Source organism: Ochotona princeps, chromosome 3, assembly GCF_030435755.1.
Source record: "Ochotona princeps isolate mOchPri1 chromosome 3, mOchPri1.hap1, whole genome shotgun sequence".
Lineage (NCBI taxonomy): Eukaryota > Metazoa > Chordata > Mammalia > Lagomorpha > Ochotonidae > Ochotona > Ochotona princeps.
This window is the reverse complement of record NC_080834.1, coordinates 102,584,753-102,699,491: the sequence shown is the minus strand read 5'-3', so window position 1 is coordinate 102,699,491 and position 114,739 is coordinate 102,584,753. Positions and strand designations below refer to the sequence as shown.

Sequence of the window (114,739 nt, the reverse complement as noted above, 5' to 3'; positions counted from 1 at the left end):
TGTCAGCGATTACCACGCCCTGGCTGTAAAGAACGCTGCAGAAAACCCAGCCCCTGTTTCTGTAAAGAGACCTTGAGCCAGGGTGGGCCTTTGGCATAGCCCATCAAGATGCTGCTTGAGATGCTGCATCCTGTGCCTGGGGTAATCACTGGCTCTGCTCCTGCTTCTGGCCTCTGGGGGGGTGTCCACACTGATATTCCTCCACAGGACTATCCCAAACACACCACACTCTTCCTGACTCTATGGTGAGCTCAAACCTGCCTCCCTGGGAACTCCAGGGGCAGAGGGTGAATGCTGGTGGCCAGTGAGGTCCAAGATACATTCTAGTTCTCTTGCACACATAGGCTCAGGGGTATGAGCACCTTGGTTCTTATCCAGATCGGGCAAACTCTGCACTGGCTGTGAGATCACTGGCTAACTAACCTTTCTGGGTTGTTTCTCTCCTGTAGAGAGAGTACTAATAGTGATCCCATTCGTTGTGTGATTGTGAGAGTTAAATGAGGCAATCTGTGCATGTGTAAGTCATCTGCTAAGTGCTCAGTAAGCCTCAGGTACTGACATTACATAAGAGCCAACAACAGGACACTCCAAGACTGAGATTGGGTCCAAGTCATCGCTGTGATCTCTGTTTAACATAGAGTCTAGCTGAGTATTTAACACAGAACAAATGTTTACTGGATGGCTAACTAATTAATTGGTAAGAAGTGTACCTTGGGCTACATTCCTACGTAACCTTCTGGCAAAAACCCTGTCACCCAATTCCTTCTCTGACCCTTGTCTAGCCACTCCCACTCGCTGTAGCTTTCTCAGCCCAGGACCCCCCACTTCTCTTCCCAGGTTGTGCTTGCGGGAGAACCAAGGCTCAAGGCAAAAGTCACAGGACCCCCCACTCTTAGCCATCAAGTCCAACTCAGTGAAAGTATTGTGCCCTGATTACTTGTGGCTAAAGATAGGAAATGGAATTGAGGTGGTATTGTGTACAGGGTGAGGACACACAAGTCTCCTGGAGGAGTTGGGACCTGAAAGACTTGAGTGAATAGAAGTAAGACATTGGACTAGAGAGCAGGAAGACATGGCGTGAGTGAGGGTGGTGGGGGTGGGCAAAGCTCCTGGGGATGAGGGTCTGGGAGCCCAGCTGGACTTTGCAGCTGACTGGGCATTGAGACCAAGGTAAGAGCACCACTGGACCAGGACAAACTCCCACAGCTGCTGGGACGGGAATGGTGCCAAGTGGGCCTTGAAGAGAGCCGTTAAAGGGAAACTCGATTTGGAAGCTGAATGCTGAACAGGGCGAGGGTGGAGAGAATCAACTACCAAGGAACTGCCAGATACAGAGTCAGGGCAGGGCAGGGCAGGGCAGGGCAGGGCAGGGCCCAGGTCTCAGGCAGACTCTAGGTGGACAATTCTAACAGCAGCAGAGCAATCAGGCGCTCCCTTTAAGTTATAAACGGAAGGGGAGGGCAAGTTGGACTTTTAGTCCACTTTTCTTCTCCTTCTCCTTCTCCTTCTTTTCTAAGATAGAGATCCACAGGCTTGGGCCCGGCCCCCTCCTAGGTTCCCCGCCAGGCTCCCAAGGGCCTTAGCTCCACACTGCGGGCACAGGACAAACGGGGACCAAGCACAGGAAGGCTCAAGCCCTGGTATCCTGCGGGAGGAGGCAGGGGCGGAGGGTGCTGTTTGTGTTCTGGAACACCCAGTTCACTAGCTCGGCGGCCTCCCTTGGTGCCCAGTGGTGCAGGGCCAGCAGAACTGCCCCTCGTGCTGCCCAGCTGCAGGGACCTAAGTCGCTCAAACACCATCTTGCATTCAGTCCTGCAGCGGGCCAACGAGCCAGCGAAGACAGGCGCTGGAGCTCCGCGCCCGCCTGAGGGATCCGCTGCTGAAAGGACTGAGGCGCCGAAGAGCCTCCCTCCGCTCCGCAGCTCCAGAACCCACCCGGGGCGGAGCCGGCACAGTTGGCTTGGGCCTTGGGCCTTGCCCGCAAGAGACAGTCAGTAAAATCTCAGACCCTGACGTGGGGGCAGAGTTACTGCTTGCATTGGCCCCCCTGGACACGCAGGCCTCTCCGAACGGCTTCCGAGCCCCGTGTTCCTGTGGGCGAGTTTTCAGTGTGTGCGGAATGACCAATACCTCTCGCCCGATTCTAAAACCCTAACTTTGCAGGGTGCCTTGCAGCTGCGAGGATCTGGAGCCAGTTGACCCTATCCCGGCCAAGGTGTGGCTGGAGGGAGAAGCGAGGGGGTGAATGGAGAAAGAGAGGGAGGAAAAAAAAGTCGGGAGAGCTGCGAGAAAGGGAAGTAACGGCGGCTCCGCCCGGCCTCTGCCCCTTTAAGTGCTTCACTGACTCAGCTAAGCTTCCCCCTCAGGTCGCGTTTTTTATGAATGAAAAACGTCCTTACATTCATTATATAAACAACTCGATGCTGATTGGCCAATGGCCCCCGGTGCATAAATTATGTAAAACAGACCCGGAGAGGGGCGGAGAGACACCCACTGTTGGCCAATGGGACCCGAAGTTGATGGGGCGGTTCAGCTGGATTTGCCCGAAGACAGGGTAAACAAGAGATGATGGACAGCCGCGGGAACGGCCTCGGGCCAATGGGAACAAGGGTGGGTTAGGGCTGCAGGCCAATGGCGGCCGGCGAAGCAGTGGGCTGTGGGGGGCCGGGCCAGCGGCTCCAGCCTGGTTGGCAGCTGCGGCGCAGAGTCCAGCCGCTGGTGTGCCGAGCGGTTCAGTCTCCCGAGCGGTTCGGCTCTGCCATTCGCCTAGGCGCCCAGGCCCGGTGCGCGCGTGCGTGAGCGCGCCTGCGCCGCCCGGGCCGCTGCAAGGGGAGGAGAGCGGCTGCCTCAGGTGAGGGGGCGTTGCGGGGAGGAGGTGGGGGGCGCATCGGAGGGGGCGTCCCAGAGCGCGTCCGAAAAGCCCAGCTGGCCTAGAGTTGGCGGGTTGTGTCGGGACCCTCGAAGTCGGTGTGCACGTCTGAGGCGATTTCCTCGGGGCTGAGCGACACCCCTCCCCTCCCCGCCTCCGAACCCCGCTTCTCTGCGGCCCGGTCCGGTCCGGTTCCTGGGAGGCGTCGGGCGGGGGCGGCTAACGGTTCCGCACGTCGCTCGGGAAGGGGCGCCGGAGCGCGAGGTGCGGGGGCTCCGGGGCGGAGATGGGGGAGCGCGGAGTTGCGGGGCTGTGCCGTCTCCGGAGAGCTGAGCCCCGAGGGGGACTGGAGGCTCGCGAGAAGAGACGCTCGGCGGAGCTTTGCAGTTGGGAGGAGGGGGCAGCTCGCAGTTGGAGGGGGGTGGCGGTGGTGTCTGTGGGAGCCGCTGTCCCCCCACCGCATCCTTCGGAACACCCAGAGGGGTCCGTGTCACGGGCTTGTGCAGCCTTGGGTTGGGGTGGCGCTGGGGGTCGGCCAGGAACTTGTGCAGGCCTTGCAAGTTTCAGGTTGTGGAAAGTGGACACCCAACCCCCTCTCTCCCCCTCCCACCCCCATCCTTCCTCCGTGAGCCGAGGGCGTCAGGCTGCGCAGCGACTCCAGAGAAAAATCCGGGGAGCCCCGGAACAGCAGCCTGGGGGACGAGTTGGGGGTGCGGGGGACGAGCCGGGGGTGCGGGGGATGAGCCGGAGCCTCAGGCTGGGGAGACTGGCCGTGTTTTCCGAAGAGGGGCCCCTGAGGGAACGGAACTGCCGGTCGAGGAGAGGGTGCTGGAGAGGGAGAGAGAGGTGTGGATTTAGGTGAGGGGCTGGGTCGGTTGCCTTCGCGGCACCTCGTTTTATGAATGTCGACGACTTTATGAATGAAGCGGGTTTCTTTCCTGGGCTCGCTGCTCCCTGCGGTTTCTTCCCTTCCCTTTTTTTTCTCTCCCTCTTTTTTTGTGAATGGAGCATTGAGCTTTCTTTCCAAAAAAAAAAAAAAGCTGAGGGGTGAGGGGGGCCTGCGTCGGAGGCTGGGCTTGGGCGTGCGTTGGGAGTGGGGGTGGGGGCGCCGCCGAAGGAGTTTTCATGAATGGGGAAGGCTGGGAATCGGGTGGAAGTGTGTCTTGTTTTGTGAATGGGGCCCTGCAGCGAGGGATCCAGTTACAGTCTCTACCTGAGGTGGCGGCCGCGGCTCGCTCTCCCATTCATAAAACCGGGCCGCTGCGCGCCGCGGGGGAGGAGCTGGGTCGCCGTGCGGAGCTGCGTGAAAGTTTTCCTGGGGGCCCCTCGGGGAGGGGGCGCGGGGTGTGTGTGGGGGGGCAAAAAGGAAGTGGTTGAAACTCCGGCGCCGGCTCGAGCCTTCCCTTCGTGTTGAAAACAAATACTTTGAGCACAATGTTGCTAGCCCTTGAACTCCGCTTTCCAAAAAAGATTCTCCAAGCTGGTGGTTGCTGTTGGTTATTTTCTTTCGGTTTTTTGTTTGTTTGTTTGCCTAAGGGCAGGGTTTTTTTTTCTTTCCCCTCTCTTTTAATCTTTACATCTTTAAAAATACATTTGCGTCCTTCTGGGTGAAGTAATGCATGTTGAGACAGAGTGTCTCCCTTCTACTCTTTTGCTGGGGGGAGTGCCTGCCCCCCTTTACAGAATCACCGAAGGAGACACAATTCTGGTTTTTTGCTTGTTAATTTTATGCCCCTTCGCTCACTCCTGAGGTTTCTCACATTTTTGTGTATTGGTTGGTGACGTCTGAGAAGGAGGCTTTAAATCTTGAAGGCTTTCCGAGTCCTTTGCGAGGCAGCCGGGCGAGCTGCCCCTGGAAGTTGGGCACTGAGTACTATTTTGCCTCTCTTTCCTTTGACTTTGAAAATATCTGATTACTTGGACCAAAGTGCTGAGGAGGAGGCTGGCGGTGAAGGATTTTCTCGTATCCTGCTCACTCCTGAAAATTTGATATGCGCCACACAGTATGAAAAACAAATTGGATGGAATTGCCCACTGAGAAAAAATGCCCTGCTTAAAATCCGTGTGCAAGTTAAACAAAGGCAATTATCCCTTCTGCATTGCTTAGAGCTAGGGAGAGTGGAATTAGCGCGTTCTCCCATTTTTTTCATGTGCAGAATAGAATAGGATCTAAAAACTGGTACTTTTACAAAATTATTACTTTATTACTCCCAAATTAAAGAAAGTTCTCTCCTCTCCCTTTGGACTCCCACCCCCCCCCAGCACTAAACATTTTTTTTTCCCCCAGTGCTAAATGAGTTTATTTATTTTAATGTGTCTGGGAATATTGACCTCACTATAAGAAACAAACTGAATTATGGCCAGGGATGGTTTGCTTTAAGGTTTGCCTATTTTTATTTTTATTAATGATCTTTGGTAGACATGCACTTAGAAATATGTGCAGTAAAATTTAGTTTCATTTATTATTCTTTATTGATACTTCATTCTGATTTTTTTGAAGTTGGTGATATCACAGAAAACTAAGTTGTCATGGAGATAATTTGTGACATTATAGACACTGCAAGAGTATACCTGCTTGGGCAGAAGGTTTGGGTTTTTAAATAAAGGCTTGTATGTGAAGAGAAGCATACCTCTGCCGAATTTCTGCCTGGAACTGTGAATAGTATTTTACCACTGACCTACAAAAGACTTTTAGAAACCCCATGTATGTCAGGTTGTTAATTGCCAATACCTTGGTATCCTTAAACCTAGTTTTTCTACTTCCTGTCACTGAGCTGTCAGAAATTAAATTATCTCTTTTTAAAACCCTACCCTGGAGGATCTTTCGGAGAAGAGAATCTTGAAGTCACCCTTTCATAATGAGCTAAAATCTTTTTGGGGTAAGGAGCAGGCAGTGACAAATGTAGAGGCTTGCTAATAAAGAAAGCAAATGATGAGTGAGTAAATAGATTTATTCCGAAGCGTGCCTTGATACAGTTACTCAAGCTTCCTAGTGACCTGCAAACCATATACAGTGGCTTTTTAAGCACCTAAGAGGAGTGGTTTTGCACAGGCCCTAAAATTGCTTCATTTCTCTCCCCGCTTTTCCCAGCCCCCCACACAAGTTAAAACTAATAAATTCGTGTAACTGGAGGATTTCTTTTCCCCCAGAAAGTACTCAATGCTGAAACCTTTCACAGTGACATTAGAGACGCTGGAAGCATCATGGATGGATTTTACGATCAGCAAGTCCCTTTTATGGTCCCAGGGGTAAGTTTAGGCAGCTTGCTGTTTGTTTTGTCCTCCCTGTTCAGTTATGAATGTTTCCCTTGTGGGTTCAGAGTGTGGACCCCTTGGGACCTGTCAGCCACATTCGTGTTTTCACTGTGGGCCTCTTTCAGAAGTCCCGCTCTGAGGAGTGTCGAGGGCGGCCTGTGATTGACAGAAAGAGGAAGTTTTTGGACACAGACCTGGCTCATGATTCTGAAGGTAGCGAAGCATTCCTCTCCTGTGTTGTGGCTTGTTCCCAGCTCCCCTGCCCTCTTCTCCCCAGCAGTACAAGCATTCTCATGCTGGTGTCTTCTGTTTTTAATTGCAGAGTTGTTTCAAGATCTCAGTCAACTTCAAGAGGCTTGGTTGGCTGAAGGCAAGTTCCTTGGCTATTGTTTTCTGTCTTCAAGCATTTCACTGTGCTTTTCAGTAAGACTTGAACGTCTAAAATTAAAACAACAAAAATCTCTTTTCCAGCACAAGTTCCTGATGATGAACAGTTTGTCCCAGATTTCCAGTCTGATAACTGTAAGTAGCTTCATGGGGCTGGCCAGCAGACTTGTTCTGAAATACGCATTTGGTGCGGTTCAGCCAGGCCTAGGATAGCTGTCTCAGCTGGAGCTAGCCGAGTTGGGCAGTGGTACATAGCTGTAGTTTTTTATGACCAGAGTTAACCTGGAAAACCCGTTTCATTCCTTACTGAAATGAGTTCTAAAGTGTCTCTACTCCTCTGCAGATAAGATTGGCCAAACCTAATTGCGTCCTACATTTCTTTTGACCTGTAGTGTATTGGTGATCTTTCAAACTGAAAGTGAGTTTAACTCATATAAATATGTCATGTTGGACCAAGCATCTGTTAATTAGACATTATCTTTTTTGTTTGTGTTATAAATCTAGTTGTTGATGCAAATCGTGAACCTGAGGTTTTTCTTTCTTTTAAAGGTACAGAAAATAGTTAAAGGAAAATTCCACTTAATTGTGGTCTTACCCAGCTTATTGTCCAATTCAGTTCTACTTCTAGGCTGATCAAGGTGGCCAAAGAGTGACCTGATTGGCTGTTACTTCTCTTTTAGTAGTCCACCTGACTTTGCTGTTCCAAGAGTGAAGACTTTTGGGGGTGGGGAGAATGGTCATGAATGTTTGTTATTTGAGATAGTAAAATGAAGTAGGGATCTCAAAATATGGCTTTCAGGGCCGGCGTGGGGAATCTATCGTTGCCTTGATTGTTTGGGGCTGTCCTCAGCAGATTTGGAAGCTTTTGTGGTCCATCCAGAGCTAGCAAGGACAGAGATGGCTGATGAAATTTGAGCAGCACAGGGCTGCTCTAGAGAGCATTAGTCACTGGCGAATGAGCAGGTTTAAGAGAGGCCTGGAGAAGATGCTGCCTCTCTGGAGAGTTGCGTCATAGAGAAATTCATGTCTCTTAGTCACAGTTTATAATAGCCAGCACCTGAGCCAGGCATGGATTCGATTTCTCATTTTGCACCAACAGATTCTTCCCAGCTTTGTTTTATCTCTGGAGTGTGGATATAAAAATGCCAGGAGGAGTCTGGAGTAGCTTTGGGTCTAAGTAAGAAGAGCTGGGTATTTGAAATCTTAAAAATGAAAGGACGGAAGTCCCAGCTAAACATTGCTTAATGATAGGCCTCATGTCCAAGGCAGAATGCCATGAAACTTTAAAGGGGATTAAACTGTAACCCACAGAGCCTTGGTTGCCTTAGCTTTGTCACAGCTTGTTCTGGGTGTTTTCTATAGGAAAGTAAATGAATTTTAATTATTGCCTTTTGATTGCTTTCAAGTAATTGGGATGCTTGCCATTGGAAGGCTAAATAAAGATAACCCAAATTGTGTGTGTGCGCGCATGCACGCCTGTGTGCGCGTACACGCATAGTCACGATGAAAGACAGGATTTGTAATTCAGCTTTGTTCCCTGTTGGCTGTTTGGCCGGCTCTCCCTCAGAGCAGCATAAACTGCAGCCTGGGAGGTGGCTTTCTTGGCAGAGGTTTTTGAAATTGCTTTTATGACACTTTGGTTTGTGTCTCCGGAACCTAAAGGAATATGGAGGTGTGATGGCTACCTTCAAACTGGACTGTATATCCTGCAGCCAGAATATGTTCTGTAAAGATGTTAGCAAATGGGATCTATATTCAAAGAGGTGTTTATGTGTGGGAATGGGCTAAAATGAAGAAATCATAAGTGTTTTTGGTTCTTTAGAAATAATTCCTACTTGGCAAATGGGATATGCTAAGTTCTTTAATTAAAATACCAAACCTTAAATGGAGGTGTTTGGGGAGATGGTTCTGCATACCACATATGAATGTGGGCTTGCTTTTGTTTTTTACACTTTGTTTGCTTTTGCTTTAGGTTTTTCAGGTTGAGCTTTCCTGTCTTTTAAGGATAAAGCAGTGTGTTGAGCAGCCTAGAAAAGCCTTTTAATAATTCTTGCTTTTTCTGTGATTCTCATTGCTTGAGGTGGATTGGAAGAAGGGTAGGTGGAGATAGACTAACTGTGTGAGAGTTTGGTCAAGAACACGAGTGTGGGCTGCTGCAGGCCTGAGCCATCCATGCTGGCTGTGGTGCTGGAGTGCAGTTCTGCCTGCTGCCAGAGAGTTGGGGGGGAGCTGGCAGTGTCCACAGCTGGGCAACCTGCTCTTTACTGCTCTGCAAGCACTTCCCCCAGGCTCGCGTGGAGGAGCAGCTTCCGTTCCGTTTGTCATTTCCTATTTTCTCTAGGATCATTCTACAGGAGTGAAAGAAACTAAGATTTAATGAAACCTTGTGAGTTGTTTTGAATCACCCAATGAGTGAATTACAAATGAAATGTACATTTGTTTGCAGGAATCAGGAGAATAAACCTCCCCCATTCATCAGAAACCTTGGTGACAGATCTTGCCTGAGGCCACTGGAAATGGCCTTTCCTATTATCAATGATGTGATTAATTTTCCGCCTTGCATGGGTGAGAGTGTGTGTATGTATGAAAGAGATACAAAATAATGTGGGTGCAGTTTTTGTTGCTTTGAAGACTAGAGCTTTGTGGGGTTTGTTTTTGCTTTTATAAACACCGTAAACTCAAACCTCTAGAGAGATTTTTGTAAATTTTCCAGAGTTGGATTTCCTACCCAAAGGCATCAGTTGTGGGTGTGATTTGAATATTCGAAGCATCATTCTTTACAAGTCTGTGGAGGTGCTTGACCTGCTGTTTATTGCATAGATTGTACCTCCACTTTGCCATATACAGTACATTAGCAAAAGTATCCCCTACTTGAAAGGTCAAATTTAAGGGAATAGAAAGTGAAACTTTTATGGAGCAAAGAGCTCTGAAAATGTCCACATTGCCCTGAAGTAGGTGTAAAGATCCCAGATTGTTGGGGCGGAAATCCCTTAAAAAGGTGATCTTTTACAGATGGAGATGATATTGTTGAAAATCCCTTAACTAAGATACTTGGGATTTTGTTTGAGATTTTATAGTTTTTCAGATTTTGTCATATTTATATGAACTTTATTACATGTAAGTTGAACATACTTAATCCAAAAATTTGAAATGCCCAAGTTCTCTGAAATCCACATCTTTAAAAAGATGTGTCTATTTCTTTGAAAGGCAGAGTTAGAGAGTGAGAAAGAAAGAGAGACTTCTACTGTTTCCCTCCCAGAAAGTCTGCCACAGCCCGCGCTGCTCCCGGTGGAATCCTGGAGCTAGGAGCTTCATCCAGGTGTCCCTTGTGCAGGGGTTCAAGCACTTACGCCATGTTCCACTACTTTCCCAGGCACATTATCAGGGAGCTGGATCAGAAGCGGAGTGGCCGGGACTTGAACTGGAATGCATGTGAGATACGTAAGATACCAGTGTCAGAGGTGGCAGCTTAGCTGACTGCATCACCCAATTGCCCTCTCTGAAGCTTTCTGAAGGTTATGGCAGCACTGAAAAGATTTCAGACTTGCCATTTTACAGATTCCCAACCTGTGTAAGAGCCAGGTGGCTGAAGAGACTGAGTAGCAGTGTGGGGCTGATGGGGAAAGGGATAGCTAAGATGAAGAGGAGAAATGTTAAAATAATACCCTAATGCTGCCATGAAGCTGCAGAGGCAGGGGTACCAGCATGCTGTTGTAAGGACCTGGAAATGGCTGTCAGAGAAGCCTTGGGGAGTCGGCCACACCTGTTCTCATCCTTCTGTGATCCGGATCAAGTTACTAAATAGCTTGATGCTTTGAGTTTTTAGGGTTTGAAATAAATTATTGAATGAAAAAGTCATGAAACCTGAGATGTGTGTACATGTGTATGTACTGATACAGGTCGAGCTGTGTATGTGTAGTCCACATAAATGAGTGTGTGTATGTGTACATATTCAGGTAAATGCATGTGTAACTGAACATGTAAGAAATGGAGCACACAGAGCTAGGAAATCAGGGCCAGTACCTAGATGTATGTGCACATTTCTTTACTAAACATATTCACAGCTTTGGATACAAATCAAAGCCAAACAAGATCTGGAACCCTACACAGGGTAGGAATCAGTGTTCTGCTTGGATTCTTAATGATAATACTAGCTTGTTGCCCATATAAATAACAGGGTGATTTTTTTTTTTTAGGTTTTATTTATTCGAAAGAGCAAGAGGGAGCAACAGAGAGAGCTTCCATCTACTGATTTGCTCCCCAAATGGCTGAATCAGCGAGGGCTGAACTAGGCCAAAACCAGGAGCCAGGAGCTTCCTCCAGGTTTCCTAGGTGCAGAGGCCCAAGCACTTGGGTCCTCTCTTGGGTATCTTGGGTCCTTTTTCCAGGCCATTAACAGGGAACTATATTGGAAATGGAGCAGCCTGGATACAAACTGGAACCCATACAGCATGTGAGCTTTGTGGATGGCAGTTTTAACCACTGTGCCAAAATGTTGGCCCCCCCATAACAGTTTTTTTTTAAATGCAGATTTCAGTTGATTGTTTTTATTGGGAAAAGAAAAGAAACCTCACTCATTCCCTTAAGTTGCAAATTTGTGAATACTATCAACCTCCTGAATGACTAACAAATCTTAGACTGAAAGAGAGGACCTGATAACATCTTTAACATCAAGATGGTCTCCATACCAAACACAGAGAGTTGCTTTAAAATACAAATGACCCCTTTTTCCCCTTGAAGTATTCTTTTTTAGATCAATGTTTTTAAAAGAGTAGAGTGATTAGAGGAAGTACAAGTGATTTCCTAAGGACTAATTAGCTGATAAAAATCAACTTTTCATAAATACACTAGAAGGCTGGGGAAATGAGATTAACTCTTAGGACAGCCCCTGAGCCTGAAAACCATTGCTTTTAATTTCTACCTCACTAGCAGATTATTTGGCTGTTGGGTGTGTGTGTGTGTGTGTGTGTGAGGTCGATGCTCTAGAGGCAGTGGTTTTTCTCTGGGGGTGGCAAAGGAGTGAGTGGAGGAAAGGTCGCCTCATCTTGGTCCCAGATAGAGTGTAAAAAAAAAAACCAAAAAATGCTTCCCACTTGTTCCTTGTGTGGCCCTGGATCATTTCTATTGGAATGGATCCTCCTAAAGTGGTTTTTTTTTGAAAGGTAAGAGAGAAGACTGCAACTGTTTTGGAGGAATGAGGGAGTCCTGGCTGTTAGTTAATACTTCCCAGGAGCCAGTAGTACTGAAGGTCTGAAGGAAGGAAGCAAGGGACAGAGAAATCCTGAGCGAGACTGGGAGGCCAGATGTTGTGACCCCTGGTGTCAGTCTTGGCTAGTCAGCCCACCACCTTACACCAAGAGGTGGTAAAGGACATTCCAGGGCTCCTGAGGGCCAAGGATCTAAAAAGAGGTGGATGTATACCAAAACATGTGGTCGTCTCACTTCACTTGGGCTGGCTTAGAACAGTGGCTTTTTCTCTTACCCTTCTATACTGTCCCTCTGCTCTAATAAAATTCAGTAACCTCTCCAGTCCTTTGTATCTGGGGGAAAAGCTTAGGCTGGAGAGTGGCATCTACATCCACCAGGCAGATCACTTGCATAGGTGCCCAAAGTAACACAATCCTGGCATCAACCAGGAAATTACTGTTTGTCTCCTGCTTGTCAACATTCTTCAGTTTTACAAAATTAGGACGTGGTAACACGATCAAGCCCAAATGTATGCTGTCTGCCATTGCTATCTTCTGGTAGTAGCATTGTTTGGATTCTAGTCCTAGGGGGAAATAATGTTGCTGGGAGCAGGATCGGGAATGCACTTCTTTTCTGGGAGATGGTTCTCTCGGTGGCAAAGTACTTGCATTCTCAAAGGCTGACAGCCCCGCCTTGGGCATGCCGCTGCCCTCAAGGCAGCTTGGGCCCCATCTGTGCCCTGGCACACAGCGCTTCTCCACACAAGATCCAAGGAGCTCAGAGTCTTGTCATGTTGCAACTCCCAGCTCCCAGCTCTTGGACAAGTGCCAGACATGCTGATGCCATTACCGGATTAGGTTGCTTTTTAAAAAATTCATTTTGTGAACTCATCAAGCTCATTTAACAGGGGCTTTGGTTGTCAGTTTCTATCATTGTTCCTTCGGCGGAGGCTGCTTAAAGGAGTAGCAGCAGGATCCTGGGCTGTTAGCATGTGCAACTGTAAGTTGGTAGGGAGAAGACAGTGGACTTGGAAATTACAGGCAGAGGAGCCCCACTAAGCTAATCAAAGAGCCCTCTTAGAAGGAAGAAGCATCTAGGTGGAATATTGCAGCAGAGGGTACAAGACTGCAGCAAGCAGGGATTCTGTGATCAGAGTTCGGGGAAGTGCCTCCAATGGTACCATCTAATGAGGTCACTGGAGAGGAGGGGGCAGGGGGAGGGGCAGGCACCAAGAGGAGTAAACAGGACTTCTCTGCCAAAAATGTCGGGGGTTGGGGGGTGGTGGGGAAGGAAATGACCTGTGAGCTAAAGTTCTATCTTCTGGGTTTGATTCTCAACAAGGAAGCGTGCTTTTCCTTGAGAGAAAGCCTGGTTGTTAGATCAGTTGCCCCTGCGGTGACTCTCCGAGGTTTGGGGAAAGTCTCTAGGAAACTGAGGCAGTTTGGGGCCTTGTTTTTTGTCAAGTCTTGGAAGAAATGGCACCCTTTAATTCCAGAGCTCCACATGCTTCCCTTTTTGGTGTTGCAGAGACATGCCGGAGATTCTGGGTCCCGTGAAAGTGGCCTACAGGTAGTCGTCCTGCTCCTTGTGCCCTGCAGCCAAGGAATCTAGTGGTGCCATCCCCTCCGCCTCCGCTCCCCCCCCCCCCCCCACAGTCCGGTCCCCTGGAGGAGTTTCCAGTGATGGAGAGGAGGTTGAGAGAGAGGTCTAATACTAGAGAAAGTCCAGCCCGTAGTAGTAGGAGAATTGCTGGTGAAGTCTGTCTTGCTTGGTGGCGAAGGCTACAGTCAGGTTTTGAAAGGGGCAGCACTGGAGAGCTTTGCTTTTTTAGCAGACTTCAGACTTGCACACCCTTGCAGATTTCAGCGAGGGTCTTGGCCATTTGAATCTGGCAGTGTGGGGGGTGGAGAAAAGGGTTAGAGAGATAGGGGGCTGTTGGGAGAAGGCAGAGGCCCCTGCAGTGTGTCAGTGTCTTATATAAACACTGCGCGCTGGGCAAGTATCCCTGAGGCGACAGCTGGACGCTGGGCACTGTGAGGTCTGCTCTAGCCAGCCAAGCTGCAGATTCCCCCTCTTGCCTGAATGGAGCATTCCAAATTGGTTGTGAATGGAGGGCGGGGCGCACTTGCAGACTTTTTCAATGAATAACCAGACCCCATTGTGCGGCCTGTGGAAAAACAACCAACTCAAACAACACTGGGACTGTTAGAAATATGCTTGTGATTGGCAGCTTGGAGTGCCTCCAGAATTAGTTTCCTTTGGCTTCCCTGCTGCTCCCTGCTCTCCAAGCTCCAGCTTAATGGGGTTTGAGTTTTCTTTTAAGTACTGGCTTTAACCCTCCGACTGCTGGGCTGATCCGCCTGGGTTTATGGGGAGGACTGTGCTGCCCCACCAGGCCCGTTGCCCTTGTCTCCCACTTTAGATCCTGGGTGCCTGGAGGGAGGGAGATGAGAGGACATGCTGGTTTAGCTTGCCCAGGAGAGAGAGGTGTTGAGACTTGATCTGAGAACACTGTGCTTTTATCTTTTTCCCGTGGGGCTGTGTGTGTGTGTGTGTGTGTGTGTGTGTGTATGCGTGCGCGTGTGTAGCTTTAGCTCTTCTTCTCTGACTTACTCTCTGTAGCTCAGGCCCAAAGAGGATAGGTACTTCCTTCCTGTTTTGATTTTTGTGTTTTAGGTTTATTTTATTGAAGAGAGGCAGAGTTACAGAGAGACAGAGAGATCTTCCATGTGCTAGTTCACTCCCCAAACGGCCACAGCAGCCAAGGTTGGGCCAGACCAAAGCTGAGAGCTTCATCAGGTTTTCCCATATGAACGATTTGAGCCATCCTCAGCTGCCTTCCTGGGTGCATTAGCAGGGAGCTGGACTGAAAGTGGAGTAGCTGGGACTCAAACCAGCACACATGTTGGATGCTGGCGTTGCAGGTAGCAACTTGACCCACTCTGCCACAGTGTCTGTCATCTGGGAGCCCTCCACCCCACACTTTCGCAGCACACACAACATTTAGGCATTACTTGTGGGAGTGACAAAGCTGGAATTTTCTCCACTCTTTCTTGCTGCGGTTTAATTTCTCACCTTGATTGAACAAGGGAGGTTTTCAGATAATAGTTTCCAAATTAAGTCTCAGTCACGAGAGAACCTTGCTGTGGCTTCCACCTTTCCTCTCTGGACACGAATGGACTACTTTGCCTCCCCAAAAGGAGCATCTTTGGACATACCAGAATGACCCCCCCCCCAACCTAAGCGGCTCCTCCATCAGCTACCAGACCAGGTGCTAGGGCTTGCTGTGCCGCAGTAGGGTTTCCCCTTACACATCCTCCAGCACCTTTGCTAACAGCTCCCAGGAGTCCCCAGAGGGCTGCCTGGGCTAGCCCAAGGCTGGGTGAGGAGCCAAAAAGGACCGAGGGTCCTAGTAAGGAGCCTGAGCCAGGTGCAATTACCCAGGACTGTGAAGAGCTCTTCCTCGCTTCCCTCTTGATCCTCCCAACCGCTTTTTTTTTTTGTTTTGTTTTTGGCACTCATGTTGTGCCGTAGGGTTTTTTTTTTTTTCTACTCTTCCCCTGAAATACTTCCCTTGCTGTAAATTGGTCTTGCAAGTCTGTCTTTCCTTCCCTATTAAAAAAAGAACAGGCCTGGGCAGATTGTCCTTTTGTGAGAATCTGAAACCTCTCAGGAGGTAATCCTAGATATCAGCCTTGTAAGAGGACGCCTCCACCACCAGCCAGCCACGGAGAGCCTTCTCCCAGGGGCCCCGGGCTGTGGGCTTACATCAACACTTCTCAGCTGACTGCCTCCAAAAGCTTTGTAATGGCCTGCAAGAACACTTAAGGGTCTTTTAGAAAAGGTGGAGCAGGAGACTGGAAGTTACTTCCTTGTAGGGAGGGCCCTAATCCAAGTTTTGCTAATCTGAATTTATTAGAAAATTGGTAACAGCTTGGCTGAGCCCGAGGGATACCTGGAGTCGGAGAACATGCCGGCTACTCCCCAGGTCCTTTTTCATTCCTTTATTCCTCCACCAGTCGTGCAATTTTGTTTCACAAGAAATGTTTGACATATATTTTGACAATTCTTAAGACTTCATTCCTGCTTCCCAATTTCCATTTTTTTTTTTTTTTTTGCTGAAATAAGAAACAAAGCATCTTTCTTAGGCTCCGAGTATCTCCAAAGGCAGACAGGCCCCATCACATGTTGTGTTCTATCAGCTGGTGGTAGGCCAGTCGGCACGCCGTCAGCACCCCGTGAATCTGTTCTGCCCACCACCACATTCCTCGTTCTGTTCCCTGCTCACCTGGCTTCCAGCAGCCCCAATATTAGCCTCCAGTGGGTGAAAGAGCAGTTCTGAAGGAATCTCCAAAGCTGAGAGTCCTTGAGGGATGACCTTTGAGATAAAGGGGGGGGGGGGGAGTAAAACAAAGTAAAATAAAAAAAAAAAAGAGAAACATCCCAAACTGTACAATACCAAAAACCTAGGTTAGGATTATTTCTCATTTCTGTTTCCTCTTTTAAGCACATCCACCAGGCAGTTGTTCCAAGGCTGCATTTAGACTGAGCAGCTAATGCTATGTTTCCCAAGGAGCTTGTATGTGCTGGAAAACAAGTGACAGTGAAGGCACCCTGGACGTACTTGCAGAGTCTCCTCTGCTTCTGGAAAGGTGGGGCTGATTGGGGGTTGGGGAGAAGCTAATTGCCCTAGGGTCTGTTTCTACTCCTTTCAGATCTCCGTGGTGATTTTTACATTGGAAGTTGGCAGATAACAGTTTTTCCCCAGTGCTTAAATCCTGTCTCAAGGACAGTAAACCTCTGTAGTGCCAGGTTAGATGAGAATTCGATCAACTGGGAGTAAATTCTAGAGAGGATGTTAAAGCTGAAGGTTTCCTTTTGCTGCTTGTTTCCTTTCAGGAAAAAATGCCCCATTTCCTCTTCCTGGTTGCGTGTGTTCCCCTCTGAACAGCCCTTCATGGTGAAGTCCACCATGGTGGACGTCAGCCCCTGGTGAAGGAAGCATCCTGTTGGGAGAACAAGACTTTTTATCTTGAAATCACATAGACATCTATTGTGTTGGTCAAGTGTTGGTTCAAAGAAGTCCTCCTTTTCGGTCCTGCTAGTCTCTACAGTGGGGAAAATTAGCAAACATCCCAGGGAGTGGACAGTAGCTCTGTGTCTCTGACTCTAACCCTGCCCATGCTGCTTGAAATGCCAGGTGCATTAGGAACCAAGAAGAACCACTAGTTTTCATCTGGACTTTTCTTGAAGTCAGCTTTGTAGAGTTGAACAAACCTTTTCCCTGACTGTTGTAAAATGCTTTGGTTTCTCTACGAGCTACAAGTTCTGGGAGGTGACACACTTAGGCAATTAGAAATATTCATTCTGTTCAAAATCTTTTCCTAAAGAAAGGTCCCCATAGCTGTGAATGCATGAATGCTACCTCTCTCTTCTGCGTTTTGGTTTCTAACGTTTACATTCAAGGCTCCTGGGTGACTATTTTTAGAATTCCACAGCAACAATTCTAGATTGTTAGGATAAACGAGTTCTTTGGAAAAAGAGAACTGCACAGATCTAAGCTGTTTCAGAAATAAAGCTGAAGTCTGGAGAGAGTTTGAGCTAGGAAGCAAATGTGAAACTAGTTGATTTGAATGGGTCAAAAGAAAGATTTCTCTATTGTCATTCAGTTTTCTTCTTTGTTTGATAAGAGACAGTTTCTGTTTAGACAGGACTACTTACAAAATGCAGTTTTATTTGATCTTTTTCATATACCTATATATACAGATATATATTTGAAAGTCAGATTTTTTTAGAGAGACAAAGATCTTCCATTTGCTGGTTCACTCCCCAAGTAGCTGCAATGGCCAGAGTGGAGCCAATCCAAAGCCAGGAGCCAGGAGCTTCTTCCATGTCTCCCACACAAGTGCAGGGTCCCAAGGCTTTGGGCCGTCCTCTACTGCCTTCGCAGGCCACAAGCAGGGAGTTGGATGGGAAGTGGAGCTGCTAGGATGCAAACTGACACCCAGTGGCGATCTTGGCACATGCAAGGAGACGACTTTAACCACCAGGCTACTGTGCTGGGCCCAAGATGCAGTTTTATACCAAGACTGAGATGCAAATTATTCAGTAATTGTTATTCTTGTTCCCAGCTTGCTGTCCGTGGGTCAAGACATTCCTGATTTAGCACAGGCGCTCACTGTAGTCTCCTCACTCATGACCTCTTTGGGGAGGAGGAAAGAATTAGTACCAATACAAAGGATTGCTTTCCTTCTGTTTTAGCCAGACTTAGAATAGAAGCCTTTGAAAATCACCTTTGTCATTACTGTTAGCATGGATGGAGGTAAAGAAAGGTGGAGGCCAGGGTCCCAAATCCCATTTAGCAACCAAAGGCCATGACTTGGCAACGTGATGGTGAGCTTGCCCTCGATGACTCTGTTTGCTCCAGAAGTGTATAGCAAGTCAGTGTGTGCCTCTCTGTTCACAGACACAGTGGAGGGCAGGAGTGTTTCACACCTCATGTGACAGAAGAGGTAGACAGCCATACAATCAGAGCTATGCCTCCGCTGAATGTCCCACCATCTGTCCTTGTGGCACAGGTGACACTCTTCACCTAGGCTAGGAAAGGTCCACACTTGAACTGGCCAGCCTGAGTGGTCCTATGCCTTGAGTTGGGTTACAGTTCAAGATGCCACAGTGGCCTCCCTAAGCTGACTCTTATAGGTGGATTTTAGCTTTTCAGGCCCTGACTCGGTGATTTGATGGTGAGATATTGTGCGCTTGTTCTCAGGCCTGGGAGAGGCTGTCTGTGGAAGGAGCGCAAGGCAAAGGAGGAAATGTTTGGCTGGATGTTGTAGTTATTGAGCCCCTCCAAACTGCCTCCCTTGCTTGCATGCTAGGAAGTCATTAAATAGATGCTATAAACGTCACAGAGTGCTCCATTTCCCATAGAGGGTAACGCTCTTGTCAAGTCATCCCCATTCCCATGAAGAAAAAGGGGCAGGTGTTTGGCTTAGCAGTTAAGATGCCATGTCCCATGCCAAAGAATCTGCTTTCCAATCCCAATTCTGGCTCCTCCTGCTAGCTAGTGCAGACCCACTCTGGGGAGGAAGCAGGTGACATCTCAAGAACTGGGGTTACTGTTCCCTGCCTAGGAGATCCTGGACTGAACTGCCGACTCTGGCTTCAACCTGGCCTGGCTCTACTTGTGGGCATTTGGGGAGTGAACTAACAGATGGGAGCTCTCTGTCTTTCTGCCTGTATCTGCCTCTTAAAATTAAATAAAGGGAAAAAAAGTGAAACCCCTATGTAAGTGTGAAATAATAATTTCCTTTGTTTCACTCTGGCCAGAAGAGCTTTTTTCTGGAGTCTCATGGAGGTCACAAGCCAGAATTGTTAGTGTGCTTGGGCACTTTCAGAGCTGTGTTTCCCCAGTGTTGACACCATCTGTCTCCTGGAGTCCACATCCCGAGGGGCTGTGTACACACGCAACTTAGAAGTACCGCATTTTCCAGAAGCAGTGTGCACTCTGCAGCACATTGTCATTGAGGTGTGGGCCAACAGCTCTCCCTCCACTCCCCTCCCCTTGTAGGACACAGTGCTGTATGAGCCCAGTCACATCCTAGACCACACTGCTGCTGTCAGAGATTTAGGGTTATCTGAGGTTAACAGGAAATGGAAGAGAGGGTTATGGAGCGTGGCCTCCCGGTATTAACTTCTCTGTGGTATCAGTTCTTTCGTTTAATTTAAAACCCAGGTAGGGGACATTCTATCAATAATTCTTAATTCCTGTGTCCTAGGGAAAATTCCACTACCTTTGCAGGTAGCTTTTTGGAGACACTTCAGATACCTCTCTACAAATGTATACATCTCAAAGTTTTTATTTGTTGTTGTTGTTTTCCTCTAAGCCCTTTTTCCTTCCTTTCATTTCTGATCATTATATTCAAGGCCTCTGGGTTTTCATTTTCAGTAAGAATTTGCCATTGTGCCTGAAAACCATGTGTTTCTACCTCCCTGTTTATAATGCGAGAGTGAATTTTCCAGAGACAGAGTCTGCACATCTTCAGACAAGATACCTACCATTTTTTTTTTTTAAAGATTTTATTATTATTGGAAAGCCGGATATACAGAGAGGAGGAGAGACAGAGAGGAAGATCTTCCATCCGATGTTTCACTCCCCAAGTGAGCCGCAACGGGCCGGTGCGCGCCGATCCGAAGCCGGGAACCAGGAACCGCTTCCAGGTCTCCCAAGCGGGTGCAGTGTCCCAATGCATTGGGCAGTCCTCAACTGCTTTCGCAGGCCACAAGCAGGGAGCTGGATGGGAAGTGGAGCTGCCGGGATTAGAACCGGCGCCCATATGGGATCCCGGGGCGTTCAAGGTGAGGACTTTAGCTGCTAGGCCATGCCGCCGGGCCCCGATACCTACCATTTTTAAAAGATGGAGAGAGCGAGAGATTTTGACCTTCTTTTCACTGGTTTACTTCCTAAGTGCCACACAGTCGCAGGACAGGACTGTTGCAAAACCAGGATCCAGGAGCTTCATCCAAGCCTCCCGCATGGCTGCCAGGAGCCTGAGAACTTGGGCTCATCATTTGTTGATTTCCCAGGTGTGTTAGTAGGAAACTTCTCAGAAAAAGCAGTTAGAGCTTCACTGACACTCCAGTAAGGAGGGTTGCCAGTCTTGCCAGCGGCAGCTTAACGTCTTGTACCACAGTGCCTGCTTCCACTAGCATTTTTTACTAGCAGCCCACCAACAAAATTGTTGGACTTAACAGCCTAAAAGTCATCCAAAAAAGGTTCTGAATCTTATATTGTTAAACACTTGTTTATACGTGCATATACTCCTGTGGGCAACAAATTTATTTCCTTCCCTCACTTTAGATGTTCCGGTATTAAGATCCACCTCTAGCTGTATTAGTTATTATTTATTCCCTAGGTATTTTCTTGCAGGTGTTATCAGAATTTAAAAAAGAAAAAAAAAGCTTTAATCTTAGACCAATGTAACCCTAGCCCTATTTGTTGGATCTGTTTATTCCATAGTCCATGCTGTGATAATAGGTTAAAAACCTTTGCTTTTCACTTGTACTGACTATGTTATTTGCAAGTTCCTAGGTCTAAATGCTGTCAATAGAGTGGAGTTGTTTGTCTATACATCCATTCCTGGGGCCTCTTCTGCTGACTCTAGTGATTTTTTTTCCCCCCACTGTATGGGAGAAATCTGATCCCTGGAGCCAAACATTCCAGGAACTGGCTTGCGTAGTTCCTTGCTTGACTCTTACGTATTATATGGAAGACAATACTGGCCATAGCAGGATTTCTATTCTGTAATTGTTGGTGAACTTTGCTACCTCATGGTTGATCTTACACCCAAAGCTTTGAAATAAATGAGACGTCTTCAGAGTTCAGACGAAAGGAATAGTAAGAAAAAAACTATGCCTAAATTTCATTTTTTTTTAATGAACAAAATTAACATCCTTTTTCCACAGTCTTTGTGAAGCACCCCCATGTACCACCAGGGTGGCAATCAGTCCTTTGGCCCTTTGGGTGTTGTGGCCCTATGGAGAGTGAAGCAGCAGGTGGAAGATCTCTGACAGGGGTGCAGAGACTCAAGGATTTAGGCCCTCTGCCACCTTCCCAGGCCTTTAGCAAGGTGCTGAGTGGGAAATGGAGCAGCCAGGACTTGAACTGGCACCTGTATGAGATGTTGGTGTTGCAGGTAGAGGCTTAGTCTACTATGCTGTGATGCTGGCCGCTCCTTCAAGTAGTTTAATTTAATGAGATATACCCCTCCCATCACCATGATTGATCCCTAGTCTAAATCCTGAACAATGCAGACGTGTCGGTCCTGAAGCATCCTTTTCATTGACCTAGTGGTGCCAGATCCTATCCTACAGCAGGGCCTTGCTTGCTTCACATAGGGCTTGACCTGGCACAAGTGCAATTTTTCTTGAAGTTTGAGATTGCAGAAAGATCCTACACTGAACCCTCAGGCCCTATACAAGGAACACCAAAAATTAATGGAAAATTGTCCTTTTAATTGCACTTTTTAAAGATTATTTTTATTGGAAAGTCAAATATACAGAAAGGAAGAGAGACAGAGGAAGATCTGATGTCCGATGATTCACTCCCCAAGTGATCACAACAGCCAGGAGCCAGCAGCCTCTTCCGGGTCTCCTATGTGGGTACAGGATCCCAAGGCTTTGGGCCGTCCTCGATTACTTTTCCAGGCCATAAACAGGGAGCTGGATGGGAAGCAGGGCCACAGGGATTAGAACCAGTGCCCATATGGGATCTTGGCACGTTCAAGGAGAGGACTTCAGCTGCTAGGCTACCGTTCTGGTCCCTTTAATTGCATTTTCTATGATATTGTGAAGGTTTCTCCTGGGTGGTGCACTCGCTTCGCTGCGGGCTATACCAGGTTTTGTCACACCTCCTTGGAGTTGTGGGGGTGGTTGGGGGGACCTGATTCCACTCTACACTCCTGCTGCCATCCTTGCCTCTCAAAACATCATCGCACCAGTGAGTCTCCAAGCCAGTCAGCTTCCTTTAGCACAGTTTAGTTCTCATCCTACTGCATTCCTTCCAGTCTCCTAGCTTCATAAGTTACACTGATCAGTCTGGAACCCAGAGAGACTCTGTGTCCCACTTTTCTTCAGAGTAGCACCAAAAAAAAGCTGCCCCTTTCTGGTCCTGGCCCTGTTCAGTTTTCAGGACAGAAAAGACCAGACCAGCTAGGTGCTATTTTTTTTTTAAATATTTATTTTCTTTTTATTTTAAAGCCTGAGTTACAGAGAGAAGGAGGTACAGAGATCTTTTGTTCTCTGGTTCACTCCCCAGATGGCTGCAGTGTCTGCAGCTGAGCCAGGAGCTGCTTCTGGATTGATTGCCTATATGGGTGCAGGGTCCCAAGGATTTGAGCCATCTTCCATTGCTTTCCCAAGCCATTAGCAGGAACTGGATGGAAAGTGAAACAGTTGGGACGTGAACCCCCAAGCCCTGGCGCTGTATTCGGAAGCTTAGCCTAATGTGTCACAGCCCCCTCCCTGCTTCTGCCACAAACCAGCTGCTTTTAAGAGGGGAGGGTTCCCTAATTCTTTTCTAATTCTGCCAACCCTTTGAGGTTGGTGATGGCTGCAGGCCAGAGGGGCTGTGTTCATGTGTGAATGCATGGTTTCAAAGTTCTTAGCACTTCTAGCTTTAGTATATCAGTCACAAGGTAAAAAATTTTGTTTCTTCTCTCCTCTCCCCTTCTTTCCCCTCCCTTCCCAATGTGTCAAGAGACAGGGTATAGAATACCTGTCTTATTAGTTGTTCTTAAGAAACATTTTGCTAAATTTGCTTTATCTCTGCCTCGATCTGGCTCATTTGAAAGCAAGTTGCAAGCATTATGAAACTTCACTCCCAGATACATAAGCATGTATCTCCAATTAAAAACATCTCCCTATACAGCATAACAACTTGAATTTTTAATCTGTGATATTCAAAATCCCCCAGTTATCCTCGAACATGTTTTGTAGCTGGTGTTGATGCTGTTTTTGATCTAGGATTCAGGTTGGAATCACACGTCACATTTATTCTTACACTTTGTCTTCTTTAACCTATACTTCCCCTTTTTAATTTTCCTCCCCTCCCTTCACCGCCCCCCCAATGTTGACTATTTTGAAAAGTCCTGCTAGTTATTTTGTAGTTGTTGGCATTCTTTTTAGAGCATGTTTTTGATAACTGGCCTGGAAATCTGTAATGTTGATTCACTTCTCACATTCATGTTATTGTGTTGAGCTTAATGCATTGGTAGAAGAACGAAGAGAATCAAAGGGCGGTCAACAGTAAAGCAGTTTGTGTATGTTTGAGGGGGAGGACTTTTGGGGAGCTCACTAGACACTTCAGCATAACTTGAACTTAATACTTGATTTTGTTATGAATGATGGTTTTCATTGTATTCAATCTGAAAATTAGGCTTACAGAGCTTAGCTGCATCTGATATTGAAGAAAACGACACATCCTCCCATGCCTACTCCAATTTTGCATTTAGAAGTTGTGTCCTCTGGGCCCAGTGTGTTAGTCCAGTGGCTAAATCCTCGCCTTGCATCTACTGGGATCCCATACGGGCACCATTTTGTGTCCCTGCAGCTCCACTTCCAATCCAGCTCCCTGCTTGTAGCTTGACAATACAGTAGCAGATGGCCCAAAGCCTTGGACCCTGCACCTGCATGGGAGATCTGGAAGAAGCTCCTAGATTCGGATTGGCTTAGCTCCAGCTGTTAAAGCATCTTGGGGAGTAAACCAGTGGATGGAACATCTCTCTCCTTCTCTCTATATCTTCCTTTCTAATAAAAATAAATATTTTAAAAAATAAGAGAGCGAGAATTGTATCCCCTAACTAAAATCTGATAGCATTTCTAGTTGTTTTTGGCAAGTGTTGCTAGGCAGGCCTGGTGTGAACCATTCATACAAGTTTGAGTTAGTGTCAAGCTTGCTTTGGAAGTAGGTGTCTCCTCTTCCAGATGTGTGTTTTAATGCTATTCAAAGCACAGCATCCATGGGTACATTCTCTCTTAAGGTCATGCCTAGTATACACTTGGTTCACTTGCGTATTCTTTCGGCCCTCTGGCCTCTGTCACTGGTATACTTAGACAAGTTAAGGTTAAGTCAGGGAAGAACCCATACCTGCTTCTTGTTTGGGCTGGTTTGGAGGCAGGAGGAATCCTGCACTTGGGTTGTACTAGTTCTATGTTTCCATTCACCTACCTCTGTGCTTGATAACCTTCCTGTGCCTTCTTCCATATGTTCTACTCTGCCCCAACTAAAGCCTAGGGTGGGCAAAATGCCCAGAGAAGAGAGAGAAAATCTTCCATCCGTTGGTTCACTCTCCAAACGGCTGCAACAGCCAGAGCTAAACCTGTCTGAAGGCAGGAGCTTCTTCCAGGTCTTCCATGTGGGTGCAGGTTCCCAATGACTTGAGCCATCCTCTGCTGCTTTCCTGGTAAGCAAGGAGCTGGATTGGAATTGGAGCAGCTGGGACTTAAAACTATGCCTGTATCGGATACCAGCAGGTGGCTGCTACCCACTGTGCCATAATGCTTCTTCTTCCCCACCCCAATTCATGAAATAAATGGTACATATTCCATCTCTAGAGGGATGGCAGTGTTCTTATAAAGGAGCAGTGACCCAAAACTGGTATGCAAGTCGGTAAGCTTAGGAGGTGGACTTCACTGCAGGAATATGGCTGTGGAATCCAGGATATCCAGCCATTTTTGGGTGCATTCTATGTCCTGTTTGTTAAGTGCTGGTCACCCCCTGGGAAAGTAGGCTGGCCACCCGAGACCTAACCTCAGGGACGTGCCATTCAGAAGCAGGTGTGCGTTTCAGCTATGTGGCTTCATTTCCCCATGTAAAGTAAGGGGAGCTTGGCTGTTGGAGAGTGACCAAATAAGGCCCTCTCCCGAGGTCAGGCATGCACAGCTGATTTAGGAAAGATGAGTGTGCCCCAGATGAAGGTAATGAAACCAAAGGAGGGGGGAAGCCAGCCCCAGGGCAGAACTGGAACTGTGATAGCTGGGGAGAGACAGGCAAAGCCTATGGGTGACATGGACTTAGCCCTCCTGCCCATGCAGTCCGCAGTGCAACTGATGGGTCACTTCTTTCATTCAGCAGCTATGTGAACGTTTTCTGTATTCAGAACAAAGTGTGCAGCAAATTGAAACTTTGATGATTAGGAAACAGTAAAGGAAAACCTTCTGAAACAAGGTGGTTTTGTCTTGAAAACAAATTCCTTTTAAATGGAGCTGTCATTCATCATAACATTCAACAAAAGTGTTTTCCTTTGTTTTGATCCTTGGTGCTGTAACAGTGATTTTCACTGCCAGCCCTGGCGTGGGGTAGCTGCCTTGGACACAGTCCACAGGTCTGTGTTTGTGGGCAGGAAACATATTTTTGTCAGCAGAGGGAATTATTATTTCTTGTGAATGGACCAGTTTATCTCTTTTTTTCTGTTTTAAAATAATTGGGTTATTTCTTTCGGAGGCTGTTTCTTTATCATCACAAAAGAAACATTTCCTAAACATTTGTGTGGTCTTGGTGTTAATGATATTATTTGATAAAGACAACTTTGTGGTTTTTTTTTTTTCTAGTAGAAATTTAAAGTCGGTTGGTGTATTTCACAAATGGTTTAAGCATTTAGATCAGGAGACAGAATTTACCAGGATATAGAAGAATGTCTTTGGTTCCTTAGCAGACTCTGCCCTATCTATGGTAGCATCCATCCACTTTAAATACTGTGGATAGTTTTTTCCCTCTCCTGAATTCTGTTGGGGATTCTCATGGTATGCACCATCTGCATCTGGCTTCCTTGGCTCAGCGTATGTGTGAGATTTACCCATGTCAGTCTCACTCTATATTTTTGTATAGTGCTAAGGTTTGGGACTAATTGGAACTTAAATTTGGAAAAAAAGCCTTCTAATCCAAAACAGAATAAATCCCTCCATTTATTGAGAGTCCTTTAGTTTTCCTGTGATTTGTAATTTTCAGTGTAGACATCTCATATGTCTTTTATTGAATATATTCTCATGCATTTTATCTTTCTGTTGCTATTGCTAATATACTTTTAGTTGCTATACACAGATATAGTTCCTATATGCTTATCTTATACCCAGAGACCTTGCCAGACAAGCCCGTTGGTTGTTACACTTTGTGGACAGTTTTGTACATTCTTTGTATGCAGCCAGACCATACGTAAATATTTCTTCCCTTCTGTTCCTTTTATATTATATTTCTTTTTCTTGCCTTATTGCATTGGCTAGGACTGGGACTAGTTTTTGAGTTGGATCAAAAATCTTTCAAGGGGTCTCCCTGTCTGGTAAGAAAAGCAACTCTGAAGTTAAATCAGCCAAAAACCACTCTTACCTTTGTCTCTGTGGACAAGCAGGCCTTCAGATGGTTCTGCACGAGTTCTTCATAGAGTTCTTATAGTCAGAGAGGACCCTGAGAAAGTTCATCCAGAAACAGGTTCAGGTTGGGGCTTGACTTCCCGAGGAGAGAGACAATACTGACAGCAACATTGCACAGTCTGACTGCCACGGTGACTGACCAGGAGATTCCAGGTCTCCCACAGTAATCTCAGTTATTAAGATGAAATGAGGATGTTGATTAGCTGGAGTAGAGAAGGGAGAAGAAGACCCTTGGAACATGAGTACAAAAATTGCAGACTGCTGGAGTCAGGAAAGTTAGTTGCCCATAGGGGTAAGGAGGAATTTTGGGCCTTTGGAGATCCTAAAGATAGAGTAAGGCATGTGAGCTTGGGTGGGTTCAAGTGTCTGAGGTGCCTCCTGCTGGAGAGTGCCAAGGAAATCAGAAGGCACAGTCCTGTGCCTTGATTTGGCAGACTGTATCTTCCCAATGTCTTCTAGGTTGTCTTCCTTCTCCTTCGCTTCCCGGTTCCAGTTGCTTTTTCAGTCTTCCCTATGGTTGCCTCTGGGAAACACTGTAATGGAACAATTATGAATTGTGCTTGGATAGAAACCCTGGCTACTCTACTTACTAACTTTAAGATGGCAGTACTCCCATAGGAGCCTTGTTTTCCTACCTATAGAATAGAAACAATGGAGTGTTTTTTTTTCTTTTCTTTTCTTTTCTTTTCTTTCTCTTCTCTTCTCTTCTTTTCTTACTGAGTTGGGAAGGGAATGAAATCAAGTAAGTAAGAACAACTGATGGAAAAATAAATGCTTAGGGGTCTGCCTGGTTGCTTGGTTCTTGGTCTTCCTGGTTCTTTTGTGGAGACTTTATTTCTTGTCCATTTTCCCTTTTGTTCCAGACCACTTTTCCTCAACCAGGTACATTGTGTTATTTTTGTAGTTTTGTTGACAGACTGACTGGCATCCTCTATTTTTAATGTATGAAGTGGGTGAATGGAACGCATATCGATTCTGTCTGTGCAGCAACAAGACTATTCAATTCACATTGGGGATCCCTGAGACCCTAAGCGAGTCCTTTACTCCTCTTGGCTTTCAGGGCCCTAAGCTGCAAGTGGAAGGTAGTGTTTTAAGTGTAGAGGTCCTAATGTGTCTAACTACATCTAGGAGAAGATGGTCACAGTCAGCTCTCTAACTAAATTAGGGACACCAGGGGAAAGGACCATGTCTCTTTTGGTAAGGATCCTGTCCTCTACACCTCCAGGACACTTGGCGCACAGAAGTAAATGAAGGGGCCAGGGATGGGAAGGAGAAAAGAAGAAACGTTTACAACAAGAAGGTGGTATTGGTCATCTGGAATTACTATCGAGGCATCCTCGACTTGGCAGGCCCATATTTTAGAACTCTGAACTTGAATTCAGTTTCTAATTGAAGATGTTTGTCAGCTCAAGTAGTTAACTATTTTAGCATTTTTTGGTCGTTTCTCACATCCAGTTCTCACCCATGCTTTCTAGTCTGAGGTTTCTAGCCTCGTGGAGCAATCCAGTTGTGCAAAGATAACTCCTCTAGTTTTGAAAGCCCAGGGTTGGTGCTAGCACCAACAAGGCCCCATGTCATTTTCTGTCTTTCCTGAGGCAGCGTCCCATACCTACTCCTACAAATGAGGAAACAGGCCGAAAGCCAGCAGCAGCCTCTGGCTTCTGAGTTGTTTGCTTTAAATGCATCTCTCTCTCTGACCAAGGCCATTGTTGGGGGCACCTTCTCTCCTCCTCTGGTCTAGCAGTCTTTGGGGCTAACAGTGTGTATTGGGATATATATGAGCCCTACCTTCCCGGTTAAGAGCCACTGGGAAAGATGGTCCATTCATCAGATATTTCTCAAACTCCTTTTGTAAGTTGATTTTGAAGGAGATACCATGTAATGTTGAGCCAGATTATGTGATGTGCACTAAAAGTACCATCTAGATTTGAAGAAATCAACACAGGATAGTTCCCTGGCCATCGAAGTTCGTTAAATCGGATATCTGCTGTTCCCAAAACCACTGGGAAATTTCTTTGTCTAGACTACAGCGATCATTTACCCTCTGGTGTTAGTCGTGTCAGTTAACCTGGTGACTTTTATAATAATATCATATCCTGAGAATTTCAAGACATTTTTAAAACTGAAAAATGGGAAAATTAAATAGTGCTGTATTAATGTTCCAAAATTCAGTGAAGCAGTGATTGTAAACGATTGCCATTAAAGTAAGAAAAGTCAGCTTTCCAAAGACATGTAACTTCTCCTAAATCAGATCCTTGTTCCCTTTCCTCATTATTTTGACAAAAGGTATGTGGCAGCCAATCAGGGAGAGGTAAGGCAGTGGCCAGGGAGGGACAGCTCTGAACCCTGCAGGCCTATCAAGGAGTGGTTCAACATGTTCCTTCACATTTACTGATGTCACTCAAAACAACAACAAAGCTTAGCTGTTTTCTTTTTAAGTGTCTGAAAACATTTGGTAGCAACTAAGCATTGGCTGCCATGATGTCACCATCAAAAAATCACGAGAAAGACTCTTAATGACTTCTAAATATAGTCTGCAATTCACAACTTAGCTCCGTGTATTTAGGAAAAGTAGTTGGCATTATATAAGAAATTATGGAAACCTGTCCTTTGCCAGTCAGTCACTGGCCAGACTTAGCGGCGACATTTTCACACCGCAGCCCTGGATCGGAGGTTGGAGGAGGCACCTGTTAAACTAGTTGGCGGGAAGATCATTCAGTCTTGGCAGACAGAAGAGGGATAGTGATTTAGCCAGCTATCCCTGGTTTAATCACTAAGAATTAATCGAACTTCTGGAAGTATTTTGGGAGTAAACATTACGTCAAGCAGAAAATTCTAGCAGGTCACCAGGACACTGACTAAGGTTAACTATTTAATGAAAACTTTGGTTCAGCACAGAGGCTGGCCGTGGCACTGTCACCACCCTTCATGGTGACTGGACAGAGGAAGTAGCTGTCCTAACTCTTACATGGAAACAGACACAACCCTCAAGTGACATCTTTATTTACCCTGGACAAAATGCCCTCTCTGAAACTGTTTAGGTCCGGGATAAAGCAAAGGTGTATCTCTCTCTCTCTCTCTCTCTCTCTCTCTCTCTCTCTCTTTTTTTTTTCTCTTTGGGGATTTTTTTTTTTTAAGCTACTATAGTAAGTTACTTTGATTTGGAAAACTTTTGGCTTTGCTCTGTTAGCATTATGAGTGAAATAAGCAATTGGCTTCCCCACATAGAGCAGCAGCACCATGTGCTTGCTTCATGAATTCAGGGAAAGTCTAGCCCCTTCTGTGTTGATGAAACCTTTTCGGTGCCCAGAGGCCACCATAGCAGGCTTAGAGCAGGTGGGAGCATAAAGGTCTCCAGGACTCCTACTTGGTATAGTTAAGCCTTTCCTAGGAGATGTGTCTGTCTACTGCTTAATTTCTTGACTGCTGCGATTTTTTTGCTATGTCCTTAAAGCTGAGTCTAGCTTACTCTGCCATGTGCCTTAGATTAGATAGAGAAGGGACCTTAAAAATCATGCAGTTAATTGGTAAAGATGAGTTTGAATGAGAAGTAATGTTTGTCTCAGCAACATTGAGCCTTTGATAAGCTAATATGTAAGGTTTGCCACACGTTTTTTGGCTGTTTGATCCCTTTTTGGAACAATTCTCCATGTGTACAAGTCTTGGCACTCCACCACCTCTTGTTTTCTATACCTACTGGCAAGGGCATGGGGGTGGGCTGCGAGTGGGTTAAGGGCTTTCAAGTCTTCAAAAAACAAAGCCTATGCCTTCAAAAATGAGAGGAAACAAAGATTTGGCTAACTAAAAGTGGTTTTGAAAAACTTTACTTGGCTTTACATGGGATGTTAGTGTCCTGTTTTGTCTGGCTTGTGACTGGCCATGAGCTGGAAGAACCATCAGCTAGTTGCAAGGTTTTAGGAAGGAGGTACTGTGCTCCCTGTTGACCAGATGTCCTCTTTGTCCCCATCCCTCTTTTGATTTCAGTGGTGCTTCATGCCCCTCCTCCAACCAAGATCAAACGCGAGCTGCACAGCCCCTCCTCAGAGCTGTCATCCTGTAGTCACGAGCAGGCTCTTGGTGCTAACTATGGAGAAAAGTGCCTCTACAACTATTGGTAAGTGGAGTGTCAGAAAGGCTGCGACAGCAGGTCTCCAGGTGAGTGAGCGGTCCAGGTGTTAGCTGGGATGGGAACCTTCCCTTCTTTCACCTGAGTTTAATCCTCTTGGCCTAGCTCAGTCCACTGGAGGCATTTGGGCTGCCTGTGAAATGCAAAACTCTTACAGTGACCTTAAGTTCAAGGGAACACTGAGCCCTCCTAGGGAAAGAACCTGTAATACTGGGTTATTTGATCTGTGGCTTTGTGACAGGTCATATATAGTTCTTCGCATCTATCATATGTTAATGTGAACTTTAAGACCCAAGAAATAATCTTCAAATCAAAATCTATGTACAAGTCTCCATGCTGGTGCCCTTTACCTAAGAATATCCAGGCCCTAGGAATGAAGCTTGAATTTTGAATCTTTGCTCTGGAAGACAAACAGATCTGCTTGAAAGAGGGGGTGGAAAGGGGGGTGGTACAGGAGAGGAGAGCTGTTAACGGCAGTGAGGTTGCGTCAGAAATTCACCTTCACCAGCGATGCTGACTAATTCCCGGGAACCCTGAGTGCTCACGCGTGGGGGGACCAGAGGAGGCCTTGCTGAAGACGCGACATGTTGCCCCTCATCCATCCACCCCTACAGGCACTATTGGGAGAATTCTTTTAGAAGGAGGGAAAAAAGGAAACCGGAAGCATAGGCTAAAATTATCTTTGAGAAAAAAAATCACTAGAAGTGTTAAACAAGTCCCTGTGACGCAGTGTGTTTGTCACTTTTCAGAGGTACAAATATTCCCTCGGGGCTGCTGGCAATTTAACTATGTTAATGCTGTCATTTCCTGGCAACAATGGGTTGAAAACTAGCAATCCACAAGGCTTGGTAACCAAGCTAATGGCTGGTTCCTTCTTGTCTTTCTGTTTACAGTGCCTATGATAGGAAGCCTCCCTCCGGGTTCAAGCCATTAACCCCTCCCACCACTCCCCTGTCTCCCACCCAGCAGAACCCCCTCTTTCCCCCACCTCAGGCTGCTCTGTCCTCCTCAGCACATGCTCCCACAGCTGGCCAAGTGCAATCCGTGGGCCCTGCACCCGCCTCCCATGCGCTTCCAGAGCCTGGACCACAGCAACAAACGTTTGCCGTCCCCCGGCCACCACATCAGCCCCTGCAGATGCCAAAGATGATGCCAGAAAACCAGTATCCATCAGAACAGAGGTAGGTGCTGCTCTTGGAAGCCTTTTCTCTCCTACCGGGATGAGTGGTTAGCCCAGTGTTGCCAGGCTGACCTAGGCATGAGGTCAGACTAACATTGATGTGAACTTGACCTCTTTGTACACCACCCTGTTCCCAAGGTGCTGCAGATGGGTTGCAGACATGACGTCATCATCTTTAAGAAGCTGGTACAGTGTGGTTAATGAGCCAGGGACAGTGAATTGCCAGGGAGCACCCTCCAGCTAGGTGCCTAGCTCCTCGTGGGCACTGCCTGGGAGAAGTGAACTTTGCTTTCTGCTGTCCATAATTACTTTATTACCAACTTAACTTCCCATGTTCAGGAAGACTGCTGAGTTGCAGGAGGTATTTTTACTCCTCTGATTTTCATGTATCTTAACACGAGAAAAATAGTAAAGAAACTAATTATCTGCTTTCGAGACACATCTGCTGGTTGCCTTCCAGGTAGCTTTGCGTTCCTAATAAGAAGATTGAAACATCAGAGGTCACTTGACCAAACTCATTCATTTATCCAATACCAAAAAATGTGTGAGCCTGGTGTTCATGGAACCAACGTGACTGTTTACATTCCAGCCTTCCATGTTTATTGTCTGTAGTATTCTAGAATTTTGGACACTTGCGGCCTTTTTGTGTGTGTTTTCAAGTCTCTGGAATAAGATTCCCTTGGGTCCTAAGTTGTCAACGGTGTTTCCAGGTACTGTGACCCTGGTGACAGTTGAATTTCATTTCCCTATTTGACCGTACTGGCTGGGTGTGGAAGCGACGTGGCAGGGGAAGAAGGAAGAATGTGTGAGAATACCTTTCCTCAGGCACGGCCCAGCCCAGATGCCTGCCAGTCTTTACACAGATGTTCTCTTTTTTTCTAGAAGAAATGCCAGAAGAAGCAAAGCACCTTTGTCTAGAATCCCCTTACCTCCTTACCCTGAAAGTTATATAGAACCTACCTGATGCGGCTGGGGCCCAGAGGCAATCCTTGTTTGGGAAGCCAGCTCTGGAGATCTCTGGTGCAATGGGAGCTCCGCTAGAAGAGACAGCTGCAACTGAGCTTTTGGCAACCGTCACCTTGTATTAAGGCGTTTGTACTTTTTCCAGAGGAATTGGAAATTTGGATTTTTTTTTTTTAAAGAAGTAGATTGTTTTTAAGATGACAACTAATACTAATTACAAACAACAACACTTTGCAGACTAAACAAAACCTCCATGGGCAAAAGCACCCTGCACGCCTGCCAAGTTGTGAGCTCTGGCCTAGATGCCGTTTTTCGTTTCAGTGGTGTTTTGGTGTCATGTTTCTCAGCAGCATCTGTCTGATTTTCTGCAGGGGTTATGGATTGAGGGAGTAGGTGAGGCACATTTCCGTCCAAATGAGAAGGAAATTTTATTCATTTCCAGACTCTTGCTAGTGTTTTCGCTTTGGTCCTTGTGTATCATCCAGGGGTCCGTGTGTCAAGATGACCTGAGTTGGAGAAAGACCTGTCAGCAGGGCTGCTAGACAGGGTGGCAGTTGGGAAGCAGGTTTGTACCCAGGCTCCCCTTCTCCAGAAAGGAGGAGGAGGAGGAAGAGGTTTGAATTCCTGAGATTGCCGAGGCTCTGCCCTCAGGTGTCCAAAGACAGAGACGCAGGAGCTAGAAAGCAGGTTGTTTCTTTTTCAGGTTCACTCCCTCCTGGAGACTGCCTGGGTGTGTTGAACTTCCTTCTCCTTCTCCCCTTCTGCCTGTAGAGGTGATGGGTCTCACGTAACAAGACCTCATGCTCTTGTGGGGTTGGGGAGGAGACCGACGATGCAGAGAACCTGGAGAGAAAAGGGGTGAAGGGTGCATTACGCAGGCTGCTGAATCAGTAAAGTAAAAGCAAGTCTGGGCCATGCAGGCTTCCGTAGTCCCAAACTGGACATGAACAGAGGTCCCCACTGGGATTCTTGGCTCCATCTTAGAGCCTGAATCTGGGACAGGGTCTTTGTATTATTGTCACACTTGGAGAAACCAGGATCCCACTCTCTACCATCACCCCAGTTCCAGCCTTTATTTCTTTCTCTCTCCCTCCCTCCCTCCTTGACTTGCGTCCTTCCTTCCTTTCTTCTTTCTCTTTTTCAAATTTGGTCTTTATTTGCCGTTGCCCAACAGTGAGGGTTATTCATTTGCGTGTCGATAATAGCACATAGAAAATGAGATGGACCACAATTTCTGGTTTGATTTTTGCACAAGTAATAATAATCAGTCATATATGATATCAGACTTAATAACCACACATTTAGTAACTTTTATGCCTGCCTAGAAGTAGACAGGCTTATTAATAGCTGCAGTTCGTTTTTTTCCCCATGGTTGTGTTAAAATTAGAGGGAAGAGTACTTGAGAAGTTACCCTACTGCATGGATGTGGTATTTGGTAAGACTGAAGGAAATAGAATCTATGGAACCTTTTAACAGCTCCATGACCAACACATCATAAAAAATGAATTCTGTTTACAGATAAAGTATCAGGCATTAGAGCAGCTAAAAACCTTGTAAAGACCACATAGCCAAATACTGGGTCCTACTTTCAGAAACCAAAACATTAACTTACAGCTGCACTGTTAGTTTTGATAGATTTTGATTTCTTTTGAGTTACCAACAGCCACTAAACCCCACTAAAAGCTGGGTAAGTGACCTTGATAAATCCATGGGGACCTTGAACTTTATCCTGCTCTTAAACCACCAAAACTTTATCCATCTCATGAACGACAAAATCCTACTAAATTCCTCCATCATTTAATCAAAACCCTTGCTGTAACACCTGTCTTTCTTGTTTTGCTTTACCGTGTGCTTTATCCATTCTGTTGAGTAGAGTAATAAGCTCAGAGAATAAACACTTTAATGTGGACCTCTTTCTTTAGATGACTTTTAGCCCTGTATCTTACTTGTCCTCCATATATGTTTATTGATGGTGATGGTTGTTACTGAAAATGTAATCTAGTCAAAAGTACACTCTTAACGTTTTATGTAATCTTAGTATATAATTCTTCACAACCCAATTTATTTTTAGAAGATAAATACTGAGTTTTGAAGGCTGTGATTTATATTGGTGATTTCCTCCCCACAGGGAAGGAGGGGGAAACATGTAATTTGGCATGTTCAGACATAGTCCATTTATCCCAAAAGGCCAGCTGCTCCTCACAGAGTGCTTTTCCATCAGCCAGCCCGATCACTTAAGTTTTTTTTCTCTTATCATTTATGATGTTTACATGTGCTGGATAGGAGAATTTGGAAAACGTTCCTGGGTTATGACCATACTGATAGCCATTATCTATTTTGGTCTTTGATGATACCACATCTGCTTATGTTGAGCAAAGGCCCACTATTGAATTTAAGAGGCACTGCTAAAATAGCTCATCTACGAATTTTGGAATATACCACACTGTCATTTCACATCACAGAAAGAAGCAAACAGAACAAGAAGAGACAAAATTTAAGAAAATCCTCAGCAGTTGGGTAGACGTGCTCAGCTTCTGCATTGTCGCTCTGGGCATCAGTATGGAAGTAGGCTGTCAGTGCTGTCGGTTGCAACCTGGGTGAGGCACCCGTGGGGCCCTAAGACAGGGTCAGTGGTGTTCACAGGGTCTTCTGAAAGAGAACATTCTCGGCCTTGGTGAATATGTCTAAGGCTTCCAAACATAAAGGGGCAAGGTAATTCTTTTGGAATTCTGATTAAATAATCAGTGACCGTTTTTCTTTTATTTCTACTTGTTCTCTTAGAGTTTATCCCTAATATTTAGCTGTTCCTTTTGCCTCTTCAGATTCTGTGGCTGTTAAGAGAGGAAGGAACTTCTACGAGAGTTAACATTCGTAGCCTGCAATAGAGCATACAGAGGCCTTTCCTCCACCTGCCCCTGTTGATAGTGTGCAGTGCACTGCAACACAGGTTTACTTACTTACGGAGTGAAAGCTGAGCTCCACGCAGGCCTGATGGGCGTTGTTCTGATGACAGTCAGCCCTCGTGTTTCGGGTTCCCACGTCAGTGCTGTCTGTCAACCTCAATCCTTATGGTGTGAACCCGTTTCTATCCTGCCATCGTTCCCTGAAGAATATACTGTGATAACTACTTACACAGAGATTACCTTGTGTTGGGAATTAGAAGCAATCTAGAGGTGATCTAAAGTATATAAAACATTTACGTAAGTTATTAAGTAAGTACTGTGCTGTTTTGTATCATTGATTTGATCGTCTTCAGGCTTTGGTTTCCATTGAGAGTCCTAAAATCAAGCCCCTGCTGATGCTCAGGACTGACAGGACTTCCCTAGGTCCACAAACGCAGGGCTTTGGAACCAGTGGCATAACAGGTAAAGCTGCTGCCACCCATCTGGAAAGTGAACCAGTGGATGGAGGATCTCTATCTCTCTGTGCCAAATAAATAAATCTTAAAAGAAAAAACAAATGCAGAGTTTTTCCAGTTTTGAATTTCACGATGTTGACTTGCAGGCTGTTGCCTTTTAACATGGTAAAAGAGACTTCTTTCTGTCTTTAACTTACGGATGTTGAAATTTCTTCAACACTTTTCCTCGCCTTTAGTGAGATGATCAAATGATTTTTCTTCAATTTCTTAGTGTGCTGAGTTACATGAAACCAACCTTGCATTCCTGTAACAATGCCACTTTGTTTACAGAGTGTTACTGTTTTTATACTACTGAACTTGGGCTCATCTGCATCTACATGTGTGATTGAGAATAGCACACCCTTTCTTGTATTGTTCTTGTTGGGTGTTAGCAGTGAGGTTATTATGTCCATCAGACAAATGGAAGGTACCCTGACTTCCTGTATCCTGGAACATTTCATATGAAACTGGAATTCTTTATTCCTGGAGTTTTTAGGAAAGTTTGTAATATCATTTGAATTTTTAACAGTTTTGAATGTTGGTGTTTGTGGAGAGGATATTTTATTACTGGGTCAATGTCATCACTTTTTGGTTTTACTCTTGATTTCTATCTAGCTGAATACATTTCTTAATTTTTTTCTGAGGAACTTTCTCACTATGTGTTTATAAAATTAATCATAAAAAAGTTGATCACAATATCATTTTAATATAGCTGCATTCAGTTTTTTTTAATATCTAACCATTTTTTCTTTTTCAGTCTTGGTAGACAATTTTGTCTTTTTTAAAGATTTATTATCTTTTTTAATTGGAAAATCAGATTTGCAGAGAGAAGGAGAGACAGAAAGATCCTCCATCCCTACTGGTTTACTCTCCGAGTGGCCACAACAGGCAGAACTGAGTTGATCTGAAGCCAGGAGCTTCTTCTGGGTATCCTATGTGGTTGCAGGGTCCCAAGGCTTTGGTCCGTCCTCAGCTGCCTTCCCAGACCACAAGCAGGGAGCTGGATGGGAAATGTAGCAGCCAGGATACAAACTGGCACCCATTTGGGCTCCTGACACATGCAAGGCGAGGACTTCAGCTACTAGGCTACTGTTTCCTTTTTGACCTTGCTTATTCTCCATTGAATATTTTTTGTTTCATTAACTTATGCTGTGGCTAAAGATTTTAATCTTATTTTCTTTGGATTTATACTGTTTAACAGAGTCCTTTGGTTTGATGATGAGCTCTTTGCGTTTTAGTCCTTTTTCTGTATAAAGTATATAACTTCTGAAGCGGGTTGATGATATAGTGTGGTTGTCCCAGGTTGCCTGTGGTCTACACCTTATCTAGAAGTAATTGCTCCTAGCTTGTCCTTTCATGCTCTCAGATAGCCTGGTAGAAACAGTGCTGACCGGTGGCTGTAGAATGAGTTGGACAGATTGCCAGCCTGCAATAAAGCCCAGCTTTGGACTTGTGTAAATTTTGGTTCATTCCTCCTGGAAAATTGGAAAATAGTAGCTACTCATCCTATAAAATCATCAGATGCATTAAAATCACATTGGGACAGAAAAAGTAGTCAGTAAATGTTAGCTTCTATGATAAGTCTACTTTTGAAAAATCATGTTGATTCTCCATACATTGCATTAAAGGAATATTTCTGGACTGATACAGCTGCCACACACTTAGACACTTCAGTTGCTGGGGTGGGCATTAGATGGTGGCAGTTAAGACGTTCACTTGGGACACCCACATCCCACATTGCAGTGTTGGTTCAGGTTCTGGCTCCACTTAGAACTTCTTTTTCCTGCTGATGACATCCTGGTAGAAGCAGCAGGTGGTGACTGAAGTCCTTGGGTTCCTGGCACCCACATGGCAGAACTAGACTGAGTTCTAGGGTCTTAACTTTGGCATGGCTAAGCCCCCCAAAGCTGTAGGCATTTAGAAAGTTACAGTGAATGAAGAACTCTGTGCCTATCCATTTCTGCATCTCTCATTCTGTGTTGCAAATAAACTGAAATAAAAACTTACTTGGAGAAAAAAAGCTGCATTGCTTCCTTGTTTACTGTTAACTTTTTTTTTAGGACTTATTTATTTTTATTGGAAAGGTGGATTTACAGAGATGAGGAGAGAAAGATCTTTCATCCACTGGTTCACTCCCCAAATGACTTTAACAGTTAGAACTGAGCAGAACCAGAGCCAGGAGCTTCTTCTGGATCTCTCACATGGCTGCAGCATCCCAAGGCTTTGGGTTATCCGCCACTGCTTTTCTAGGCCCCAAGCAGGGAGCTGGATGGGAAGTGGAGCAGCCTGGACACAAACTGGTGCTCATATGGTATGCTGGTGCTGGCAGGCTGAGGATTAGCTAGTTGAACCGTCACACTGGGTGGTGAAGTGCCTCTGATTTTGTGCCTATCTTTTCCCAGTTTAGATGAGCTGCTTTAAGGCTAAGCAGGGTTGATGAGCCTCATGGAATCCTGGGAATTGTTTCATATTTTTGGTTTGCTTCTAGAGATAGTGTCTGCTTCTTGATAATATGACAATAAGATACACATTAATGTGAAGCTGAGTGGCATATTGCTACCTGCAGTACCAGTCCACACTATTTTTCTGAGAAGTGGGTATTGGGAAGCATACGTTTGGCTTTTATGAATGATTGTCCGTGTCCCATACTCCTCCCATCATCTCTCCTCCTCCTAGTTTTTGGAGATCTTCCTTAGCGTTTACCTGGCTTCCAGTTTTAGCTTAGGTTACAAAGGGTGGAACTAGAGCAGCTGATGGTAATGTGTACTGAGAACAGTCATGGGTGCCCTCACAAGCATCATCATATGTAATCTAAGGATCAGGAATTCTGATTGGCCTGATTTTACTGATGAGGAAACTGAGGCAGTTACACAACTCACTCAAGATCACATTAAGGTTGAATTTGAGCTCGGGATGTTCTGAGCTAACAGCCAGAGCCTTTTACCCAACTCCCCTGACTCTGTCTTCCATCCTCTTCTCTTACTTAGCCTTACCAAAATCACCACCTATGTGGTGTTAGTTACCTGGCAGATGCTATATTTCATCTCTTCTCTCACCTCTGAACATGTCCTTTTTGACCTGGCACCCACAGCCAACATGTAGCCTTCACTGGATTTTTCCTTTTCTTGTAAGCTTTGTGTTTATTCAGTGTGTTGGCAGCAGGAATTGAAAAGGAAATACAGGGAAAGCATCTGACGGTTTTCATAACGTAAACCAAATGTTGGTAGCGTGGGTGAGCTTTGGGGAGGAGAGGCACTAAATAAATCTGACAGATAAATAACTGGTTTTTTCAGTGACCAGGCAATGAAGAGGCTTTAATCTGTGACCTATTGGATTGGTGGTTGGTGTCCCTTTACTCACCACCTGTGAGTTCATGACGCATGCACTCTGCTGCAATCACAGGTGCATTAGGAGGAAAGTGGGGAGCAAGGAAGAAAGGCGAGATGCTGGAACTGAGCTCCTCCTCCCCTGGAAACTCTTGCCTGCCTTGACAAATGAGAGGCAGCCTTGTCATAGCTGCATTAGGTATGCAGCACTTTCTTAGGAACTTCAAAAGGACTGCCAAGCAGGGACGGGGGTTCAGTTGGAGGTCAGTGAGTAAATTCCACAGAATGTATTTTGAGCACAACAACTGAATTAGGCCGGCAAAGCCATTTTCATCAGCAAGCTCTGACGCCATGTTTCTTCCAAACATGTTGGTTTTGTGACCTGTCCTGAGCTTCTCTTTTCCATTTCCACTGTCTCAGATTCAACTCCTAGTGAACAGTTTCCATCAGCCCTCAGCTTCATTCACCCTTGAAAGCTGGGCTGGGGGAGGAGTTGGGGCTGCCACGTGTGCCCACGTGGAAGTCAGTGCCTTGTCCCAAGGAGGCCATTCCAAGCCCACATTTTGAAGCTGAGCTGATGCACTCTGAGCGGAAGTGTTGAGGCCCCGCCAGCTGCGAAGGCTCTAGTTACAGAGTTGAGTGGTGTAAGCCATCTCGGAGCCATCAAAGGATTTGTGGAGGTCATCTTTGAAGGTACCAAGCTGGTAGCCAAGGGGAAAGGGAGGGGGGTGGAAATGGAAGGTGGTTGCCCTTGTAATTGTTCTTCCAAGTGAAATGAAGTTTGGGCACTTCATAGGCATACGGCCTTGAGACTATTCCCGTCTTTGTTTTTGGAAAGAATTCTCTTCAGATTTGCAGCATACTGCCACTGCTTATGTCCTGAATGTTAACCCTCAATCCAAGTTGCAAGTTTATACTGCTTCAAAGACCACTGAAGGGTTTCGTTAAGCAGCATCAAGCAATCTTGAAAACTGAGTTCCTGATCAAGTCCCCCCATAGCATACATCAGTGACCCAATGACAGGTTCTCAACCCACTGAACCTTACATAGTATGTGATATTTGTTTGTTCAAGACACTGGCCTGGCAAATCCTAGTGCTTCTGCAATCTGGGGTGAAAGGATAAAGTATGTGTAGTATCTTGTAATGTTATTTTTGTTTGTTTGTTTATTATTAATTACATTGTATTATGTGACATAGTTTCATAGGTACTGGGATTCTCCCCACCCCTCCTTTTAACGTTATTTTTAAAAAATGATCCCAAGGTGCTATTTTCAGCAGAACAGTAATGCTTCTCAAAAGTACATAGCACACCATGCTATATAACCTGATGCAATATTTTAAATGTAGTTTAAGATGTTTAATCTTGATGCTCCAGCCACCTGTTGCCACTGATTGATTCAAATCAAATACAGGAGCATGTGACCTAGTGTTTAAGGCAGTTTAATACGGCTGAGATCCCCACATCCCATGAGTGTCTAGGCTTAAATCCTGGCTCCGCTCCACATTCCTGATTCCTGCTAATGAGACAACAGCTGATTGCTTAAGTGGTTTAGTCCCTGCCACCCACTGGGAGACCCAGATGGAGTTCCCGGCTCCTTACTTACAGCCTGGCCCGATCCTGGACCTTTGTGCAGACATTTAAGGGAGTGAATCAGTATGTGGCAATTTTTCCTGTCTCTGTTTTCCCAAATCTTTAAGTTTAAATTAAAGCTATTAATATAATTAAAGTTAAAAGCAGATTAAGACTTGAATGTTAGAGGATTATACTGTTTATGTTTTAAAAACATTATTGAAATTATTCTAAATCCTTCATTGCCACTTGAGTCCCACCTTCCATTTTCTGCTTACAGGTATGTGTTCACAAACACTTCTCTTTAGACACATAAATGAATATCCTAGTCATGTATCATTGGTCTCTGACCTCCATATCCAGTCTGCTAAAGTCTATCCCAGTCTGTCATAGATTACAGCGGTGGCAGAAACCATGTAATAGACACAACTCACCATTGTTAGAAATACTTGAAGGTAATGCATCTTAATGTCTCAGATACTTTGCCTTTGGTCACTTAAATAAGTGACATCACTCAAGGATCTCGGTCATTCTCATCTATTGTACCACCCATCCAAGTGGGTAGGGGGCAGTTGGCATGCTTCTGGGTTTATCTGACTGCTATATTTACGTGTGTGTGTGTGTGTGTGTGTGTGTGTGTGTATAAATCTAGTATATATAAATCTAGATATAGATATATCTAGTGTGTGTACTAGATTTATAGGATTTATAGGATGTTGACTTAATGACAACAATAGAAGACTTAATGTTCTATCTTATTATAAAAATAATGTACATTTTTCAACTGTGGATTAGTAAAAATGAAAAAGATCACTTAAAATTATAACCACTCTAAAGGTAAGCAATGTAAACAAATGTGAATCTTCCCACAACTTTATATGGCCACCAGAATTCTGTTTTTGCAAAATTTTGATGCTTTCTATACTGTCTAGCAACCTGCCTTAAAATATATACACATATATATTTTTTAAAAGGACCTTTCAAGGTCCTTATATACATGTTACATCATATCTGACAGTTTCTTTTAACTAAATCTATGCACAATGTCCTTAGTTAGCTCCCTTGTTAGACACTTGGGTGGGCACATGCTGGAGCTATGGCTAATCGTGTAATTCAGGAGCTCTTTATATACCAGGTTCAGAATTATTACCACAACCTGCTCATCCTCTAAGTTAACTGGAAAAAAACACTCACCCTCTCTCTTTTTTTTAGCTTTATTATTTGATTAGTAATGAAAAACATTTTGTTTATGACCATTAGTATTTAGTGATTTTCCTACATAGGCCCTTGACATTTTTCATATTGAAATGTTTTTGTCTTTTGTTGATTTTTTTTTTTTAGATTTATGTATTTTTATTGCAAAATCAGATATACAGAGAGGAGGAGAGACAGAGAGGAAGATCTTCGGTCCATTGATTCATTCCCCAAGCTGCCGCAATGGCTGGAGCTTAGCTGATCCGAAGCCAGGACTCTGGAGCTTCATCCAGGTCTCCCATGTGGGTACAGGAATCCAAGACTTTGGGTCTACCTAGGCTTTCCTAGGATGCAAGCAGGGAGCTGGATGGGAAGCGAGCTGCAGGGATTAGAACTGGCACCCATAAGAGATCCCGGCGCATGCAAGGCGAGGACATTAGTCACTAGGCCATGGCACCGGGCCCCTTTTGTCGAGTCTTAAAAGTTGTGTGAACAATCTCAATATTGCCATCTTTGTTGGAGATTGTCCCCTAGTTTTGTCTTTGGTTTTGTTTCTGGTGTTTTCTCACAGTCATTGCCCACTGTGACCAACACACGTACACATCTTGGATATTTACTTTCAGTTTCACTTCTCTTGTAGAAATGTAGACAGTGAGCTGTATCCATGTTTATCTTGGTGATTTCTGCTATTGGTGTGATGCTTAGATAAATTTTTTTCACTTCAAGGATTTAAGTTTTTATGTATGTTTAACTTTGCTATATGGTTTCCACTTTTTAGATTGCCATCTTTACTCCATTTAAAATTTATACTGGCTTGTGTTATTTAGCAGAATCTAACTCTTGTCCCCACTAATTTGAGATGTTCCTTTTAACAAGTAATAAATTTTGGAATAGGAGAAGATTTAAATTTTTTTTTGTTTATGTATTTTGAGAGACAAACATAACTTGTCTGCTGGCTCACTGCCCAGAAGTCAGGTCTCCTGGTCTCCCAAGGGATGGCAGGAAGGCGACTACCTCGCCGTCACCTGCTGCCTCCAGGACATTTTAGCAGGGAGCTGGAGTTGGGAGTAGAGTTAGGAGTTGAATCCAGGCACTGCAATGTAGAATGCTGGCATCTTTGTTCTCCTAAGTGCTCATCCAAATACCAGATGATTTTTGACTTTCCATTCAATTCCTTTGATTGGCTTACCTTTCCTTCCTGTTCTACTGCTTTAATTATTACAATTGATATGTAAGATGCCATTATTTCTTTTCAGAAATCTGAGGCAGACATTGGCGTAATGGTTAGGTGCTGCTTAGGACTCCTGCATGCCCCATCAGAGTGTCTGACTTTGAGTCCCTGCTCCATTCCCAGTTCCAGCTTCCTGCTAATGCGCATCCTGGGAAGCAGCAGTTGATGGCTGAAGTACTAGGATTCCTTTCATGCCAGTAACAGGCCTAGCCCAGGAACCTCACTCCTGGCTTTAGCCTGACCCACCTTCAGTCACTGGCATTTGGGGTATGAATCAGTGGATGAGATTTCTTTCTCTCCTTTTCAAATAGCTAAATATTTACAGATAAATTACTGGTATTTGGATAAAGTTAGTTTCATTTTGTCCAATTGGTTGGAAACGTATTTGCTTTTATAGAGTAATTTCCAGTGAATCAACAGCTTCATGCTCATAAATATTTTCTCTTAGACCTTTCTTTTCCTCGAACAGAAATTCTCAGATTTTATTTTTCTGATTATTTCCAAGAATTTTAAGGTTTTGATTATAACTATGAAAGGGGTTTCCTTTTCTGTAGTGTGTTTCCGAGACGATTGACTTAGGTTCGTCAGCCTGCTAAACTTCTGTCTGTAGGTGAGAGAATGAATGAACTGGTGAAAAACTGTATGTATGTCTTAGTGCCAATTTCAAATAGTTGACCTTAAGTTTTTAGATACCTATAATGCCATCTGTGCTTGAAATAAAACATGCATAAGAGATCACAGAGTGCTGTGTCCTTATTTCTTCTGCCACTTCTGATTCTGGAGAGCTGAAGGGCATGGTTGGATGGAAAGTAAGTATCATGCCCAGAAATAAACTCTGATAACTTCTTGGCAAATAGTTTCCTTAGTCTGAACTTTGAGTCTTCCATGTGCAATGACAGGATGTATTTCCCATGTCTTGGTAAACAGTACTTACCTCTGTCTTACAGATTTCAGAGACAGCTGTCTGAACCCTGCCACCCCTTCCCTGCGCAATCAGGAGTTCCTGGAGATAATCGCCCCAGTTACCACCGGCAAATGTCTGAACCCATCGTCCCTGCTGCTCCTCCTCCACCCCCTCAGGGATTCAAACAAGAATACCACGACCCGCTATATGAACATGGGGTGCCAGGGATGCCAGGCCCCCCAGCTCATGGGTTCCAGTCACCAATGGGAATCAAGCAGGAGCCCCGGGATTACTGCGTTGATTCAGGTTGGCGTCATGCTGTGCTGTGTTGTTTCTTCATGCTCGAGGATTGTTACTGAGTGTTATCTTTGTGTAGAAGGGTGGAAGGCTTGAGACTAGTTTTATATAAGATTTGTTACCTGACAGTTTTTGAGCTAGGAAAAGCAGACATGTGTATGCATAGCTGAATATAAAACAAAACAGAAATGTGAAACAACATCTAGGGAGTGCAATGGGCATTCCAAAGGGTTGCAGAATATACCTCCAGGTGCAAGCCTGAAGGTTTTGGGTGGTGTCTCTAAGACCTAGCATTGGGATGATCATGTGGCACAAGGAATGTAATGTTTGTTACTTTGTTACTTTGATATTTTAGTCCTGTTCCTGGTTTGGTTGTTTTTTTTTTTTTTTCTGTCCCTAGTTTTGTGGTTTTGTTTCTTTTCATACAACAAACTGACAACACTCAGTTGAGCTTGAGTGTAAGAGAGGATTCTTTGATTTTTGAAATGAATAGTGTTCTGAGCAAGCATTTAGTGCAGTGCTGGGAGTACTGCAGATGCACCAAGTTGCTTCATGAATGAGATTCACAGCTCTATCATAGTATTTGCAACTGAGAAAATGTGTGTATGTCTCAGGAGCTACTGGTCAACCTCATGAGAGCTATAACTTGGTATGGCACCTACTCTTAAGCACTAGGATATCTCTTGCTGAGGAACTTAAGCATATAAAGGTTAAATTGTCCTTAGGGGAGCACTCTCTTTCCTCATCCTCTCTCCTACTCTTGCACTCCTGATGTTTTGCAGGTAGGGCATAAGAAATGAGACCATTAGGGGGAAGATAATTTTGCAGCTTGCACATTTAACAACTGTTTCTGCCTCTTTATTTCCCCTTCCCCTTTCAGAAATGATGTGAGCTTGTTTTAGTTGGTGTTAAAGGAATTTAAGGGTCGTTTTAGTTTTCAGCTTTTCCCTTGCATGCTTATCTGAAAGAGCTGAGGGTTGGGAGTCTTCTGCAAATCTAAGACAATACATAGATTGCTCCATTTGGGAAAAAATTGGTTATAGGAACAGCTGGGAAGTAGGCAAAAGGAAGACATCTGTTGCTTTGTGACCAAAAAATTAGGTCATGATAACTTGTAAAACTCTCCACTGGCATTTCTCTTGAAGTTTTGGATTTTTTTTTTTTTTTTTGAGTCAGGCAAAGCCAGTAACATTTTTTTTCCCCTTTGGAAATGACATTTTTAGGTAATGTCTTGATGGTTTTTCACCCCCACTCCTACTCTCTTAAAGACACCTAACAGATGTCACCTTATCTGTCATTCTTTGATCCAAATGCTTGTTCTTTGGTGAAGGCTCATGCCACTAGGGTAACTTACTTCACTGTCATTCCTTTCAGTGGACCCTGAGTAACATTAAGGGCCAAATAGATCATTTGAATGTGGTTTGGTTTCAGCATTAATATTTCCAGATTGGTGAAAATGTGCCATTGATGGTGTCCAAATTCTGAAATGAGGGGCTTGTAAGAATGGGCATCAGTTTTTCCTCCCATGACTTTTGATTAGGAGTGCCTTGCTTTCAGAAGGTGAGTTGTACCAGAACCAAAAGCACAACTGCAAAGACATGAACTTAAAGCAAGAAAAGGGTTGGGGATTTAGAGCGGAATGTGCTGCTCTCGCTGTGGAAATCATTGATGAAAGTTGTGTCTGGGTTTCCCTTTCAGAAGTGCCTAACTGCCAGTCATCTTACATGAGAGGGGGCTATTTCTCCAGCAGCCACGAAGGTAAGGAGCATATTTATTTGTCTTCTTTTCCCCTAATAATAGTCAAGCTTAATATTACTCAGTTTCCAGGTTAGGATTTGAAAGCCATAGCATTTTAGAAAGCTGTTTTAAATTGTATTTCTTTTAGTTAGTTTCAGTGTGCAGGTAGGTAACTGTATTGTAATTATTATCATATGATAAGTGGTTGCTATTTTTAAGATGAGAAGATTTGAAGTGCTTGTGCTGACTATGAGGGGGAGAGCAGGGAGGAGGAATGAGAATGACAGGGTTGGACTGGAAAGGTTGATGAAATATGAATCATACAAGGAACTTCAAAAAGGTTGTAGAAAATGAACGTTGTCTTTTAATTTCATTTTCCATAAATGTTGTAAAATCCCTTCTGTTGTGTACAAAACAATTTATATTGAAGATTACAAAGGAAATGATTTCTAATTGGATAAATTAAAAAAGATCTCAAAGGAGAACCATGAGATCAGATACAAACCAGATTACCCACAGCCTAGATTGTCATATATCCTGACATTTATTTGAATGTGCAGATGACGGTCTTACGTCTAGGGTGTGTTACTACTCCAGTTCCTGTGCCCAATCCCTTTGATACCAACTAATCAGTGAATCTGTGAGATAATCTCAAAGTAGTAATGACCAGTAGCAGCGGGTAGGGTTGAACCTGTGACTTTGCCTTCACTAACTGAGTGAGAGTAGTTTAGAACAGATAAGAGTCATTGATGTTCTGCAGTATATAACTTCCAGGAATGAAGCTAGAATCTCGTTTCCTGGAGGAGTTTGTTTTTGAGCTGGTTTTTCTTTAAAATACAAAGTTTCGTAGTTTATTCTTACCACAAAAAAAAAGTTGGTTCTACAAAACTTCTAAAATACAGTAAAAAAAAATGAAAACTAAATCTTGCTGTCCAGAAAATCATACCTTCTAGATCTTGCCATTTTTTTCTGTGCATAAGTAAACACAAAGCTTCTTCAAACTTTATGCAAGGCACATAAAAGAAAAACAGCATAGATTTCAAGTAATATCTTTTACACTAAAATAAGCTTATCTTTTTATTTCATTTTCCATGCATGAGCGGAAACATCCTCATAGGCTGGTTTTTCTTCGGACAGTAGTCACTGCCTCAGAGCATGTTGATAACACTGTTCTGACTTCGTAGCGTGCATGGCCATTTGATTCTCAGAGCAGTCTGTGAGTTGCTCTTACTACTTCTGTATTTATGAAACTGAGGCTCAGAGAAGCTACAAGATGTGTCCAAGGTCACGTGACTGGGCAGATAGACTCAGAATTCTGAGCCGAGTCCTGTGGGCTGCAGAGCCTACACGCTTCCTCTCCCTCCGATACGGCACAACCAGTGTCATCTCCACGGCTTCAAGCTTCCTCCATGCTTTCCTCTGCCCTGGCTCCACAGTACTTATTGCATGGATATACGTTTTGCTATCACCTGTAGCTAAAAACAAAGGTACTTCCAAATTATGCATAAAATCAATCAGAATGAATCGTTGCTAAACTCTTTTCTCATTGCCTTGATTAATTCTTGAAGCCAAATTCCTGAAATTTCTGAGTTAAAAGAGTATGACATTTTTACAGCATCCATTGCCAGTTTTTGCAAAGGCCTTAGTTTTGTTGTTTGTTTTTAGTGCAGATCTTTAAAATTTAGGATCCTTTAAAGAAATAATTAGATGTGACTCAAAGGAAGAAGGGGGTCTTTTGTTGGGAGAAGATAATTGAGCTTTCAGCCTGCAAGGAACATTTGCTGAATAGCTCCTGCATGAATGGATGACAATAGCAAATCAGCTGGTTCATTTGATGGACTGGAACCCTGTTGGGGGCCAAGATGGAGTTTGTGGGGCATGAGAGGCCTAGGGAGGTAGGTCCCGAGCTGAGCTGCGCGACTTGAGGTGGTAGGTTCAGGCCTGTTCTGAGCACTGCAATAGGAAAGGTGTTTGTTGCTTTTGCCCTCTTAAAACAGGTACTTCGGAAGTGTGTCTTTTCTATCAAGTATGGGTATCTTAAGATTCTAGAGCAGTGTGATTTCCTAAATCTGTGACATCACAAACTTCTTACAATTGCATATTTGGTGGATTAGGGGGAACCCCAAGTTTAGAGAACAGGGGTCTGTAATTTAACAAGTCCTGCAGGAACTTCTGATCCACCTTCAAGCTTGAAAGCCACGTGGTCATGACCCTCAACTGGGCTCCACGTGGGATGCCCTGGGAAGCTTTAAGAACTGTTGATGCCCAGTCTTCACCCAGAGCACTTGGTGGGACCCAGAAGTCACTGTTTTTAAAGCTGTCCAGGTGATTCCAGTGTGCGTCCCAGCTTGCAGGCGGCTGGGCTCCAGCGTTTCAGATGAAAGTCAAAAGAACTGGTATCTGGAGTATTGGCTGGTTTTGATTGGTCGCAGGAGTGGGTTCTGTGGGACGTTGTTTGCCACTGACTGTTTAAACGGGAGGCCAACTCGTATTTCACTGTGCAGGTTGTGACAGAATAAGAGTCCAGCCCTGAGGAGGTAGGACTGGAGTAGGCACAGCTAAGTGTGACTGTCTCCCAGGGTGCTGAGTGCTGCTACAGAAGCACTTGATATCTGTAGCAGGCCAAGCTAGGAGGAAGGGGTGGATCAGAGTGAGGAAAGCGTTTTGCATAATTACAACATTTAGTAAGGAGTGTGCTCTTAAAGGAAATATTTTTAGTAAGGCAGTGTGTTGCTTACTACACACACATTAGCTGTTGAGTTTGTGTTTTCCCCCACTCTTGCTCGGTGCTTTTCCTGACCCCACACATGTTGAAGAAGTCAGTTTCAAAGGGACCAGCATTTTAATTGTTCTGAATTACCGTGACATGGATTTTCTGTCCTGACCACAGATGCCTGTGAAGTTGTTAGTGAAACAAGTGTTTCTGATGGGCATGTGTGATTGCTCAGATAGCCGTCTTTCCTTAAACGTTCACCTGGAATCCTTGCTCATTGTTGTGAATGTTTCAATTCCACTTTGTCCCTCCAACAGGTTCTTCCTTCCTGCCACCTTTTTTGAGTGATTAAGTGGTTATGACCATGACTAATGACACTAATGCAGGTTCAGTGAATTAAGTATTACTTAAACCAATAGCATCTTCCAGATGCTTTAGAGGACCACATATGGCAACGACTAGAAACCACAAGATAGCGCCAGAATGGTAGTCCTTACAGGCAGGAGTTTGTCTGATTAGTTTGCAAAACCAAACTGAGAATATAATCGAGATTTATGAGTTTTGACTATGTACTGTGTTAGATGATGACCACCGACCTCCCACCCGCTGGTGGAATAATATCGGCAAGTTGTTCAGAGTTGTAATGGAAGCTTTATTGGAAAATCTGCTCCTGGGCCCCCTTCATGCAGAGGGGAAGGAAGAGGGAGGTGAAAAGGGCAACTGAGATACGTGTGGAGGAGTTTTATACTCCTGTAGACATGTGGGCAGGCAAAGGGGCTGTCTGTGCCCCAACTATGTAAAGAATGGCCATTCAGGTGTGCCATTGGTCAACTGGAATCCCGCCAGGACGGTGATGTAACTGGCTCCTGTGGCCCCGCCTGTCCTGGGCTGAATCCTGGGAGACATGCCGGGTCCGGAGCAGACCAGCCCCTAGTCTCCAGTGCCCTGGGCAGCCATCATACTGTGAATTTATTACCTTAGCAGAATAAACATTATAAAAATTGTCTAGCATGTTTAGCAGATGTGTAAACTTATAAATAGTTTACTTATAATGATTTTCTAAGACCAAGAAAACATTACTGAATTATTAAAATACCTATAGAAGGTCAGGAAATAGTTTCACAGCAAAAAGCATGAAGCATAGTAGGTTATCTAAGTCTTGTTTGTAATATAAGGTTTACCAGTTTTTCATTAAAGTTTCCTGGCCCAAAATAGGAAAGTAAATTTATCAGAAGTCACTGAAACTGTGACTTGGAAGTTAAGCATTATATTCATAAACCTTGTTTTTTGAATGGAGACTACAGAATATTCAAATGTTTATTAAGCATTTATTATGTGTAACATCCTTTAAGGATATTAGGATGCTCAGAAATATGGTATGTATTTCAAGAAATTTAGACAGAATAGAATATAAAGCTCTCATATTATCCATTTCTTAATAAGACTTACCACAGCATGCAGTTAATTATGTTTATTTTTTTAAAACCCATTTATTATACTTTGGTGTATTAGGAATTATTCTCGGTATGTTGATGTAAAGATGGCCCAGCAGTTAAGACAACTGTGTCCCATGTGAGAGTACCTGGGTTCGGATGCCGGCTTTGGCTTCTGACTCCAGCTTCCTACTAATGCAGACCTGGGGTGACAGGGGTAACTCAAGTAGTCGGGTCCTTGCTTCCACCGTGGGAGACTTGGATTGCCTTCTTTATTCTGGCTTCTGCTTGGTGCAGGGCCGGCAGCAGAGAACAGGGGAGCCAATCACTAGATGGAGGCGTGTGCTTTCTGTCTCTTGCTGTCTCTCTCTCTCTCCAATAAACAAAATTAGAGAAATAGATCAGGGAGCAGAATATATGTATTATTATCTTCCTGTTTTCCAGTGAGGAAACTGCAGCACAGAGATTAATTTATTCAGCACAGGTAACCGCAGTCCATCAGGCTCACCTCTGGGCCGGTACACTGCACCACGTGTTGTTTATTTCTCTCCTCTAGTTGGAGATGTAAGCACCTTGAACACAGAGCCCTAATGTGGCATTCTCCTTGCTGTCTACCTCCTATTAGCACAGTGCTTGGCTTAGATATGTACTAGATTAAACAACAAAATGCCAGTAAAACAGACATTTTTTTTTAAAGATTTATTCATTTTATTACAGCCAGATATACAGAGAGGAGGAGAGACAGAGAGGAAGATCTTCTGTCTGATGATTCACTCCCCAAGTGAGCCGCAACAGGCTGATGCGCGCAGATCCGAAGCCGGGAACCTGGAACCTCTTCCGGGTCTCCCACGCGGGTGCAGTGTCCCAATGCATTGGGCCGTCCTCGACTGCTTTCCCAGGCCACAAGCAGGGAGCTGGATGGGAAGTGGAGCTGCCGGGATTAGAACCGGCGCCCATATGGGATCCCGGGGCTTTCAAGGCGAGGACTTTAGCCGCTAGGCCATGCTGCCGGGCCCAGACATTTTTTTAATGTAATTAAACAACAGAGAAATGATGCTTGTGGCTGAGAAATAAAAGTGAGTATTATAGACCTCAAAACAGCCTCAGTCTCCTCCAGGCTGGCCATTGTTCCTCCAGTCCCAGGTCTCTGCAAAGTGGTATTGGTCTAGCCAAGAATCTCCTTGATCTGGGCTGGTGAGGAAGGAACAGAGAACAGCAGAATTCGGTCTTACCTGATGACATGGTGGGTAGCACTAAATGCTTTCAGAGTGTGTGAGTGGAAGCTACTGGGCCCCCCTTCCTTCTCCCTGACCGCTTGAAAGGTTCTCCTCTCACATTCTTTCTGTTCCCTCTGCATGTGTCTGTCATTGGCCCGTACGGCTTGTCTTTGTGACATCCCGTTCGCTCATCTAAGCAATGAATGAGTTTAGTTGCTGTAAAGTTTGCAGATTCCTCCTCCCCTGTTTTCTGGTAACACCCCCACTTGTTCCTCAGAGTCCTCAACAGACCCATGTCGTTGTCATTTGGGCCTTTGAGCTCTTTTATAATTAACTAAGATATTTGTAGGAAGGATTGAAATGAAACATTCATGAAAAAGAAAATGGTGAGCCTATGGACAGAGCAGTAGTTCCATCCAGCCGAGCCAACCAAATGAGAGAAGATGCCTTTTCTGACAAACAGGCTTATTAGTTCATAGCAACCTCGATGCTCGCAGGCCTGCTAAGTGAGACGTGGGGGAGTTTACTGGTGACTCAGTGCTTCCCAGCAGTCTTGGCTGCCTTGGAAGGACTGGGTGTTGCTGTGACCGAGGCTGAGGGGACCACCTCAGAATATGACCACCTGAATCCTTTAGATGTCTGCTGAATTCAGTCTGGCACAGATACACAGGCTTAGAACTTGAAATAATGACAAGATCACAGTTTAGCCCTTAAATCCATGTGGCTATCCTACAGAGTTGATTGAACAACATGATCTTTCTTTTTAATTCCCCTTCAGGTTTCTCATATGAAAAAGATCCCCGGTTGTACTTTGATGACACTTGTGTTGTGCCTGAGAGACTGGAAGGTAAGCTTGGCCCCCAACCAGAGTTCATTGCTAGGTTGAGAGTTAGAGATGCCATGGTAGCTCGGGCAGTTTTGTTAAGGTAACGTGATCAAGTCAGCATGAACAAACTCCTTTTTATCCAAATCACGTGAGCAACTGAGGACTAAATTACTGTGTATGTATCTTTGTCCCAAACAGGCAAAGTCAAACAGGAGCCGACCATGTATCGGGAGGGGCCCCCTTACCAGAGAAGAGGGTCCCTTCAGCTGTGGCAGTTCCTGGTCACTCTTCTTGATGACCCAGCCAATGCCCACTTCATTGCCTGGACAGGCCGAGGCATGGAATTTAAGCTGATTGAACCCGAAGAGGTAAGCAATAGATGCTCAACTCAGTTTTAATCTGTTGGTGATGATATTTGTTGTTCAGATTTCCACTAAGGCCTTTCACATACCTCCTCCTTCTCATTCACGTTCTATCTGGGCCAGTGGGTTTGACAGGACCTTTCCTATAAATAGAACAGTCTGCAAACCATGTTCAGGCAGAGTTCTCCACTAAAGGATACATGGAAACTATTTTTAACACTTGAAGATTCCACATATGTCGTAACTTACATCTGAGGTTACATGAGCATATTGTATGATATTTTGGTGTATATATAGTATCGCAGAATGGAACTGCCCTACTGAGTATTTCAAATGGCTCTAACTTGGAGAAATATAAATGCTCTGAGATGAGTCAGTCTTAGTAGATTTTTAAGAGGATGTTTTATGGCAAAGCAGCAGCTTGAGAGGGCAAAAACCTACATTGTCTTTTATTTACTTATGTTTTAAACTTCTATTATCTTAACAGAAAAACAAAACACAATTCCTGTCTTTTTGCCCTGAATCATTGGCAGAAAGGTCTTTGGACAGAACCAGTACCATTCCTTCAGTGAGGAAGACAACACTGTAGACTCCCTGTCCTGAATATTGTGTAGCAAAGTAAATGAGATCAGGTTCTCAGTTTGAGCGTCCTGTAAAGGAGGGTGATTATTAATTTGTGTATGATTTAGAATTTAGAAGTGATAACTAGCAAAGAAATAACTGTCTGGAAGACTGATCCATGCTTCTTCTAGTTACCAGTACTTGGGAACAGGGGTTAAACCAGCAGAGAAATGGGGGTCTCTTCGGGTTGGATCCATAGTCTCTGTGGAAACCACAGTCTCACACAGCCTAGAGCAATAACCTTGGTGGGCGCTGCTGTTGAGTTAACCCCAGGGCTCAGTGTAGCACACCACAGGGATAAGTCAGCAAGGGGGGTTAGCAGCAGAAGAGAAGAGCCTGGTACTGGGCTTGAAAGAGGGATATGGACTGCCAGGTGAGACGAGAGGAGAATGAAGGGCTGGGAACGTGAGAAGGATCTTGATGGATGGGAGAACAAAGCAGGCCTGGTCCCGGGCAGTCTTAGGTGATATTCACGTGGTGTTCCATGTCTTCCATTCACCCACAAGAATAGAGACGTGTCAACATCTAATACCGTTAGATGCTTTCTGTCAGGCTCCGTCTCCCTGCAGACCCACTGTTTGCACTGTGTTGTTCCAAGCATTCCTTTCTGGTTAAGCCATGTAGAAAGGGAGCCCTGTTGGAGATGGACGGCCCTCCTGCAGAGTCAGCTGTCCCCAAACCAGTCCTGCTCTCCTCCTCACTGCTTTCCTTAAAATGCAGCCTGCTTTCTGGTGAGGCCTGAGAAAAGCATGTCGCCTGCACCCATGGAGGTTTTGTGAGAGAAAGTAGGTCCTTCGAGTGGGCAGCCCTTATTGATTTATCTTGTTTCACAAACAGGAGCTTTTATTACTTTATTGCCACTGCCTCGGGCCTCAACACATGCTGTCCAGCTGCAGGTAAACCTGGTTATGACCCTTTGTCAAGCTGTTATTGAATCTTCTGCTCTCCCACAAGTGGCAAGGAAAATGATGAACAGATGGCAGAGGGCCTTGGCTTTCTTACTTAATAAAGAAACTAATATTAATCCAGAACACTCGTAAATGCCAAGTGGCAAAGTCACGTGAGAGGCCTGTGGTGGCCTTGGGCCGCTGTCGTTGATTGGGCAGATTTGTTTCTTCAGGAAGCTCTGCCTCCTTCCACCCTACTTAAAGTCCTGGAGCATTCCAGAAGCTCCAAATGTTCCATTCTCTGCCTGGATTTCCTGTGTGCACTTTGGCCTCAGGAAAGGCAGTATTTGTTGTTGAATTGGCTCTGCCCTCCTCTACCCCTCCTCTCATTCCCCATTCCTTCTGTAACTGGGAGGGCCCTATTCTGGTTAATGTCAAGGAGATAACCAACTCGTGGAAAAAGCTGTAAGGAGTCGTCATGGGGGGAGCTTGAAGGGCGAAGCGGAGGAGGAAGCTGTTGGGGACGTAATTGTAGGCAGCTGTGTGGCTGAGTAGTGCACTCTGGGTAATTATCCATAATACCCATTACACTGTGCATGGAAATTGTGGTGTTAGAACTGCGTTTTGGCAGGCCCCCTAATCAAATGTCTTTTGATAGTCATCCAGCTTAGCACCCTCTCAATTATGACTGACTCGGCTTTAATCTGGAGCCATTTTCGTTGTGAATCTGCATTAATGAATATTTTGGGGGGTAGGGTTGTTTGTTGAACATGTGGCAGATAAGTGATGCCATGGGAAGGGTTGAAAGGATGGGCTGTTAGGCTGTTCCTTGTGCTTGTGGCCGCTCTCTGTTTAAAAGAGAAGAGGGAATGGGGGGAGGATTTTTAAACTCCCTCGGCCCTAGAAGTGTGTCCTACCAAAGTAACTGATAGGAGAGAAGAAGAAAAGAAAGAACTGGAAGCAATTTCTTGGCTCTGTCTCCATCCAAGAAGCGGGGCAGCCCTAATTTGCAGCTGCTGCAGAGCTATACTGCATCATATACTGCTGTAGAAGGAGCCACGTGGGGAGAGCCATCGAGTCACAGGGCTCTGGCCCGAGAGGATGAGTCAGTAACTATGGCTACCAGAGCTGCTTTGAAGTCTGTGCATATACAAAACCTCTCCAATACACTTGCATATGCAAGTGACAGCAAAGAGAGGTCGCCACTAAAATTGAAGAGTATTTGAGAATTGCTTTCTACTGCTGTGCATGGTAAAATGATGAGGCTAGGCTACTTTGAGATTTTCCTGTGTCACTTGCAGGAGACAGTAGTTAAAGACTAGGCTCACAGAGTCCTTTCTTCTGAATAAGGGTAGAGGGACACATGTGCTGACTCAGCAGGTTTCCTCTTGTACCAAGTTTGCATTGGTTTAAAATGTAAATCTACCTTTCCAATTTGTTTACTTTTTTTGCTTTGTTTTTCCTTCAGGGCAGTTTCAAAGGTAGAGTTGAAATGGGCACAGAATGGAGAAAGGAAGAGACTAGGGAGTCGTGGTCTGCACCAGGGGGCTGGGAAACCGATGAGTGGAATTAAACATTCACAGGGTTCCTTGCAAAGTAGAGTCATAGCTCCTGAATTGTTCTGAAGTAATTCGGACAGATGTGCTGTTACTCCTCAGATCATTTCTGGTATTCATTATAGGTCACTTTAGAATCCCAAACTCCAGCACTGTTGCTTTGATTCTGCTCAAGTATGGTTTAAGGAAATTTTCTGTGACATACTGTTGTCTCCCTATGTGCTACTCTGTGATAAACATTGGGTTTTCAAAAGATCAACAGAATGTGATTAATTCATTTTTCTTTAAGTTTTCAGATCTTACCCAAAATGTTAGAAACCTTTGAGAGAGTCCCACTTCTAGGGTTGTCCTTCTACTCCATTGACGTTCATCTTCATAAAGCAGCAATGTGGAAGCTGAGATACTTGAGAACAAAAATTGCTTGGATGCTCTGATAATTGAGTAGACTCTGTGCGGGAGTTTTCCTGTTCATAAGGTTTCTTTGCCCAAAGCTCTGATTACATCTCTCCATCACTGCACCTCAGGTGGACTGGGCTGGATATTATATGCTTCAGAACTGTGTGGGAAGCCCTGTTAATTTTTCATCAAGTGGATAATAGTGCTACATGCTTTAATGTCCATTCTGCAAGTCTGTTGGGAGCAGGGGATTGGATGGCAGCAAGCTGAAATGATCTGATTCCCCCATAGTCCGTGAGCAGCAATAAGTAAACATTTCCCAGCCCCTCTCCAATCTTATTAGAATTGAACTTTTGCTCTGCTGGCCCATTAGCAACTCACTAGTGTGTTTCTAATGTTTCAGGAATGACCATTCTAATTATTCCTTATTGACTGCTACAGAAACCATAGCACTTAATGGCAGCATGTTAATGGTCTATGAGTATTGGTCAATAATTCATATGTGGAGCTACGGTAGAGAGCCTGCATCCTCTGGGATGTTCGCCAAGCCCTCCTCAATCTTGAACTGCTAGGATTCTTCCTCCTGCAGATTTCACCTCCCAGTCACTGTAACTGAATCATCACCTTTGTATTGACTCATAGGCATTGACGGATTCAGTTATTTCCCTTCCAGGTCAGAGAAGTGATTCCTAAACCAGAGCATTCAGCTTACAGAACTGACTCTTGGGGTTGTAAGAAAGCCACGAGGCCGGGGTGGGGGGCATCTCCATTGCTGATTGCCTTTTGCTTGTCTCCTCAGGTTGCCCGGCGTTGGGGCATCCAGAAGAACCGGCCAGCCATGAACTACGACAAGCTGAGCCGATCTCTGCGCTATTACTACGAGAAGGGCATCATGCAGAAGGTGAGGCGTTGCTGGAGGCTCTCTGGCCAGTTTGGTGGCTTCCCAAGAATATACCCATTGCTTCTGTAATAAGGCTGCTTTGACTGGGAGAAACTGTTGGCCACGAAAGTGAGTCTGCGGTAGGAAAGTCTTTTTAATAAATAAACTGGAGAATCAAGTGAGAGATTAAGAGCACTTTTAACACTCTTAGGTACCTGGAAATCAGAAGGTACATGGAGAACCCACAATGGGGAAAACAGGCTCTTCTGTTTTATGTTAACTGCCTCTAATGGCGAAAATATCCAGAAGCTTCAGCCAATTGGTGTGTACAGAAAGGAGCACATGAAGGAACCAACTTGAAGATCTCTGCTCTGCTGAGAGCTTAACTAAAGTTTTCAGTGGGAAGCACCTAGACTTCCATGTCAACAGGGTTAGAGGAATAAGGAAATCTTACTTCTGTCTCAGAGCCTACAGAAACTGGAACTCAAGGTAAAGGCTTATTGCAATGGCAGCAGAGTCCACCTGAGACAGCAGGTTGCTCTTGAGACAACAGACGATAAAACATACTTGGAGGAACCAAGTACCAAAACCCTTACTGGGAACAGTAAAACCTTAAAACCCCACAGACAAGTAGAAGATGGGTATGGTAAATGTCTTGTTGCTCTTTCTTAGCCACCGTACACGATGCAATTCTAGCACTCCCTGAAGTCGACACTTCAACACATTCACACATTGAGGCAGGCTACACAATAGTAACCTATAACAAGGTGAACATGATGCAGGCGTATGGCTGAGAGCATCTTCACTGCAGCTAGATTGAGCTTCTCATAGGTCATGTGCCCTTCTTCCCCTGCTCCAGCACCACCACTGGAGAAAAAAAAAATAGATTCAGCAGCTTTTTTATGCTCTTCTGGATAAAAGCCAGTGTTTCATACTGGCTATAAGACTGTTCTCAGTCTGGCTGCCATCTAACTCCTGCTCATACTAAAGTTCTTTCACTAGCATGGCCACCCTTTCTCTTAATATGTGTTTGGCTAAGATTCCATGTCACAGTGGTGTAAGGTATGAAGCTTACTATCCAATGGAGTGACACCTTTAAACTGCTCCTTAGTCTACTTAAAAAGAAGAACATTCCTAATGCTTCCATTACCTGACCAGCCTCTGCTTGTTTTCTGCCTCTATAGTCACATTTGCGGGAACAGGATTTTGGCACCAAGAGCTGCTTATGATGCTATCATCCCATGTTAGAGTGGCAGTTCAAGCCCTGACTGCTCCGCTCCTGATCCAGCTCCCTGTTAATGCACCTAGGAGGCAGCAGAAGATGGCCCCAGTGTTTGGGTCCCTTCTACCCACTTGGGAGACCACCTGGATGGGGTTCTCGCCTCCTGGCATCAGCCTAGCCCATCCCTAGCCAATTGCCTTTAGAATAAATAATTTCCTTTTTAAATCACCTTTTTATATCAAGAATCTGGACTTCCTGGGTGGGTTAGGTGGTCCTCATTTCATTCGCTGCCCTTTTCTCTGTGTTATAAATTGCTCTGATACGTGGGTTTCTGCTGCAGGAGTAAGCTCCTTTGGTGCAAGACTAAGGTTTCAGTGCTCCATCCTTTTGAAAAAGAAGTATATTGGCAGAGTTATGCAACCATATCCAGAATCAATTTTAAAGTGTTTGAGTTCCAAGGGATGTTGGTGCAGACGCCCATGCCGTGATAACTCTTCTTGGAAGTGTGACCATACAATAAACTTTTAAGACCTATTGGGATAATTACCCTGCTGCCTCTGTAGCCAGCCACTGGAGCAACAGACTTCTGAAAACCCGCAATTTGGAAACAAAGCCACACTTCTTCTATTAAAAAGAGATTTTATAATTATGACAAAATGACTAACGGGCGAGAGTGAACTCAGCAATCCAGATCTTTCGGTCTGGGATGTTTATTTCTCAGTCATTTCAGTTGCTTTCCCTTGCCCCTGTGCAGATGCCTGGGCTCCAGTGGCCAGTGGTGTGGGCCCACTGGTACTGTTACGGAGCCACAAGCAGAGAGCAGGAGAACCTGTTGATGGGGCCGGCCTGTCAATTACCTGCTAAGGCCCTTCAAATCCTTAAGCCCTTCTGGTTTCTACTGTTGTAATGCATAAAATTCAAGTAAAGACAGACAGCAGTTCATTTAGCTTAGTAGAAGAATGCAGTAATTCAAAGTCACAGGTAAGCCAAAAAACAACGCTTACTTGGCTTTGGGGCATACTTAAAATTTCCACACAGGCTCTGTCTAATCCAGTTCCTGATGCTGCAAAATGCCAAGGCCATATCAAAAATGGTAAACTTGAGAAGTAACCGGACGTGGGACTTGTGTCTGGCACCTTGCATTCCCTGGAGCTTCTTGGGAACACCAAATATTAGACTCAACAGAACAAGGTCTCCCTTAGCTGTTGGAGCAAGACAGAAAGAGAGAAGATAGAAGATGTCCTTTGAAAAGGGCCTATCTGCTAGGAATTTGAAATTTAGTTGTCTTCTTTTTCCAACTGCCGAGCTGTGGTGTCAGCAAAACACTCAATGGGTAATAGGTCCACAAGATTTCTATGTGAATCTGAGTTGGATGGTAAGCTGCTAATAAACCACCTGTTGTCCCTGGCTGCCTAAGAGGTTGATCACTTAGAAATTATGTAGATGCTTCCCATGATCTCTGTGTCTTGTCCTAGCCAGGCCCTGTAAGATGTGATTTCTTTGGCAGGTGGCTGGAGAGCGATACGTCTACAAATTTGTCTGCGACCCAGACGCTCTGTTTTCCATGGCTTTCCCGGACAACCAGCGTCCCTTCCTGAAGGCGGAGTCCGAGTGCCACCTCAGTGAGGAGGACACCCTGCCGCTGACCCACTTTGAAGAAAACTCTGCTTACCTCCTGGATATGGAACGCTGCGGCAGCCTCCCCTACGCTGAAGGCTTTGCTTACTAAGTTTCTGAGTTGGCTGAGCAGCCAAACCCTAGAGCTAGCAGTTCCCATTCAGGCAAACGAGGGCAATGGTTTTGTTTGTGTTTTTGGCTGTTCCTGAAGCTTGCCCTTTGAGTATTATCTGAAGAACCCATGCCGTGTCTGGATCGACACCCTTCAATGAGACAGATCCCTTGGCAGGGCAGTAGGAACAGGGAACAGGGCTGAAAAGCTCCAAAGGCTGGTGCCTCCGCTCTGATTCTCATGAGGTTACTGGGAAGAGATCAGGAATGGAGCCTCCCTGCCATGGACAATATATGCAAAGCAATACCTTGTTCAGGTCAGTGCCCGCCGGACGGGACAGAGTGTGTGACAATCCGCCTCTATCACGGACTACTAAATGCCTTGACATAGAAGGGCTCTGATTTGCACAATTCATCAACAAAAGAAATCACAAACCCATAGAAGAGTAGGTAGCCTAAGTCGGGAGGCTTGAAGCATTCAGGGTTAGAAAGTGGATCTGAAAATTTGGAGAGCTCTTCTGGCTCCATCCAAAATGGGTCCCTTTGAGTCTGGAAAAACGGGGAAGGAGCCAGAGCAGCCATTAACCTACTCCATGGTTGTCAAATCAGAAAACCATTGCCGCTCTTGCGAACCATGTGGTCACTAAGCAGAGCACGCCCCCTTTCTCTTCCTAGTTATGTGGCTGAGCGTGGATGGCTTTCATTTTAGGAGAAGGACGATTTAACACTTTTGACAATATTTTGTTTTGCTTTGATTCAGGGGATTGTTTTGTTTTGGTGGTTGCTTTGGGAAAACAGTTTATAGACTGATTTTTCTAGTTTTGGTATTTAAAGCAAAAAGCAAAAACAAACAAAAAAAACAAAAAAAACAAACAAACTAACAAAAACAAACAAACAAAAAAACTCCACAGACCTTTTGGTAACTGAGCACTGCATCCTTTAGCCAGGGCTGTGCCAACTGAGGAAGACGCTGCAGCTTGAAAGGGCTTTGCTGGGGACTCTCCCTTAGCCACATCTAAGCCCACTTTGTTGCCTGCTCCGTGCTTTCTGCACCAGACAACCTGATGGAACATTTGCACCTGAGTTGTACATTTCTGATTGTGCGCAGAGTGGCCTGCGCACAAGCTCAATTCTTTGTGTATAGTTCCCCGTGTTCACTAACAACGCCCTCTCTGGAAAGCATATGTACATAATAACATGTCATGCCCTCCTGAAGCCTGGTCACGTGGTGGGAGCCCTGGAGACTTCCCTGGGCATGACTGATGACAATTTCCATTTCACTTGTTTATTTTGTTTTTCTTTTCCTTTCTGCCTTGGACTTTGAAATCCTATGACTCAGTAGGGTTTGAGACTTAACGTGTGACACTGACAGATGAAAACAGTGCTAGCATTCTAGTTTCTTGCGAACCTTTTTTTTTTTTACCTGTTTAAGTTTATTCTAATTACTGTATTATATCGCAGACGTTTTAAACAGCCAAGCTAAAGCTCTGTGAAAGTTGAGCCTGAGTAGAGGAAAAGTTGCTGGAATGGGGTGGTGCTTCACTGTCCGCGGGGTGGGTAGACAGCATAGCCAGGATGGCTGCTGCGCTCGGAGGTTCGGGGAGGAGCCAGCGCCGGCTGTGTGTGCGGGCCACGTGCTTCGGTTTCCTCTTGCAGTGCTGGAGCATTCCGTGGTCTCCACCAGGCCCCCTCCTGACCAACAGCATATTGGGAAAGAGGTTCCCATCGATAAGGGGTGCATTTTAAACTCTGAATACCTGATTTTTCCCCCCCTCTGCTGGAAGCTAATGAGCCCACAAAGGTGCCGCACCTCTAGCTTGGGCTGCAATTAGCATTGTACTCTCATCAAAGGACTCCCTCTAAACCATATTTAGAGCTTTCTAACCTACACATAGTCTGTATAGATGCATACGTTACCTCCAGCTATAGAGATTTATTTGTTGTAAATGCTGTATAGATTTGGTTTGCCTTCCTTTACTTAACCCTGGTTTGGGATTTTTTTTTTTTTTATGAACTTATGCTCTCTCAGCAAGTACGAAAATAACCCTCTGTAGTCTGGGCTACCCCCTCCCCGCTGTAACTATGTGGCCTGTGCTATTGTGGGACATAGGATGGCAACATTACCTTTGCATTCCCATTGGACTCATGCGCCTTTCAGATGGTTTCTGTTTCATTTCTGGGTCTTGGGGGATTCGTTGGTTTGTTTGCTTCTTTTCCAGAGTGTGGAAAGATACCAGTGCAGTTTAAATCAACTCGCCAGTTGATTTAAACTACTTTCCCCTCACCTCACCCCCGCGCAGGGCCGTATGCATCCTGCCAAGCTGCGTTATATTCTGTACTGTGTACAATAAAGAAGTTTGCTTTTCATTTCCCAAGTGCCTGAAATCCACCTCTTTCTGGTCCTCGCAGTCTAATTGTAAGGCGCTGCCTTCCTCTCCCCCCTCTCTACTGTTACCTGGAAATCGATCTACATAACTGCCTGCAAACTCTGGTTAAAACTTGGATCCGAAGGGGTAGGAATGAGGGATCCTCTCAGTAAGAGCCAATGTGAGCTTGATGCCACCTTGTCACCAACTCTACGTGACAATTTTGTTAGAAGTGTTAGTTCCTGTTCAGGCCTCATATTGTTTGTGCAGATAACTAATTTAGGTCAGGGCTTTTGAATCCCCAAATTATTTGTCCTTAGCCCTTTAAAATCAGTACAAACATTTCCTTCTTAATTTTTCATGCACAAGTTTTGCATACAACTTTTACTACTAGTTTGTCCCTCAAGAAAGCTTAGGAAAGTTTTGCAGGTTATTATTATTTTTTTTTCTGATGGAGAAAAAAAAAATCTGTCCTCCAAGCCTGTCTCTTTCCGTTCGGAAGGTATCACTCAGGAAACATGTGGAAGAGAGTAAGTTTGGGTGCAACATGATGGCTCTGAGTGTGCTTATTTCACCCTTTCTACACCTTTAATTTGGGCTTTTCAGGACTCCTATTACGGTAGAGAGATGAAATAGAGCCTTTTTTCAAGCCCAGAACAGAAGACTTTCTGTGGCGTTTATCTACTATCTTTCCTTCACTGTTTTACAAGCCTTTAAGTGTAGAAATGTCCAAGACTGAATTGGTGCACAGCCGCTTGGCCCAGAGCTCTTGAGCAGCGACTGCCACCTAAAGCCCCTTCAGTGTGTACAGCTGGAGAAAGGATGGCAGAGGGAGCGCGGGACAAAGCAGGCTCCGGCCCTCGGCGTCACCCCGATAAGTCCTTGACAGTCAGCCCCCCATTCTTCACTGGCTCATTATCCAACCCGGGCCCAGAGTGAGATCATTCACCTGACACAGGAGGTCAGCAAACACTGCCGCCCTTTAATATCGGCCACTAGGATAAGGAAGCCCCAAAAATGGGAAGTTGACTCTGCGTCAGGGTCCTCTTTCACAGGCTGAGCCTGGGGAACAATGCTTACTCAGTTGTTGGATGACAAAGAGGTAGTGTGAGGGCAAGAGAATGCGGTTTTGAGAGCCAGAGTATGTGCAGAATCTAAATGCTCCTGCAGCTGGGGTAAATGTAAACTAATGTGGAAAAAGAATGCTCAGTACCCAGGCAGTTGAAAACCTGGACAGACAGCCCCATTGCCCAGTGGTGTGCAGGTGGGAGAGTTGGGACAACTATCAGTTTTAATACAAGTGTGTAATGGAAGCATTCTCATCAGTAGATGTATAGTGCTTGGAATAGGGGCTGGCAGTGAGGTTGGTGCTTAGGCAAACAGTCATGACCTTCTGATCCCAGCAGTTACACTGCTGTCCCACAGAGAAGGGGCCCTCGAATGACCAGTCTTCTCTAGCTCCTCCAGTTTAGGAGCTGGCCTTACACTCGGGCCTGAGTTTGTTGACCTTGGCAGTGCATCACAGATTGCTAACCTTTGGATAGCACTTCACAGTTTACAGCGCACTCTTTGATCTGCATTATCTTTTTGGCAAGCTTTCTTAAATGGGAATACTTTGTTGAAATTGAATTTGAAAATGTTCATGGCTGCTAGCCTCCAACATTCCTTTCTTACTTGGACTGATCAGGGGCTGCTATGAGAAGGGGCTGGACGCTTGGGGAGGGGGAGCGATATATGTTCTGCCCTGGTCTTAAAATGACCAGATGTCCTTGGGGCCACTCTAGTTCCTGCCTAGTTCAGTGAGGGACGGCTTCACAGAGGTGTGAGGAAGGAGTTTCCTGGAGGAATCAAGGAATGTTTGTGTAGAAGGGTACACGTTTGAACAGTTAAGGAACGTTATTCTTGGTTTACTGTTAAATACTCTGAGAGTTACTCAGTCTCACCATTAAAAGCCCATGTTTACTTGTTTGCCAGGCTGCCACTGGGTGCCTATTAGATGCAAAACTGCTGGAAATAAATGATTTAGATGACATTTTCAAGTTAAAATGCTGTTTGTGGTATGAGAATACACATGGTGACCTTTTAAATGCCCTGCCATAATTACACAGCAGTGGCACAGCCTTAGTCTGACTGCATTGATGGGAAGTTAGGGCATTCATTCACCCACCAATGCCTGTCCCCTGGTGGTTGAAGGTTGTCCTCAAGAACATTACCTCTGCAAATGTGCTTCCCACCAGGAAGAGATGAAGGTAGGCATGTATACCCCCGTGCTGGGAACTGAACTATTCACAGATTTCATTAGATGAGGTGATTTGAGTGGACACACTGTGGTGGCTATCATGGTCTCAGCTGCACCTACTTTTAGCAGGTGACCCACAGTTCTTCTAGGTGACCTTTTGTTTCCTTGTCTCCATCCTGAAGGTGGGTGAACCTTGGTTTTCATCATTCAGTTATCAGTAATCACCTCCTATGACAGGTAGAGGGTAGAGGTAAGACAATCGCATCCTCTCCTTAGGCAGCATACAGTCAAGGAGGGGAAACATGGCTCTAGCTGTAACTAGAATACAGGAGATAACATGCTGAGTTGTACCTACCCAATAAATGGAGCCTATCCTGCGTCAGGCAGTGCACTTGGGTTAGTCGAAGCGGAAAAAAGCATTCAGGTCTCTTCTCTCAAGGACTTCACATCTGAAGAAGACTGATAGCATATGTTAGTGCCAAGTATTGCACGTGGTGTAATGGCTCAGAGGCTAAATCCTCGCCTTGCAGGCGCCAGCATTCCATACAGACACCAGTTCGTGTCCTTACTGCTCCACTTCCCATCCAGTTCCCTGCTTGTGGCCTGGGAATGCAGTAAAGGATGTCCCAAAGCCTTGGGATCCTGCACCCACATGGGAGACCAACAGAAGCTCCTAGCCCCTGGCTTCGGATCGGCCCAGCTCCGCTTGTTGCAGCCAGTTACAGAGTGAACCAGCAGGCAAAAGACCTTTCTCTCTGCATCTTCTTCGATCTGTAAATCTGCCTTTCTAATAAAAATAAGTCTTAAAAAAAAAAAAAACAAATGAAAGGGGTAAGTACTATGGAGGAATGTGGGTTAGGATGGGAGCTCACGAAGGAGGGGCCTAGAGGGTTGTTGACTATTAATAGGGAGGTCACAAAAGTCCTCAAGTTGCTGAAGGAGCTGTCAGCAAATGTGAGACTCTGATGCTTTAAACATGCTTGGAATACTAAGGGACAGTACCAAGTGTGGAACAGGAGTAGAGGGAACTGGGTACATAAAGTAAAAAGAAAAGTAATGAGTGTCCTCTTGGGTCATGTGCACTTTTCTAATTTCCGTGGCATTCACTCTGTTCCTGTTTATTGTTTGAGTCGAAAAGTGACATTATGTGACACGTATGTAAAGAGTCACCTTGATAACTAAAAGAAGATAAACTGTAGGGAAGCAGGAAGGAAGCAAGAAAGGCTGAGTGGTAGGCTGATGCAGGATTCAGGCGTAGCAAGCTGGGGGCTTGGGACTAGGCTCAAAAAGATGGCATGTCCAGATCCTTTTTTTTTTTTTTTTTTTTTTGGAAAGGCAGATATACAGACAGAAGGAGAGACAGAGAAAAGGATCTTCTATCCGCTGGTTCACTCCCCAAGTGGCTGCAGCAGCCGGACCTGAGCTGATCTAAAACCAACAACCAGGAGCCTCCAGGTTTCCCATGTGGGTGGAGGGTCACAAGACTTTGGGTCATCCTCTTCTGCTTTCCCAGGTCACAGGCAGGGATCTGGATGGGACTTTAGCCACTAGGCTACCATGCCAGACTCTACAGATCCATTTTTAATGTAGAACCAAAAAGCTTTGGACATGGAGTGAGGCAATATGCAGCCAATATTGGCTCCATTTCCTGGGATGAAGACTGAGGAAGAGCAAGTTGGGATGGCGTCTGGAGTGGGGGGAACAGGCATTCGGGTGAACGTACCAACTTTGAGAAGCCTACTAAAAATCAAATGAGAACACTGATTGGGACATGAAAACTGCAGTTCAAGGGCGAGATCCAGGCTGGAGATAGAAATTAGGTGTTGTCAGTATATAATAGATCACTCAAAGCCAAGATGGAATAAATCATTAAAGACACGTGAAACATTGCAAGGACCGAGTCTCCAGATGCTGTAAGATAAAGAGGTCGGAGAGACAAAGAACCAGCAAAGGAGATTGGAAAGGAATAGCCAGTGATGCAGGGACGATCAGGAGGGTATTTCCATGAGGAAGGAATGACCAACTAAGGCAGATGTTTTTAATGTGTCAGTTAAGGTGAGGACTAGGACTGGATTAGTAACATGGAGACCGTGTATGACTTGCACAAGCCATTGTATGGTGTAGTAGAGGATTGGAGTTCACCCTCAGTTTGGAAGAAGAAACCAAAAGCCCTCATGAATTTCAAAGTCCTAGACTTGAGTTCCCTTCATTGTCAGACTCCCAGAATCTGAAAGAAGCATGGAATCCCTGCCAGGTATCCTAAGAAGGCTTAAGTCGGGAAAGAGCCACTTGAGGATAAGGGAGGAAGGAACAAGATGCTGTTACACTACCTTTCCCATCTTTTGGGGACTCTATTCTTGTTTTGTGCTTTAAAATAAATGTCTAATTTCGAAATGTTAAGTGTTTCTTAAATAACATTTTTAGATTATACAATTAGCATATGTTCTTTGTAGAAATACAGAAAAAAACAACATAGCCCAAATTAAAAACTATTTTGAAAACTTCACCTAGAGATCAGTTAACATTTCACTGTGCATCTTTCCAGATGACTTTTCTCTATACTGTTTCTAGGATGTAAAAAGAGGTGATACTAAACATTGCATGGAGTTTCATAACATAATTTAGACCATATATTTTGAGGTCCTTTCCAAATGAAGAGATAGTCCACTATTAAACCATTTTAATGATTACATGTTCCACAGTGCACATAAGACGTCGTGTTTAAGCAGTCCTCTTGCCTTGGGATACAGGTGCCATTAGGTATCCAAAATGAGAACAAATGATCTATATCTCCAAATCAAACACATGGCAAATAATAATCTGAGCATTTTCTAATTGTTGCTAATTGGCAACAGATGTTTAATAATTTTACCTTCTAAATATCTCTCAGGCCCAGCACAGTGGCTCAGGGCCTAAATCCTCATCTTGTAAGCTCTTGAATCCTATATGGATGCCAATTTGTGTCCTCACTGCTCCACTTCCCATCCAGCTTCCTGCTTCTGGCCTGGGAAAGCAGTTGAGGATGCCCTAGAGCCTTGGGACCCTGTACCCACTTGGAAGGCATGAAAGAAGCTCCTGGCTCCTGGCTTCAGATCAGCTCAGCTCTGGCCGTTGTGTCTACCTGTGGATTGAAACAGCGGATGGAAAACCTTTCCTTCTCTGTGTGTGTGTGTGTAAATATGCCTTTCTGATAAAAGTAAATAAATTTTAAATATCTTTCAAAGGGCCAAGAGCGGTAGCCTAATGGCTAAAGTCCTTGTCTTGCATGTGCTAGAATCCCACATGGGCACCTGATCCCATATGGGCCCTGGTTCACATCCTGGTGGCCCGCTTCCCATCCAGCTCCCTGCTTGTGGCCTAGAAAAGCAGTTGAGCAAGGCCCAAAGCCGTGGACCCTGCGCCCATGTGGGAGTCCCAGGAGAAGCTCCTGACTCCTGGCTTTGGATCAGCTCAGTTCCGGCTGCTGTGGCCACATGGGGAGAGAACCAGTGGTTGGAAGACCTTTCTGTCTCTTCTCTCTGTAAATATGCCTTTCTAATAAAATTAAATAAATCTTTAAATATCTCTGAAGTCCATCTCCCTTACCAGCATGATAATTCAATCCACCATTCACCACTTGAACTAACTTTCAGACACCACCCAACAGACCTCACCACAAAACTCTCACTCCACTTCCACCAAAATCTTTCTCCATCTTGCAGTCAAAGTGACTTAATTCAAGCCCAAGATATTCCCCGTTTGAGATTTTTCAGTGATGTCCTCTGGACCGGCTAAAGTATAAGACAACACCAGGTGTTAGTAGGGACACTGTGCTCCTATGAGTGTAAAATATAAATGTGTTACAAAAGACCTGTGCCAGAACATTTACAAGAGGGGCTTAGCAACACAGGGGCTGAGTAGAGTGTTCCAACAATCTCTTCCCCAAAGACACCAATGTGAATAACTACTCACGTGCCAAATCACTGTTGGAAGAGCCCAGGAACCAGGTGAGAGACCACAGTGCTCAGTATTATACTAAAACCATAACAGAATGCGAGAAGAGTCGCTGTGTCACCTCTCCTCCAACTCTAGTCAGCACAGCCTGCAGAGAGATACCTTCCACTTGACAGAGAAAGAGGGAATAAAATGGAGACCTTACAGTTAAAACCTAGTACCTGACCTGCTATAGTAAAACCTAGAGCCAGACAGGACCACATGACTTTGTCCTCAGACTAATCCTATTGACTGAGCCTCTGGCTTTCCTTAGTCAGTGGACCAAGGAACTGCCATTGCCACCGCCACTCAACCTCTAGCAGGCAGCAGAGCAAGATTCTAGCTGCAGGAGAGGATGACAGGAAAGTAAACTTAAACTGTGACTGAAACTCAGTGAGACCCATCACCAGGTGAAGCCCCAAGCCAGTGCTCACAGGCCTGGCATCAGGTAGAGCCCTGCACCCTGGCGAGATGGACTCACATCAGCCTGTGTGACCACTGGTGTCCCACAGATCTTGCAGATTAATGAGACTGCAGGGTCTGGTGACAGTGAGACTCACAGTGATTTGAGTGTCATTCTAGATGGCTATTAGACTGCCTCCATCACTTCTCCTCCAGTCTCGCAGTCAGCAAGGAGAAAGATTGTAATTACAGGGGAATGTATGAGGAAGTTAGTTCAAGAGTTTGGCTTCTTGAAGCTCAGTGCTAGCTCCACTGTGGTGAGATTCAATCCCAGATAGAGAACAGAGACCTCTACCTGTGGACCAATGCTTGCATACAGAAACTCTAGATATGCCCTGGTACCCAGTGGAAACCTATGCTCCTGTAGGACTAACAGGTGTTCCAGCCTACATCATCTCCCTCTCCTCACAGCCTTGCTGTACATCCACAAAATGGCAGAGGACACTGAGGCTGTGAGACGATGCAGCACAGCTTGTCAGCTTTCTGCCAATTGTGGGAAAACAACAATAAGCCAGAGTAGGGGATAAAGAAAAGGATTGCATTTTAGATCTGGTAAAAACCCTTACTGGACAGACACTTATGGTCTCTGTCCTCAGGTCAACACCTTCAGGCAGAGCCCATGAGCAGTGCCAGTCCCAAGTGAAGAACTGGACCTAGTCAATTGGACTTACATCCTGGACAGCATCACCTGTGGGGTAATTGTGGCAGCCTTGGAATGCAAGTCCACTTCAGCAGCAGGTGATCAAGTGGCCCTTCCTCCATGCTGCACTGCTCTTGGCAGGTTGTGGGATCTAGCATTGTGCCACAGATGGTTGCAGAACTGTTCACTCTTCCCCTAACCCCAGTATTGTGACATGGACAGAGTAATTGTCTGCTTGGGAGAAGAAAGGATAAGTACAAGACATCACATATAAACCTGACACTAATACCATAGAGATTTAACCTTGCCAGACTTTGGGCTGGCATCTCTGTGTCTCTCATCATCCCAGGGTAGGCCAATGTGGCTGCCCAGGAAATCCCTCCAGAAGTCCAGGATGCTGCTCCCACAACCCCAAGTCCAGGACTGAGGGTTGGCACCCCCATGACCCAGAACCCTGCACCAGGGGCTGCTGCTGAGACCCATATTCCAGTGCCACTAATTAATGCAGAACAAAATATACAGTGACTATAGTACATGCATCTAGATGAAAATAAAACCAGGAATCTACCAAACCAATGCCTGAAAGCACATCTTCAGGAAAGACTACAAAAGACATGCATTCAAAGCTACAGAGCAGCAAGCACTTGGCACAGTGGGTACACCACTTAGGATGCCTACATCCCACTATCAGAGTGGCTGGTTCATACTCTGGTTCTGCTTCTGATTCCAGCTTCTGGCTAATGCACATAATGAGAGGCCATGGATGACAAGTCATATAGTTAGGTCTTTGCCACCAACATAAGAGACCCCGAATGGCTGCTGCACAGATTTGGTGAATGGAATGTGTTGATCTGTATCTTTCTCTCTGTGTTTTTCTGCCTTTCAAATAAACAGTAATTTTTAAAGGTTACCAAAAGAACCAAAAAGCAGTACTTTTTAAAGGTTACCAAAAGAATTGTAATCATCCAGATATACAATACCAACACAGGGACAGAGAAGGCATGAAAAATCAAAGTAGTGGGATGCCCTCAAAAGGAATATGATAATGTTCTAGGATCAGATTCCAAAAAAAAGGAGATACATATGCATATATTCACTTAAGAATATTCAGTATTCATATACAACGTGATGATAGGAACACCCAAAATGTATGACAAGAAAAAACAGTGCAATGAAATCAGGAAAACAATGCATACTATGAATGAGAAATCCAGTAGAAATAAAAACCAAACAACAATGCGAATAACTAAGTAAGTCAAATAGCAACTGCAGTTGAAAGCCTCCACAACAGATTAGATCAAGCCAACAAAAGAACACCTGAACTTAAGGACAGTTCTTTTTCAAGTATTTCAGCAAGACAACAAAGAAAATAATAAAGATTTTTAAATGGATGAAAACACCCACCAAGACATTTGAGATATCCTTAAATGAAAAAAGATACTCAAATTGCAAATTTTTATGAGACTAGAGAGAAATAAAAATCTAGAAAACACATTTAATAGTATAAAAGTTTCAAACTTCCCTAGCCTGGAGAAAGATAAAAACATTCAAGCACAGGAGCTCCATAGGCTCAAACAAGCATGACCAGAAAAGGTCCTCATGATGACCCACTGTCATCAAAGACTGAGAGAGAATTCCAGCATGCACAGGGGAAAAGGAAACATATCAACCTTAAGGGAACTCTACTAGATTAAAAGCAGATTTTTCTGGTAGATTCTTTATAGGTCAGGAGGAAATGGAGTGATATGTTCCAAGTTGTTAAAGAAAATGACTGCCAACTAAAAATACTTTATCAAGTGAAGTTATTTCTCATAGAAGAAGGAAATATAAAGACTTTAAGATAAGCAAAAGTGAGGAAATTCACTACCACAAAACAAGTCTCAATAAATTCAAAACATCAAACTCATACTAAGCCTTTTTAAGCTACAATGAAATAAAATCAGAAACGAAGAGTGAAAGAAACATTAGAAACCATACAAATACATGAAGGCGGGGCAACATGCCCCTAAATGGAAAAGGACTCACTGAAGAATTCAAATGGAAAATTTGAAATTCCTTGAAACTAATACAGATGGAAATACAATGTACCAAAATTTACAAGATACAGCAAAAGCTAAGAGGGAGGTTGATAGCAGTAAGTGTCTGCACCTCCAAAAAAGAAACTATATCAAATAAACAATTTAACAATGGGTCTCAAGGATCTGAGGCATGGAGAAAATAACCAAGCCGAAAGTTAGTAGAGGAAACAACAAAAAAAGAAGATCTGACTAGAGATAAATGAAATAAAAATAAGAGAGTACAGATCAATTCAGTTGGTTTTCAAAAGGATTAATAGAATAAACAAGCCTTAGCTAACCTAGAAAAAAAGAGAAATAACATAAACATATAAATCAGAAGTGAAAAAAGTAGACACAAGTGATATAGCAGCTATACAAAGGATAATTTCGAGCTATTACAAAAAACTATGTACCAATAAATGGGAAAAATGTACATGAATGAATTTCTGGATATATATCACTTATAATAATTGGTTCACAAAAACACAGAAAATCTAAAAAGCCAATAATAAGTAATGAGATTGAGTCAGTCACTGAAAATCTTCCAACACAGGTCCAGGACCTCACAGCTTCAAAGTTGAATTTTACCAAATTTTAAGGAGCACCAGTTCTTCTTAAAATATTTCAGTCATTAAAAAGGAGGTCAAACTCATTCTTCAAGGCCAGCACTATCTCGATTCTAAAATCAAACAAGGGTACACACACACACACACACACACACACACACACACAAATTATAGAGCAATATATCTGATAAACAAAGATACAGATAGAAAAACTCAACAAAATACTAGCAAATCGTTTCCTACAATATGTAAAAAACATAGCATCCTGATCAAGAAACTGTTCAACATTCGCAAATCAATAAATGTAATCTGTTGAATCAATAGAATGAAGGATAGAAATCATATCATTAATGCAGTAGTGTAGAAAAAACACTCAGTAAAATTCAATATTAATTTTTTTTAAAGATTTATTTATTTTATTACAAAGTCAGATACACAGAGAGGAGGAGAGACAGAGAGGAAGATCTTCCGTCCGATGATTCACTCCCCAAGTGAGCCACAACGGGCCAGTGCGCGCAGATCCGAAGCCAGGAACCTGGAACCTCCTCCAGGTCTCCCACGCGGGTGCAGGGTCCCAATGCATTGGGCCGTCCTCGACTGCTTTCCCAGGCCACAAGCAGGGAGCTGGATGGGAAGTGGAGCTGCCGGGATTAGAACCGGTGCCCATATGGGATCCCGGGGCTTTCAAGGCGAGGACTTTAGCCGCTAGGCCATGCTGCCGGGCCCAAAATTCAATATTAATTTAAGCATAATCTGAGCAAATTAGTACAGAAGAGTCATACCATAATACAATGTAGGCTGCATATGACAAATCATCAGGAAAAATCACTATGAATAGGAAAATCTGAAAGGGTTGCCTCTAAGATTTGGAAACAAACAAGGTTAACACTCTCTTCACTCTTATTCAATGTAACATTGAAAGTTTTAATGAGAGTTATTAGGCAAAAAATAAAGGACATATAAATGTGAAAGGAACAAGTCAAACTATCACGTTTACAGATGGTATAATTTTACCCAGGGACAAACCAAAAGACTTCATTAAGAGAATGTTAGGACTGATAAAATGGAAAGATACAAAATCAATGCACAAAAATTAGTAGTGTTTTTATACACCAAATAATAGACTCACTGAGAAATTGTAAAAACAAAAAAAATTTAAAAGAGCACCAAATAGCCAAAACGATCTTCAACATAAAGAAAATTGGAGATACCACAACACCACATTTCAAGACATTATCATAGAGCTATTGTAACTAAAACAGTGTGACAACAACAGAAAAATAGATACTGAGACCAGTGGAAAAGAATAGAGAACCTGAAAGTAATCCACACCTGTACAGTCAGCTGATTTTTGATAAAGGAGCCAAAAACATCCGCAATAAATTATACAGAAAAATAGGATAGCCAAAGATGAAAAACTGAAACTTGACCCTCATCCATGAGCCCCATTTCATATTTCACCCTGTACAAAAATCAGTTCAAAATGGATCAAGGAAATAAACATAAAACTTGTATTCCTGAAACTGTCAAACTGCTCATGGGAAATACAGGAAAAACACTGCAAGGCATTGGCGCAGGCAAAGATTTTTGGGTTAACTGCAAAAGAACAGGTAATAAATGGGACAAACAGGATTATATCAAGCTAAGAAGCTTCTGAACAGCAAGGGAATCAAAGTGAAGAGCCCATGAACTCAATGGGGAAAATATTTGCTAACTGTGCATCTGAGGAAAGATTAATATCTGGACTGCATAAAGAACTCAAGAAATGGAAACATAACAAATCAAACAATGCACTTCAGAAATGGGTAAAGGCTATGAGAAGACATTTTTCAAAGGATGAAATGAAATTTTCAAATGGCTAACAGACACAAGAGAAACTGCTCAGGCTCACTAACCATTGTGGAAATACAAATAAAAAGACAATGAAGTGTCATATCAGCCTAATTAGAATGGTTTTATCAAAAAACACGCACCTAAAACTTACTGGAGAGCATGTGGAAAAAGAACACTCACACACTGATGGTGAAAAGGCAAAGTCCTTCAGCCATTATGGAGAACGGTATGAACTTTCTTCCAAAACGCTAAAAATAAATCTACCATATGACTCAGCTATCCCACTTCTGCATCTACAGCAAAAGAAAATGAAATCGGCATGTGAATGAGATATCTGCACTTCCATGTTCATTGCAGCCCAACTCACAGAAGCCAAAATGCAAGATCAACCTAGATGTTCACTGATGGATGATTGGAAAAAAAATGTGGTACATAAACAAATACAACATTATTCAATCACATAAAAACAAAGCCATGAGATTTGCAGTGAAAACAATGGAACTGAAGATCATTGTGTTAAATAAAATAAGCCAGACACAGAAAGACAAATACCATATGTTCTCTTTCATATGTGAAAGTTTTAAAAAATAATCTATCTGAACTCAGAATTATGATTACTAGGGGATAGGAAGGCGGTGGGGAAGATAGAAGGAGGTTGGATAATGTATACCAAAACTTGGTCAGTTGTAAGTTCTGGTGTTCACAGCACAGTCAGGTGACTACAGTTCATTATAATCTATTATAGACTGTACAAATAACTATAAGAGAGGAGCTGATTGGCTCCAAACATGAAGGAAAAATGAGAAAATGGCAAGGCTATTGCCCCAGTCTGCTTTATGCTGTATCTATGTATTGAAACATAGCATGTACCCTAAAAAAATATAAGTATTTATAAATAGAAGCATTGCACATTAATGGAACATTTTTAATACAAGCTTTTTTTTTTTTTTTTACAGATTTATTTATTTAAAGTCAGAGTTAGAGAGGGCGGGAAAGACAGAAAAAGAAAGGAGATCTTCCTTTTGTTTTTTATTATTTTTTCCCATTAATTACAATGTATTACGCGACACAATTTCATAGGTACTGGGATTCTCCCCCCTTCACCCCAAACCCTCCCCCCCCCGGTGGATTCCTCCATCCTGATGCATAGCCACAGCTCAAGTTCCGCTGGGATTCCCTCATTGCAAGCATATACCATACATAGAGTCCAGCATCCCATCGTCCAAATTCAACGACCTCTTAGGGAGGCCCTCTCAGGTCTGAAGGCAGAGCCAACAGAGTGTCATCCCGATCAACTAGAAGCTCCAACATAGCATCAGCAACAATCCAGGTATGATGAGGCTGGTGCAGAGTCCACTGACTGATTTAGACCATCATAGCGTCTCCCCTTGTCCAGTATTTCGCTGCCAACATATAACTGAGGTGGTTGATTGATCTATTCCATCTTCCGTCTTTTCTTGGTTAATGTAGGAGATCTTCCTTTTAAGAGTTCATTCGCCAATGGCTACAATGACCAGGCCAGGCCAGGCTAAGAGCAGAAGCCAGGAGCTTCATCTAGGTTTCCCATATAGGTACAAGAATTCAAGCATTTAGGTCATCAACAGGAAGGTCAGCAGCAGCAGCAGGCAATCAGCAGGAAGCTGGAGTGGAGCAGCCAGGACACAAATGAGTGTCCATATGGGATACAGCCATTGCAGGATGTGACTTCACTCCCTGTGCCATAAAGTTGGTCCCAATGCAATAATTTTTAGGGTGGCACGTATTTGGCACAGTGGTTTAACCACCACTTAAAATGCCCACATCCCATGTCAGATTTCATGGCTTGTGTTCTGGTTCCTCCACTTCTGCTCCAGCTTCCTGCAGGTGTGGAGGTGAAGGCTCGGGGACTTGAATCACTGCACCCACATGAGAGACCTGGGTCAAGTTCTTGGCTTCTGTCCCAGCTGTTGTAGGCATTTGGGGAGTGAACCTGCAAATGAAAGATCTTTATCTCTTTCTTCTGCTTGCACTCTCTCACAAATAAAATGAATACAAATACAAACTTCAAAGCCAGTTTGGGTGTGTAGATACAGTCATCATTTTTTTTTAAAGATTTATTTTTATTACAAAGTCAGATATACACAGAGGAGGAGAGACAGAGAGGAAGATCTTCCGTCCGATCATTCACTCCCCAAGTGAGTCGCAACGGGCCGATGCGCGCCGATCCGAAGCCGGGAACCAGGAACCTCCTCCAGGTCTCCCACGCGGGTGCAGGGTCCCAATGCATTGGGCCATCCTCAACTGCTTTCCCAGGCCACAAGCAGGGAGCTGGATGGGAAGTGGAGCTGCCGGGATTAGAACCGGCACCCATATGGGATCCCGGGGCTTTCAAGGCGAGGACTTTAGCCGCTAGGCCACGGCTGCCTGGCCCCAGTCATCATTTTTTTAAATAAATAAAATAATTATTAAAAAGAAACACAGGAATTTTATTTACAAGAGTCACTGAAAGCAACCCAAATATCTATCACAGGAGATGAAATAAGCAGGTTGTGGTATTCATACAATAAAATATCACACAGCAATAAAAGGAGTGAACTACAGAACAGCAGCATGGATGAATCTTACAGACATGCCACAGGGCTGGCATGATGGCTAATCCTCTGCCTGCAAGTGCTGGCATTCCATATGGGCGCCCGTCCATGTCCTGGCAGCCCCGCTTCCCATCCAGCTCTCTGCTTGTGGCCTGGGAAAGCAGTAGAGAATGGCCCAAAGCCTTAGGCCCCTGCACCCGCGTTAGATCCAGGGAAAGCTCCTGGCTCCTGGCTTCGGATTGGCACAGGTTTGGCTGTTGCAGCTGCTGGGAAGTGAGACCTTTTCACATTTGAAGAGTACCTCTCCTTTTCTCTGGAAATCTACTCTTCTAATAAAAGTAAATCTTTCTAAATTTTTCTGCATTATTATTAATAATTCATAACTGATCCAACCATAAATATATACACAGATCTTGATATGTTTAACATAAAAAATTTTTTTTAATCATCGAAAAGTAATCTCTCAGGAAGACGCAAGAGTGTTACTGCTTTTCCCATTAGTGGACTGCAAGAGCAAGGCAGAGTTTAGCATCAGTTCTACCCCTGTTTTTCAACTTTGAGTACTAAAAGATAACCATGTGGCAGAGAATGCTAGTTGCCCATCAAAATCAATTTTCCTCTTCTCCCTTGGTAAGAAGATTGTAGCCAGGCAGTCACCATCGCACAGCAAGTAAAAACATTATCTACAATGCTGGCATCCCATATGGGCGCTCGTTTAAAGTCCTGGCTGCCCCGCTTCTGATGCAGCTCTCTGCTTATGTGCCAGGAAAGCAGCAGAGATGACATCCGTGCTTGGGCCCCTGCACACACGTGAGAAGCCTGGAGGAAGCTCCTGGTTCCCAGCTTCCGCCTGGCCTAGTGCTGGCCCAGCCTAGGTCTAGTCCCAGCTGGTGAAGTCATTTGGGGAGTGAACTGGAGAATAGAATCTCTCTCTCTCTTTCTCACTCTTTCAAATACACAAATAAGTAAATAAATGTCAAAATCTTAGAAAAGAAAAAGGATTGTACATAGATTTGTGACTGGATTGTGTTTTCAGGCTTCCCTTGCAGTTTGGTTATATCAGATTTGTTCTTTCTTTGTTCTGTGAACTCAGTCTGGGCCCTTTAAGCCTGTTTGCTATGTGCCTTTTCCCTTTGTTGGCTTTATTCTGTGCCTCTGCTTGGAATAACCCTGGTATAGCAATTATTCTGGGTTCTTTGCATCCTTCTTAGAAATCATTTCTGAACCTATATGTGGTTCTGGGACCACAAGCATGCCTCTACAAAGTGTGAGTCTTAGGAAGGGTAGAAATGAGACTGTCCATGGACGCTGTCTCAGCCCTGGGGTTCACATCCGTGTTTTATGTTTGTCAGCCCTTTGCTTGTTAACTCAGTTCTCAATTACAGTTGGCCATTTTTCATCTTACATTTTCCCTGTTTAAATTACTTTGCGGCTTCTCTCTCCTGTTGGGATTCAGATGGACACTCTGCTCCAGTTATCAATGTTTATCTCATTAGAGGTTATAGGAAATAATCTATGGTCCAGGCAAGAGCCATTAAGAGCAGGTGTACCTACCCCATGTTCTCTTCTTACAAGCGGATGTGGATTGTGATAAACCCCTGGGGGATGCTGGAGTCTCAGGATGAAGGAAACCGGGGTCTCTAAAACACCATAAGCAGGAGGGCACCGACTAATGAAAAAATAATGTTCATTTTTGTTTGAACTATGTTTGGGTCTATTTCTAACAAACTAATAAAGACCGTTGTTCACTTAAATAAGCACTCAGGAATGGAGGAAACTGCATGCGTGTTTTATCTGGAAGGCAAAGGGACCAGTGAGGCAATACCGAGTGAGGCAATACCGATTTTTTAAACCATGTTTTAAATTGAAATGCAGAGATCCCCATCTACTGACTCACTCCCCAGATGTTCACAACAGCCCTTGGATGGGACGAAAGTTGGGAGAGGCAATTCAATCTAGGTCTCCTCTATGGGGGGAAGGAACCCTAATATTTGAGCTTTCTCCTGCTGCTTCCCCACCTGCACATTAGCAAAAGCTAGAATGGGAAACAGAGCCAGGACATGAATTCAGGCACTCTGTATGATATGGAACTATGGCTTAACTGCTGGGTCACTGGTCCACCCCATAAATGGTTTGTAGTGATCTAGCGACTGACAACTCCTTCAGTTTTGTTGCAAGTAAAATATTTTAAGTAGTTTAAGCGGCAAAGGATTTGTTGCAAGTCATTAGAATGTAATTGTTTTCTCTAGTTCCAAAAAGGCTTTACCAAGACTTAGTTACCCAATGACTCTGCATCACTGGTTCTCAAAGCATGGATTCCAGAAAAGCAGCTTCAACAGCACTTGGAAACTTGCAAGAAATGTAAATGCTCAGGTTCTCCCCTAAACTCTGGGGTATAAATTGGCTCTCAGTCCGTGTTTTGCCAACAAGCCCGCAGGTGTTTCTGATGCCTATTTAAGCTTGAGAATCATGGCTGTTCATTAAACCTGTCATTCCTTCCCATATGAGCCTTTCACTTGTACCTCCACTGAGTGAGATCATTTCCAAAAGTAGGTGAATGTTCATTTCAATATGGCTTTACCATTTGTTGTTAATTCTGTTGGTGCCAAAAAATAAAAAAGTATAACCAGTAGGACTTCAAGCAACATGCAATATTATCTCCGAATTCCTGAGTCAGAAGTCTGGGCACAAGAGCTGGACTCCCGATGTCAGGGTCCCACAGGCTACCGTCAAGATGCCAGCTGTACAAGAAGTCTCTCCCAAGGTTAGATTGCAGGAGGTTCCACTTCAGTGCTCACACAATTGTGGGTAACATCCAGATCTTTGCTGGCCTCAGCCATGGGTGCCCAGTCCTCCTTGCAATATGGGTCTCCCCAGCTCGGCCTCTTCCAGTGCCTGCAAGGCATTCCTTTGCTAGGAAGTTGGTGCTGTGATCTTACGGGACACAAGCACAGACATGTGGTCAAACACAGCCTGTTATCTCTTGCTTAGGAATGAGTGTGAGGTACCAGCTACACTCCAGGGGAGAGGATTCCACAAGGCAAGAATGCCAGAAAGTAAAGATCAGGGGGCCACAAAAGACTGTCACATCACTCAGTATTTTTTATTTAAATGCCTTTGTTGGGGCCAGCACTGTGGTGCAGCCAACACCCCATATGAGCACTACTGCTCCATGGATGACCCAGCCACCTGCTAATGTGCCTGAGAAGACAGCAGAGGCTCAATGCCTGGGTCCTCCCACCATGTGGGAGACCTAGAGGTGTTGCAGGATCCTGCAGTCGGTGCAGCCCCAGCCCCCATTGCCAACATTTGGGGAGAGAACCAGCAAATAGAGGCTATCTTTTTTTCTTTTCTCTCTCTCTCTTTGTAACTTTCAAATAAATGAAGCAAATCTTTTTTTTAAGTTGTTGTCTTATTGCATGCTTTAATCTTATTTTTACAAAAACTTTAAAGATTCTTCATCATTCAATAATCAACATTCTGGAAAACACTAGAAAATTTTTTGGCAAAGATGGCCTTGTTGTCAATCAATCGACCAAATCAGTCTCTTGACATAATTTCTAACAAAGAGAGCCAGCCTCCTGTCATTTTCCAATTCCAAAAGTGTTACCACCAACTTTAAAAAGCTACATTTATTTATTTATTTCAAAGGCAGCACAATAAAAAGTGAGGCAGACAGAGACAGGGAAAGAAGGAAAGAGGGAGAGGGAAAGATCTTTTATCTGCTGGTTCACCTCCCATAGTGGCCTCAACAGCCAGGAGCTAGGCAGGAGTTAGGCAAAAGCCAGAAGCTAGAACGTCACCCGGATTTCCCATGTGGGTTGTAGGATCATACTTAGGTCATCCTCTGTTGCCTCCCCCACATGCATTAGCAGGGAGTTGGCTTGGAGGCAGGGCAGCCAGGACTTGAACCAGCACTCCAACTTAGGATGCCAATCACCAGCAGCAATTTTAAAAAATAAGATTTTTAAACTGAAATAAGATATTTTGCATCACATATTATGAGAAATATCACTAGCATTCAGAGTTCTACTAACAAGTCAAGAAAAAGATGGGACAGATCTAATTTAACTAATCATACCCAAGCTACCAAAACACACTAATGGTGGTCCTCATGACTTATAGCTTTCTGAATTATAAAATTGGCTGAACTTGTCAATTACTCTTAATGTATTACTGAGGGCAAATCACTCTGTCAGTAAATGTGTGTTCATATAGGTATTGAATTCTGGTGGACAGCTTTTGGAAACAATGCAATTAAGTAATACATTTAAAAAACCAAAAATAGTCCTGTTAATTCCATTAGATAGTATGATTAAATTTCCCACATATTTAATGAAAAAGAAAGGTATATATTGCCAAAAGTAATTGGTCCAGCAGCTAGCATGTAATTTTATTTTTTTGTTACTAGGAGGTAGGAAATCTTATTATAAAACTGAAATAAGATGGGTATTGACTATAATTGTAATGCACATTTCATAATATGATTTAATAAAGTAGGTTTCAAGTAAATGATGTACACCAAATTTGAAAACACATGAGATTTTTATGTAGTTATCTGTTTTGTGTGTATATGTAAATAATACCTCATTTTGTTTGCAAATTTAATTTTTTGCATTTCAAACCTGTGAAAATAAAGAATAATAGAATGAACACATGTAAACATTTCACTTAATCTATTCTCCTATCTTTTTATGTACTTTCTAATGAAATGCAAGCACATTCTCCAGGCCTATTGCCTAGTAGCATGCCTCACCAGCTGGATATGTCTTACATTTTCTCATGGTTGGAATCAGGTTTCAATGCTTTTGGCAGGAATGCTGCTTAAGTGTTGCTGTGCAATTCCTATCACATTGTACAAGTCAGGGTGCCCCAATATCACTGATTCTGGATTTACTTCGTTAGGGTAATGATGCGATCTCCTCTTAGGGTGAAGTATTTGGCCTAACAGGTGCCATGGAGGTTAACACGCTTACAGCCCATGTCAGAGTGCTTGGGTTAGGGTTTCAGCTCCTCCTCAGCTTCCTGTGAATAGCAGCAGATGGCAACTCAAGTACTTGAATCCCTGCCACCCACATGGGAAAATGGGACTGAATTCCCAGCTCCTAGTTTGACCTGGCCGGGACCAACCATGGCCATTGAAGAAAGCATTTGGGAAATGAACCAACAACAAATTAGAGTTCTCTCTATCTGCCCCAAGCGGGGTGAGGGGGAGGAATACCTTTTCCCCTTTGTAAGTAACAATAAGGCATTCTCCAACTAAATTTCTTTGATGCTTTTTTCTGAATAAGGTTACTCCCAATATTAGTTATCTGTTAAGTCTTGAAAATGCAGCAGACACAGAACATTTTGCAGATAAATTTTTTTAGTCAGAATTCTTTTTTTTTTAAAGATTTATTTATTTTTATTACAAAGTCAGATATACAGAGAGGAGGAGACAGAGAGAGGAAGAGCTTCTGTTCGATGATTCACTCCCCAAGTGAGCACAATGGCCGGTGCTGTGCGAATCCAAAGCCAGGAGCCAGGAACTTCCTGCAGGTCTCCCACACCGGTGCAGAATCCCAAAGCCCTGGGCCATCCTTGACTGCTTTCCCAGACCACAAGCAGGGAGCTGGATGGGAAGTGGAGCTGCCGGGATTAGAACCGGCACCCATATGGGATCCCGGCACGTTCAAGGCGAGGACTTAAGCCACAGGTCATGCCGCCAGGCCCAGTCAGAATTGTTTTTTTAAAAGATGTATTTGTTTTGATTGGAAAGGAAAATTTACAGAGAGAAGAAGAGACAGAGAGAAAGATCTTCTGTCTGCTGATTCACTCCCCCAGTGGCCGCAACAGCCAAAGCTGAGTCAATCTGAAGCCAGGAGGCTGGAGATTTTTCTGGGTCTCCCACACAGGTGCAGGGTCCCAAGGCTTTGGGTCATCCTCTATTGCTTTTCCAGGCCACAAGCAGGGAGCTGGAAGGGAAGTGGAGCTGCTGGGACATGAACTGGCACCTATATGGCATCCTGGTGCATGCAAGGCAAGGATTTTAGCTGCTAGGCTACAGCACTGAGCCCTAAAATCAAAATTCTTGATCTACATTGCTCTGTTGTTGGAGGGGCTGTTTTTCCTAGTTAGTGACAGATGTTAGGGATGAGTGTTAAATAGAGCTGGAAAGATTTCCTCTCCTGCCTGTGTCAGGTTTCCTAGAAGCAGAGCCTTTGTGTGACATTCTCCCTCCTCTGGATCGTTGAGAAGTGCTCTCAGGAGTAGTGTAGTACAAAGAAAGGCTAAGAAAGAAGGTTCTGGAAGACAAACTCAGCTTCACTTCAAGGCAAGACAATCACCTTGCACTCCCATTGGAAATTAGTTGCTAACAGAGTTGATGGTGGAGTTGAGGGCACAACATCCTGCTAGGCCAGGAGCAAATCTCTGAAGAAGCTGAGATCTCTTTCCAGCTGCTGCTCACAATGAAACAACAATAATATCAAAATGTGACATATGAGAAAAGTATCTAAAATCAGTGTAGGCCTTTTTGTTTGTCTTTTTGGCTTTGTGGGGAAGGGATCAGGGCCTTCAGCGCAAGTGCGTCACTTTAGGCACATACCGCCGACATGTCCAGAATGTGTCATGGCAGAGTCCAGAGGCTCCCACGGCTTCTGAGTACTCACTCCTTGTCTGTGCAAGGGCCTGCTTTTCACCGTGCTGATTTCATTCTTGGGCAGCAGTCCCCAGACTTACTCCTTCAGAGCTTCAAGTCCATTGGAGGAAGATGTTCTCTTCTGAAATGGAACAATGAGTTCTAATGGTAAAATTAGAACTCAGTGTCCTTATTTCTGGTTGGCTTAACTTGGGTCATTATCCACCCCTGGCCCAATCATTGTGGCCAAGAAGATGACAGCAAGGTTGATTTTACATGCCTACAGCAGAAGTTAGTGTGTTGCAAACTATTTAGATGTTGCCCTGGTGACACTCATGTAGGATTTGCAATCTCCTGGAACGTCAGATAATGAATATATGAATTGTTGAAGCTTCTAAGTTCATGGAAATCTGACGCAACAGCAATAGAAAACTAATACAGGGAGGAAATGTAATTTTATAAAAAATTATAAGGAAGAAACAAACCTAAAGATATAAGAAGAAAACAGAAAAAGAAAAAACCCTGTCACGATTTTACTAACTGTATACAAATATTTTTGAAAATCAAATAAAATGGCTAAGTTTATAGGAAAATATAATTTCCCCAAATCAATCCTAGAACATGAAGAAAATAAAAATAGGTGGATTTCTATTAAAAAAAAAAGTTGGGAAATTTATCAGAGAGCTTCTCAAAAAGCAGAAGGCTCGGAGTTTCCTGAAATTTTTTTTTTAAAGATTTATTTATTTTTATTACAAAGTCAGATATACAGAGAGGAGAGACAGAGAGGAAGATCTTCTGTCCAATGATTCACTCCCCAGGTGAGCCGCAACGGCCGGTGTTGCGCCAGTCCGAAGCCAGGAACCTGGAACCTCTTCCAGGTCTCCCACACGGGTGCAGGGTCCAAAGCCCTGGGCCATCCTCGACTGCTTTCCCAGGCCACAAGCAGGGAGCTGGATGGGAAGTGGAGCTGCCGGGATTAGAACCGGTGCTCATATGGGATCCCGGGGCATTGAAGGCGAGGATTTTAGCCGCTAGGCCACACTGCCGGGCCCTCCTGGAAATTTTTAACCAGACTTGAGAGGTGTTAATGCCAGTGCTCTTTAAACTGATCCATTGCTTAGGAAGAGAGAACTTTGCACATTTAAAAAAATTATTTATTTGGAAGTCAGAGTTACAGTGAGAGAGGAGACGAAGAGAAAGGTCTCCCATGTGCTGATTCACTCCCTAAGTAGCAGCAACACCGAGGCCGGGCCAGGGTCAGGCCAAAGGCAGGCACCGGGAGCTCAGCCAGGCTTCCCATGTTGGTGGCAGGATCTTTAACACTTGGGCTATCCTCTACTGCTCTTCTTGGGGTATTAACAGAAAGTTGGATTGCAAGTGGAGCAACCAGGGCACAAACCTGTGCCCTAAGGGATTACCAGCTTGGCAGGTAGCGGCTCTCTCTACCTGTTGTGAGACAATGCCAATCCCTGCACATGCTTTTATAATAAAAATAAAACTTTGATATTTTAGAGACATCAAAGATAACAAATACCGAAATCTTAGCTCAATCTAACTTATAGATGCAAAAATTCTGAATAGAATATTAGCAGATAGACTCCAATAGCATTTAAACAGTAATGACTATGGAATGCTTTAGAATGCATAGATGGTTCAATACTAGCAGTTTAACTCATATTAATAGATCTCAGACAAAAATAATATGATAATTTCCACAGACACTGAGAAGGCATTTGATACAGTGTTTTTTTTTTTTTTAAGATTTATTCATTTTATTACAAAGTCAGATATACAGAGAGGAGGAGAGACAGAGAGGAAGATCTTCCATCCGATGATCCACTCCCCAAGTGAGCCGCAATGGGCCGGTGCGCGCCGATTCGAAGCCGGGAACCTGGAACCTCTTCCAGGTCTCCCACGCGGGTGCAGGGTCCCAAAGCTTTGGGCCGCCGGGCCTTTGATATAGTTTTAAAAGCTTACATTTCGGGTCCGGCGGCGTGGCCTAGCAGCTAAAGTCCTCGCCTTCAACGCGCCCTGGAATCCCATATGAGCGCCGGTTCTAATCCCGGCAGCTCCACTTCCCATCCAGCTCCCTGCTTGTGGCCTGGGAAAGCAGTTGAGGACGGCCCAAAGCTTTGGGACTCTGCACCTGCGTGGGAGACCTGGAAGAGGTTCCAGGTTCCCGGCTTCGGATCGGCGCGCACCGGCCCATTGCGGCTCACTTGGGGAGTGGATCATCGGATGGAAGATCTTCCTCTCTGTCTCTCCTCCTCTCTGTATATCTGACTTTGTAATAAAAAGTAAAAATAAATCTTTAAAAAAAACTTACATTTCAATCACTCATAAATGTAGAAAGAATAGGGAAATTAGGAGACTGTCATTTGGCAACCATAATAATAAAAAAAAATGATTTAAGCCAAGTATCATCAATGAATACTAAAGGTAAAGGTGAAAAGTTTGAGAACGAACATAATGTTTGCATATTTTTCAGAATTCTCTCTCTGGTACTTATTAATTACAATGGAAAAGCTTGGCCTTTAGGGGACAGCACTGTGGTGCATGGGTTAAGCTGCTGTCTGCAGTGCCCGCATCCCACCCATTTTCTATCCAGCTCCCTGCTAATGCACCTGGAAAAGCAACAGAAGGTAGCCCAAGTGCTGGCCTCTGCTGCTTTCCCTGCACTTCAGCAGGCAGCTGGATCAGAAACTGAGCATCCAGGACTCAAGTCGGTGCCCTACAGGATGCCAGTGACACAGGCAGAAGCTTAGTTTGCCACGCCGCAACTCTGGCTCCCAACATTCTTAGATTTATAGAGAAATTATACACTCATTTGGATATTTAATTCTATGTGCAGTAGTACAGGAAAAAATATAGATACACTCACTTGTTTACATTGAACTACACAATTGGAAAGACACCTAGGCAAAGTGGCAAAATGTGAATGTGTGGGAAATCTAGGTGAAAAGTACAGTATGTGGGAATTCATGCTACTTTTACAAATTTCTGCAGATCTGACATTATGAGGAAAGAAAACAATTTGGATTATAATGAGGAAGAGAGGTCAGTTGGTAGCACTTTTTTTAAAGGGACAAACTTGAGTGTACTGAAATGCCAGTAGAAGGTGGGGCTGTGTAAAGAATTGGTGGGAGACAGAATGCCAAAGTGTGAGAAAGTGAACACTTTAAAATCCTAATAGGGGCCCGGCGGCGTGGCCTAGTGGCTAAGGTCCTCGCCTTGAATGCGCCGGGATCCCATATGGTTGCTGGTTCTAATCCCGGCAGCTGCACTTCCTCTCTATCTCTCCTCCTCTCTGTATATCTGACTTTGTAATAAAAATAAAATAAAATAAAAAATAATAATATGTATAAAAAATCCTAATAGAAACCAGTATTTGTTCAATGTGAAAAATAAAATATAGAACATTATTTTTTTAAACATACAGACACATCTTCCAGGGCTGGCATGCTGGCATAGCTTGCTAAGCCTCTGCCTGTGGTGCTGGCGTCCTGCACGGATGCTGGTTCAAGTCCTGGCTGTTTCATTTCTGATCCTGTTCCTACTAATATGCCTAGAAAACAGCAGAGAATGGTCCAAGTACTTGGACCCCTGCACCCACCAGATGGGGTTCCTGGCTTGGGACTGGCGTAGATTTGGCCATTGTGGCCAGCACACAGATCTCTCTCTGTCTCTCCTCCCCATGTAACTCTGCCTTTCTAATGAAAATAAATATATCTTAAAAAAATCATCTGTCACAAACAGCAAGACCCACCAAGAAAGAAGGCTCGGTGACAGGCACATGGGGTACCTGCGGAGCAGAGAGAGTGGCTTGGGGAATGGACACATGAGATCTCAGCTGGCTCCAAATGAGCACCTGCCCTGTGCAGATGGGACGCCATGGCTCACTCTGTCTAGGTCATGGAGTGAGTCAAGGGCAACTCCGAAGCCTAGGCTCTTTCTGCTTTGTAGAAAGGAGCTGACCTTGAAGCTGGCAGTGGTGGACCCCCTAGAGGTCCCAGCCCTGGAGCAATGGCCTGTGTGTGGGGTGGGGGGAGGGGGCCTTTCTGACAACTGTCAGACAAAGGAGGGCTGCTGCTGTTAAGGGGATGAGGACCAAGGAAGCCTGCACCATGGATGATGTACCATCCCAATGGCCAACTACCCCTCTGTCCAGATGCTGACTCTCACCATCGGGCTACTGAGGTCAAGGTCCAGGCCACCATTTCCTGAGCCACGTGACTGGGCAGGTCACCAGTCCTTCTCATTCACCCTGAAAATGAGCATTGTGTGCCCATGAGAAGTCACCTCCTGAGCCCAGGGTTCTGTCATCACAGCATGGCTGGCCCGCAGAGCTGATTCTGCGAATAACACAGAGGCAGGCAGGGTAAAGCCCCAGCCCTGCCCCTCTCCTAACTCTCAGTTGGATTGGGCTGTTTCAGAGTCACTCACCAAAGGCATTCTAGATGACAAGCCGTCGTATAGTTAGAAAGCATTGGAACCAGCTTCATTTCATCCAGCCCTTTTCAGCCCTTCCAGTCCTTCTGCAGCCATGATGATTCTTATTTTGTGAATGAGAAAAACTAGACTCAGAGTCTGAGTGACTTACCCCAAGATGACCAAGTCAGTATAGGAAAGGTAGAGCCGGGACCAAGCACTGCATTCTGAAGCCAAATATGGAGTCATTCCCAGCCACCCCATCACCCTCAGGGGAAATGCTGGTCTCCTGACTTCCCCCATCCTCTTTACCATGGTCATTTCTTTCTACCCACATGAAAAGTAGCCAAAGAGCAAACTGGGGAACCCCCAGTCTGTTCTCAGCTTAAGAGCACCAACTTCCTGTCGTCGATAGTGGTTTAAAAGATGGCAGCTCTCTGCCACTGAGTGTTTAAGAAGACAGTGGGTGACCATATGACAAAGACAAGGTAGAGGAGGTGCCTGATTGACAAAAACTAAAAGAATCTCTGAGGTCCCTTCCAAATCTGCCAGCAGAGGACTCAGCGCTCAGGGAGACAGCCTGGTTCGGAAGCTGGCTGGGCAGAAGTCCAGGCTGCGGGAAGAGAGACAAGTCTGGAGGCGGAAATAAAGAAAAAGAAGAAGGGGGAAAAAAAAACCTTCTGAAAGTGGTTGTGAAGGCTAAAGCAGATTCTTCTCTCTTCCAAGAAAAGGGCCGGAGACCTCAATAGGGATGGGGGAGATAAGCTGGGTTGATGCCTGGAGAGGAAGTTAGGGGAAATGCGAGTGTTTCTCAAATAGCCTTGCCCAGAAAAACGTCTCCACCAATCCCCCCAGCCAAACGTTACCGACCACCGCCACACAGCACAGCCAGGAACCAGAGAAGAGGCGGTCTCTGGAGAGGAGAGTGCTTGAATTGAGTTAAAAATATATTAAACTCACAATCAATCAAAACGGTTGAAGCCGCAGAGTATCTTTGGACTGGACTTTTTCCATTTCTCGGTGAGTAGGTGCTGTGGGATTCCTTTTTTAAGTGGTCTCTGAAGCAACCCCTGGGTCAAGGGCTGGCCTCGCAGTGGGAAACCTGCCTTTCACCTTTTAGCAGAGCTGTCTCTTGAAGGCAATTCCACAGTGAATCCCAGAGAGTCGGCCCATCTTAAAATGGAAAGCAGGCCCCAGAACACATCTTGACAGCCTTGCAAGTCTGGAGAAATAAACAGTTTCAGGAGGGGAAGTAGGGGGGTGGGGGAAAAGGATCCATTTTTGGGAGGATGCTACGGAATGCATCTCTGCTGTTGTTAAGAAAGCTAGTTCCGTTCCTCCTTTCAACCACGGGAGCAAAGACTAACAAGTTCAGAAAAACGTGGCAGAATGCTTCCTTTCACATGTGTGCAGCGTTGAGAAAGGCCCAGGTGCTCATCTCTACACTACTTCTAAATAAGTATTTTGGTGTGTTTACCACACTCAGAAAGCTTAATCTTACTTTTTGGAATGGTTCAACATCTAAGTAGTCTTACAGAGCTTTGTCTTGTCAACGTCCCCATTCCCACCATCACCTTTGCCACCCACTCTTACCTTTTCAGGTGAACTCCTTTTTGGCTGTTTGTATATAATGTTTGTTAATCCAGACATAAGCGTGAACATGAATCCTCAATGGATGCTTTTCTGACTATAAGAGGCAGCGTACACTATTCTTTAGTTTTTGCACTTGACAACGCATGCTATTGTACGTTGTTCTACATGTTTATGCAAACATTTTCATTTCTACAAAAACAGGATCACATTATGTATAACTTGCGTTTTTTTAAAGGTAGGAATGTCTTCTGGGCATCTTTACATGTTTTCAAATATTCTTCTACGTATTGTTTTTGAAAACTACAATGTTCCCCCCCAAAAAAAAGAAAAAAAAAGAAAAGAGAGAGGTCTGTGAACGACGTCTGGCTAAGCCAGTTACCAGCTGTGAGGGCGAGAATCCCAAGGCTTCTCATCCACAGTAATGCCAGCCTCCTCTCTAACCCAGGCTAAAGTGAAAATCAAAGGGTACCTTGGTAGACAAAAACCATTCAATGATGTAGCTATGACACACACATACATACACTCTCTCATGCGCACACTAGTATTTTGCTTACTAGGAACACTTTTGGCTACTGGGGTTTTTTTAAAGATTTATTTATTTTTTATTTGAAAGTTAGATTCACAGAAAGATGGAGACAGAGAGAAAGACCCTCCATCTGCTGATTCACTCCCTAAGCAGCCCCAGCGAATGGAGCTGAGCTAATCTGAAATCAGCAGCCAGGAGCCAGGAGCTTCCTCCAGGTCTCTTACATGGGTGCAGGGTCCCAAGGCTTTGGGCCATCCTTTACTGCTTTCCCAGGTCACAAGCAGGGAGCTGAAAGGGATGTAGAGTAGCTGGGACACAAACTGAAACCCATATGGGATCCCGGCACATGCAAGGCAAAGACCTTAGCCACCAGGCTATCACACCAGGCCCACTATTGGGTTGTTTATGAAGCACTTTTTCTCTATATTTTAGTTATCTAAAGATATTTTATTGTTACATATTTAGTGTATATGCATTATAAAAAATTAAGTGAGGCAAAAATGGAGTAAATGAATTAACAAGAAGGAAGAAATGTAAATCATCCATACTCAAAAGTTATTTAAGAGGTCAAAAATGCGTATAGTACATGTATACATACTCAAATACATATTTGTATTTATGCGTATGCATGTGCATATACACATAACACATATAAAATCCACAAAACTAGTTCATACTGTATGTATTTTAACTGCCTAGTTCCATTCCTCAATGTTATACTCATACATATTCATAAATATGCTTATTAATATTACCATCTAAACAGAATTCTGTTGTATTAATGAATATATCATACTTTTCTTAACAATCCACTTCTGTTGGAAACTTAAGTTCTTTTGAGGTTCTTACTTTTTTTTTAAGTATTTATTTTACTTAGAGAGAGAGAGAGAGATGAAAGAGATTTTTCAGATGGCTATAATGAGCAGAGATGGGCTGGTCTGCAGCTGGGGGCCAGGAGCTTCCGCTGGCCTCACACGTGGGTGGAAGGGCCCAAGGACTTGGGCCATCTTCCACTGCTCTACCAACAGGGAGCTGGATCAGATGTGGAACAAGCTGGAACTCAAACTGCTATCCACATGAGCCATTGCCAATGCAGGTGGACGTTTAACCTGCTACCCCAACGCACAGGCTCCACAGGTTCTTGTTCTTATAGTTCATGTTATCCTGTCCATCTTCACAGTAAATACTCACACTGAAGAAGTCAATTTAAAATGAGTGCTACATTTTCTTTTAGTCACTCAACAAAAGCTCTCATGCTCCTACAATTCACCAGGACCTGTCTAGACGCTAGAGTAACAAAGATGAATCCAACACAGGAACTATGAACTAGGAAAGGACACTGAGGCAATCATAGTTACATTTTGGGCTGTCTGGCCTCCCTACGATCCCTTGTGCACCTGCCAGGAACTTTGACTACATGAGGCCTTTCTCATGCAGCCCAACACCATTCCCCAGTCTGATGACTCTTTCCATGCCTGGCAGATGTCTCATTTGTCAAGACTCAACCCAAACAAGCCCATCCCATTCTGTCCCTGTAAAGAGAATAAGTCTGTCCTGAAAAATTTGAGAGCACCTGTTGGATTTTGCTGATACATATCTATGTTCTCTTCTATATTGTCATTCCCTTTGTACCGTAGGGCGCTTGAAATCGGCCACATCCTTAAGTTGCCTAAACACAAGGAAGTTGTTCTGATATACATTTAGCATATAGATCACAGGTGCAGATTGAGCATCCCTCACCCAAAAACTAAAGGTTTTGAACACCAAAGGACGTCATCAGTGGAAAATTTCACATCTAATATCATGCAACAGCTCAACTGCTGGTGCACGAGGGTGGATGGTAGTCTATTGGTTAGAATGTCTGCATCTCACATGAGTGCTAGCTGGTTGCTAATTCAGCCTCCTGACTCTATCTTCCTGCTAATGTGGACCCGGGGAGGAAGTAATGATGACCAGGTCACTGAGTTCCTGCCTCCTACATGGGAGGCCTGGATTAAGTTCCAGCTCACTGCTGCCCCTGGCGCAGGTGATTCCCACTGCAGGCATTTGGAAAGTGAAATGGGATGGGAGCACTCCTTTTCTTTCTCACATTTCCTCTCAAATTGATAAGTTCTTAAGTGTAAGTGCACTAAAAATATCAAACTAAATTACCTTCAGGCTATGAACAAATGAACTTTATGCTTAAGCTTGAGTCCCATTCCCAAATGGCCACACTATGTGCACAGATCTAAAAAAAAAAAAAAAAAACAGTTTCCAAAACATTTCTGGCCCCAAGCGTCTTGGATAAGGGAGATTTGACTTATACATATGATGAGAAAGATAGCACTGATAAGCAAGACTGGTACCATGGCATGGAAGTTTAACTTTTTGCCTGTCGTGCCAGCATCCCGCAGGGTACCAGTTCTACTCCTGGCTGCTTCACTTCCAATCCAGCTCCTTGCTAATGCACTTGGGAAAGCTCAGGTTCCTGGGCCTCTGCACCCATGTGAGAGACCTAGGAGAGGTTCTTAGCTCCTGGCTTCAGATCAGACCAGCTCCAGTCATTGAGGACATTTGGAGAGTGAAGCAGCAGATGAAAGATCTCTCTCTTTCTCTCTTGTCTCTCCTCCTCTCTGTAAACCTGCCTGTCAAAAAAATAAATAAATAAATCTCTTTTTAAAAGGACTATGTGAGAATAATTCAAATATGCTTTTTTAAATGGCTGCCGTCTGGGGCAGGAAATAGTAGCACCACAAGGAAGGACGTGTTTAAAAAAATGGTGGTCAAATTTTAGAGGTAAAGGAACTAACTGAAAGGGTTCCCAATGGCCATAGCTGGAATGACTTAAGCCACAAAATAAGGAAATAGTGGATTGTAAACCAAAGTATAAGATAAATATCCAGTCTTTGCTGATATAAATGAGAGAAAGAATAAAGGAAGCGGGGAGGGGGGAGTGGAAGGAGGGGAGGAGGGACTTTCTGGAGAATTTCAAATGAAGGTTGTGTAAGTCTGTACCCTCTAAGTGTGGGCTGTTCATGGACACTTCCTCATGAGGCATACAGTATGCAAGGGGGGACAGGAGCAATGTCACTTTTCAGGGGAGTAAGCTGACGGATTCTACCCAACCAGGGATCCCAGGTGATGTCAGCAGGCAGAAGTCCCATGGATAACACGCTGCCTTAACCTCTGTGGTCTTCCTCCCCAAACCTACAAGCCCAGTCTAGCCACAGCCAAAATAAACTCCTTGAGAGGAGTTTGTGAAGAACCTGGCCAGCGCTCCTCAATCCCGGTCAGGGTCTTCAAAACCAGGAAGATTGTCACAACCAAGAGGAGCCTAGGAAGACAGGATGTAGTTTCTGGAAGGGATCCTGACCAGAAAAGAAACTTCAGGGCAAAACATGGGTCTTTGTTAGTAAGACCATGTCACTTCTGGTCCTTGGAAGGGGAAAGTGGGACTGTGGTATATGGAAACTCTATTGCCTTTATAATTTTCCTGCAAATCTGAAGATACAAAATAAGTAAGTTAGTTAATTAATAAAAAATTAAATCTATTAGGGAAATGGTCATAATCTAGGATTAAACTCCATAGTTATGTCACTAAATTATTCTTAAACCATATAACTAACATTTGCGTGGGATTTTACAACAGCAGGGTTGCTCTTCAGGCCCTTCGGCTGCATCTGAGGAAAGTTCTCCATTCTTTGAACCGGGAACTCTACATTTTATCAGTAATGCAGGGAGAGGGGAGATGTGGTGCACCCTACTTGAGAGTATTAAAAATAACTGACAAATGAAATGAACTGTCCTATTTGACCCAAGGCCAGGGGCCTAGAGTCCAGCAAACTGGCCCTTTGAATCCCCACCTTCCCAGCATGCAAGGCACTCCAGAGCGCCAGAAAGAGTTGCCCTGATAAGGAGCTGGTAGTGAATCATGGAGATCTCATTTCTGCCTTTCATTAGGCAAGGTCTGCAGTTTCCTGGGCTCAGATGGTTCTCAGTTCACCTCGGGGGCTTTGGGTAAAAAAATACATACATTATATATATCTCTACTGTATCACACATACACACACACAAACCCCAGTATTGCTTGGGCTTCCCCCTGTGCCAATTCAATCCAAATCTCTGAGGGTAGGACCCAGGAACCTGCATCCCTTGGAAGTATAATCAGGTTTAAAAAATGTTGACTGAAAGATATAAGAACAGCAGGCTGTAAATTGGGTGTTTTGTGGTTTCTTTGTTCCCCCTGGGCCCCTGGGGTGTACCCTGCTTCCTGAAGGAGCCTGCGAAGTAGGGGAGCTGGTGGCAGAGGTTCCTAGGCTGAAGGCAAGGCTGGTGTTGGCAGCAGCGGGTGAGAGGGGAGGGTGTGGGGAGCCGTGATGCGGAGCAACCCACGCACTTGCTCGTTTTAGAACAAATCAGCTCTTCTCAGACATGTGTACCAAAAGCCTCATCCTGGAGTTTTCCAGACAGAGCTGAGGCCTCCTCCCATTGCAGAAGCATCCATCCTGGATCCCGCCTGTCTTCACGCAAAGAATTTCAAGACAGAAGGTCCATCAGGGATTGCCGGTCTCTTGTCTTCTACGTAAGAGGACACAGCAATCATAGACTCACCAGGCATGTTTTAGAGTGGTGTTCTCAGGGTGCCTGAACATACATACCATTTGGCTATCTGATCTTTTATTGTTAATTTTATTTTATTTTATTTTATTTTATTTTATTTTATTTTATTTTATTTTATTTGGAAAGACAGAGTTTACAAAGAGAAAGAGAGGGAGAGAGAGGGAGGGAAGGAAGAAGAGAGAGAGAGAGAGAGAGAAAGATCTTTCATCTGCTGGTTCAATCCCTAAATGGCCACAAAGGCCAGAGCTAAGCTGATCCAAAACCGCTGGGTGCCGGGGCCCAGGCACTTGGGCCATCTGCTGTTGCTTTCCCAGGCCATAAGCAGGGAGGTAGATTGGAAATGGAACAGCCAGGACTCAAACCAGTGCCCAAAGGGGTGCCTAAGCCATAGGCACAGGCTTAGCTGCTGTGTCATGCACCATTGCCCCTCCATCTACCTCTTGGCATTTTGCCAACTACAAGCAGGAGCTCAGCTTGAGAAGCCTCTTATTTGCTCTGAGGGGTAAATACAGGGAGGAACAGAAGAACAGAGACCAGGTGCCCTAGACCCGCACAAGTGGCCCAGCTTGGAGGGAAGGGACAAGTTGCTTCGCTTTCCAGAACTGGTCACTGCCTTCAAGAGTCCAAGATATTCTCCAGCATCATTAGGCCAGCACAGGACAGAACAAGAATTTGCTTCATATTCACACGTTCATTTCTGTGTACAGATGAGAAAATGGAAACAGCTGTGACATGGAGAGTGGCTGGAACCACTTGTCCGGGTGTCATAGCTACCAAGCATTCTGGGGCATCACCTGCTACCCCTACTCACATCAGGAAGGTATAGAGAATTGTATCATCTTTGCAACTTCTCTGTGAATGCAACACTATTCTAAAATAAGACCATTTTGCAATGATGCATAGTCTATATCATTGCTATAAAAATCCTTTGTATGCTATAAATAAATAAATTTTAAAAATAATGATGTTTCAACTTCATACATTTTTCAATACCCATTTCTAGGCATGTTTTATACTACATATGTCAATGCAGTCAGATATATAAGTTATGTGAGTATTTGTTTCTTACATGAGTAAGACATCAGAAACGTGGGCTCATAGTCTGGAAAGCTAGAAATCAAGTTAGGGTGTCGGCAAGGCCGTGTCTCTCTGAAGGCTCTAGACGAACCTCTTCCCTGACTTGTTTCAGCTTCTGGTGTGGCCAGCAATCCGTGATTTCTTGGTCTCACTCTAGCCCTTACCTTCTCCCCACCTGTCTCTCTCTGTCTCTGTCTCTTCCTCTTCTTATGAAGGTACTAGTCATATTGGATTAAGCCTACCCCTATCAAATAAGACCTCAACTACTATCTTAACTACCTTATTTTCAAATAAGGCTGCATTATGAGGTTCCAAAGACATGAACTTGGAGGGGGTGACAGACACCAGCTAGCCAATAGAGTTTGTCTTCTGACCCCAAAATATTCACTTCCATCTCACAGGCAAAATGCACTCACTCATCCCAAGTTTTAAGCCATTTAAACATCAACTCTAAGCCCAAATTCTTTTTTTTTTTTTTTTAAAGATTTTATTATCATTGGAAAGCCGGATATACAGAGAGGAGGAGAAACAGAGAGGAAGATCTTCCATCCGATGATCCACTCCCCAAGTGAGCCGCAATGGGCCGGTGCGCGCCGATCCGAAGCCGGGAACCTGGAACCTCTTCCGGGTCTCCCACGCGGGTGCAGGGTCCCAAAGCTTTGGGCCGTCCTCCACTGCTTTCCCAGGCCACAAGCAGGGAGCTGGATGGGAAGTGGAGCTGCCGGGATTAGAACCGGCGCCCATATGGGATCCTGGGGCTTTCAAGGCGAGGACTTTAGCCGTTAGGCCACGCCGCCGGGCCCAGCCCAAATTCTTATCTAAATATCATTGATTCATAATGTTGTAAATTTTGTTAACTCAATCAGTTATGGATAAGAGTTGGCTTGTCTGTGGACTTGTGAAATCAGAAAGGCCCATGACCTGCCCTTGAATACAAGCGTGGGACAGGCATTCTGAAAGAAATAGGAAGGGAAAAATGGGGTCAGGAGTCCTGAGCACATATGAAACCTGAAACACACATCTACATGATTGTTCGTATGCGTTAGTTTAGGTTCACTGTTACATTAACTCTGCATTTTCAAAATAATAATAAAAGAAAGTACATATAGAAAAAGAAAAAACAGATTTTTTTTGTAACATAAATGCAGGATTATTCAGGGAAAAAATGCAGCAAACAAATAATACATCAATAGCTGTCACTCTTTATTCAGTGACCCAGAACTCACTGTTTACATGCATCACATTTAGTTTTTGGTATTTGTTCATTTGTCCCTACATTAGAGCTGTACTTGATGCGTGAAGAAAGCATATAGAAGCCTTCCTGCTTTGTTGAAGCAGTGTGTGTCTGTGACACGCTTCCTACTTATTTGGTGAAAGACTGGTAGCAAGTGCAAGTGATATGCAGTTGCCAGCTATGAATCTCCACTGAAGAGATTAGGAGGGCGGATTTCTAAGACTCAAAGGCAAAGTCACCCTTTTCAGATGAACATTCTGGTCTTCCAGCCTTTTAGGAAGGAGACTTGCATTCTTTCCTTTGTTCCTTGGCTGGGTGCAATGGAGTTCCTGAGGAAGGTGAACTCTGAAATAGGTTTTCATAGTAGATTGTGAAGGATTGTTATTCTGGAAGAAATCTTGGAGCTAAGGTATCTTAAGAACCAGGACCTATAGAGTTGTTTAAAATATTTTTTAATACTTTTTATTGTTAGTATTATTTTCTATGGTATGATTTTGTAGATCTAGGGATTCCCCCCTCCACAATTTTAGTGCTGTGTATCAATCTCAGAGGGATATTATTCTGACAAATAAGTTATATGTGATTTAAAAAGAAAGTGTTCCTACTTACAATTAGGGGCATACTAAAGTTGGACTACACAAGATGACATTAAAATGTTGTAAATTACTCAAAATAACTCAAAAATTTCACCTACATATTTATATCACCAAAAGCTTTGCTCAGTAAGTATACTTTTTGGCTTGATAGCAATAGATTCAACTATTTAATAAAACATATTAGTTTTAAAAGTAAAATCACATGAAGTGCAAACATTCCAATAACCTAACCATGCATCAGCCCCACTTGGCTGGAACCAGGCATCCTTCGCCCACGACTGTTTTGATTAACCGGGACACTGTCCATTTCTGTGTAACTTCATGAAATGTGTTTTGGCTCAGAGCACAGAAAATCCATTTAGGCATTAATAGTCTGGTTGCAAGTTATGTTATTCATTCACAAGAGTTAACAACAGTGGGCTAGGACTTTTTTTCCAACATTTTTTCCCCTTAATTTTATTGACTAATAAAATCCCAACACTGGAACATATTGCCCAGAAAGAGGAGCCAAAGGAAAGCATCTGCCAACCCAGCCCCCAGGGAATCTCCAATAGGGTCTGAGTGGTGGGTGAGGCCCCTGAGGAAAGAGGAAACCCACTGGGGAAAGAGGGAGCAAATGGGCTCCCCTGTGGGGTCAGCCAGGGTCTGCCTTATACCTTCCTAAAAGCAGGAAGGGAAAAGTCAAGTCTCCCTGCACTTCTTGAAACTCAAAATGGTGGTCTCATGCAGGTATATCCCTTCTTCTGATTCTTTCACTCATGTTTCTTCACAACCTCCACGAACAATTTTTGGACCTACCGGGTCCTGTGTATGGTCTCTAAGAAGGAGTTCAGGTTTAAACAGAAGAGTTGAGTGAGTTGATAATTATAGCATAGCCTGATGGGCATCCTTATGAAGGTATGAACTCAGTACAAGGAAGCGCAGCAAATCAACTGAACCGAGATCTAAAAAAGACAGTCAACCCATTTGGCTATAAAAACTATTGCTGAAGAGTCACTATTTTTAAAGATTTGTATTTTTTTTTAAATTACATATTTGAAAGAGAGATTCTGTTCACTGGTTCACTGTCTAGATGCCCACAACAGCCAGGGCTGACTCAGGCTAAAGCCAGGAACCTGGAACTCAATCCCAGTCCCCCACATGGATGGCGTGGGCCCAACCACCTAGCCATCATCTCCTGCCTTCCTGGGGATTAAACAGCCCTTCTCCCTTCTTCCTTCCTACCCCCTACTCTGCTTTCTTAATTCCTTTTTAAAGTTGTTGATTACCTCTCAGGAGTCCCCTCTCCTTCCCCATGTCAAAACTACGTCCTATTTCTTTTTATAAGGACATATCCCTTTACTTGCTTCTTACTGGTTCAATAAAGTCATAACTTATGTACTTATCCTGACTTAGAAACTTGCATGAGAGGGAGTGTAGCACATGAGAGAATGACAGTAATTTGGTTAGGCTGGTAGAAATGAGAGTTGCATTTTTAAAATTTTCCTTTTATGTTTTCCTTCACACATTTTTTCCCCCTTCTTCTCAAGACTGAGCCAATTCCACACTGGATTTGAACATGGTTATCTGAAATATATCTCTGGACATTTACATCCCAAATAAAGAAGTAAGTTATCTGAAGTAAGTGAGGCTATTTGTAAACTTGAAAGACAAGACACTTTTGGAAAGTAAGTAAGGAACAGAGTCTTATCCCACAGACGCTACAATTTTTTTAAAGCTGCAATAATTATGTGAAAGAAAGAAGTCACAGATCCAGGCACCAGTCCAAGTGTGACTGTGTGGTTTTATTATCATTGGAATAGGGTTGACTGCGAGACACACGCAGAGCAAGCACATCCAAGTGTTTGATGGTGCTGGACACCCACACGCTTTTCATTGTGAGCCATGATGAGTCTGAAGAGCCGCCCTTGGCAGAATAGCACAGGACCTTCCTTGGCTGTGACTCAAGTTCACAGTGAGACTTCATTTATCTCCTTTTCACTGTTGTCAGAAATTCTCAAAAATGTTCCAATTTTATGATATGGCTTTCAAAGGGATTAAATGTGAATAGCACAAAATTGCATAATTCTGTTATAATTCCATTGCAATTATTCACAGCTCCAAGTCTACAACATCATTATTAGGTAATAATGATGATGATCATAATAAGCCCAGCTAACATCCATAGTCTGTTTACCATGTGCCAGATATGGAGCAAAGCAATTGGGAAAATAGATGATGAGGCCCGCTAATCTGCTAATTCATGTGGGATATTTATTTAGTATTAAAAACCCTAAGACCTGCAGGTGAACTACAGTCTGGAGGCAGAGGCGTCACAGCTAGCTCCCAGAACAACCCACTGGATGCAGGCCTTGACACAACCCCCACAGCCCCGCATGGCCCCCATGGGCAGGGACCCCCGGAGGCAGGGCATACACTTCCTACTTCGTCACAGTCCTCATGGCTCCCTATTGAAATCTCCAGAGCCTTCTTCACTCATTAACATAGCTTATCTGTCTTGTATAAAATGCAGTGTTCAACCTTCACACCTAGACAGTACACTTGCGTTTCACATCTGCCACTGCATGGCACAATGCATGTAAACAGATACAAAGTCAGCAGAAACATCGGCCACCATACAGTGCTTTGATGGCACTCCTATGTTCCCAGCTTTTGAAAGCAGTGCAGTATTTCTTCTAATAAAGGGTGCTTAAAGATCCATTTCTGAATATAAAACATGAGCTGTGCCTGCTGACCGTAGGGGGATTCTCAAGAAGTGCCCAATTTGTTTGGTTCTCCTTCCTTTTGCCCTGCGTATCTGGACACTTACAGGATGCTGGCAGCAAAGTTCAATGCCCTTGGTGCAAAGCAGAGGGCACAAACAACTAGGACCCAAGCTTTCACAAATAATTCAGTATGTGGCATTTTTTCCATTAAAATTGTTTTTGCTAAATTTATAGGAAGTAAAGCACAACAATAAGCATGACTAGGAATAGTGACTGTTTTTCTACTTCCCAAGCCCTCTCACGATTTCGCGTCACATGTAAGCAAATACCTTTACTTTAAAAGCATTAAACATAATAGTCAAGCACAGAATTATGAACATACATGATTGCAGAGCTGAAGGGATTATTGATAGTTTTTTTTTTCATCTTACCTCTTCATTTTTCAGGCCAGAAAGACCAACAATTGCTTGAAACCGATTCTTGCTCATAAATGTTCCAAGTTACTGTCCTGTTCAATATATGAAGTGCAGTTTGATGGTCAGAAGCCAGAACTTTCTATTTTAACCAGTTCTGTCACAAAAATCATGAACAGCTAAAATACAAAGTTGTGATTTTCTTCCATCTTTGTGACTTTCTTCCAGCTTTGAAATATAGATACCCAGCTGAGAATTGAAACACCTCTTTACTTCAGAAAGTACATTGACAAACTTAAGAAATGATTGTTCTAGACTGAACTTTTCCTAAGAATTCAAATCATGCTATCATTGGTTAAAGAGTCTTTTCTTTTTTTTTTTAAGATTGATTTATTTTTATTACAAAGTCAGATATACAGAGAGGAGAAGAGACAGAGAGGAAGATCTTCTGTCCAATGATTCACTCCCCCAAGAGAGCTGCAACGGCCAGTAATGCGCCGATCCAAAGCTGGGAACCTGGAACCTCTTCCAGGTCTCCCATGTGGGTGCAGGGTCCCAAAGCTTTGGGCCGTCCTCGACTGCTTTCCCAGACAGACCACAAGCAGGGAGCTGGATGGGAAGTGGAGCTGCCGGGATGAGAACCGGTGACCATATGGGATCCCAGGCGCGTTGAAGGCGAGGACTTTAGCCACTAGGCCACGCTGCCGGGCCCAAGTCTTTGCTTTCCCATTTCCAATTCATCATATTATAGACCAAGATTTTTGTGGAATGCAGTGCATACAGAAAAAGAGATGCCCTCATTTGCTGGTTCTCTTCTTACGTGGCTGCAGTGGCCAGGGCTGAGCCCAGTGGATACCAGCAGCTGGTCTCCCACGTGGATGACAAGGACCCAAGTACTCGAGTCATCACCTGCTCTCTCACAGGATACATTAATATAAATCTGGAACCAGGGATGGAGCTAGCATTTAAATTCAGGCAATCCACTATGGGATGTAAGCACCCCAACAAGCATTTTCACTACCAGGCCATAGGTTGACCCCAGATAAAATTTTGTAAGACACGAAATAGAAATTTTAGAATTATTCCACTATTAGCATAAAATTATCTTATCATTTTGCTGTTTTAGGTTCTAAATGCCTACTCCCTATTCCTGCACCTATCTCTCCTATACCTGTAATAAACACCTTATAGAACAACCCTGGAAGTATTTGTTTGAGTAGCTCCTGGGCAAAGCACTACACAGGCGGTTGATCCAAATACAAGAATGTGCAGTAAGGCTGCTTGTGGAATCAGATAATGTTTCCCTAGCAGGCCCCACTTTGAAAATACACTTATGTAACCCCAAAGCCTTGAGCAAGGTCACTATATGGCTGCTGGAAAATCAGCAGTGCACAACCCCCAGCTGTATCACTTAGGAAGGAGTGAGTGGGCAGGTTTAGATCATAAAGGGCTTGTACAATGAGCTAAAGAATTACGAGTTTTCATCCTGAAAGCAATGGGAAATTGTTTTAAATTGAAAAAAAAAAACACCTGATTGAGTAATATTTGGGTTCAGAGAGTTCTACCTGTGGTACAGAGCCTGGTGCAGAGAAAAGCAAGGCCTACTAGCAAGCTTGTGTACAAGTTGCAGAAAATGATGATGGGGCCTGAATTCAGGTAGTAGCAGTAGGGATAGAGACACAGTGGCAAGCACAATTTGGGCATTTGATTACTGATTGGATAAAGGTAGTGAAAAGCAAGACGGGATCAATAATGACAGGTAGATTTTGGCTTGAACCATTGAGTGTCTGATGAAACTCTTCGCTAGAAAGAAGAACCCAGAGAAGGAGGGTGCTGAAAACACAGAGTTCAGCTCCCCATAGGCTGTGTTTGAGGTTTCCTGACCCTGGTTACTGAACATGGTGGTCCCTAAATTGGATTGCCCTACTCTTATATTCATCCCTTCATTAAATCTCAACCATAGAAGGATTTGGCAACCATAAAAGGGCTCATGAAGAACTTTGAAGCAACATAGGGAAAATTTATTATGTAATATTAGGTAAAGTAATAAAAATGCAAATTAAAATGAGGTAGAATTCTTCCTCTATTAAATGGGCAAAAAAATCCTTTTTTAAATTAAAATACCCAGAGCTGCCAAGGATGTGGGAAAGCTGGCACCATCACACATTGCTGGTGGCAATGTAAATTGGTACAAACTTTTTGGAAGAAATTTGGCAAAATGCAGTAAGCATTAAAAAAATGTATCCTGTGACCCTGTAATTCCACTTCTAGAAATTTGTTCTTAGGAAGTAACTCAAAATGTGGGGAAAAAAATACTTCATACACAAAGGTATGTATTGCAACAGAAAGTGGAAGCAACTAACATGTCCAACAATGAGAGATTGATTAATTAATTATGTTGAGTTTATTTGCCTATCTTCTATGCGTAATGTAAATTGTACCTATGAAAAGTGGTGAGCAATGAAGAAGACTGTTTGAGCTATGAAGTAATGTGTGTGTGTGTGTGTATCATATGTCTGCCATTGCTCCAATATGTGAGTGATTTTCCTAAGAAAAATACTAAAGGAAAATTGTCATAGTTATTGAGTTAGGGTGGTAGATTCATAGATCACACTTGACATTTCCTTTAATGAATTTGCTCAAATATGTTAAAAATGGTTAAAATCTTCATGAAATAGCAATCATATTATACCATGAAGACAAATGTTATGTTAAAAAAGTAAAATTTTATCTTAAAATTGCAAATACTACGTATGTTTACATGCTAGTGGGCCAAGAATGGAAAAGACCTTAGGTATTAGGAAACAATTGATTTGTCTACATGGATGATTTTCACAATTCTTCATTGACTACACAATATCAGTGGTCAGATTATTGCCAATTTCAAGCCATCTACCTAGGTTTCAAAATCTGTCTCAAAGACTTCCTTTTTTCTTAGGGATTTCCTTCCCTCTGACCAAACATTGCGGGTTCCTCTTTGAGCCACCAGCCCCTCTGGTTTTGATTGCTATGTTACTGTAGTCCAATAGCCCTGAAACCTTCTCAGGCATCAGAACGTTTGCTTGTTGGACTTCACCTCAGTTTCTGCTTCAGGAGATCAGAGGTGAGGTCCAACAATGTGGATTTCTAGTAATTTCCTTAGTGTTACAAATCAGCTAGTCTAGATACTATTCTTTGGAAACCATCGCCCTAATTGGTAAGATGCAATAGCGTATCCACCCTCAACAGCAATGGCTATTTACTTCTTCCCTCACCCCATGGCTGATCAAATCAAGAGTAGAGATAATTAATGTAAGGTGCGCTATTCAGACATTCCTAAGCACAGAACTGGTCCCAAAGGGAAGCAAGCTATTCCTGCTAGGCCACCTTGGGTCCCTTCTGTGTGATATTTCAGAGGCAGTAAGATGCATGCATGGAGTCTGGGACTGACACGCATTCCTGCAATGGAAGAAAGCCAGCAAGCAAACACAAGAATCCCTTCGGTGTTTATTTGAGCCTGAACCTATTTGAATTGTTTTAGCTGCAAATCACAGACATCAAACTCAAACCATGAACAAAGTGAAAAAAAATGTAAGTTTGTTTATTTAAATGTCTCACATAAGATGGGGTCAAGTAGGCTGTAGGGCTGGCTGATAAGGATGCTGAACAGTGTCTCCAAAGACCTACCACCTGGAGATCAGGATTGATTTAGTCTAGGCTTGGGGTAAAACATTAAAGGGGGAACAGAGTAGGATAGGGAAAGGCAATGGGCTTCAACCCATATTGTAGAGTCAGTTTTGGAGAGCTCCACAGAATCAGGAGCTGTTCCTCTGGAAAAATCTGTTGTTCAATGTTTTATTGGCTCCTGTACCCCTCCCTTGGTACCTTCCACTTTTGCTCCCTCTCCGTTTGATCAGGAGTAGTTGTTCATTGCAATTTAGACTTATTATTTCAGTCTCTACTGAAGTATCTCTCTTTTTTTAATTTGTTTGTTTCTTTTTAACTTTTGCTCATCCTTCAGGTAAACATAGCCTATGTGAACTCCTACTGTTTCTTCACAGGTGGCCTAGACCTATTGGTTTTTTTTTTTTAAGATTTTATTATTATTTTTGGAAAGCCGGATATACAGAGAGGAGGAGAGACAGAGAGGAAGATCTTCCATCCGATGTTTCACTCCCCAAATGAGCCGCAACGGACCAGTACGCGCCGATCCAATGCCGGGACCTGGAACCTCTTCCGGGTCTCCCACACGGGTGCAGGGTCCCAAAGCCTTGGGCCGTCCTCGACTGCTTTCCCAGGCCACAAGCAGGGAGCTGGATGGGAAGTGGAGCTGCCGGGATTAGAACCGGCACCCATATGGGATCCCGGGGCTTTCAAGGCGAGGACCCTAGCCGCTAGGCCACACTGCCAGGCCCAGCCTATTGGTTTTTAAAACAGTCTTCTTAAAGGTTTATTTATTTATTTGAGAGGTAGAGTTGCAGAGAGATGGAGAGAGAGAGAGAGAGAGAGAAAAAAAAAAGAGAAAGAGAGAGAGAGATACCCACTGGTTTACATCCTAAATGGCTGCAGTGGCTAGAGCTGAGCTGTTCCAAAGCTAGGAGCCAAGAATTTCTTCCAGGTCTCCCACATGGAGTGCAGAAGCCCAAGGATTTGAGCCATCCTCTGCTCCCTTCCTAGGTTATTAACAAGAAGCTGGATTGGAAGTGGAGCTGGGACACAAACATACACAAATACGGAATGTTGGTGTTGAAACTGGAGATTTATCTGGCTATGCCACTGTGCCAGCCCCTAAGTTAATCAATTTTGTCTCCTCTTTCCTACTACAACATTGATTGGTTAAGAAACTGGGATGTAGGTCTGGAGTGATGGTTTAGTCGTTAAATCCTCACTTTGCGTTTGCTGGGATCCCACATGAATGCCAGTTTATGTCCTGACTGTTCCAGTTCCCATCCAGCTCCCTGTTTGTGGCCTGGGAAAGCATTAACAGGATGGCCCAAAGCCTTGGGACCCAACACCCATGTGGGAGACCTGGAAGAAACTCCTGGCTCCTGGCTTTGGATTGGCTCAGCTCCAGCAAGTGTGGCCATCAGCAGATGGAAGATCTTTCCCCCTCTCTCCTTCTCTCTGTAGAAGTGTCTTTCCAATAAAAAGAAATCAGTCTTTGGAAGAAAGAAAGAAAGAAAGAAAGAAAGAAAGAAAGAAAGAAAGAAAGAAAGAAAGAAAGAAAGGAAGGAAGGAAGGAAGGAAGGAAGGAAGGAAGGAAGGAAGGAAGGAAGAAAGAAAGAAAGAAAGAAAGAAAGAAAGAAAGAAAGAAAGAAAGAAAAGAAGAGAAAAGAAAAGAAAGAGATTAAAGCCAGTGATGTATTTATTATGTGTCTTTTGCTAATAATCATGGGAAAAAAAATTCTTCTCTACTTTCCATCACATGCCATTCTGACAGGTAGCCTATCAGCTGTTAGGGCTACCTTGGAGCAACAAAGGCCCTTGCTGTGTCTCTTCTCTTTCTTTGCTTCCATCAGATGGAGGTAACATTTTTTTTTTTATCAGAAATAGGCAAAACGGTAATAGTTATTTCCCCATCCTTCCTCCCATTGCAATTATACAGTATGCTTTCTGAAAGCAAAAACTAGGCTTTGGGTAAGTTTTTTTCTTTTTTGGAGGGAGGAGGAAATGCTGTTTTGTTTGTTTGCTTGTTTTGTTTTTGAGACAGAGAGTGATAGAGTTCCTACCCCCTAGTTCATGTCCCCAAATACCCTTGACAATCAGGGTTGGGCCAAGGCTGAAGTTTGAAGCCTGGAACTCAATTCAAATTTCTCATACAGGTGGCAGTGACCCAATTACTTGAACTACCCCTGCTGCCCCCCAGGGCTCACATTAGCAGGAAAGCGGAGTCAGGAGCCACAGCCAGACATCAAACTCTATCCTGAGGTGAGATGAAGGCTTGTAAAAAAGTACATATGGGGACGGCACCGCAGTATGGCAGGTAAAATCACTGCCTGTAATGCCAGCCATGGGAGCACTTACTCAAGTCCTGGCTGCTCCAGCTCCCTTCCAGCTCCCTGCCAATGACCTGGGTAAAGCAGCAGAAGATGGCCCAAGTCCTTAGGGCTCCTGTACCCATGTGGGAGATGTAGATGAAGCGCTTGGCTGCTGGTTTAGGCCTGGCCCAGCCCTGGCCATTATAGCCATCTGAGGGAGTGAACCAGTGGGAGGAACATCGCTCTCCCTCTCTCTGTTTTTCTCTCTTTCTCTCTCACACACACTTTCTGTTTTTCAGTTAAAATAAAAACAAACAAATAAACAAATAAATAACATGTATGTATTTGAAAGTCAGTGTTACAGGAAGGCAGAGTCTTCCATCTGCTGGTTCAATCCCAAATGCCCTCAACGGTCAGGGCTGAACTAGGCCAAAGGAGGCAATATGGAACTCCATGTGGTGTCGGGGTCTCAAGTACCTGGGCAATCTTTTGTGGTCTCCCAGGATGCACATTAGCAGGAAACTGGATTAGACATGGAGTCCAGATGAGTAATTGTTATAGCATGACAGCACCCCAAGCAGTGACTTATCCTCTAAGCAATGCACCTGTGCTGGATGCAGCCATCTTAACCAGTGTCTCAGCTACTAGTTGGGCTAAACACCACCCCTCAAACTAGATCTCATCTGCATTTGTATCTCCACTGTTTACATTAGTGCCCAGCATCTAAGTAGATTCCAAAGCAGAGTTTTCTGCTTGGGCTTGAGGATGCCTCCCCGACATTTCTAATCAGGCCCAGAGCTCTGAGAAGTCAGGAGGGCCTTGTTGCTCTCTGCGCACTTATAGAGGCAAACTCGGGACCCTTCCTGATTTTTTAGCAGAGGTCCAAAGGTTCTGGACTTGAGGAAAAGTACAGCTTAGGTTATTACTGAGTCTGAAATTGGAAGATTCTAGTTGGAGCAATAGGGGTCGGATTCACCCATTTCAATGCCTGTGCTCCCCCAGCAGGCCATGGAATGTAGGTGATTCCACAAGAGCTTTCTCTTTTTTTGCAGCTGGACAGGAGTCCCTATATGAAAGCTGAGGTACAGGGCCCTGGACTGCCATGTATCTTTGTGTACAAGAACCTGTCAGGATTGCTACATTCCCACAGAGCCTGCAACTCAAGGTAGAGGCAATTTCTGGACCAGCTCGAGCTCACTTGAAAGCAGAGGCGCAATGTCACACTCTTCTCTTTGGGCCCCCACCTAAGCTTCCCCAGTCTGCGTGCAAGAGGCTGGGGGCCACTCGGCCACACCAGCATTGCTCAACTACTGGAAACTATACTTTCAAAGAAAACGACTGCCTGGAAAGTCTTGACCAGGCTGCTCTTTCAGGGCAGAACTATTGAGCCAATTAATTCTGAGAGAGAGAGAGAGAGAGAGAGAGAGATGCACACTTTGTCCTCAGGCAGAACCTCATCTGGTGAGAGCCTAGGTTACTTTAATTCCTACCACACTGATCATATCAATGTGGGCAGAGGAAACATGAAGGAAGTGATGAGCCTCTTAGAACTTGGCTGCTTAATATGAGAGCTGACTACAGTTCTGCAGACCTTCCTGACAGCAAGAGATCATCAAAGTTTGACCAAAACATAGGTCTTGCCCTATCACTGCAGCTTCACCTCTGAAAACCAGTAGAGCCTCTGTGACGGGGACCTTTGGCTCTCGCCAGTGCCCCCTCTCACCACCACCCATCCTTGAGCTTAGGCTCCAGGGGTAACCAGCGTGGAGCAGCTCATGGACACACTTACAGCGGCATCACTCCTCCAGCACTTTGCTCCAGCATGGTTCCTCTACTCGAACAACCCTCTATGCTGCACCCTATTCCTGCCTGCAGATAGCCAAAACCCTCGTCTTCCAAAACCCAAACCAGATGCATCATCTTCTGTCGCTGTGCCTTGTTCTTCATCACATCCCTTTCCCCACCCCTAAATGCTCCCGGCTAAGGCTGTGTTAGTTACACCTGTTGCCTTTTGCCTGTCTGGCCCTGTCTGTCCTTTCACACCCTGCTCACTTGTCACCTCTCCCAAGAAGCCTATTCTGATGTGCTCAGGCTTGGCTAAGTCCCTCAAGTTTGTGTCTTGGCTATGTCTTACCCACACTAAACGACAAGGATCTGCTTGGCAGGGACAAAGTCAGGGTCATGTGGATGTCCCCAGAGTTCCACATGTGGTCTCCCACCTAACAGGGATAACTATCAGAAGCCTTTTGAGTGATGTGCCTGCCAGCTAGGACACCTTCTCAGACACCTTTACAGGGAGCATGGCCAACCAGAAGACACTCAGCCAACTGTCATTCCATGTACACTTTCTGAAGATCAAGAAACAGGATCAGTGAGCCCACCGGGCACCAAAGCCCAGCCCATTGCCCCAGCTCAACCACAGTTGATCCCATCAGCTCCCCCAAAATTCTCATACAGCAATATGCACTGAGCAAGGCAGGGAAAGCACAAAACAGCATGAAACAGTTTAAGGCCTGTTCCCATAGTTACCAGGAGGCCTCAACTTCACCTGGATTTCAGAAGGGTTTTCATATACGGCAAATATTTAGCATAGTGCTATATCCAGATCTATACACCTAGGCTTGAGCCCCAGCTCTGTTCCCAATGCCATCTTCCCATTATTGCAGACCCTGGGAGTTGGCAGGTGACAGCTCAAGTACTTGGGTCCCTGCCAACCATGTAGGAGACCCAAACTGAGCTCTGACTGACACCGATCAGGCTATTGAGGGCATTGAAGAAACGAGCCAGCAGATGAAAAATGAACCAATATCTATCTTTACCTTTTACTAAAAATGATAATAATAAAAAAGCTTTCCTTGCAAGAGCAACACTTGATCTGGGGCCTTATGATTGAGCAGGAAGCCACCAGGCCAAAAGCCAAGGGCAAGCAGTCCAGGCGGAGGAACTAGGCTGGACAACAGCCATAGGCCAGAGCCGTCAGGGCAGGTCCATGTCTCCCTGGCTGGGTTAGAGCCTCTGTGGATCGGGGGGAGGGTGGTGAGGGAGGACATGGTCAGCTCGAGGCTACAGTGGCCATCTGGGCTGTGTTATAGGCAAGACCTGTATGTGGGGTCAGCACAGGGTATCCTGGCCATTTCTAAGCACGGAGGTAAAACCAGCAACCTTCTTAGTTCTGACAAGAGGGGAGAAGCTGATGAGGGTCAGGGTGCAGGGGAAGGGAGGGCTGGAGAGGTGGGGTAGGGGGTGCAGGCACGGGAGTCCAGGCTGCTGAGCACCCTGCTCTGCACGGCTCTGCTCCCCCGAGTCTCCTTTGTCTCTCCCTGGCTGTTACATTCCCAGGCACAGAGATGCCAAATGCTGACTCCAGCTTCTTTGGCCCATCTCAGCTTTTGGCAAATAAACTGGTGTCTTTCCCCAGAAAGCATTTCTTGAACTTCAAAGAGCAGAAGTGTTAACAGTGGGATCTGCTGAGTCCCAACTTCTCATCCCAGCCCTCGCACTAACCTGGCTTTCTCATTCCCCGAAAGCGCTGCCAAAATCAGAAGGGGCCTGTGCCAGACACAAGCAATTTCAGCTGAACAAGCGTTCTGCAGGCCTCAGAGCCACGCCGCACAGAGCACGTTTACGCTGCTTCAGAATCGGCTCTGGGCTACTGGTGGACGTGGGCAAGGGGGACACAGCCATAGCAGGGAGCCTTTCTTTCTTTCTTTCTTCCTTTTTTTTTTTTTTGCTAAACAAATATGGCAGTGTCCTCCCCAGATAAATAGGAGCTCCGAGAATGCATGTGTCATTCACCTCTGGAGACCTCTGTCTAATCACCTCGGAGATTACAAGAATCTCTTTATCTCTCTCACTCTCTCTCTCTCTGGCTTTCAAATAAATAAAAATAAAAGGTAGGATTGGGTAGGCATGGTGGCACAGGAATTGTAAAACTGTTGCTTGGGACCATGCAGCACCAGAGTCCAAGTCCCATCTCGACTTCCTAGCCAGCCTCCTGCTCATGTGGGAGGCAGCAGTGATGGTTCCAGTGCTCGGAGACCTATCACCCACGTGGGAGACCCAGATGGAGCTCCTAGCTGCAGCCTGGCCCAGTTCTGGCTATTGTGGGCATTTGGAGGGTGGACTAGCAGATGGAAGATCTGTCTCTCTCCAAGTCTATCTTCTCTCTTCTCAGCAGTGGTTTGTCAGGGCAGATTAAGATGAACACAGTACTCAGTTCCTTTTCCACAGTGGGAGGCTCTGTGAAGGATGTGGGAACTCAGGAAAAAGATCAGGGCACTGCCAGGAGGAGAGGGCCCAGGGCAAGGTCCTCAGGAAAATGTGGGGCACAAGGTTGAGGTCAGTATTCACACAGCTGGTGACAATGACATGGCAGGATGTCGCAGTCACACATGCTGAACCTGGAGCCACACCACCTAGAGTCCAACCTATTCCTGCCTTCTAGCTGCTGTGTGCCTCAGTTTTCTCTTCTGTGGGGGTGATCCTGATGTATCTCCTGCAGCAGGTGCTGGGGAGAGACAGCACAAGAAAGCGCTCAGAAGAGAGCCCAGGCTCTTCACGTCCTGATGAATGTTTGTTCTTACAACCATCGCTATTATTGCAGCTATGACTTCTGCAACCGGGGTGTCCCGGGGATGAGGCTGGGCCTGTGAGAGAAGTCTTGGAATATCAGGTTGCAAAACTTGATCCAGAGGAGCAAGGCTAATAGGAAGTGAACGTCAGTGGAAGCAGGAAACGAGTGTTATTTTAGGACGACGAATCTGGCAGGTGTTGGAAGGCCTCCCCTTGTCTGGATTAGCACCTTACCGGAGGGCTTCCTCTCTCACCTTATTCATCCCAGGACACTGTAGTTGGCCCTCTGGCTGGATCCCAGCTGTGCCTGGTGCCTCTGGTTTCTTGAGCAGGGTCTGGCACTTAAGCGAGTGCTTGGTAAACAGTCTGCTTAAGGAATAAATGAATAGAGGGGAAGGATGGTTCAAAAGCTAAACAGTTATAGGGAGATGAGCCAACAGGCAGATGCAAGGCTCTGGGACAGGGTGGGGGTGGAGAGAATGAGGACAAAATATGAAAGGAAAGAAGCACTTCGAAAAAGGGCACACAGCACCTTGTGAGCAACAAACTATGGGAATTCTCGGGGAAAAGAAGGGGCAGGTGCATGCTGACTCCAAGCCTGGGCTCGAGGCACTGGTGATGCCTTGATAAACATGAGAAGAAAGAATGGGGAGCTTGGTTTGAAAGAATAGATTCATACTTGACTTTGCCCTTGTGGAGTTTCATAGAAGTTGTTGTTGGTGATCAGAATAGAGTGTTCCAGGCTGGTGTGCAGTGACTAGTGCTGGATGGAGCTGTTGGGGGGAGGGAAGGGAGAATCAATCCAGTAGAGTTCAAGGAGTGTTTCTTCTGGGAAGAGGTAAGTGTGCGGCGAGTAATGGGGCTGACCAGTCCAAGGACCCTGGAGGAGCTGTGGGGCAGACAGAACTTTCATTCACAGCCTGGCAGTCCCAACCTGTCTCATGTACCTGGCTTCACAGTCTGCCATTTGTTCAAATATCCTTGCTTTTTCTATATCCTCACCTTGCTCTTCCCTGCTCTTCCTTTCTCTTCAGGGTCTCAACTTTCCCCTGCTTCTCAAAGAAACACGTTTTTTTTTTTAAAAAAAGCAAGAGTACATTCAATGTCTTCAAAGGAAAAATACAGCTCTTGGCCCTTGGGGTTGCTTGCTCTCCTGGCTGCCTTTCCTGCTCAATCACATTGACCCCCAAATCTGCTAGGGCAAGGCTTGAAATGGAAAGGAAAGCCATCTGAACATAGGAAAGCTGGTTAAGCTTAAATCAAGGGCCAAAAGAAGAGCTGCTGGGATTTAGGTTGTTTTCTAGAAATGCTTTATGACAAGCAGGCCATTGTGAACCCATAGCTCATTTCTGGACCTGGAAAGCAAGCAAAGCTGCTGGAATCCATAAGATATCTGAAGAAGCACAGAGCTCCCCCATCCACCCATACATGGCACATCAGGGGAGAGACCTAACTTACATTATCACTCTGGTATAGTGCCAAGAAAATGAACTTTGAAGTTGAATCATCTTCGGTCTGCACTACAACTGATGGGCTGGCTGTACCTCCCTGGTACCCTTAGCTCGTGGTGTAGTGATGAGTACAGCAGCCTCATGCTTTAGGAGACGTGGGAGTTCCTGGGAGGTTCTTACACCACCCGTTCACCCTCGGGTCTTTACTATCTTGAACTTTCCAATGTAGGGCATCCCCAAGAGAGAGTAGGCTAGGCAGCCACCCCTGAGACAGGTTTCGGTCTAGTAGCTTTGAGTAATCTCTGTCTTATCACATGTTTGTTCAGGGGTGGCCAGAACAGCCTGGTTTCCTCCACTGATTACACTCCCTGGGCCAGAGTTTAGCCTCATTTCCAAGTATAATGTCTACCTCTTGCCAGTGAAGGCTCCCAGAAAAGGCTGAGCTCATGGAAGGGTGTGCTTGTTTGAAAAGGGTTCAAACGTGGTGGTGTCTTGGCTGGACAGAGGCCCAAAGCCACATTTGGAGACAGCAGGCAGTAGGGGCAGCTCTGAGCTTCATGTTCGATCCCCATTTGGCCTCGGAAATGTTAAAAATAAACTTTCACCTGCATCTGATTTTCCTCTTTGTTATTGCCACCATTGTCTGGCTGAACAAAGAGGTAGCAAGAGCCTCTATGAGCAGTTCACAGAGTTCAAGCCCAAATTGCAGGGACACAGATGTGAATGAACAAGAGGGCCAGTCACAGAGCTCCAGCAAGCATAAACTCCCCCATGGTTTTCAGGCGCTTGACGGTGGGCTGAAGCTGCAGGCCCATTCTCCTCTGCCCCAGCCTTTCCTGGCCTCAGGAGTAGGACCTGGGTGTTGCCCGTGGAATGGTCCCAAGGAGTGAGATCTGAATTTTCACTCCCTTTATTCCAGCTCTTTCTTCCCACTTGCTTATATTCTGGAGCTCCCATCCATTTAGGGGTTGGGTGGTCACAGTAGGATAAAAAAAATCACATGATATAATGAACTGATTATTTTGAAAGCAGGATGCTATGATCAAAAGAGCTCGGGTGTGGGAGCTGGACAAACTCATTACTTCACAATGGTGTGAACTTGAGCTCGAGCAAATCGGTTAAGGTCTGTGAGCCTCAATTTGCTTCTGTTTAAAATGGCTCTAAAACACGTGAGGGAGGAAGACAATGCTAGCTGCTACACACACACACACACACACACACACACACACACACACACACAGAGTGTCACTTGCTTCCAACATTACAGAAGTGTATTTCTGATTTACCGAAATTCAAAGCAGGTACCATTAGTCTGTCAGTCACCCTCCTCCAAGACAGCATTTGGGTAACCAGACTCCCCCATTTTTTGAACATGGCTGTCAGGGTCATCAGGCTTGTAGACATTGATACAAATGGAGGAGCAGATAAGAGACTCCGGTGAGAGGAAAAATCTTATGCCTGGCTGGAGATGCCCCCTGTCACCTGCACTCCCCCAGTGGTGTCTGGAGCCCAGTCCCATGGCTGCACTGCCCAGAACACCAAAGCAAGGTCCTGCTGTGTGCACCAGAAGAGGAACAGGCTGCCGAACACCTAGCTGGTCTTTGCCACATACACCTGCAGTGCCAAAAGATGACAGGCTTCTGTGAAGTGGTGACTATGAAATACAACAGCTCTCAACAACTGCCCCTTCTCTGCTGCGTTCTCATAGCCCAGCGTTGGCTAGAAACAATAAACGAATGTTTTGCTTGCATTGGCCACTGCCAAGCTCCTCAACCTCCATGGCCGTTGTCCCAAAGGGGACCTGGGAGCCTTGTTCTCATGTCTTGTTCTCCTACCAGGCCCTCTAACCACAACATCCACAGCTTCACCAAGTC

At 44.5% G+C, this 114,739-nt stretch overlaps 1 protein-coding gene across 4 annotated transcripts; it reads left to right on the top strand.

Moving 5' to 3' along the window:
- Positions 1–2,590: 2,590 nt before the first annotated feature.
- Positions 2,591–61,267, top strand: ETV5 (ETS variant transcription factor 5). Of its 4 annotated transcripts, none has more exons than XM_058662199.1 (13): positions 2,591–2,851; positions 6,024–6,118; positions 6,253–6,337; positions 6,447–6,494; positions 6,596–6,646; positions 30,608–30,737; positions 31,643–31,930; positions 44,559–44,821; positions 46,511–46,570; positions 52,691–52,759; positions 52,937–53,106; positions 57,360–57,461; positions 60,170–61,267. In XM_058662199.1, exons 2-13 carry the CDS (start codon positions 6,074–6,076, stop codon positions 60,389–60,391), a joined length of 1,533 nt encoding a protein of 510 aa, XP_058518182.1. In that variant the 5' UTR covers positions 2,591–2,851; positions 6,024–6,073; the 3' UTR covers positions 60,392–61,267. The 4 variants fall into 4 exon arrangements, with proteins under 4 accessions (XP_058518182.1, XP_058518181.1, XP_058518180.1 ...); XM_058662198.1 differs by having other exon boundaries at positions 2,592–2,851; positions 6,020–6,118; XM_058662197.1 differs by having other exon boundaries at positions 2,594–2,851; positions 6,250–6,337.
- Positions 61,268–114,739: the final 53,472 nt, after the last annotated feature.

What these genes read in the sequence shown, in the direction of transcription:
- ETV5 (XM_058662197.1), top strand. Translation starts at nt 6,074, where the DNA reads ATGGATGGATTTTACGATCAGCAAGTCCCTTTTATGGTCCCAGGG. An exon ending in AGATTTCCAGTCTGATAACT is followed by an intron (nt 6,647 to 30,607) that starts GTAAGTAGCTTC and finishes TTTTGATTTCAG; the next exon opens with TGGTGCTTCATGCCCCTCCT. An exon ending in GGATTACTGCGTTGATTCAG is followed by an intron (nt 44,822 to 46,510) that starts GTTGGCGTCATG and finishes TTTCCCTTTCAG; the next exon opens with AAGTGCCTAACTGCCAGTCA.